Source organism: Micropterus salmoides, unplaced genomic scaffold (genome assembly GCF_014851395.1).
Source record: "Micropterus salmoides isolate LMB-PRFRI ecotype aquatic unplaced genomic scaffold, ASM1485139v1 Ms_hic_scaffold_11, whole genome shotgun sequence".
Taxonomy (NCBI): Eukaryota; Metazoa; Chordata; class Actinopteri; order Centrarchiformes; family Centrarchidae; genus Micropterus; species Micropterus salmoides.
The window spans coordinates 19,538,764-19,682,942 of NW_024040152.1; the positions used below are offsets into that span (position 1 = coordinate 19,538,764).

Sequence of the window (144,179 nt, forward strand, 5' to 3'; positions counted from 1 at the left end):
AGTTGAGATGGTTGTGGATTTCAAGAAGAACCCAGCCCTCCCAGTCCCCATCAGCCCCTGTGTGACTCCCCAGTTGAAACTGTGGAGTCCTTCTGCTTCCTGGGCACCATCATAACCCAGGACCTCAAGTGAGAGCTGAACATCAGCTGCATCCCCAAGAAAGCCCAGCAGAGGATGTACTTCCTGCGGCAGTTGAAAACATTCAACCTGCCAAGGTTAATGATAGTGCACTTCTAAACCGCTATCAAATTTAAATTAACATCACAAACTTGGGAGTAATGTTAGACTCAGATTTAAATGTTAAATCTCCTTTTAATTTCATTTTGTTCATTTTAGGAATATTGCCAAAGTCAGACCTTTTTAAAAAAAAGTCAGATAGATACTGATAGATGATTGCAGTTCCTCTTTGGATTAGCTCAAACCTCTATAAGAAAACTATATCTAGTTCAGAATGCCATGGCCAGTCTTAACATAAACAAAGAAAATGGATCACAATACCCCACTGCACTGGCTAACTGTATCTTTTAGAATTGCTTTTTTAAAGTAAAATTACTTTGTTACTTTGTTTATGAAGCTTTAAATGACCTTGCTCTTCCCTACATCACATTCTCTCATGGAAAGTTACAGCCAGATCAGGTCCTCCTCCTGGTTTAAATTTTCCTTATGTGTCTCATCAAAGTACTGTTGAGGGTGCCTTCTGTTTTTATGCACCTAAACTATGGAACTCCCTACCTCTGGATATTAGAATGGCCTCTCTGTATTTGTAAAAGAAAATTAAAGACCCATCTTTTAAAACTGGCTTTTAATTTGGATTAATGTTATAGCCTTAGTTTAAGTTTTATTCATTGGTTTTTAAATATTTTTTTTATCCCTGGTGTTTATTTTATTGTCTGATTTTATTTTAATATTTAGTCTTGCAAAATTGTGTTTCTTTTTTATGTTTCTTTTAATGTTTGTGTTGATTAATTTTGCTATGTGGGAGGGCTGCAAGTTTGTAATTAAATCTGAGTTGTGGACCAAAACCTCACTCCACAAGAACAGTTTCTTTGCATCTGCAGCTGACCTCACACTGACATGTAACTCTTATCCCCTCCCATATACATTACGTTACATTAATGTACAGGCTCCACATCTGTCGCAGTGAGTTACATTAACACTTCTTTTGGACCATTATCCCTGTATATTGTATACATTCCTCATTATACTTGTGAAATCTACTGTGAATCTGTACAGCTTTTTCCTTCTATAAAAAATATTGTACAAACTTTGTAAGGTTTTCTATTCATACTTTATTAGTACTTAAATCTTTTTCTCACACTATGTTTGTTATGCACCAAAAGCAGTAGCAAATTTCTTGTATGTAACAATCTACCCGATTTTGATTCTTCTCTCCTCCTACACCAAGGACCTTTAGTGCAGATAGCTTTCTTATTAAAATGTCAAATTTACACAGGAATTCTTATGTCACCAGCTGTGCTAGATGCAGCAGAAGCTGCACACATTACCCATTTGAGTCATGTATTTTTTTATTTAGACTGGCATACAGAGAGTGCTGTACAGATGTGATTTGTAGAAGCAGACAGTGATTCACAAATAACAATCACACAGGGTAATGAAAGAGTATTTATTGGTCAGAACAGAAAGGAAAACATTTCGTAAAACAAACATTTTTAAACCTAGGAAAGTACAGTATAATAAGACAGGTATGAAATTGGTTACCTTTGGCTGTTTGGGGAAAAGAGATGCTATAATTTCATTCTCCACTAGATGGAGATGTTGGTCAAGAATGAGCTAAATTTTTTACTGCTCTAAAGTGAACAATAGAGGACCAGACCTCCAGTAAACAACAAAAACTATCCCATGAATCAAGAGGAAATATACTGAAGCATGATGAGTAAGAAAGGCTGTAAACAAGCAACTTTAGCTGAACAACTTCACATTAGTCTTCATCCTGTTTAATGGGGGTAAAAAGCAGGAATGTAAGCCACGCTGTACAGCTGTTTCATTCATGAAAAAACATCAGTTCATGGTTCTGAGAACAAACAACTTAAGTTTTTACCTATATAGCAGACTCTCTCTATCATCGCAGAACCAACATCTCTACAGGCCACTGAAATGAAAAAGAAAAATTGCAGTCAAAGGGCACTGGAGCAAAGTAAAGTCATGTTCACTCAGGCACAACAGAGATTACAAGCAACACAAGGTTATTTTTAAAGGCATATGCAAACACTCAGGAAATCTGGAGTATTTTCTTGTAATGTTTAGGGTCTGGTGAGAGAAAATGCCTGCAAAAACACAACTAAGTTGAATGAAGAGAGGAAGGGGGATACACAAAACTCAATCCTCTAAGGGATTGACTTAAGGCTAGAACACAGAACTAAAGATGAGGGCTCAAATTAATATTGCACCCAGATGAGTCTTAAGTGTCCTTGGATGACAAGCAGTGATTGGATTGCAAGCTTGGTAGCTTTTGATGGCCATGCCTGTCAGCCTCACCTGCTTTTTAATCAGTAATTACCATAGGGGATTCTCTGGCATTTCTTAATTAAATTGGACCAAATGCAATTAAAAACCACACTCTCATTCCTTTAAAAGGGCTCTGTGGAGTCCTTGTTTAGTTCTTTCTGTTAAGAGAATAAGCGGTTGAATGGTCATAACACTGTCCCATCTCTCACTGATCTGTACTTGATTATTTCAGTGGTCAAATTAAGTTTGCAGTTTGCATAATAAAGGGCAAGATAGAGTTCAAGACTGAAACTTCTGCCCTAACTGCAATTGAAGGTTAAAAGTGTAGATGAGGAGGCAAAGTTGTTATTTTATTAAAACAATAAAAGTTAACATTAGGAGTTGGGGAACAATGTGATGAGAACTTTTATTAAAGTAGAGGGCTATCATTATCGAAGCATTAAATGTAGCAAAGTATCTTTTTCCATTACATTTACACAGAGGAAATGTTATAGTGTGCCTTTTCAATACTCACCACCTAGAAAAGTCCCCAGCGCTCCAGGAGCCAACAACAACAGCCACGTCAGTGGTGATTTTCCCATCTGCTGTCCTCATATCATCTTTAGAGTCGTTATTGTAGTTGCCACAGGCACCGCACATTTTACCAGACAAGCTACTGTCAATAATGACGGTGACCTTCTGTGAAATTGAGTAGGTGACCCGCACAGCTGTTGCCCTCTCGATGATCACAGTTCTCTCTGAGATTTGGACAGACAGATCACTTGTCACTTTGCTGGGAAATGACACCTTCCTGCCATTTGCCTGGAAGACATGAATAAGGGGAAAGAATAGTAAAACAAAATCAATTGAGATCAAAACAACTACTTGCATCGTTAAACATTTAACTATTATTCTCTGCTCACCCAGGTCTCGCGTTGGCTGTTCACTGTGATGGTGGTTTCCTGGAAGAACACATACAAGGTGGCGACGGTGGGAGATGCACCTTTGCTGCAGATCCTGACGTCCACAACCACACGGAACCACAGCTTAGAGGTCTCATCACACAGAGATGCCACTTCAAATGCCCCTTGAGCTCCCATCGCTCCAGACATGCCATCAAAGGAGGTGAGGTAGCCAACTTCACTGACGCTGCAGTAGCCCTGTTTTACTTGGCAGTCTCTGACCCCGTCTCTTATGCCGCAAACCTCTCCACTGGTGCAGGACAGCTTTTCACACTTCACCAGCCCAGAAGCCTGGCACACACACTTGGACTTACATTCTTTGTCCACCACTGCTTGGCCCACCTGAAAGCATACATCGTGTATAACATTAAATCATTTATGTTTCAGGTCAGTGAATAGAATGTTTGTTGCTGTGATAGCAGAGAAAGTATTATAACATCATTCTTTGTACGCTAACTACATGACTTTTATACAACTACCTTTTCAATTGTATTACAGTTACTATGTGTGACAACAAAGTAAAATCTCAGTACAGTTTACCGTCAGATATCTGCCATCGTGCACACACCCACAGTCGTCCAAAGGAACACATTGGACGCCATCAAAAACAAAGCCGTCATCACATTGGCAACCTTCAAAACAGCTTTTAGAACAAGAAAATGGGTAAATAAAGCTGGCACAGGTCCCACCGCAGGTGTCGGCACACAGCTCATAGTGACTGTGCGCAGGGCAGGAAGCAGCTACAAGAGAAGAAAACATTTGTAAGACTTTGTATGTGCACCTGAAATTTAAAACATGAAAAACATGGACTATGCATCAGCTATAATATTGCTGTGTAACTTACGGCAGAAGGAGCTGCTCCTCCATGGCTGGATTTGCACTCCTGCACTCTGGCAGGCCAAAGCGTAGGCTTGGACACTGTTACACAGAGTATCTTTGTTGCCACCCATAGCACAGACATCAAACACGCAGTGAGACACATATGCTGCTGGGTCAATTTTACTGTGGCAGGCTTTGAAAGGCCCATTAGGTTCACTCATAATGCCACACGAGTCTGGTTTTCCGTACAAGGTGGCCTTGGCCTGCTCACATACTGGACACTGGCCTCCACAGCCCCCACACACATTCCCAGGCAGGTCCACTACCCACGCCTTCCCAAAGTCATCAACGTTATTCACTTGTTTGCCATCAGGAAGTCTGAAGTCATCACCACCCTTCGTGTTGTAGTCACCACAAAGACCACACATCTTACCCTGGTATGTAGACGGCACGATCACTTCAACATAATAGACAGTGTCATACAGGACTGTCAGTCCAAAGTCTGTCCGGACAATTATGTTGCAACCTTCCTGGGCGACTCTGAGACGCCCATTGTCCAGGGAGAGCGGAAGGTTTAGAAGTTCATCATCCACCTGGACAGAGGAGGAAAGCGAACAGAATCAGTGAGACATGTTTGTGAGGAAATAAATAAACATGCACAAATGTAACCATACACTTGTTTTGGATAAAGTTGTTGAACTCACAATGACTTTCCATGGCATTCCCTGCTGGATGTAAATGACATAACCATAGACCACCACTGCAATCGACTTTGTAACGGCCACCTTTCCATTTCCATACTTCTCATTCCCCTGAGTTACAGTGAATGGTGTCAGATAGCCTTTGTCATCATCACAAACCTTGGCCAATACGTAGACACATGTACCCTGGAAATCAAACCTTTGCCCATCGAAGGAAATGTAATGAGGGTCACCAGAAGCCACACACTTGCCTTGCCCCTCAGGGTGGCAGCTTTTCACTCCATTTACAATCTTACAGGTCTCCCCTGGACGGCACTTTGCCTTTTGGCAAGACACTGCACCATTCTCCCCACAGATGCATTGCTCGACACACTCGGTTTCAGGGTAGAAGACATCTCCTTTCTTGTAGTAGCGACCATCGTAGGAGCAGCCACAGTCTCTCACAGGCACGCAGGTAGCACCACTCAGCAGGTAGCCTTCATCACACTCGCAGCCTTCTGTACAGGACCTGCGGCAGGTGGCAAGGGAAGTTAAGCTGGCACAGGTGGCTGGGCAACCCGTGGCACACAGGGTATAGTGGCTGTTAGCTGGACACAGCATTGCTGTTTTATAGGATGAGAAGAGGGGGGGGAGGGACAAGGTCAAATATGAAATGAGATGTTTTGGAATAAGTGTATGTATGAAAAACAGAAATTATTAAAAAAGATTTTTAAACACAATCCCAAACTCACGACAGAAGGTATCTGTTCTCCAGGAGCCGATGGCGATTCCTTTGCTTTGACAGGCAGAGACATAGACTCCCACAGCATCACAGATTGACCCATGGTGACCATGATAAGTACAGGCATCATACACACAGTCCTCCAGGTAAGGAGCAGGGTCTACATGAGCGTGACAATCCCTGAAAGGCCCTGCCTTGTCTGCGATAATACCACAGTACTTTTGGGCTTGGTACTCTTTCCTCTGGGAGTCTGTACATGCTTGGCACCATGCCCCCTGGCAGACTGATGAACAGCCTGATACTAGGGCCACCTGCCAGCTCTCGCCCAGCTTGACTCCATTACTAGCGATCTGGCCATTCGGCATGGTCAGGTCATCCTGAGCTTTTCCATTGTAGTTGCCACACAGGCCACAGACTGCGCTCTGGTAGTTGCTGGGTAGAGTAATGCTCACTGTGCTCTGCCAGTCAAAGGTCACAGTGATACCGGCAACTGTCTCCACTACAGCTGTCCAGCCGCTGAGAAACACGACCAGCTCATTACTATAACCCAGTGGTAATGAAGCAAGCTGCCCATTGAGCTGAGGAGCAGAAAGGGAGTGGGAGAGGGATATTTTTAGGAGATTATAGATTTAACATCCTCGATAATCCTTTCTAATGTGCAGTTAAATCTTAGTTTAATTAAGTCTGCTTGGATTAAATTTTTTAATTTGCAATTAAATATATATGCAGAAGAGCATGAGGAGTGTCAGAATTAGCACAATGACAGAAGGCATTATCATCCACTCATTTGAATGAGGCTCAATGTGCTGTTTTTATTTTTAATACTGTTACTACAAACCCATTTCCTTTCTCTCCAAAAATCCACATGAAAACAAGTGTCAGATTACTTATATTTTCTATATCCATAACTCCACATCCATTCTTACCAGCACCATGTAGGGGTATTCTCTGCTGATGGTGAGGGTGATGCCATATATGGAAAATGTGACAGTCCTTGTGTAGGACACGGCCTTGCTTCCCCGGTTGTCATTCTGCACAGTCACGTTGAAAGGCACTAGTCCAGGCTGCTGAGAGCACAGTCCCACCAGCTGATATACACATGTGCCCTGGAAGTCATATTTGTGGCCATCAAATGTCCGGTAGTGAGGGTCACCTGAGGCTGTGCATGTGGCATGACCGATGGGTTGGCAGCCCCGCTCTCCACCCACTACGGCGCACTTCTGGTTGGCAGAACAGGAAGCCTCACGGCATATCACCATGCCCAGGATCGCATCACACTCACACAGGCGACCGCAAGCCTCATCAGCCCAAAAGCGCTGGCCTGGCTTGTAGTAGCGGCCCTGATAGGAGCAACCACATGTTTTAGCTGGCACACAGACACCAGCGCTGAGGACGTAACCCTGATCACACACACAGGCCTCCACACAGGTACCGTTGCAGATCTGCTTTTGCTCAGGGAATGAGCAGGATGGCTGGCACGGGCTGGCACAGTCTTCATAGTGGCTGTAACGCTGACAGTTCATTGCTGGATAGAAATTTAAAGGCATTAACCAAAAAATAAAAAAATAAATATTTGTTTGAAATCTTTGACTAAAAGGAGCAAATCATCTTCTTATAAATACTCACGGCAGCCAAACGTTTTCCTCCAGTCACTGATTATTATTCCTTCTTCACGACACTGCCTACTGTAGGAGGCCAATGCCTGGCACAGCATCTTTTTGTCCCCCTTATTCAAACACACATCATACACACAGCTGTTCATGAAGGCCTGGGGGTCCAATTTTCCATGACATTTCTGGAACACACTATTGGTCTTGGCTGCGAGGGCCCCGCAGGAAGCCTCAGTCTCATAGAGCTTCATCTGGTTACCATCACAGGTAGGACAGTTTTTCTGACACGTGTCCCAGCAAGGTTGGTCCTTGTCCTGGTCAGGCGTTTGCCAGCTCTTACCCCACTCAATTACTGACGAGACAGCTTTGCCTTCTGGATTCTGGAGCTCATCAAAGTTATTCCCGTTAAAGTTGCCACACAGACCACAGACACTGCCGTAGTAGCTACTGGGCAGCTTTATGACCAGTTCCCAGTTCCAGTCGTAGGAGACAACCAGGCCAAAGTTCGTCTTCACCATTGCAGTGTTACCAAACTGAAACACTGACACCTCACCATCACCCAGTTGCACAGGAAGATTCAACAGCTCCCCGTTCACCTGAAGGGAATGGATCAGAACAATACATGTATATATATATACACACACACATTAAAATACTAGAGGTCAAACACATATATATATAATATACACATTAAAATACTACAGGTCACACACATCAGACAAGAATCTAAAATCTTACCGTGACTTTACCAACTTGGTTCTTGCCCATGATGATGGTGTATCCATATACAGACACTTCTACCTCCCTGACATAAGAAACTGCTGTGTTTCCCCGGTTATCATTCCTCTCAGTGACTGAGAATGGCACCAGGCCTTCCACATTCCCACAGGTTTTGGAGATGACATACTTGCAAGTGCCCTGGAAGTCATAGTTGTAACCATCAAATGTGTGGTAGTGGGGGTCACCCCAGGCCCAGCATATTCCCGTGTACTCGGGGACGCAGACCGCTTCACCATTTTCAACGTTGCACCGCTCCTTGACCCGACACTTGGCATCTTTGCATGGATCTACACAAGATAAACAAAGGGAAATTGATAGGAAAATTTAACTCAACTAATTAAAAATTTCCTGTACATTTATCTTAAAGAGAATTTACTCATTAAATAAGTTAAGAATAATTTGTTACTACAAATACACAGTATTTGTGTCTTACCTGTGTTGTAGCATGCCATGATTCCTTTCTTGACTTGGCATTTGGTGCTTTGAGGGCAGGAATACTTTTCACAGACAAGGCCTGTCGCTGGATTACAGGTGCACTTTGTGTTACAGTCTTCCTCATATACCACTTCACCAGGCTGGGGACATAGAACAGGTTCATTGTACAGGAGAAAATAATACACATAAGAAATGACAGGTTAAAGAGTCATCCACATTGTTTAATTCTTATTCCATCTTACCAAAAAAAATAAACATTTAGATAATCTGCTAAATAAGTCTCAGGAGAAATCCCCAGTGCACATATCTAAGATCAGACTGTCCACCATGTCAGAAAAAGCCAAGGCAACTTTATTGCCATGTCAGCATGAATACTGCTATGGGTATTTGCTTGACACTAAAAAGCCATCATTTGTACAGAGTTGTTGAATTGTACCTTGTAAGTCCTTCCATTGTCATAGCAGCCACACTCAGTATCTTGAACACATGTCTGTCCATTAAATAAGAAGCCAATATTACATTCGCAGCCTTCTGTACAGCTAGCGGAGCACTGGACAATCTCTGTGAGGCCTGGGCAGGATGCAGAACAGGAGTCTGCACACACCTCATAGTGACTGTTGGCTGGGCATTTCATGGCTGAAATAAATCATGCATGCATGCATCATCAAGACAGGGAAAACATGTATTAGACAAGAGCCTCTTCCTATATTCAATAAATGTAATATAAATACAGTATGGCAGACAAGAATAAGAGGTTGATGTGGAGAAAAAACAACAACTTACGACAGAATGAAGCTGTCCTCCAGTTTGTGATGTCAACTCCTGCCATGTGGCAGTTGAAGGCATAGGCTGCTATGCTGTTACACAGCACCTTTCCATCACCGTTGGAAGCACACACATCAAACACACAGTCGTTGAAGTATGGCTGTGGGTCCAGTTTACCATGGCAGGCTGCAAAAGGACCTTTGGGTGCTTTAACAAGACCACAGTAGGTAGACTCTGAAAACACAGCCTTGCGAGCTGGGTCACAGTTAGGACAGTTATCCCCTTCACAGCCATCTGCACAAACCACATTAGGGATGGTGACCTTCCAGGATTTTCCAAAAACATTCACGTTGTCGGTGAGCTGTCTATTGGGCATTTGGAAGTCATCTTTTTGGTTGCCGTTGAAGTTGCCACACAGACCACAGACTTTATCACGGTAATTACCAGGTACTGTGACTGTCACATGATAGACCAGGTCATAAGTAATGAGCAGTCCGAAATTTGTGGCAATAACATAATATATGCCTTCTTGATAGACATGCACTGCTCCATCATTAAGATTCAGGGGAAGGTAGTTAAACACTCCATTTACCTAAAAGAAAGACACAAGTGTTATTTAAAGAAAATCTACTGATGATAAGAATGTTAAAAATATATATTTTCAAGCTAGTTTTACATCTCTCAGCATTTTCTAACATCTGCCACTAAATGATACTAAATGAAGCAGCAGATTTCACTCTATTCCAATTGAGGAGCTTGGTACAAATGATGACAAGGTGCTCACCAGGACTCCATACATATTGTTCCTCATGATGAGAGTGAAGCCGTAGACCTCCACAGCAACCAGCTTGGTGACAGACACCACTTTGCTGTTAATCATGTAGTTCCACTGAACGTTCTCCACCTGAACAGAGAAGGCCACAAGGCGTGAGCCTTCCAGCCCACAGCTCTTGGACAGTGTGTAGGTGCAGGTGCCCTGGAAATCAAACATTTGCCCATCAAATGAGCGGTAATGGGGGTCACCAGAGGCCTGGCACACACCCTTACCAACAGGCTGACATTTTTGGACACCATTCTCTATTTCACACTTCTCATTAGGGCCACATGTGATCTTCTTGCACTCCACCTGAGAAAAACAGGCGAGAAACAACAACAAATTAATTTCTATACTGCATACTTCCATACTGCAAGGCCACGCTGATCAGTATACAATTATAATTGTTTTTATTAACTGTCCACTTTTGCATCCATTACCACTCCATTTTGTGTGCACTTGCACTCCTCCTGACACTCATTGGGATAAAACACTTGGTCCATGCGGTAGTAGCGGTCTTTGTAGACGCAGCCGCACTGTGAAAAGGGAACACAGAGCTGTCCACTGAGGATGTATCCCTCATCACAGGAACAGCCCTCCCCGCACTGAGCTTGGCAACCTTGAGGAGGGCCCAGACTCTGGCACGAGGAAGGACAGGGAGTTGCACAAACTTCATAGTGGCTGTGGACTGGACATGTCACCGCTGTATACAAGGGACAAGAAAAAACAGAAATTGTGACTGTGATTTACTGGAGACATTTTAATTTAGAGTACAGACTGCAAATGTAGGAAATGATTACAAAGCAACAGAAAAGGAAGTAACCCATTGAGTGTTATTGTTATACTACAGTCCTACAGTAAATAATGCTCACTTAGCCTTTTATGTAAATGACTTTATTAAAATAAATGCATTTCTCACCACAGAACTGACTGCTTCTCCAGCTGTACACCTTGGCCCCCACAGCCTGGCAGGCAGACGTGTACGTTGTAATAGCCTGACACAGCACATCCTTTCTGCCCTGATACAGGCACACATCATAAACACAGTCTTCAAAGTAGCCAGTTGGTTCCACCTTAGCATGGCAGTCACGGAACGGCCCTTTGGGGTCATTTAACAAGCCGCAGAAATCTCCTTTTTCATATTGAACCTTCTGGGTAATGTCACAATCAGGACACACGCCTTTACAGCCTTCGACACAACCTGGGATCGTGGCCACCCGCCAACTGGCACCGAAATCTGCTGGTGAGACAGGTTTGCCACCATTCTTTGGAATCAGGTCATCCTCTGGTTTGCCGTCATAGTTGCCACAAAGGCCACAAACTGCTCCCATGTAGTTGCTTGGCAGTGTTACAAACACAGCGCTTTCCCAGTTGAAGGAAACTTTGAGGCCGAAGTTTGTGCTGACCACACCGTCCCAGCCATTCTTATACACAGATACTTTTCCTCCATCCAGGGTCACAGGAAGGTTCACCAGCTCATTATTTACCTGGAAAAGGACACACAATTGTATTTGTATATAGAGACGGAATATTAAAGTGACTCACAGGAAAGATTCTGGTGTTCATATACCAAACATTATGTGGTTCTTACCATAATCAGGCCCTTGTGGGTCTTTGTAATGACAATGCTGTAGGAGTACACCTTGATATCCACTAACTTGGTGTAAGAAACCACCTTGCTGCCCCGGTGATCATTTTGCACCAGCACTTCAAAGGGCACCAACTCTGGGTTCTTGGAGCAGAGTGCAACCAATTGATACACACACGTGCCCTGGAAGTCAAACTTCCTCTTGTCAAAGGTCACATAATGGGGGTCTCCTGTGGCCTGGCAGGTGCTGTGGGAGACTGCCTCGCACTTTCTTATGCCATCAACAACCTGGCACTGCTGCCCTGTCGCACAGCCTTTGTCCTTACACTCAACGCTTCTGCTTCCAGCAACACATTTGCACCATTGCCGACAGCCCTGGTCAGCCCAGAATGACTCACCAACAGGGATGTATCGACCCTCGTAGGTGCAACCACACTCAGAGGCAGGTACACACTGACCTCCGCTCAAAACAAAGCCTGTGTTACAAGTGCAGGTCTGCACACAGGGGTATTTGCATTTGGAGGGAGCATTAGGGTCAGAACAAGTGGCAGGGCAGGCATTTCCACAGACCTCATAGTGGCTGTTTTCTGGACATTTTGCAGCTTTAGGGAGAAGAAAGACAATAGAGTGTTAGAATCACTAGGAACAACAAACAAAAGTATGTTCATTTGAGTGACTGATTTGAATAGATTGATTTATAAATTATGTATTGAATATCAAATACACACTGTGCTTTAACATGTACGTATCATCCATCTATAAAACTTGCACGGTGTGTGTTTTATTTATTTTTATTTAACCTTTATTTAACCAGGAAGTTCCTTGAGATTGAAATCTCTTTTCTGAGGCAGACCCGGCCAAGACGGCACACCAGTTACAATTTAAATAGAAATACAGCATAGTTAAAACAAACAAACAAGCATCACACATAAAGGAAAGGGACTAAGCCAGGTCACATGTGGCAGTTAGATTTCTCAGTTACATGGCATTTTAACATGGCTTTAAATTCATTTAATGGGACTTAAAGCCATGTAAAATGCCATGTAACTGCCACACGTGACCTGGCTTTGTCCCTTTCCTTTACGTATGATGCTTGCAATGTACAGTATATAGACGCATCTCCTGTATATTTACATGTAAACCGTTTTTAAAAAATGTATGACTATTTTTTCTTGTCACCTGTGTGTAACATTGAGATCAACTTGAAAACCAGAGTCAAATTCCTTTACTACCATTACTTACGGCATTGTGCCATCTCCCTCCAATCTTGGACCTGGATCCCAGCAGCCTGGCAGGCTTCAGTGTAAGCATCCAGCGCCCTGCAGAGGAAATGTCGAAGGCCACCTCCCATGCATACGTCATATTTACAGTTCTCCAGATATGCTTGTGGGTCAATGACTGCATGACATTTGCTGAATGGCCCATTTATTATAAGTGTGATAAGCCCACAAAACAAGTCACCCTGCCACATCTTCATCAGGCTGTTCTCACATCTCTCACAGCCACCCACACAGTCATCTCTGCACAGAGCATCATTCACCAGCCCTGGCACCTTCCAGCTGCTCCCAAAGGCCACAACCCCACTTGCCTGGGTGCCGGTGGGTGTGGTGAAATCATCACTGGGGTTGCCATTGAAGTTGCCACAGAGACCACAAGTCTTACCGGCATAACTGCTGGATAGAGTGACCACTAGATAGTGTTCCCAGTCATAACGGACAGTCAGACCAAAATCTGTCTCAATGACCACAGAACGGCCACTCTGAAACATAGTCAGTTTGTTGTTGTTCAAGGCTACTGGCAAACTCCACAGATTATTGTCAATCTGCACAAAAGAAAATAGAAAACATGTTCAGTCATAATGTGTTTATATAAATGTATGAATTTTAATGTGTCACACAAATAAATAATTAAATCAAACAATCAGAATAATATTCAAAACTGAATATTTGAAAAATTAACACTCTTTAACTAACAGATATAGGAAGCCTTACCCTCACACGTCCTGTCTCAGACCGCACTACTGTGATGGTGACGCCATACACCTTCACTGTAACCAGGGCGACGTACGATACCCTGGGGCTACCTCTGTTCTCATTTTGGGCGAGGACCTCAAAGGCTGGGAGATTATCATCCTTTCCACAGTTTTTAGCAATGACGTATGTGCAGGTACCCATGAAGTCATAGTGTCGCCCATCGAATGTACGGTAGTGGGGATCTCCCATGGCCCAGCAGGTACCAGGCTTGCTTTCCACTGGCTTGGGGACACAGGAGGGATACCCACCCTTCATCTCACACACCTCATTGGCACTGCAGGTGATACTGCTGCAGGTCAAAGATCCACTTCCTGAAAAACCGTAACAATCAATGCCCACATCACAGTTCACTTGTGTGTAATGTAAAATATTTTATCTCTCTACTGAAATATGCTCTATATCATAATAATATATGCTGAAACTTTTTAATTGGCAGAGCTATGGTTTGTGCACATTACCTGGCTGTAAACATTGTCCTGGAGCACCATAGCCGTTCATCTGGCTGACTCCAAAACTGTAGAGAGCAAAGCTGGAACCCGAGCTGGACACAGTGTGTGAATTGGTGCCAGGGGTTTGTTTGTAGGACATCTGCGCCCAAGAGAAGTCTGTCCCTGCAACCACTCTCCACTGGACATCACGGGGCAGGTTTGTACCATCAATACGCAGCTCTGCCATTGCACTGGTCTGTGCCACAATAAGGGCTTGATTGTCAAAGCCCTCCAGAGCCTCTAGTGAGTAAGAGGAGCAGAAGCGGTCTGTGGGCAGGATGGTCATTAAGAAAGGGTCGTAGTACTTTAACCAGTTCTGTTCAACACCGTTGAAGAGCATGAGGACTTGGATGCCATGATCAGCCTGAATGGACAGTGTTTCAGGATTGTTGTAGCGGATCTCCATCACCCTCCCCCTGGTCAAACTCAAAACCTCTTCACGGTTGCCATATTGAACCGTGACTTGGGTGGGTTGGGAGGCCTGGAGGTAGACACTATCATATTTTGTCTGGAAGCTCAGGGGAGGCACGATGAACCTGGATCCCCACCTGCTCACTGGCAGCAGCTGCTCATAAACATGATTACATTTCGAGAAGCACCAGGTGCAGGTGTGACCCGTAACAACAGCAACAGGGTTCTTGGAAGCAACCCTGGTGCCAGAAAGGTCGGTCGTGCTCTGGAGCTGGACACTCTCATATGGCTGGAGATCTATTACCATTCGGCTGCCACTCTCATAGACACGATCCTGGTACTTGATTGAGCATTGTGGGAAAATCTCTACTTGGTTGCTCTCTTTTCCATTTGTCACAGCGAACTCTTTATAAGAGCCAAAGGGGGATCCAGCAGGTGTAAAGATGAAATATTCTGTACCCCATTCAGTGGTAGGATATATCACAGAGGTGTCAGCTGTATACAGCTTGTAGTTGAAGGAGGTTACAGTCACATCTGCTGAGGTTTCAATGCGCACCGTGTTGGGACACTTTGTGCTGCCATACATCTCAACACTAGTGGGGAGACTAATGATGACCCTTTCTCCAGCATTTAGAGTTTTCTCTTGCTTGAAGTTTAAGGGAGGCACTGTCACTGTCACTTTAGCATTGGCCTGAACAGCGGTAATGTATAGCTGAAAGAGAGGACTGTCATAGTTTGCCGCATAATTCTGCATGAATGACAGGGCAAACTCCCTTCCTGCCCATCCAGCGCTAGATGGACCTGGCAGATGGGGGGAAGAGCAAGGAAACAAGAGTCAAAAGAAGATGTCTTTTCAAGTTACCTAAAATGAAGAAGTCAGGTACAAAACTGTGCTTCACAAATCTTGTGTATGAAAAAAACATGTCAAAAAAGAATTAGGAAATGAATGAGACTACTATGTGCCAAGGCAATCCAAGGATTCACAGAGTGGCAATACAAAACTTGGCTTGAGACTTCTTGGATCACATATACAATACAAAGAAAGAATATGACACCAAAGAGAAAGTGACTGAAAAATACGTTCATTTCAAAGTTAAAAAGCAGGGATGAATGCTAGTCCATAATGGATGGATTGCTTTTTTCCTTGATAACCATTGTGTGAGATTTAGACTGAGGAACAGTCACTTGACTGCTTCTCAGCAGCACTCAATAAGTCACTTGCGCAGACAATATAATTGCATAATGAAAATATTATCAATATCTGTGCCTTTGGTGTGAAAAGAACATTTTCTAGGCTCAGTCAGGGCCTGGGGGATTTAGATTACACTCCTGTTTCACCCATTTAGTATAATAGTTCCAACTCAATAGCAGCTGAAGGTAAATGCTATTCCCAACAAAAGCAAATTTCAATTTAGATGACTATCTTGCACTCACAAATTTTTCACCTGTTTAAAATTCTTCTTCTTTCACACAAGCACCTGGCATGGCTGCACACAACTGATACGGTTGACAACCTGGATAAATTGCTTCAGATTGAGCGGTCACTTGGCTACATGTCATGCTGGGGAATTCTGAGCCAAGGTTTAAGAAATGCTTCTGTGATTGATTACTAAAAAGCTATGTTTAATTAGATTTAATAGTTGTTTAATAGTTAGCACAGTTTGAGATAAAATTTGAAGAGAAAAAGAACAATCTTCCTGAATTGAAAGATTTTCATCACTACTACTGTGTTTGTTCAATTAAACACAGCTTAAAATCATGACTAATTAGAAAGATGATAAGCACGGATATATCACACTGAAATCAGAAAAATCAGAGTATGACAAAATGCTTACTATTGAATAAAGCTCCCAAAACACAAAGCAGCAACAGGGTCCCCATGGCTGAAATACAGAGATACTTGTTTTAGTAACAGAAAAAATGAGATTTTTTGAATGTTATAAATGCATTAATTTGACAAACCAGCCAACATAAATAGCAATTTCAGAATGGACAGTGCTTACCTGCTAAGGCATCAGTTTGATGAAATTTTTCAGTTCCATCCTTTTATATATTCCATCAGACAAAAACACCCAAGAGCCGACTTTGAAAAACAATACCATTCCTCTAAAACAAATTAAGGTAGAACTTGGCAATGACTTGTATGTACGGCTGTATGTTGACATAGGTGGGAGGTCCAATACTAACTACATGTACAGCATGGGATGAATCATTCATCTTTAGTAACACACCCAATGACATACACATCATGTCATTTATTTCCTGGAATCTGAAGAGAATCCCTGCATGAACTCCTTAATAATCTGTATTGATGTAGAAGATTTATTCTATGAATGCAATCTTTTTAGAAACTCTTCTTTTCTTTTAAATGGAAAATTTACAAAACACTGCACAAGGCTTTTGGATAATAAATCATTACGTTATATCATGAAATTAGTAGAGTTTTAGTCATGTTTACTGAACCAGTTTTTAAAGCAGAAATTCCAATGTCATTGGATATATAACACCAGGAAGCTTTAGGTGATTTTTATTATTTGCCCACAGTAGTTTGTAATGTATATTCTGGCGTAACCAAATAATATTATCCATTCTAGACTGGGCAAGGCAATAATGTGATAAGACCAAAATCACAACTTATCTTCAAAGTTACCCAAGAGTCTCTGAGCAGACACTGACAGAGTATTTGTATCTTATTGATATCTCACGTCACAGAATAAATGAGTTTCCAAATGGTTTCTAGTAAGAACATACATTGTTAGATTTTCCTCTGTAGAAATAAATCAGCTGTGATGCAATTACATTTGATACATAAAAATGTTACATATTACATATTGACATTTTGATAAAATGTAAGTATGTTGATTTCTACTCTGCACCCTTAATCGCTGTATTTTTGGTTTACTTTCAAAATGCCCTTCTTCCATGTGGTGTTTCACTAGCAAGGACCACACAATCAACAGGTATGATTAAATGATTTATTGATGATCGAAACAGAAAGATGTATGAGGCTTGCGGTTGCCGAAGAGACATTCGAATGCGTGTGGGGAAGCTATGATAGGATGACGGACCCCCTTATAACCCTATGGAGAGGAAGAAGATCAGGAGGCAGGACAGAGAAAGGGTTGGGGGGGAGGGATGCAGGATACAAGAGCGAAGGGGAGGAGTTAGGACGTGTGGGTATTTATGGAAATGCTGGCGGTGACGTGGTTGATGTGTGGTCCCGCTCCTGAAACTCTGCTAATTAGCACCACTTTATGCCATTTGTTATCAGTAAGAGAAAAGCCACCTATTGTGCATCACATTGCTAGCATGTAAGGCCCTATTCAGTGTGCACACCACAGTTTCCGCCAATGTTTATATTGTGTCCTTTAAGCCAGTTCATGCTTGTAAACAAAGATCTGTAAAAGAAGTGTCACTTGTAAAGCTTGCAAAATGGGTGGATAATTCTCTAGAATATCAGTAGCTGAGCTAAACAGGCGGTTTCTGTTGGTTTTGGGTGTCACCCAAGAATAACAGCACATAGTGAATGGTGCAACAATATTTGTGATAGACAGATAGTAAATATAACTTGGCCCTCAAAAGTTTGCATTAGATTTTTTTTGATTAAAAAAACTCAAATATTTTATTAGTGTTCATTTGGTCAGAAGCCTTTGGGCAGGGCAATATTAACTCTGGTTTAGTTATGTATACAGATTGTAGATTTAGATAGAAAGGTGTGCCGCATTAGTTTTTTTTGGTTGGAACCTAATCAACACTGGCCAGAAATGACCTTATTTTAAAAGGTGTATGGGCCTAACTGACAGGAGTGCTGACAGTATTAAGTAAAATCAGTGGTGTAAATGGCCACATTTTATTGACGGAACCATACTGTACGTGGTTCTTTTTCATTGTTGAAAGATAAAGATAGATTTTTAAAAACATATTATTTAAAAAAAGATTTTAAAGGATCTTTATAAGAGGATTTGTACATGTTAACGTTTAAAATTGTTGAACGGGTGTAACAAGTATTGGCTTTTGACTTGCAAAGGTTTTATTGCACTTCCAGTAAAAACAATAGTTGTCATCAACTCGAGTATCTTCATTTGGTTCACTTTACTTTGTCTCCATTACTCTATGTGTGACACATTGGCGTAAGTTAGTAACAACTGGCCCCAGGCTTTTATGATGGGCCCTTGGGCTCCACAGTTACTAAGCACTCACACGCACACACAGACAGCATTTGTGTCCAGAAGGGAACCGTATATTGGCGAATTTGTGTGCCTTGTTTCCTCATTGTCTTAACGCTTTGATGCATGGTATCCACATTTGTGGACAGTTATTTTAACTCCATTTTGGGTTACTATATCATGGTTATGTTCTCCAAGTCATTTCAGGACAGTGTCATTTGATTGATATGAACACTGTAACAGTTTACTGTTGTTTTCCAAATATTTATTGCTTGATGACCTCATCAATGGCTGACTGTGATGGCCATGTGCTAACTCTCCAAGCTGCTGCAGAGCTTGTAATTGATGCTGAATTCTTTGATGTAATAAACTTTTATAATCAAGAACAGTGTCAAGCGGATTTCTTCTCAACACATCACGCAGCATTATCGTTCGGACACCACACCGTCTCAGGCATATCTGTGAAAAACTTTTATTCAAGGAGGGCAGTCAAGATTTAAAAAAGTATGTGCAGTAAAGTATTATTAACAAGTTTATGTTTTATAAATTCAAATTTAGAGTAAAATGTTGTTTTTATATACCAACAAACAACTGTCCACATATGTGAAGGTAATCAGTGGAGTCTGATTGTGTAATCAGTGGAGTCTATTCTAATTTTTCAAAGATGCAATAAATTGTATTATATTATAATAAAACAGACATTTAACAAATATATGAACATAACTGACAATGCATAAGTGCATATTACAGCATTAAATTACAACTTTTGACTCCTTTGCAGCCTTTACACGAAATAAGAATAAGTATTACACTCACATACTGTAAAGCAATCAATTTTAATATGTAATCTGTTACATGTTGGATGTTGATATGTTAAAACTGAGATGATTCAACAAGAAGTTAGATGAGGATAACAATATGCTACTGGGTTTCCACATACATGTAACTACAGTTATCAATATCACTGAGTGTTTTTCCTTTATTTGTTCTTAACATATGTTTTTTATTGTTTATTTGCAACAATTGAGCTTAAATACATAGCATAACATGACATAAAAAACATAACAATCCCACTGTCAGGTGTGGCATTTTACTCCTTTGTTGCATGGTGTCCACTTACGTGGACAGTTATAATAATTAATAATTTAAAAACAAAACAGAATTTTCAAAAAAAAGTAAGTTAATTTGAATATTAGCCCAATTTTGAGTAATAAAAAGAATCTTTAAAAAATCTAGATGTTTTTAATAATTCATGCACGAGAGGAACCCTATATTAGCAAATTTGCGTGCCTTGTTTCCTCATTGTGCACAGTCTTAACAGAAAACATTAAATGCAGTAAATGTGCACGCACATGCACGCACACACACACACACACACACACACACACACACACACACACACACACACACACAGGCATGTGCTCCGCTAGTCTGCTTGTCAGAGTCTGTGTTTCACCTAGCAGTCTTGTTGTCTTGTCACATTATCAAATAGAGACTTAAAATAACATACTCATATTACCCAGCAATTATCATTGCACATGTAGGCTATGTCACACGAATCCCAAAGCAAATAAGACAATATTCATTCAGTGGAATCTTTTTAATGGTTTCTTCAAACTATTGTAGAATTAGCCTATTTTTAAACTTTTCTTGCTACAGACTTTATTTGCTTTCACTACTGACCGACACCATGGCAAAGGTGGATGTGCACATTTGCTAGTATGGCCCAAGGCCAGCAAGTATGTCCACAGACTCATTCCCGAGAAGTGCGATAGGTCTTAGGATTGTCCCACTGTCAGATCAGAAATTGTGCCATGGCTCTTAGCTGACAGAATTGCCCATAGTTCAAAGTGGTGTGATGTGAAAATTTGTGAAACATAGGGGTTGCCAGGGGACACCCGGAAGCGAGAGATATAAAAGAAAAGAAGAAGAAGGGTAAACAAACAAGCATGGAAACCAACGCTGATGCTGAAATTGTTATAATTTTTCTAACATTGATTGACCATTTTTGATGGTACATAGAACACATGAAGTCATAGGAATGGACATATTACACACTTAGTTTAATCAACAGTCTGAAAACCATTTTAAATTTTTTTAATTTACAGTGTCAGTTAAATCTCTCTTTTGGCCCATTTTACCTGAGGTAATGAAGCTGCCTAATAATCATGCACAGTGTGACAATATGTCAATATATGTTTCAGTTCATAGCCATCAAAATTCTTGGTGGAGCTACCTCCAATGTGTCATCCTGTATGGCAAATGATGATCCATGCAGGAGGATTTGAAACACAGCGACAAGCCTGAAAAAGCTGCCATCACAAGGTCCATGGTAAGAGATCGCACTGAACCACTGCACACTTGTCTCATCACCCAGGGACATTAGACTATAAGATAACAGAGGTTCCGAGCTCTGCTCCTGCCCACCGAGTGTGGAGACTTGGAGGCGGCCCTTGAGCTCACAAACCTCAGGTTTGTCATGACAGCCCCAGGAACCATGCCTCAGAGCACACTGCTGCCCCAGAACACAGCTTGCCTCCTCACAAATCACCCCACTCGAAGCGAGGAACCAGCATCTCTGGGTGAAGTCCTCAATGTACAGTTGCTCATCCATCTAAAAAGAGAGAAAACTAATTCTGCAGATGCTTTGAAAATTCTCCACATTTTCCCCAGGGGATGAATATGGCACTTACTGTCTGTATTAAATTAAATACCTTGAGATATATATCATAAAGGACACATCCGCACTGACTGTAAGGAACGCACTCGTCCTCATCATCAACAATTCCATAGTGACACTGGCAGCCAGTTGCTGAAGAACCAGTCTGAAGCAGAGCAGGGCAAAAGTTTGAGCTTGAGTCTACACATTTCACTGGGCTGCTGCAGTCAGGACAATGGAGAGCTGGTGGCAGGACATGAAAGACATGCAAATAATTTAGAGTCCATCATATACTCTATTTAAACTGTTATCAAAATGATTCACATACCGCAAGAAGTGTTCTCTTTCCATGGTCCTACTGGTGTTCCTTTAGCCTGGCCGCCTGCAGAATATGCTTCTAGTGCTAGACACACAGCCATGTGACCCTCCCCAGCACAAACTTCCCTAATGCACATGCGCGCGTATATATCACTCTCAACACTACTGTTCCAGCAATGATCGACTTCAATACTACTGATCAACAGGACTGCACAGGCTGTGCTGTCCAGTGGGCACAGGCTGCACTCAAGACACACTCTCCCACCACTGTCAGTGCAATGCTGTCCAAGAGATATTTCTGCCCAAGTGTGCAGTAGCTCTACACAACTTTTGGCAAGATGACCATTTTTCATTTCCATGTCATCATATCTATCCCCATTGAAGTTCCCACAGAGGCCAGATGTAGTGCAATCATATACCAGTGGTACAGGTAACCTGAGGTAGAACAACACTATCAAAAGTGACGTAGCCAAAGCCAGAAACACTTGGCACACCCTTTACTGCACCCTTTGCTGAACAGCTTTCCATGGGGCTGCAGGTCACATGTCCTCTTTCACAGTTACCCTTTTGGCAGCTTTTCTCGGAGTAGAAGTGGCAACCAGGGTAATACTCTCCCTCACGCGGGTAATACTGTCCGTCACTCAAGATGTAGCCAGAGTCACACTGGCAGCCGTCCTCACACCCTCCACTACAGTTTGCTGGAGAGGACAGTCCAAGGCACACAACGGGACATTGAGGTCCACACAGCCAGGAGCGACGTCCAGCCTCTTGAAACATTGGGGGCTTAGCCCAGCACAGAAATCTTTCATGTTTTCACCTGTTCCCCCGCCCCCTACCCAAAGTCTCATTTTCTGTTGCTACTTGCTACTTTGTTATGCCGTTTGTCATACTGAACCTTATACCTACTTTACCTAAGTCATTTTCATAATAAAATATCATGGGCCATACAAAGACATTTCTTGATGATTTTTGTAATTACTACTCATAATAATTAACACTGATAATATTAATTGAGGGGTGTCTGGGGGTCCTCCCCCTGAAATATTTGTGCTTTAAACATATAATTTATTGTATTCTGGTGATTTTTTTCTGCACCAACTTATTGAGGAAATGTCTTTATTTATATAAAAGGAAACACAAAATTCAGGTGACAATATAATAAGGTCAAAATATGATAATGCAGTAAGGGTCTCAGGCATTATGTATTAATATCAGATATGTTTCTCTTGTAGATCAACTTTTCTCATTTAATTTCATCCCTGCTGAGTCTACACACATACATGCATGACTGAAGTAGCCTAAAGTCTTTAAATGTGCATGTGGCACCTTTTCACCTCAATTATAAATTAATTAATTTTAATTCAGTTATAAACTCCAGTTGCTATGTTTCAGCAGGTTTTCTGCACATGTAGAATCTCTCCCATATATGTGTTGTCTGATATACATAGCCGGGGTGGGGATAAGACAGATGCCTTTGCTGTGTGAGACCTGGGTTCAATTCCCCGTTGTCCCCCATCTACCAATGTGTTGTAAGCAAGACCCTTAACCCCTAGTTACTCCAGAGGCGTGCGACCTCTGACTTATATAGCAATTGTAAGTCGCTTTGGGTAAAAGCATCTGCTAAATGAATAAACATTTGCAGAATAACATTTTGAGACAAAAGTCGTAATATTACGAGAATAAAATCTCAATCTATGGAGTAGGAGTGGCCACCAGGGTAATAATAGTTTAACAAAATCTACCTGCCCCTCTGCTGTGCATTACCCTGCGTTACTGCTGTGCTGACATGGTAGTAGGCTACAGACACAGAGCCCGTCTGCGACTATACTCGATGAGACGAGCTAGATAGAAAACGGAAACTGAAAACACTTGTGATCAGAAATAAGAATCACCACAAATCCACACAAACATTAATTTCAGCATCTCTGATAAAGTGCCGTTCAAAGCCGCTTTAGAGGGAAACATCCTGGAACAGAGAAAAAGTCCCAAACAGAGTCTCTGAGTGAGTACAAAGAGACAGCAAAGAGAGCGAGAGGAGTCGCGGTCAGGTGGCTATTCTCTCTACTTTGCGGCGGACTGTTAACCATTTGTGCAGCATATAAACTGACTAGACACTGACCGACAACATTTAGGCTATATCTAAATGTTTTAATTACAATTCAGTAGTCGCTGACAAGCCCTGAAACTTTGAGCAATGCCCCCTCTCTCTCCTGTCGTGCTCACTGTAAATGCTGGCAGGCTGGGGGGGTCACTTTACCTGAATTTCAAACAAAATGTAGCAATATTATTGCGAGTAGCCTCCGTTCTTTGAAGACCTGAGAGACAGGCTGCGTCATGAAGATTATTGCATATTAATCCGGAAAATATTTTTGAAACTTTTGACAAAGTTTGCATGATTGCTGCTTTGTCTAAGATGTTCATGAAAGCCATACAGAATAATCAGCTGACTAGGGGTTTAATAAAATAAAATTCAACTGACCAACAACAACAGACTGAATTCATATACTCACCACAGAAAGTTTCACACCTTCAGTGCCTAATGGGCAGCTGAGCTGCATGGCAGGCAGCAGCATAAGATGCAGTGGAATTGCAGAGTGCAGAGTAGTGTCCATCATTAGAGCAGCAATCTGCTACACAGCTGTGGAAGTAATGCTTAGGACTTAATACTAAGGCACAGTCTGCAAATGGCCCTAGCTCATTCAGCAACACCCCACAGGAATCACCGCCTTCAAAAAGCATCTGTGCTTCAGCAGGACAATAGTGTAGTCTGGAGGAACAGACTACACCATTGTTCAGCTGTGGGCAAACCCTAATCTATTTGGGCAAGCTCTTCATTGGGCATCATTTGGTCATCATCAGGGTCAGTGTTGGCATTCCCAGTGCTGATCACAGCTGTCCCAGAAAGTTGAGTTGAGGCTGTGGTACTTGCCTCTAGAGTCTGTGCAGCCACACTGATGTGGATGCACACAGCCATTTGGAATCCTAATGAATCCAGGGTCACAGAAACAGCCCTCAACACTGACCTTATTACAGTCACTGGAATTAAATTCACAGGATGGAAGACAAGAAAGGGAAGGGTGAGCCACACGTATTCTGGTGGGTGGACAGTGCACATCAAATTGGATATTGGTGTGGCATTTAAAGATTATTTAACAATAATAATAAAGAAATATTTAACTGTATTATATTGCACCCCTCAATACGACTACTTACCAACTGTCACTTCACCGTGGTAGCTATCACTGGATCCTCCACAAACTATAGAAAAGGAATATCTGGCATCATCAGTCGCAACTCTTCAGTATGTATGTGGTTGACTACACAACTTTCAAAGGAATCTGGATCGGCTTTACAATGACAGTGGGCCAATGGACCACTCTGACGAGCACTGCACAGTGCCTCCTGTGACTTAAGACAACCTCAGGAACACATTCTGTGAGGAAGGCCACTTCATCCAGTTTCTGTTTACAGCCAGTACAACAGTTATGGTCCTCATCACAGCCGGCAAGACTGAGCGAGCTCCACAGTTAATGGTAGGGGTACCAGGAGTATGTGCAAAATATTTACTTTGAGGATCACCATTAAAATTGCCACACAGGCCATAGACTTTGCCCCTGTAGTGTGAGTCCAGTGTAAAAAGAACAGGGCTGTTCCCATCGAAGACTACATGCATCGCAAAGTCAGTTTTCAGTAGAGCTCTGCCTTCTTTGTAAGATACCTGGATCTTACCCCTCAACAGAGGAACATGAGTCACTTGACCATTAAGCTGAAAATTAAAGGGGAGACTGATAAGTAATAAAATTAAAACCTAAACATCTTCTTCATTCAGAAACTGACATTTACTCACATCTATGCTGCATCTTGATGACAAATCTATAAGCTTGCACAGTGACCACCGGTGTGGAGGATGCTGCTATGCTGCCATTGTTCTTGGACACACTAAAAGGTGTCAAGCCACGTGCTGCCCCTTTGCTGGCTGCAAGCACATAGATACCCTCAAAGTTATAGCTGAGCCCATCAAAGGTGTGGTAGTGCCTCCCCAGGCCCAGCACAAACCCCAACGGCTCTCACAGACAGGCATACCATTTGCTCAGGTAACATTTCTCTGTTTCATCATATTTTCCATCACATGTGGGTTTTGCTCTGCTTAAGAAAAAATAAATAATGTTAACAGCATTAATAATTGCACTGGCAAGCAAATCAGTATCTAAAAGTATATTTCCTTAATTGAAATCCTCTCCATCCTTGGGGCAACCTATGATTCCATCGTAAACTATACAACTGTGCAGTGGAGAACAGGAATATTGCTCACAGACAAAGAGGAGGACCACAGATGCAGTTGACAGTACAGTTCTGTAGCAGTTTGTCGCCTGAAAATAGAAACATTTAATATAAACTAATAAAAAAAGTACATTGCAATGTGTTTACTGACAAGGTAAAATTTAGTCAAATACCATTTCTAATTAAAACATTACAAACAGAAATGGTATAATTCAAGTAAAAGTGTAGGACTAGCTAAATTAACATTCCTAATTAGAATGGACAGAAAACAGTGTTTCATTCTTACCTTAAACCTCCTCCCGTCATGTAAGCAGCCACACTGCTCTGCTGGTACACAGTTATGGCCATCATTAAAGGAATCCAGTATTACACTGGCAACTTTCCTTATAGCCCCTGGGGCACTGCACTGACAGGCTAATCTCAGGACACAGTGAGGAGCAAGAATTGGCACACTGGCTGTAGTTGCTTTGAGGACATCGATCATCTGTAAAATAAAACACATGGCAGTATTATTCAGTACAATTTTACTGCATTTAATCATTTTGAAACAATTTACCAAGCTGTTGGACTTACTACAGCCTGTGGCGTTCATCCAGAGGTCAACCATCCCTCCTGCCTCAGAGGCCCAGTGTTGTCCTTCTGCAACACAAAGGTTTTCCATGCAGAGTGAGTAGTATTCCTGTGGGTACACTAAATGGTGACAAGCATAGAATTGTCCCCTGGGATGGTTGAGAAGGCCACAGTACAGGTCAGAGTTGTACTCAGGCACAGGGTACTGGCAGAATTGACAGACGTGTCGCTGCAGGATGATTCAATCACCAAACAAACTCCCATGATGGCCCAAAGATGTCAGGATCAGAGATCATGGTGCCACTGGAAAGCTGCAGGTCAAATAAGGGATCAGCATTGTAGTTCCCACAAACACCACAGGTTGTCTGGTAATAAATGTCAAGGATCTTGACCAGAATGTGGATTTAAGCTCAACTGGCTGTGGGGTCTGGATGGTTATCCATCCATTTTTCTGTTGCACAGTGACATTGTTCTGGGAGAATGGCATGTTCTCGTAAACTCCATTTACCTGGGTGAAATAATTCATTAAAACAAACATATTATACAATACAGTTTGTTTATGCTGAGAAAAAAACACTTTACAGCACATAGCAAGGGATGCACAATAAATCATGCTGAAGGTTGTGAAATCATTATATGACTTACCTGATTTTTTTATCCTGGAAAAGCCTCTTAAAATACATTTTATTGACTTGCAGGTAGATCTGCCTGCCCCCTCTATGGTTGCCCTGCACAGCTACCAAAACAGGCTCCGCATCCAGTTTGAGCGAGCACGTCTGTGTGAAATTCAAATGCCGGTGCATCAAACGTGGTGTATTGGGATCCATCGACAGACCAGTTTTGGGGTGGCAACCTTGAACACTCCTCAAGCTCTCCACACACAAGTCATGTGCCCCCTAGCTTTATTTACATGTAGACACTTCCTGTCCTGCCCTGAGTTATTCTCCATTGTGAAAGCAGCTACAGTTTTCTGGGAAGACACAGAGGCTGCCACTGTGAACTAAACCTGCTTCACAGAGGCTTGTCTACTGTGTTATTCTGCATGCCGAGGCAGAGGTGAACAGAGGCAGAACTCATGTTGTAACTGGTACTTGGGGGACAGAACAGGTCTGTAGAGATACACAGGCATTAAGTCGGGAAGACTGGAAAATGTTGTAAAGGTTAAGGTTGACCAGTGATGCATTAGTACCATCTAGTGGTCCAAGAGCACCTGAAAGGTTATGGCATCAATACCAATGAGTCACTGTATGTATACTAAAAATTGAATAAACTACAATATAAATACACAAGGGAACAAACTTTACATTAAGTACCTACAGGCATATATCTGATTTGTATGCAGATAATCTCCATTCTCTTTTCCTCATGGTACTTGATCAATATTAACAATCTAAACGTGATGATATTGGATATACAAACTCTACATATTTAATTTGGTGTGCACTGATGCTGAACTCCAAACAACAAAACAGTACAGTTACAATTGTAGAGAATATTAAATTTAATTCACTTGCACAACAGAGTTCGGAGCACATTAACACTCAGAATCAGCAGAAAACAGGACTTCGCCAGGAATAAACCGAAGCCTTGTGGGAAAGGCAGACAGCAGTATACTCAGGGAGTGACATAGTGCAGGCTGGAGACCTCCATAAAGACACAGGTCAGTGATGCATGCTTTTAAAAGCTGGAGGGGTCCACTTTGCCATGACAGTGTGTGAATGGTCCATTAATTTCCAGAATCTTCCCACAAGCCTCCGGGTCAGAGAAGCGGGCCGGACGCTCAGATGAACATTTTGGACAACTTCTTCCTAGACAGTCCTCCACACACCAAGAATCTGCCCACTTCTCCATTGTTTTCCAAAATGTTGCTGTGAGGTCATCAGCAGGATCAGAGTTGAAGTTACCACACAGGCCAAAAGTAGCATTAGCATTTTTACTGGTGAGACTAATGCCTGCTATGCCCTCTGTGCTCAGACTAAATTCAAAGCTGAGATCTGTGTTGATGGAAGTGCGCAGCCCCAAAAGAGAAAGCCGCTGCAGCTGGGCTGAATTGATGGGGCATGTTTTTCTTGACACCATCAACCTGTAGGGGGTGCCAAAATTGCATTTCAGAAAGCACAGGGAAACACAACAGTTTTCAAAAGTAATATTTATGAAGTCAGATTTTATTATTAGATAATTAATGTATGAGACATTACAGTGTCAGAAAAATTATTCAAGTAAACAAACTCACAGTAAAGCGCTTACCTCTGTCTTTTACCTCTTTCAATGTTTTTACTGTTTAGCTTCACAAGCACACCACTCACATTGACCAGGACATGAAGTGCTTATTCTAGGTGTCCATCTGTCCGTACGTCAACCTGAATGGTATCAATGCCTTGTTTCTGCCCACGCATGGAAATCATAGTCATGCTGGTCAAAGGTGATGACCGGTATACATGCACGTCTGCTGGGTGTGCGCCACACAGCTTCTGACTCCATCTTGAAGACCGCAATATTCATCTGAGTCACAAGAATCCGATTGGCACTGCAGCTGGTTGGTGTGGGGGTCACAAACGCACCGTTCAGTGCATCCGTCATCAGACCCAAAGGTCCGGTTGTTGTGGTAATGGTCGCCATTGAGAGTGCAGACACAGTGGGACAAGGAAACACAGGTGGCACCACCCAGGACGAACCCTGGGTCACATTGGCAGGTCTCTACACAAGCCAGGATGCAGAAGCTGCAGTAACACAAATTTGCTTATGGCAGAAGGTGCTGTTCCTCCACTCTCCAATCTGGTTCCGGGCATTTTGGCAGGCAGCAGCATAGGCCTCCAACATTGGGCCTTCTGAAGGTTATTACTAGAGCACAGGTCAAATATGTTCACAAATGTGGAGAATTTTGTGTAGTTAACAACTTCCTGGCACAGGCAAAATGGATTTTGTGGTGACAAAACATACTCTTGCTGGGAGCACCATTGACAAGCTCCATTTTTCTCTATTAGCTCTTCAGCAGAGCAGCATGGGCATGAATCTCCACAATCTGCTGTACAGTGAGCTTCCTGATCAGGAACTCTCCAGCTCCAGCCAAAGGTGGTAGCATCAACAGCCTCACCCTGTGAGGTTCTGAGGCCATATATAAAGAAATGTTCATTATATAATAAGATGCCATTCCACCATAACTGATTAAGTAAATCACACACAGACAGTAAGTCTATAATGGTGAGGTGACTCTCCAAATTCAAACTTACCCAAGCATAGCCTTTTTCCCCTCTGTAGATAGCACTTTTGTCTTTAGCTACTTGGACATGAACAGCTTTTAGAGAGGAATCCTCATTGGGAGTCCTGCCTTTCTGTATCCTGACCCAAAATGTATTATTCCCCATGTTGTCATCCAATATACGCATCAGTGTGAAGGTACAGTTTCCTTGCAAAATCAAATGCTTTTTCATCAAAAGTGTAGATGTGGGAGCCTCCCAGTACCCAACACTGGGATTCTTGAGGTTGGCTCTGGACAACACAAGTCTCTCCATTCTCACAGATTTGATCTTTTTCAGCTGAAAAAATAAGAGGAAAAATTACAATATTAATGGCAGTTTAGGTAGAAGACACATGCTACTAGAAATACCAACAGACACCCCTCCCTTAAAAAATGGTTGCAAATACTGAAAGTAAAATTAGTGATTTAATGGACAATTCAAACATGCAAACAAGGTTTAACTTCATTTGAGGTCAAATGAAGGACATTGAGAAAAATGTTTTGTAACCTCATACCACAAAGTGACAAAAAAAAAAATAATAATGTAAGACATTGTTGCATGGTGCAGCTGAGTGAACAACAGTTTGCCTGTGAGGAAATGTCACCCAACCCAACAGAACCAACTGGGCCTACCTGTCCTTGCACAGCCCCAGGTATTGTTCAGGGTGCAGCGCTGTCCCTCGGGGCAAGACGCTGGCTCACAACTCATGGTGGCGTGTGGAGTGGAGTAGTTACACTGCTCGGAGCATCCCTCAGCCCCCGAGATCTCCCCAATCTAAAGACAACAGTGAGTCATTGTTGTTTTGCATTACCCAACTGTTCTCCAACAGCAAGCAAGCAAACAAACCATAACACAAAAGGACTAGGATTTTGTGATTAGTCATGCCCCACGTACAGGTGAGGCATATGTTTGTTTGGCCAATGACATAAATGAGTCATGTTATTAACAGGAATAACTAGAAGATGTCACTTCTTTAGCTGTGGCAACATGTTTGTAACTGAGCCTGCAGTGGGGTCACATGTAAATTTATTTCAGATTGGATCAAATGACATGTATATTAGTTCCACTGGATTAAGAAATCATGCATTTATTGCTGTGATAAGGGAATATGTATGTTGGTTTAAGCTAAATAATGTGTAGCTACTCACATCATAGTAGTACCCATGGTAGAAGCAACAACATTTCTCAGCTTTGATGCAGCCATTTCCACGCTGCATGTATTCAGAGTCACATTGACAACCCTCATAACAGGCCCGTGGGCAAGGGATATCGAATAAAATACCACAGGACTCAGGGCACGCCACTGACATATATATTGTAGTGAGAGTTTTCAGGGCATAAGAGCACTGTGAGAGGGAAAAAAAGGGTTCACATACTGTGCAGAGTCCAAATAGCCTTAAATCAATCCGGCAACTTTACTGTATAGAGCTCGCCAGAGTTTTAAGAGTACAGCAGCATGTGTGCAGACCTGTATGATTTACACCATAAAAGACTAATGAAACAACACATGTACACATAAGAAAGTCAAGATTAATACTCACCACAGTTTTCACCCCTCCATGGTCTGACCTTAACTCCTGCATCCTGGCATGCAAAAGTGTACTCCTTCAAACTACTGCATTAGACATACACAAGTCATTTGCACAGTTCTGAAAGAAGGGTTCTGGGTCCACAGTGGAGTGGCATCCACGAAATGAACCTGCAGGAGCAGATAGCATGCCACAGAGGTTATCAGATGCAAATTCAGCTGCCATGGTAGAGTTGCACTCTGAACAGAGATCACTTTCTTCAGAGCAATTTGTTCCAGCTGATGAAAGCGACCAGGAAGATACAAAGATGGAAACATCACTATTATTTTTGTGATCCAGCTGGACAGGCAGACCTCTCAAAACACCATCAATCTAAAAATGCTAAATTACAAATAAAGGCACACTAAACAGTTTGCTTGTAAATGTACAACTGTTTACCTTTACTTTCTCCCAATACTCCATCTTGAATGTCACCCTGAAGTACAGCTGTCCTTGCTGGATGATAACAGTGGGATCTGACTCTTCCCTGTCACAAACCTTGGCCAGAACATAACGACATCTTCCGATATTAAAGTCAAAGCTGTGTCCATCATAGGTCCTAAAGTGCCTGCCACCCATGACTGTGCATTTAACAGGCTGTGAAGTATGTCAGGCCCTGTGGCCATCTTGGATGGCACATTTTGTTCCATTTGGACGTGTGTGGTTGTTACATTGCACTCTGTTGTGGCCCACACAGACACAGTGCAGCTGACAGTGCTCATCAGGGTAAAAGTTCTCATGGATTTCATGGTAAGCACCCTTATAAAAGTGCAACACATTCCCCACCTCTGTGGAAAAACGCAGGTTTGCAGAAACAACCCTCTTTGCATTTCACTGCTACAAGACTTGGGTTTTCTACACAGTCAGACACGTGACTGGAGCAGAGGTGGTATTCATTATTAAGTGGGCAGGAGAGCTCTAAGGACAGAGATGAAACAATTTCATTAAAAAAATATTTCCATTCTGTACACGTTTAACAAAAAGAAAAAAAAGATTTCACTATGGTTACTTGCTGTAAAATTTGGAAGCCCTCCATTCATCCACTATAGCTCCTATTTCTTGACATACAGCAACATAACTGGACAGAATCTGACACAGAATGGTCTGGTTACTATTACAGAGGTCATTAACACAGTTATCACAGAAATCTTGCAGATCAACTGTTCCGTGACAGCTCTGGAATGCTCCCTCTGTATCCAGTAACTGTCCACAGAAGTCTTTTCTCTCATAAAGAGCCATATCTTGTGAATTGCAACCAGAGGTGTTCATAGGCACATCTACACATTCATGTTTAGTCAGTCTATACACTTTGAGAGTCCAGTCATGTAGAGCTTTACTTTGCCTTGGCTCAACACAGATGGAAGATGCAGTAGCAGACCATTTACCTGAGACAAGTGCAGTGATGTTAACATTGCAAGTGGACAAATCATAGTTTGTCTAGATTTATTGTGGCAAATAAATGAACCTACCATAACCCTGTTACTGCAATCATTTGACATCTTAACGGAATAACCAGAGACCACCATTTTAACATGCTGAAAGGAAACATTTGCAGCACCCCTTTTCTGGTTCTGGACCTCCACACCCAGGTCTTCCCAGGTAGGACAGTGAGAAGCGAGTAGGTAAGTACAGTTGCCATAGACATCAAAGTTACGCCCATCAAAGGTGGTAAAATGGAGATCTCCTCTGGCTATACACACCCCAGGCCCATCCATGTGACAGCCCCAGGACACACTTTACCATCCAGGCAATGAGATTGAGCACACATAACCATCCTGGAGTCAAGCTGGCAGACACATTTCTCCTGGCACTGTTCGTCGATCCAGGAGTTCTCCTTGGGGAGATACTGCAGGTAGCAAGGCAGGCAGAACCACAGATCTCATAGTGGTTGTTCATAGTTGTGAAAGGAACATACTCTTAGTGAGGTTTTTCAGCAAACCATGTTATCAACTTAACAACTCACGGCACGTGTCAATAGATTGCCAGTTTTGGACTTTGATCCCAAGCCTCTGGCACATTACATACATTCAGCTGACACTTTTATCGAAAGTGACTTACAATTACTATGTACGTCTGAGGTCGCACTCCTCTGGAGGTCTCTCACACCAAAGGCATGTGTCTTATCTACTGCACTATCACTACCCCAGCTTGTTGGCATAAGCTGTCAAGATCTTGCACATAGAAGAGGCAACTTTATTGACACAAAGGTTCACACAACTACAAACAAATGGCTCAGGATCAATATATGAGTGACAATCTGTAAAAGGTCCACCACTCCTCTGCAGTAGGGTGCACCCAGTCCAGAAGGACTTGCCATTAATGCCAGGAATACAGGAGCCTGCATAATTTCTCACCAACCATGGGAGGGTAGAATCCATACCCTGGGTCTCATCAGTGCCACTAGAGGCAATGATGCAATCTGAGGAGCTGTGATTAGTTTTTTGATACAAACCGCACAGGACTCCATACAGCTCTGGGCCAACTTCAACCTGGAGATTGTGCTGTCCTAGTGAAGAGCCATGCCAAAGGCAGTGTCTAAGACAATGCTGGAGCCACTTGGATAAAAGTTCAGAGACCCAGGTTGAGGGGCAAGTTCCTCATCTGCCAGTTAACCTGTGAATTTAGATGCAACAACAAAGAATGTGCATGAACAATTACTGAACAGCTTCAAAAAGTGTATGTTTAATTTAAATAAGTTTAGCACACTCACCCTAACATGATTTTTGTCTTCTTTAACTATGGAAATATTAAAGCCCTGGATGCTTATCTGCAGTGTGTAGATGGTGGAGACTGTGGCACTGTTCAAATATGCTCTGGCTATATTATATTAAGCATTTACATCTAGACAGGCAGACTGAACTGAGTAGAAGGATGCTGTTCATTGTAACGTCTGATGTAAACAAGTCCAATGGGACTTTGACTAGTAATGTGGATTTTGTCCGAGGTCACAACTGGGATGACTTTCATAACTCTACCAACTAACCAAGACTCACAGTCTTTCGCCAGGTTCTGGTGGTGATATCCAGGTCAGAGTTGATAGTAGCTATTGCCAACTGGAAACTGGAACTCATTCCTGTGTTTATCAAGGGCGGGATAATGTAATCAAAACTCCAGTGAGGGACTGGTTTCAGTTCAGCAAATCCATACAAGCAATCCCCAGATGTGTGTTTGGAGCAGGTAAAACCAACCTCAACACGTACAGCTTCATGGGAGTTCAACTCTGAGTCAGAGAGGCTGGAGTTGCTCTGGAGATAAACACTCTGCAGCCCCCCAGCACCTTAAGGACACTACGCCTGGAGTACGTATTGCCTTTAAAGAGCACTTCCCCTGAGAGGAAGATATCCACTGATGTCTCATGGTCTGAGCTTGTGATCACCATCTGACTGACAGCAGCCTGGTTAGGGAAGTGAAGATTAATGGGATAGTAGTGGGTCACCCAGGAGGACATATCATGAAGGAGGCTGTGGTCACAACCAGTGGGGGTCCAGAATGAGACGAAGGACTGTAAAAGGCCATATAGAGTTCACACTGAGGAGATAGGAGGAGCGATCACTGTGCATTCCCACAGACTTTGGCAGGTCAGTCATCTTTGCATGGCAAGCAGAGAGGAAGATGCGTTGCATGAAGCTGCTTTCCAGAACCTTCAGTGACTGAGGTCCCAACACCAGCAGCTGTGATAGTTACTAGATGGTTAACACGTGCTGTTGGGTCATTATGAGGGGGAAACATCATCAGGAACTTCCTACCAGGCCAGACCTGCAGAGGATAAAATAAAATTGAATTACACTTAATATTCAATATAAAAGTATTTGCTCCCACATCACAACTGCAGAAAATGTGCATCCAGTGTGAACAATAACGCGATTTACAAACAAAGATGGACTACGCTGACAGCAGTTGATGATTTTATGACAGTTAACACTATACTTTTACTGAAGTGATTACATCTATTCAGTGTGGGCATTGAGCAGTGTTCACAGAAAGTCTACTTGTATAACAGATAGGCCTATGACTCATGGTGTCAGATTTCAACAAACTCAGCAGCCAATGAAGAACACAGTTCCTAGTTCCTGACTGAGTACACCTGTGTTAAGGTGCAGTCTGGCAGTTTCCATGATAACAAGGATCTTGGCGTAGGAGCAACAACATACCAGCAGTATATAGAGGCAACTCTGAACAACAGCTCATTTAAATGTAAGTTCACCTTTCAGCCAATATTCTTAATGAGTATGAAGTTACTACTTTTTACTGCTGTTTCCTACATGTTGATTATTTTTAGCACAAGCTTATACTATATGCTTGCAGTGGTGGAATAACTAAGTGCATTTACTTTACTTTACTAATTGTATGCTACTTTATCCTTCTACTCCACTACATCTGAAGGGAAATACTGTACTTTTTACTCCACATTGGAAAACATTAGTTACTCTGTAGATTCAGATTATAAATAAAAAATATAAAATCAAATAAAGTATGTATTAATAAAGGGTACTTTAAGCTACCCAGTAATGAGATGAAATCAACTCCACCTTTGCCCACTGCAACATTTTGATGCTTACACATAAAGCTTTAAAGTGAATAACATAATATACATTACTCTGTGGACCACTGAATAATGAGTACTTTTACTTTAGGCACTTTCACTAAATGTGTATTTGTATTCTGTGGTATTACTACTTTTACTTAAGTAAATAATCAGAGTACTTCTTCCACCACTGATGAATTGTTATTGCAAATAGTGGCAAAGGTTAATGAAACAAAAGCAATATGGTCATTAATAACTCACCAAAAAGCCAAACTGTGTGGTGTGATCTATTTCATCATGCCACATCCCAATTCAGAGAAAAGACAATAAAGATTTCTCAACATACCAATTACTAACCATAATCCAGTGCACAGATTAGTATGTTTTGTTGTCCCATGGGTTGGGACATACCCACACCCCATTCATCACTCAAAACTAGACAAATAGAAGTTCCTCAAGGCAGACAACAGAACTGTTGAGACTTGAGTGTTTCTGGTGAAAGAGGGCTGAAATTATTGAGAGTGCAGATGAAGGTAAAAAATGGACACAGCTAAGCAAACAAAGGACTTATATGTTTGAGCACCACTGCTGGGCAAGGTACTCAGAAATTGTAATATATGACTAGTTATTACTCCTTAAAAAAGTAATGTTATTACTTTACTTATTAATGGGTGATAAAAGTAACAAATTTCGTTACTATATTACTTTCAAGTGTTTCCCACAGAATGACAGCGATGACAGCAGGAGGGGCTGGGGGGTGTATTCTAACGTTGGGGCTTGTGCAGCCGCGTTCACGGGAGAGAGAGAGAAAGAGGGAGCGAGCCAGGAGGTGCTGCACAATATATGCTCCTCAATACAGCTCCTTAATCAAAAATGAAAAACTTTCCCTACCACCCCCCTTCACTCCCAAACAAAGTCTCTCCCGACTTTTTAACTAACATCATATCCATAACAGCAGCAAGGAGTGTGTTTTTTACAAAGCATATAGCCTAGGCCTATCGTTTCTTAACGCCACCGGCTGAAATAAAAAAAAGTAAAGCAAGTAAGTTTTAAACAGCTGTTTTACTGCACATGTAGCCTCTTTATAAGAGCAGTATTCAGTTGTTACAAAACGTTGCGTTAACACTCTCTCCCAACGAGTCCAAGCAGTGTGTGGACGTCATCATTTGTTGACAAACTAAGCTGCAACTGTCAGGTGATCTTAAATGTCGCCATGAGCTACTACTTCAAGGCACTTCTGATTATGTAATGTAGCTGTTATTTAATTTTTTTTGCAACTTCTGGTTCAGTTTAAATAGCCTAATAGAAACCAATTGAACTTAATTAGCACATATATAACTGATTTACATTAATATTATGCATGCCCTAAGCTGCTATCATCAGTATCAGTATCATCACCTCATAGTTCAGTTTCAGGAAAACGGTCGTGACAGCACTTACGAACAAACTCACGGAGGTATTTTCCACCATACAGCAAAAACGTGAGTGACAGGCAAGGGGCAGTAGCCTACGGTGCAAGATGAGGTGGCTGTGAATCCCCTTGTAGACTGAGAATAAAATGGCCCCGAACTTGGCCCACACAACAGCTTTTCCTGTTAACACGTCAGCTCCGCGGTGGCTTGTCTTATCGACAGGCTATAGCGGTGGTGAATGCTTCAAGTTTAATGGCAGAGAGAAAGAGACACACAAGGATTTCATTTTAAAAGCTTAATTTCCACAAGCGGAGTCACTTTGCAACAGAGCTGTCCTCCCGTGTTGGTAGGTTACTGGTCGTTTTTAAATGTTGTAATTATTTGGCTGTATTGTAATAATACACCAATAGTAGCCTACTAGATATAGGTCTGAACGTTTTTGTAAGCTAATGAGCATCAGCCTGTATCCCGCAGTGTAACTACTTTCTCACCTAGTTCAGCCAAATTCATGTGAGCTGTTTCTCTAAACAATTGCTTAGAGAGCTAAACAAGTTCTGTTTGTTATACAGTGAGTCAAAGTGACAATAACTTGATTTCATCCATCCAAAAAGTGCAGATTTCTCCCTTAAGGAAACAGGTTGTGTAAGGCAAGGGTGTTGTAAATAAAAAAAAAAACTGACATAGCGTCTTCCACTTCCTGTGTGTCTCTAAGATTGCCATTTACAGTGCCATTTACAGTTTTTTTTAAAACTTAAATTGTTTGTCTGCAGACAAATAAAGGGATTTCCCCCCCTGCTAATTAATCATGCTGCTTGCCCAGGGAGTGTCAGACATGAAGCAGGGTACCAAAACGTCACTGAACCCTTTACATCTTGTCTTTGCAGAGTTTATTTTAAAATATTTTGAGTTGCTTGTTTTTTGGAAGAGTGAGTGATGCAGTGTGCATTTCAAATAGATTGGATTGGATTATGAAAACCTTCAATGTGATTGGGATAGGTTTTGTGATTGTGTTGTTAACAAAACAAAGAACAACAGCTTTGTCTCGATCAGATAAAAAGTAAACCTGAGGTGAGCGTGCCCAGTCCTCTATGTCCTGAATGTGTTTGTTACTGTTTTGTTTTGGTCATGATAAGCGTTGAAAATGCCATCATTTTTGGTGCAACCATAGAATTCTATATTGTGTGCCTTCACAAGTTTTGCACACACATGCAGAGAGAGAGTGAGAAAGAGAGAGAGAGAGAGAGAACAAATAAAGGATATGTGTCTTGGCAGTCATGTTCAGACACACTTTCATATCCTCTTAGGTGTGTCACTGTTGGCCTTTTTTGGCCTGATGCTCAAGAAGTCATCCTCAAACCATTAGTATTGGAAATAACTGCGTGGTTGTCAGACACAGTGTTTGTCGATGGTGGATCACTCACTGGTTTGAATAGCACCAACTGAGGTATTGTGAGTTTCGCATTATTTAATTTTTACCTTATCATTAGTTTCCTGGCTATTTTGTTTGCGGTCCAGCTGCATAGCAGAGTATGTTATGTTAAAGGGCAAAGGGAATTTGCATCAACCTTAAGTAGATGGCAGAGTTGAGTACACATTTTGATAAGAACCACATACCACTTTTGTAAAATTGAATGGCAATGAATAACAAATGATCGAGGTGCTTTTCCCTTTCTGGCTCACTCTTTTTCCTTGTTGTTGGGCTCATTGGTTTTTAGAGCAAGTCTGTTATAGGTTTGACACGTCTTCACTATAATCAAAGTTTTCTTTGCGGTCGTCTTCCTTCTCTCATTTTTTTCTCTCTTGTATTTGTTTGGATATAAACTCTCTTGGCCACAGTAATTCTAATATCTTTGCAGGTAAGTGATTGTTATCGCTGGTGTCAAAGTCGTGTCAGTGATGCACAGTGGTTGAGCAGAGGGCTGTTATCACTGCGATCAGATAAGAAAGAGATAATCTGTGTCTCTGAATGTAGCTCTGTTCATGTACATGTGGTAAACCTCTTTTAGTGTGTGCATTGTGTTTATATAGATTACACTTGTGGGTTGGAAAGAGTGGTAAATGTTGGTAAACCTTGTAAACAAGATTTAGTTGTACTTTGGGCTTGCCTGGCCAGACAGGTATGAGGTTCAAGGTTAATCCTGTCAGTGGGTAACTGCATTGGGGAATATTGAACAAAAACAGGACAGATTCACCCTCCAGCAACAGTACAGTATATGCCTCTCTTGGAGCACTGTACTCCAGTTATGTGATTTGTAGATTTCTACATTTACCTTCTATGATCTTTGCATCTCTAACCAGAAGGCAGCTGGCATGTCTACTTTATAAGCAAGCCACTGGTTATTGAATGTTGCAAATTGGGTCTGGTATTAATGAGCAAATTCAATCGGCATTCAAATGTACAAGAATATATTACCCAATTTGAAACATAATACAGGCGTCAGGATCCATGTTGATACAGAGGCAGTGGACTGGGTTGATAAATATTTCCAAATTGGATCAGCTTATTATTTCACCCAAAGCGACTCTGAAAAGCAAATTGGATACAGAAGGGGATTTTATTTGCAGCTTTTTACGTTGTTTGCGTTTGGAGATTTACTGCAGCTATTCAAGAGGACACTACGTTCCCTCTCCAATGAGCCTCAGTTGTGTGATTAACATATTTTTACAATATAGTCTTATTTATAACCAAAATAGTTCTTAATGCTGTTCTGCTGATTTAGCATGAAGATAATCTTGTTGTGGTCATGTGTGGCCTCACAGGGTGGACATTGGTCTCACATGAATGACAAAGGCAGAATTAATAGAATTTATACATGGGATTACAGTTTGCGGTCAGATTCCTGATGCCTAGGTCTTTCTGTCAAATACCTTACTGAAAGAATGAACTCATATTGACGAGTCTCCTGTCTCCATTCTTAAAGTCCATGCCTCTTTTTTTCCTTCTTCCATTCATCAAATATGGTAATTGGAATCTACTCGCCAAACAGTGAGCAGAATCCACTTCCATAAATTGTAGTAATGAGTAGGAAACAGTAAGTCAGTAACAAAGCCATTTAACAATGCAGGTTACCTCAGTTCTTTCCACATAGTCATTAACCATGGAGAAGGAAACAAGGACACAATGGGCATGGTCAACAATTAAGAAGCGCATACACTGTAACATTTGGCACAAAGGTCAATGGGAGAGTTCCCTCTGTGTACAGTATTAAACATGTTTCAGAAACTATTACCTCCCGATCCCCTGCCAACCCCAGTGGCTAAATCTGACCAATCATCCGGGACCTCGACTGAAAGAGAGGCCATTCCCATGTTTCCCATGTAAAAATATCACCATCCATATTGTGTTGGAAACAGCTGGGACTTTGTTTGGCGGGCAGAGAACATCTGTGTTTCACATCTATGTGGTGTTGATGGGGAGCGGAGGTAGGGCTTGTTTTGGGCCCTGTGCCACAAGGAAGAGGAGGAGATTTTTCTTTAAGAACAACAACTACCAAAACGGATGGGGAAAAGGATACCACAGCCAATGCAATTTCATTACTTAGCTTCCAGGATAACATGAAGTTGACAGATAAGTATGTGCAGGTGAAATTGAGCTCACACTTTTTCTTTCCCGATGAGCATGAAAAGAATATTGCTTAGCAGGATACAATAAACAAATCAGTTGATTTATTTGATTGCCTTTTGTTTTGCCTGTGGAAGTCACTGGACACTTTCGTGTTGCTCCACACCTGGCATAGTACCCACTGCATAGAGAGTGCAAAATGTTCAATAGACACTTGTTACCAGCTGACTGTGACAGAATTCTCAGGACAGTTTTTCTCACAACAGTTTTTCTGCTGAGCACTTTCGGAAATAAAGTCCCCCATTCCCTGACCCTTTTGCCACCACCCACCTCAGATTACAATCTAGATTTACATGCATACTTAAACCAGTTAAAACAGCACCAGGACTTGTTGGCTTGTTTTCCACCAACTAACTGACTGTGGTTCTGACACTCAAAGTACTAGACACGCCTCAATAATAGACAGTGTTGCTGCTTTCCATCATACTCTATCTCTGATTTCACACACATCAATGACTGAATATTAATAGCAGATATTTTTAACATTTCTTTTCCCCCCGCAGCATTTGAAGATGATGCGATTGCTGTTCCTGTGTCTGCTGCTGCTGCTGCCAGCTGCTACTGGTATGTTCTCATCTCTGTGACGCTTTAAGGTGATACACATCTAATCAGGATCTATGCATCCGTGCGCTGGAATGTTTTCCTCATCTATCTATGTATGTAGACTGTCCCACTTTTGAATTATACAACCACCTAAAAGAGAAGGTGCTTCAGTGAAACAGTGTTCACACATATAAGAAAAACATGAAGAGGAAAAAAGAGGAACACGCATGGTGATATTAAGAAGATAGCAGAAATGAACAGCAGATAGACTTCACCAAATGTATGTAATACAAGTATACCATTAAACCTATTGTAGCCCAGATACCTTTTGTGCTGTACAGTCCTTGTAAGAATCCCCTGCATGTAGCAGTATTTTGGAGCAGAAATGTGATGAATATTAATATTTTATTAATGTAACTTTTTTGCAGCTGTTTCAAAAGAAGATAAAGAAGAGAAGGAAGGATCAGCTGACGGTATGTAATGCATCTTTATCTGGAAAAATCTGGACAGTTGTCATGGTGCTGTCCAACAAGGTAGTTGTAACTGGCTAGTAACTGTAACTGGTAAATCTATTTAGGGACAGATATAAATTAATGTTATTCAAATTAAGTATTTAAATCAACTGAGAGATCACACCTGTACACAACAACAAAGAATATTTGTTTTCAAAGAAGTTATCCCACTATAATTTCATTCTCGGGTCTTTTGCTTGTTTCTACATGATCCGTGCACTGTTATCACTTCCAGTATTTTGTCCTTGTTTTGACTTTGGGTAAGCTTAGTGGTTTCTTTTGGCCATGTATGAGGTTAATAACCTCTTTTTCATTTCTTACTTAATGGTTTTCCTTCCTTATGTAGTTTCATTATTTATTCTGGTCAACACTATTTGTTTATGGATGTGGTTCCTTGTTTGCAGTTTTGTTATTGCCTACAGTTTAGATTGTTTGATTTTCTGTGTACAATATTGATTTTTGTTTATAAGTTTAATTTTTTTTTTCTCTCAGACCATTTGGTCCTCAACTGACTTCATAAAACAAACAATCAATAGTGTTGCTAAAAGATTAAAGGTGTTGTCTATATCCTGACTATTGTAGACTAGAATAACTCTTACACTGTTATTATTTGAAAGTGCTCACATTGAGAAACATGCATTTCTGTATTGTTCAAGCATCTGATTTCTCCTTATTTCACAGATGGGGATGATGAGGATTCATATGAAAGTGGTAAGTTTATTACCTCAGTGTGGATTGGACGGCAGTGGGATTTTCTGTGTCCCACCTACAAACACTGTAATTGTAGCTGTCCAGAGGAGAATATATGAAGGTTTGGATTCTGTAATTATTGTCAGTAAGTCAGCATTGTGTGTAGGGTGCTCTAGTCCAGAGAGATGTGTGAAGGCAGTGGCCCCTATTGGCTTTCCGTCCTCCCAACCATTAAGCCCTGAATTGAATCAATTAGCTCCCTGGAGGGGCCCTGTGGATTCTGCCAAAAGGCCAGTGAACACGTCAACATCTCCGCCATCGTGCCGGTCAGCTAATCAACACTGACATTCTCATTCTCTCTCCATGCCTCTCTCCATCACTCCTCATCTTCACTTTGATGGACATTTGATAGAATTACAGATCTGTTTAGAACAAATCTTGACTCTTGGTGAAGCAGCCTTTCTGCTAGAGTTCATCTGAAACCTCAACCCTCTTCCTCTCTGTAGACACTCATGCACATACAGTATACTGTATATACAGTACCATAGCCTGGCTCTGTCTAAAGGTAAAAAAAATACAAAAGCAAGCTCCTCTAAAGCTCACTTATTATTGGTGTAAAAACCACAAGGGGTTTACAGGGGGTTTTGTGCTGTAGTATTGTTCGTCAGGTGAACTGGTTTTGGTACAGATTAAACAAATTAGCTTGTTAATTAATGACTCTCTGCAAGAAGAACTATTAGATCTGTAGAACTATTCCTTTAATGACTTGGATCCTCTATTGAAACCCTGAAACATTTGTTAACGCACGAAGAACAATGACCATTCCAAAGTCTTGTTTAGAAGTTTGATTGTTATATTCTGTTTGCAGTAGAAGTACTGCATAAAGTGCTATGTGGGGGGTTAAAATACACCTGAAATCAGTGTAACTCGTATAACTGTTCTTTTGTTCTCTCTCCCACTTAGTAGTGAATACTCGTGATAACACCCTTGATCCTCACTCAGTTGTTGATAAAGCCACAGGTGTAAAAGGAACAATGGGTAAGAGAAGTATTTTAATTATAACTAGCAACATATATTCAGTGTATTAAAATGTTACATATCAAGTGTAAAGGATTCATAATGTCACAGGTGTCAACTTAAGTGCTTGTTTAATACACTTACAGCCAACCTTTTATGTTTTATCTTGTAGATCACCTCACCCTGATTGTCATCGTTGTAGCTGTGACTGTTTTGACTCTTTCAGTTGCAACGGTAGTCTGTAAGTATTCTGTGTTTTGTTGAGACATAATGTAGTGAAATGTAAAAGACTGCCTGTTTCATTCCCTCTGTTGACATATGCACTGCTGTTTCAGTGCTTGGCCAGAATCACTGTAGTCCCTGTGTGTCTTGTAAAGCTTTTAATACCTAAGCACATATGAACTTTTTTCTTGTGTAGCCATGACCGTTTTCCTTTTTTATTTCTACTTGCAGCCATCATGTTAGTAAGACGCCGCATGCACAGACGGCAGCAAGGGTAAGATAAAATCTCTGCACTTTCAAAGTTGATATTTAAAGTTTTTAAAAAAATCTATGAATATCTTTTTGGTGGGTTCCATTTTCTGTGTAACTCATTCTCACACTCAAGAAGAACATTTATTTTATCCCTACGGCCTCTGATATGTACTGTCTCAGTGTTTTACTGAGAAATGCATGTTCCACTTTGCGCTAAGTCAGCCTGCAGGTGACAGAACCAGTCTGGTGGGTAACAGCCTTTCTGCTTCCTTGCCAATTTGCCCTTCTCCATCCAACTTGTCAGCATTAAAATCAGACAAAAACACTCAGGTGGCAAAACACAACAAGCATCCACCCATCTCAGCTCGTTTGGACTTGTACAGAAATTAGTATGACAGCCTGAGGTCCTCCACTGCCACCACTGAACACTCCCCACCTCTAACCCTTCCATCTTAGCCATCAAACAATAGCCTTAAGACAGTGCCACTGGGTCTGTATGACCGAATGGAACAGGACCTAACCTGTTCCAAAGCTTACCTCATGAAGTGAGGCCTGAGTATGACTCTACTCAGAAATAAAGCAATCCAGTAAACATGATCCTGGCGCCATGACAACAATCTGTCAACAGCAGTCATACAGCAGAACAGCCTAAACCAGTTATACAGAGACGCTATCTACGCTTTTTGCCTCCCTTCTACACTTTGCTTATTTAACCACAGTTAGCTCCAGGAAGACTTTCTGCAACGTAATCAGGTTTCTTTTGTTCTGGAGTGCAGTAATGCATGACCTGCAGGTTGTGTCAGAGGGGTTACAGAGTTCAAATTAGACTCCAGAGATCTCCAAGCAGCAGGAGAACTGCCATTGTGGCGCAGACACTCAGACAATCTGCAAGGGGTTAAATTCCTCCCCAGGATTACTTGCTGCCTCCTGGGGCCACAGTCAGCTCAGGCTGTGTTTGGTGCTGACTGATCGCTCTGCTGAAAAGAGGCTTAATCACACAGCAACCTCTGGCTTGTTGGATCAACAGTGCCTTGCCAGGTTTATAAGTCCCACCTGGGGATGAGCTGTGTTTTGAGGTGATGCAGTCACCACGCACCTGTCAGAGCCCTGCAGCTTGAGGCAGGCATGCCGTTTCCAGAATTCTGACACGCAGGGATGTTTCTTGTGTCTTCCTGCTAACAAACTGAGAAAGAACCTAAAAATATCTTAAAGATGACATACTTTTGCTTTTGCCCCCCCTCCCTTTCCCTGTATTCCCTTCCTGCGACCTGTTCCCCCTCTCTCTGCAGGATATACTCCGTGCCTACAGAGCAGGACCAGAAAGTGTCCGTCTAATTCCTGGTGGAGTAGCAGTCCCATAACACACAGGCAAGAGAGGAGCAATGCAGCGGGCTATGTCATCTCCTACTCAGGACAGTTACACTTCTTTGCACAACAGCCTGCTTGTCACCCTTCAGTTCATTGCTCACTCCTGCCCAAACTCATCAATACATATGCAATATCTGTTTTTTTCTTTTATTTTTTCACTGTTGTATACTTTTGTCTTTGTCCCAGCCATTTCTACTCCACATACACACAATTTAGCCTGGGACATTTGGAACATATTCAAACCTTCTAATTGGATTCTATTTGAGGAATCCAAATCAAAGCCAGTGAATATGGCTTAAAGCTTCTTTTGTTAAAAGGGATAATTTAGCACAGCCAGAGCTCCCCCCTTTTTTTACTACCTGAAACAAGAAATTATTCCCACCAGCTATGCAGTGAAACTGTATTTGCCTTCTCCTATTCAGTTGTCTGACATCTTCTGTTCCTGGCCTATTAAGAATGACAGGAGACAGTGTAATAGGAAGATAAAAACCTGCCCCCCTCTCTCAACCTCAGTAAAAAAAGAAACAAGTGGAAATAGCCAGTGTGAACATCAGCAAATTAATCGACCGCCATGAATGATGATGTTTTCTTTTCCCCCCTCTCTTTTTCGTTTTGAAAGGCTTTCACTTTAGTTTCGCAGATTGTAAATAGCTCTCTGAATGCTGTTGAGAGTTAGATTAATGCCTCACACAGTGGTAGAGAGAAGCTGTGTGCGAGGGAGTGATAAAATCTCACGAATCAAATGAAGTGTTGGGGATGATTTGGAAAATACCAACAATGCCTTTGTTTCATTCATATGGCGTTTGATGGCTTCTCTGTTTTCATTTAAATGGAAATCAATCATGCCCTGTGAAAGAAAGCTTTCTATCAAAGAAGAGCCCCTGGTTGCTGTATTGGTTGCAATACAGAGAAGGGAGCCATGTATTTTATGTGTGGCTTTATGAGCAACACTTATAATGGGGTCATCAACACTGGGAATGGCTACATGGGGTTAAACACTGGATTTGTCAAAGAAGGATCTCACTTTGTTCTTCCACTAAGTCTTGCAGCTAATCTCATCACTGGGAGCAAGGCCGGGCTCCAATCTAGCCAGATTTGAGAGCAAAATCAATTGTGCAGTCACGTCTTTATCAGGGTGCACAGTGGCTATTGGTTTATGTGGAAGTGTCAGCTTGGCATTTGTGATTGTGCATAACTGTTATTATTATTTCAGCACTGTGTGTACAATATGCGTATTAATCAAAAGTGTAGCATTGCCCAATAAGCCTTCAATATGTTTTAGCATTTCAAAGAGAGGACAATTGGACAAAAATTGCAGTACAAAACATTTCAGTTTTTATGTCTTTGTAGTCTACCTATTCATATTTACTCATGTTCACCATTCCTGTTGGACAAACAAACTGCAATGCAATATTTGAGCAGCAGAGTAATCTCTTTGAATTCTTTTTCCAAAATGTAGAAAGCAAACAGACTTGTGCAAAACCCCATAGAGAAATCCAGTATTTGGTCGAGCCTGCTCCACGCATGTGACCAAACTCTACTCTCCTGTAAAGCCTTTCTGCAGTGATACTACTGATGTAAATGTAACAAATGTAGCTGTTGAGCTTTGTGTCTTTCTCAACGTGATGAATGTGGAAAAGGTTATTTCTTTTTTTAAAACTGTCTGATTCTCCTGTGGTGGCCGTAACAGCTCAATGCTTGCAACTTAACAAAAACACACGCAAAGACACAAGACACAAGAAAATGGAAAAAATGCTGCAAAGTGAGAAAATACAATCAAATACAGAAAACACAACTAAATACACTCAACAGAACAAAATATGTAAATGAGCTGCCTATACGGAAAACACAATTCAACAAAATGCAGAAACATTGTGCAAAGAGAGAAAACACACATTTGTCTTATGTTTTGTCGATTTAAATGTATTTTTTAAGTTGCAGTGTATTCTCAGGGCCACCGTACTGAAGTTTTAGTTTTTAATATATAAAATATTATATGTATTAACAAATGTGGCTAAATTGTCTTTTTATATACTTGTTGAATTCAAGGGGTTATGCCTTCTGTCCATTATTCATTTATACATTGTGTATAAAAAAAGCTGTGGTGGTTGGTCAGATATTTGCCAAAAACAATTTTGTAATGTAAAATATTTGTAGTTTAGTGTCATATTGCAGAAACAATGTTTAAATGTGTGTATCCGGATCTAGTAATTGAGCTGCTGTCATCTTGATTTTGGTCTTATAGCAATAAATGAATACTACTGTGTATATAGGTCTGCTGAACTCTGGATTGTGTTGATTTTGACATTTAAGCTTTTATGAAATTTGCTTGGTTTCTCCCACTTTGTTATCTGCATCATTTTGATGCCATATGGATGCAAAGATAATGCGCCACTGGATCTTGTTTAATCTAGGGCTTTACTCACTTACAAGCATAGAGCCACTAAGAAGCTTAGACACCCCTTACTAAACATCACGTTTTTGTTGAATTGAAATTGAAAGTGTGAAGAGCGTGGATGAAGTGACCCAGCTTCATTTTTAGATCCTGACAAATTATATAAGTGTTTTGGATTGTCAAATATGAGCTGTTATGGGGTTATTCGTCAGAACCTTTAATAATGATGCTGACTATGAGACACTGTCTGTGTTATCAGTTATAAGATACAAAGGTCATCAGAAACAAGCCTGCTGATTAAAATTTGAATCATATCTTTTTTAATTCATTATTTTCCAAGATAAATAATCACTTTACTTTTTTTAGTGCCAACTATAGAAAATACATTTGACAAAGATTAAGCGGGTGATGGTTCCACTTTTGTTTCACACTTGTCTGCATGATTCATGGTTTGAAACTGTTACAAAGCAGCATACAGTCAATCCACATGCACACACATGTTGCCAGGTGTTGGCTGAGTGTTTTTCTCTTGGTGTACTCCAGGTTGGTTTCTTGCAGCTCTGTACTTTATCAGCGTACACTCTCTCCTTATCCCTGGACCACTCGATATGACCTGGAAAATAAACACATGGAATATTTAAAGAATCAAACACTATTTAAGCAACTAATTATATTTATTATAGACACATACCACAGTAAGGAAAATAAACAATGTGGTTTGCAGTTGTTACAGTTGGTCTGGTATGGCTTCGCCCAACAAATAGGTTCATCATAATCTTTTTGATCTATTAATCATCACAGAGATTTAAGTCAGCATTCGGGTAAGCTATTATATGTCTGATTGTTTGCCATGTATCATCTAGTAGCCTGTGATTAATTACTTGACTCATTCAACTGCAGCATAATATAAACACTGCTACCTTTCATGGACATAGACCTTACATGGACTGTAATTTAGTTAAACATAACTTTTGTCTGTCAGCTTTCATTCTCTTGAATTATTCAGCAGTTGTGCTAATCGTGCACCTGCAAAAACTTATTAAGTACTTACTTAGTTGATCTCTTGTGACACTTGGGCAGGCGACAGACCTTGCCACCTGTAGTTAGAATTAAGCAAAAGATTGAGAAGGACAGTCAAATATATTTACATTTAAAAGAAAGACAAGTGGCTTTCAGAGTCATACTTACAGCTAATGACCAGGATGCCCAGGACGAAAAGAAATGCCGCTATGGACAATCCAGCCCTGCGCAGGGACTCATAATCTGGACATATAAAACAAAAATCAAACACTCAACCATAGACCCAACAGGTAATAACACACAAAAAGCACAGTCACATGTAGCTTCTTACCATAGCTGAAGTCTTTGTCCCACTTCGGATCTATAAGAAGTAAAAGTAGAAAGAAGTACTGAATTAAGTTTGACTGTTGAACACAGGAAGTCTCTACAGGAAGAAAAAAAGAGAGGATCACCAGGGAACAACAGTCAGAGATAGCATGACAGATCTTCTGGCCCCGCTGACATGCTGTTGATGGTGTATCAAACCCAATCTGTGGTAAGTCAGCACAGCATGAGGACACAAATATCTTATCTCTTCTTGCATAAGGTGCAATCAAGCATTAATCTCTTGGCAAGGAAGAAAGTGAGGTGCTCTATTCTACCAGTCTGCCATGGGTTTTGTTTGGAAGACAGAGAATTGTGATACTGTCAGTCTGCCATAAGATATAATAAAATTGCGATGCCTGTGGCATTTAAGGTAACTACGGAGTAGTGAAATTTTTAGTTACCCCAGGCATCGGCCCCTTTTTTGGTGGTTTTCTCACTTCTGGATGAGGAGGATGTCGCTGTGGATGCGGAAAAAACACATAGTAAAACATTAGTTTTTCTGGATTACTTTATTTAATATTTATAAATATATGCATGATTTCATATATTGGAACATATTTTATTCTGGGACATATTGACTCAATATCTTTGCCATACGAGTCCATACATAACACCTTCTCATAAAATTCCAGGGGCATTCCTACTATGTGTTTAACCACTATGTGTTCCATTTTTAATTGAATTTCTGAACTTTGCAGCGGAATGACTCTCAGAGGAAGTTTAAGCTATCACTTTTTAAAGCATTTGAGCACTCTGTTGCTCTCATTCTAGTTCTCTTTCCCCGGTGCTATAAAATGAAGCAGAAATAGATTTTCTAATTACCTCATAATTATTTTCAAAGCTTTCTGCATTCTAGATGAGTTTGCTTACTGTAAATCTTTTCTGTTGGTGTGATCATGTTAAAGCCTACTGGAGTGCTATCTACCAGCCAGACTCAATGGCTCCACCAGCTGGGTGTTCAAACGTGAGGGAGATGGTGAAGACTATTACCTGGAAAGGATGTGAGCTTTGTTTGTGGTTTTGTTGTGTCTACGTCACTGGGAGCTAGAGGGATGGAAACATAAAAATTTGCATCAGGTAAACTTTAAGTTATGTAAACATTTTAATTATGTACAGCTGTAACTACACACACAAGAATACCTGTTGAAGTCTTAATTTCTGATGTGGTGTTGCCATTGACTGGGTTGGTGGTGTTTATGTGCTGGCTTGTGGTTTGCTTAGCAGGGGAAGTTTTCGGGGAGGAGTCAGCAACTCTGGTGCCTCTCACTCTTTCTGTTACACCAAGGAAGCAACACAATTAGATAAAACTGGATAGATAGATAGATAGATAGATAGATAGATAGATAGATAGATAGATAGATAGATAGATAGATAGATAGATAGATAGATAGATAGTTAGTACCAGTGGGTGTTGCTGTTGAGTCCATTTGATCTGTGGTGGTGGGTACCTGAGCCGTTGACACTGCAGAGGAAAAGGGGAAAGCCACATTTTAATCATCAAAAACACAAGTCAAAGAACCCTCATTGCAAGGCCTCGATACAGGACACTTTACAGAAAGAACAAAGAACGGCATGTTTATCCCTGTGACTCTCTCAAACAATGCTGTGATGTATTCCTGGCAGAGGCCAGACTTGAGAATGTGCCTGGCCATTTAGCGGAGAGAGGCCTGCAGATGCATTCAGAGTATGTCATAGTAACAGTCCTGTGAGTGGGACAGTGCAGGGCAGTTACAAAGAAGTAGCTCTTATAAAACCTCTGGCTACAACAAAGCTGGATTGTTGTGTGAGCCTGCAGGACAGTGAGGCCGTTGTCTGTTTACTCACTCAGCACCTTCCAATCAGTGCCGCAGCTCTACAAAACCTCTACTTTCTTGGGCTAATGCTGTGATTCCGACTACTTTAATGAACCCATATGATGGGACATGACTAACGGTGTAATGATTTATAAATGACGCTAATTTGTGGTGTGTCAGATATATTGTGTGTGGATGTAAACCTTAATTTTGTTCGCAGTAAACCTTTTGTATTATAGTAACGTGTTCATCGCTTGAGTTTTAATATGTTTAATGTGAATTTATCCCTTATCTGCAATAAGATAAAGTTGGACTTTCATTCTTCACTGAAATATATGGCTGCTAAGTGAGAGATGACCAAAGGACACACATCATAATGTATGCTCAGTATTCTCAGAAGATGTTACTTAATCATACTCATAAATATTATGTTATCTTACTTTTAAATATTTCTGACAAGCCTTTATGTAAATTCTTCAGCATTTAAAGGGGAACTCCACCTGCGAGGATCAGTTTTCTCATAATGAGCCTGTGAAACTGTTGGTATGATGTCTTCTGGAGCCTTCTAACCCTGATGATGTCATGCACATGGGAATTTACCTGGCAGGTATGGGTTTCAGCAGGTCTTCTTGTAGATCAAAAAGCAAATATCCTGACCTTTGCTGAATCAATTTTGATGATTCTTTTTTAATCTGTTGCCCAGTTTAATGGAGGTGGCATACAAAAGCTGGTGTACCTCCGCAATTCTAATTGAATGCACTTTTTTGGGTCAAGTTCAGTGAATATCTCCTCACTAGCTGTCCATTCTGTGTGCGCTGAAATAAAATCTGGTATTTGTACACTGTAAATGGGAAACAAACAAAGTGGCTCGGACCAAGCCACACAACACTACTCCAGACATGATTTGTCTGTCAGTTAACATTATATTACTTGCCCACGGATATTCATCTTACTTTCTAGATTGCCAAGATATGCTGCTGTTGTGATGTTAGCTATAGTAGCAGAAGAGTTGTATTACTGTCTGTGCTGGCTCTGGGACCATCTCTCTGTATGTTAGCTTTGCAGCAGCTAGTGTGGCAACAGTTTGCTAAACCACAACTTAGTTAACGTTAGTTACATTACTTGCTGTGTTGTTCTTCGCTCTGTATCATGGTATTTTTCGGGTTATTGGTTTTCTCCAGAATTGCATACCCCATCTTTAAGTTGCTAATTCCTAAACTGCAGCTTAAAGAACACAATACTTTTGAAAGAAGAAATAACACATTGTTCCTCTTACATATTATATGTTGAACACACACCCTTGCTTATTTCAATACTCTGGAGTTTTGCTGCCACAGTCTCACTTGGTCTGGGATGATCAGTAGCTTTTGGTGGCTAATGTTAGCAAACTTCAGATGGATATTGCTGTGTAACTGACATCAGTGAGTAAGTTTGCTGACTTTAAGACTCTTCACTACCTGTAATACATAAAACTACATTTTAGCATTTACATTTTAGCATTCCATTATCCTGTCCTGGACAAAGTGGCAGTTCAGCAAAAATACAATTACATATGCTTGCTTTAAATCCCATTCACATGTAAGTTCTCAGTGGGCCGATTAAATTCCAGCACTCACCTTTTAATGTGACAAGCACGAGAAAGGTCAAGGAAACCAAATAAATCTGAAAGAAAAACAACATATGAGGGCAGGAGGTGAAACAATGATGCAGAAAGTCTCAATTAGGTTGCATTTCAACTTGTGCAGTTACTCCGGTTATAAGATTGAAATGACCTCAACTACTTTATCAAAGATATGCAAAGTAATCCAGAGTCCCTCAGACATCACAGGTGACTCCATAAATGTAGACTGATCATATAAATGCAGACATTCTAGTGCATCTGTTGCAGAGGATTGGAGCTGATACACAGCATTGAGACAAAATGTATGCTCATTAGCACACGGAAAAACACTGTTCATTTAGCCAATGGTTATGATGTTACAATTGTTAAACCAGAGCATAAGTACCTTCTGAACATACGCTAAATGGTTAGATTTAGAGGATCTGCTTAGTTGATTGAAGCAAGAGTGCATCCACTCTGGAACACTGTGTACAGCACAAATATAACAGACAGGAAGTTTTACTCATTGAGGTTTGATACCACATGGCCGCTTCTCCTTCCTCCTGTAGCACACACGGAACATCACCCACACTACTCACACATCGTGACAGAAAACTCTTACTTTGAATGTCAAACTTTTTAAGATACACACAACATAACCACAATTGTTTTTGTCAAAAATGAGTGATCGAGGCTGCACATCGTCTACTGTATGCAATCCTCCCACACATCTGTGTTCAACTTTGTGGCACAATTGATCAAACTTCATCACATTTCTTAAGTTTGCTACTGTCACCAATTAAAAAATGGCATTGGAGGATGTGTCAAAACAACTCTTTTTAACATAATGGAAATCCTTTACTGGTGAGCAGGATCAGTGAATCAGTGGAAAAACATGCTCTTTCCTCCCCCTCACAACATATTACCCCTAGCTTGAAACGAAACACTATAGACAAGCATGTCCGGTATTTTATAGCAATGCAGAGAACAACAACTGCCAAGCAGGTACAACCGAAGCAAGTAGTGACAGGTGGGCCCGTGGAATGATTCAAATCCACCCCCAGCAGAAAATGAATCGCAATCTTTGACCTATCCTGGTGGCAGCTCATCCTCTGGGCTCAGAACAGAGTGGCAGGTGAGTGTCCGTGGCCATCATGAGCTGTGACAGCTCAGATTAGCAGGTCATGCCAATCTTCATTTCATTCCAGAGCATATGTCAAGATGAGGCTTGTTTCCCCTGGGCTGTACAGGCGTCTTTCCCTTCCCCTGGTCTGACCTGCCTCCCTGTTTGTCACATCTAGCATTCTTACTCACTCTTCGTCTGTCTGTTCATTCATTTGTCTGTCATCCTCCATCAGTCTCCTTTTAGTCCGCTTCACCAAAACGCCCCTCAACGCTCTGATATTTAGTCATCTATCCAGGCTATTATGCTTACCTTAGTATCCATCCTGTGAGGTGCCCAGGTCCAGAGATTTATCCACAGTCTCAATTTATCATTCACGATGCTTTCCTCTGTATGTCACTCCTGAAAGGCTGATGGGGTAACTGCAACCACACCCATGTGCTCACCATCACTACTTCCTCATCCAATTGTCTGAACTCTGTTTCAGTCTTTTAGCCTCTCGCTCACCCACTCTTACTCATGACATGGCCTCAGCCTTCTTGTTCTTTTGCTTCCAGTTTTTCACTCTTGCTCACTCTGCTATTATCGCTGTCTGCAGCCACCTCTCAGCATGTGGCTTGTCTTGCTGCTGTACTTCTGTATTCCCTACACCATATTGTCTATTATTGTACCTGTGTGTTTGCCTCTGTCATCCTAGCTAGTGTCTTCCTCCATGTTTATACAATCTGTCTGTCACACGCCCAGGTTGCTGTCTCACAAACAAGAAATGAATGACCCTGTTTATATATTTACAGTACATATAGGTGGACATTTTAATCACATGGCTTTCTTTTATTGGTGAAGAATGTTATTAAAATCCTCCCCTGAGCACTCTGAGAGGGTGCTCTGAAATATGTGTGGCTGTTTGGTGCTATATATTATATATTACTTAAAATACTTAATTATTAATTACCAATCAAATACCAACCTTTTCAGCAAGCATCTAAAGAAGCAATTCTGTTTCTTGAGCACATTTAAAAACTACCAAGAACTCTAACTCTATTGTATATTATTTATAAAAAGTCTATACGGACAGCTAACTACATATGACCACAGAAAATGATCCGTTATTAATGAATTGCAATTAAGCGGTAACATTTCCAACCTGTTAAATCCCTGTTTTTTTTTTCTTCAGATTTTTCAACTATTGCTATAAGGCTGCAGGATTGGTGTGAGTGATTGTGGCCCAACAGCATTACCGAAATGAACAGCACAAACCTACACTGTTTCAGCTGACAAAGCCTGCAATTCATCCACACTAGCAGAGGACAGTCTTTGTCCAGAGTGCTGGGGAGGCTTTTGGATCTGCTTGTCCTCTGTCACATTTCTATGGTTTCGCTAAAGAAAAGTTAACACTTTATAATAAGCATCTTTAATACAGTATGCATTGTGACCCTCCTTGGTATAATAACATCTTATGCCTCCAGCCATCCATATTATGATATGTACCCCAGTTATAAGTCACCAATCACAATCTGTATGTACACAAATATTATTATAGGAGCATACATTTGTTTATAAATGTAATTTGCGCCCTTATCAATTTGTTTGTTGTTTTTATTGTTTACCTGACTACAGGATTTAGTTCTGCATTTTATTTTTCCACATCAGACAATATTTATTTTGTGTATGAATGTAGGTTTACATATATGTGTAGACATTTGAAAATACATTTCTGACATACTGTAGGTACATATATTGGGGTCTTTCAAAAGCAGAAACCTGTCTACGTAAATAGTGGTCACAATATATAAAGTGATTTATGAATGTAAACATTTTTAAAATGTATTTGTACAGTATGTTAAATGGGACTACAAATTGGTATATATTTTCTTTTGTTATATATACTAAAGACTTAATGTATTTCTGGATTTGAACATTGTTTAATAAAAAAACCTATTTGATCTTAAATAAAGACAAATGTGTTTTTTAAGTGTGCAGTGCTTTAATAAGTGACTTAACTTCCTGTTGTTTTGCTTACGATCTCTCTAGGACATTGGGCTCTATAAACAAATGTACTTTTCTGTGGTAAATTTTTATTTTGACTTGACTTTTTCATGTGGTCTTTAGTTTCAATATGCCTTCATGGCAAGTGGCCCCGATGTCAGATGGTCACAGGGGTCCCTCCCATCACAATCAAAATAGCATAACATCAGTGGAAAATGAAAGAAGTGAAAGCTTGCAGCAAAAATGCACTGCACAGTTGACACCTAAACTAAATGAAACCAGACAGCATTCCTGACCTAAACGGTTACATGACCAAAACTGTGTTAGAGCACTATAAGAGATACAACATAGCACATGTTAACACATGACCAATGATGGCGCACCTTCAAGCATGTGAAAACATGATCCTATTAGTGACAGCACACCATCACACACACATGAAAAAAGATGATGATCAATCACTGTGTACGATATTGACATGACAAAATGTTTCATGTCTGCTCATAGGCATTATAAACACAAGTGAGTGGATTGATTACAAGTCAAATAATAAATAAGTTTTACTTACATATAGGCGCACTATCCAGAGCAGTTCTTGTGCTGTTTTTACTTTTCAGATGCTGTCTGTTAAACACCCACAGAATGACAGGAGTTCCATGGGAAATGCCGAGGTTATGTCATTTTGTAAATATCGTATAACTCTTGCTCTGTTGCAGTGCACATTCTTTCAGGCTGTAGAATTTTGAATGTCCGGGGGTACGTAATGTTACTCGCCCTCACATCACCGCGGTGGATGTCATGATGCTGTTGCTAGCAGCAGGTGTCCCCTTTGGCTCTTCTTGCTCACAGCTCGTGCTTGCTGCTATCCTGTCTTTCTTTTTAAGGAAAATTAATATTTTTGGTGACTTTGTTGCTCAGCTGCTTCTGAAACAACTTATGTGTTTGTACTGCATTTCGTGTTAATTTCCCAGTTGCTGTCACTTCACCTGCCAGCTCCTTGCACATCTTTAACATACAATCCCATAAATTCATTCTTATTTGAACTTAATTTAGATGAACTTACTGAAGAGTTATGTGGCAATGGAGTGTTTGTATGTAAAAGTATTATGTTATTGCATTGTCATTGAATATGAATGACATCAAGTGTGAGGCAGAGACACCGTGAAGTACGAGGCTTAACTCACTAACTACTATAAATACCTACTGCGACAAAAAAAAGTTGGTCGTATACAATATAAGATTACATTATCAGACTACTACTTAGGATTACTTAGGTAAATTAAAATTAATAAGAGCCTCTATGCAACTGCATTCCCTACATATATGGTAGTTACTCCGCTGCCTACATATCTACCCTCATCAAAATGAACAATTAATTGTGTTTTTACTTCTAGTTATCTTTCATGGACTACTCTTATGCAGTTGTATTATTTCATCTGAACTGAAGGGAAAACTACATCATCATTACTAACAAGAGAGCACAGCCACAAAGTGAATCATAATAACTGCCAGTAAAATCATGTACTAATTTGTAAAACCTGTGGTTGTTTTTGATTTGATTTCTGTTTAGTTCAAATTGAAAAATCTGAATAATGACAATAACTGGGTTTCTAGACATTTGAGTTCAATTTCACTTTGGTCCCCATTGGAAGCACAACCTATTAAAGTGATTTGGAGTGTTATTAAGTCTCATATTAGTTTTTCCTAAACAAACAAACAAACAAAAATTCAGGGGAGGAGTAAAAACTATGTGAAAACACATCTACAGCTGAGGTAATTATTGTCATTAGTTTCTCTTTTGACTTAATTGTGCACTTGTGCAGCCTGCATGTTGAGCTCCCTTGAGATTCTTCTGAACACATCATATTAAAAATATAAAAATGTTCATGAGGCAAGAGAGGAAAAATAGAAGCTGACGTACAGTATTGAGCTGTCAAGCCTTCAGTTTAGCACCGTTCGTTCCTGAGCTGAAATGATGCATCATGAACAGCCTTTGGTATGAACACAGCAGTCAGCTTGACAGGAACTTAAACAATTGTTCAGTAATGAGACAAACATACCTTGACAGCTCATAATGGAGAACAGAAGGCCTAATTGAGGGAACACAGCTCAGTGAAACACTGAGATTTATCTCCAGGCAGTCAGGCCCCATTGAGGAAACATCATTTTGTAGATTGGACAAATGTGTGGACAATAACAACCTCACCTCTCACATACTGTAAGTAAATATTTCCATAGATATAATGATTTTATTTACAGTAACAACACATTACTGTGAATATACAGTAAATGAAAATTATACACCTCTGTCTTTACATGTGTCTCACTGGACTATACATGTGTCATCTGTACTGACTGCGTTATGTGTGAGATTGTGTACTATGAGACTGATGTTGCTATGTGACAAATATTGCTTGAGGGAAAAGCAGAAGCAGGAAACAGGAACGTGGTGCAAGCATAACTTCTCTGTGTACAGATATAATAACAGCCCAGTGACTATTTGCACACAAACAAGGCAACAAAAAGCTAAAACAAAATGAGATCTTCAGGGTTTCTGATCTCTGCAGAGTAAACATTAAATAATGAAGTTAAACAATTTCATATATCACACAAACTCTGTTATAATACAGGAAGACACCTTATATTGTAATCTATATGTAAAGCCTCAGTTGTAGGTGTTTAGTGCTAATTAGCAACAGTTAGCATGTTAACAGGCTAAACTAAAATGGTGAAACAGTTACACCTTATATCTGATAAACATCACAATGTTAGCATTGCCACTGAGAGCATGTTAGCATGCTGATGTTAGCATGAAGCTCAAGGAACTGCTGTGCTTAAGTACAGCTCCACAGAGATGCTGCATGGCAGTAGACTCTTTTAGACTGTTGGTTTTGTTGGTTTTACCATTTGTATAATTTGAATTAGATGTCTTGTCCAAAGCAGGAACATATGCTCCCAGAGTCCTATGTTCCCCATCTCAATATCCTTTTGAAAAGTCAATATGTTGAAATCAACCACTTACAGCCTATACAGCCTACTGATATTATAATTCTTGAAACATATGCCCTCAAATTTGCAGGCAAGATAGTTTTTTTGACTTTAGACCGATATATCCACCGTGGCAGAACAGATTTTTACCATTTGAAATTTCCATGTCCCTTAAATTCTTCTGCAATTTGAACTGTGAAGTTAGCCCGTACCAATCTCTTACAGTTTATACCAAGAGACACACATGCTAATAGGACCCTGGAAGCATAGGATCCTGATCCCGTGCAAAGCAACTTTGATTTTGAAAAGTGCTCTATAAATAAAAGTTTTATTATTTTATAGGCTGTGGAGTAAAGTGACCAGTTTTTTCTTGAACTACAATTTGGTACAAAATTGAAAAGGGAAAAAAGAGGAGAGTTTTTTGTAGCCGTAGCCACAGTCACCGCTTAGTCTTACCCTCTCTGACAGTCTCTATCTCTCTTTGATTGTCCACCCTCAGTGAGACAAATTCCCTGCATGGTTTCTCTCTCTCACTGATGCTGTGAGCTAAACTTCAATCCCAGAGAAAACAGGATTACAGTTTGGCCCTAGATATGGCTTTACCTCCTGAAGACATAACCATGCTAAATACCACCCAGTACTATCCCATTTGTAGGGATTCCCACAGACTAACCATGAGGTTTGAAACTCAGACAGGGGAGGGACGGGCTACTGTTGTCAGGTTCTCATCTGGATAAATGTTGGAAAATGTTGACATTGGATGGGTCAAAAAGGATGATGTCTGCTTGGGTGGCACCATGACTCTGAACTGCTTCCGCCTCACCGCCAACCAGCGGTGTCAGTGCATTTTTATCTCTAACTGACTGATTCATGTCTCCCTGCAGGACAAAGCGGGAGTTGGGGGTTGGGGGTGGGGGGGCATGACTTGGCTCCAAGAAAGAGAGTAAAGTTGAAAGATGAAAGCGAGGTCAAGGGAGGAGGTGGATAGAGTAAGATCACAGAGGGTGAAGAAAATAAACAGGTGTATAAACTGTCCGTGAATAGCAGTAGTATCATTCTTGATTGAGGTTATTGAGGCTTTCAAATTATTTTTTTTCATATCAGTCTGCCATTGTACCTTGCTACTGTTCAGCTTGTTTAGTTTTCTCTAGGTCCACTCAGTGCTTTGAAAGTGAAATACTGTATTATATAACATTTACAAGAATTCCAGCTCTACCACGGTGACTTATGAGATACCATTCAAAAAGAATAAATTAAATAGCACTGTAGTCAATATCTGCTGTACAATTATGTACTCAATGACTACTGTTGACCATAGCGTATCTGTTTGAGCTGACCACTTCTAAACTAATTCTCCTCGTAGTTCGAAGGGAAGATCAGAATCCCTCTGCAGTTGTCGAACATCCATGGTCTCCTTCACTCTCTCAGTACCACGCTGAAAAAAAAGTTGCAACTCAGTTACCATTACATACAAAATGAAGCGACAACATATTATTTACCTTTATAAAGTATTTATTTTTCAACTCTATTGTGATATCAACAAATGTAAACTACGTATCAAATAGGTGGTCCGATAGGTTGGGGTTTTGTTTACAGACCTGAGGGTAGGTTGATGATCTCCACTCATTCCTTTGAGGGAGGAATCTGTGGTCAAACAAGGGTGGAGGGGAAGGAAGAGAGGAAAACAGGATGTCTTGGTACAGGCCCCCGTCTCTTACATCTTCATACAAATGGCTGTGGCAGTCCACGGGCGGGCGGGTGACATCTTGAAGATGGAAATATAAATATGCAAAACATAAATATGGACAAATACATTTACAATCTTTCAAATTCAAGATACTTGAATAATTGCCAGTGGCAAACGTAAATTTTTTAAAAAAATACTCCAGTTGGCCCAAGTTGTTTACCAGATGTAGCTCCTGCTTGCATCCTTTTTTAGACATTAAGTTTTTATTGTTGCCTTGTTTACTCTGAGCTATATTTGTGTCTCACCAAGCTTGCGTGTTTCCTCAGTGTGTGGACTGAGAGGCGGGATGTAGTCACCGGTGGGGTAATAATAATGGGAGCTTTCCTGCAATGAATGGAACAGAAGAGATAGCATCAGGTCAAATTTGACCTTAAGTAACTTCCGGTAAATGACAATTCTACATGTGTTATTCAACGTTAGTGCAGAGGGGGGCTGTAGTAAGTTCTTGGAGAGTCGTTTCACCCAAATTATTTTGCTCACTTATTTTCTCACTAGAAGAACCATGCAGATATGTTTGGTTTTATTTGCTTTGCTCCAAGATGAGATCTCCAAGATGTTTAGGGCAGATTACTGCCTCCTCTTCAGTGCAAAGGTGGTGAATAGACTTACTGTGAACAGTTTTAATTGTAACCACCGAAGAAGACAGAAGATATTGTCCCTATGAAAATGGTTGACAGTGAAGTCTGTGGAATTCCCAGAGTAATGCTGAGAAAACCATCGCTGTAGCATTGGGTTGTAGGCAGAAATCTAAGGGGCCAAGAAAACCAAAATGATCTGCACACAAGGCTAGATACCACTGCAGCTAAGTGAGAAAGTGTATCTTTTTGGTAATTTGGCTGAACCAACCCTTACAGTACCTTCTTAAATTAGGGGAGAGATAAAGCCTGGGACTTGGGGTTTCATTATACCCCATCCTTACAACACAATGCATTCTGTTTCCTTCTACCTCACTCAACAGTTTTCTTCAAGGTTCAAATCCTTGTTGGCCCTTTTAAAGTACAGAATGATAATTTCTCTGAGATCGATGTGTATTTTGAATGCTAATTGTGAGGTATTGATCCATGCTCCACCTCCATGCAGAGCAAACTGTTTCATTAGTTTATCTATCCATTTTCCATCTTATGGCTGAATTCTCCACTTCCTCTTCTGCCAGTTCCTTTCACCCCCTGCCTAACATCTGTTTACTAAGCCTTCTCTGTGTTTCTGCATGTTCTCTCCCTAGCCCTGTTCTCTTTTCTACTCATCAAGCTCTTTCGTCCTCCTCTCTCCCGTTCTTACCGGCACATAGCTCTCGTAGACGTTGCTGTCAGTTTCAGATCCAGAGTCGATGAGGAGGGTGTGCTGGGCTGCAGTGTTGATCTTTTCTCTGCTCTCATACTTATTGGAGTTGCTTACAGTTGACTGACTGGACCTGGATGGAGAAATCACGTCCTGTAATCTACTTTTACTTTTGTGATTTATTTCCCAATAACTCTTAATCTACAATATGAATTTGAGAGACACTCGAAACCTTTTTTCCTACATACACACCTACAAGTTGTTAATTACAACATATCATGTGGCACATACTGTATGTTGCAGTATTGTGGTGCAGATTTGATGACACTAATATAAATGGATATTGACCGCTTTTTTTGCCTGCCTGGCTTTTTTAGTAGCTGGGTCAGCCAATGGATCAGGTCTTAGACTTCTTAAAGTGGATTGGATGTGTGTCTCTTTATTACTTCTACTGCAGGGCCTTAACTTACCCCTCCTCTTCATTCTTCTTTCCATCCAACGCACTGCCTCCTCTACCCCCTGCAGGGGGAATGGGAACAGGAGAAAAGAGGCTTAGTTTTAGGAAATTAGAACTTGAAGGGAGGAGCATCGTCTCAGAGCAATAATAGGGCGAAAGAGTGAGAGTGAATGAAAGACAAGTAAGCTGTGAAAATCTACGTAAAAACCAGAGGGCAGAGGAAGGTGAGGAATGAAAAATAAGAGATAGAGAGGTGAGAACCTGAGAGTTAGACTGAAGAACAAATAGAAAGAGACAGAAGGAGAGACAGAGGAAGAACATAACGCTAGCAAATGAGATAAAATATATGGTTGGAACACAGAAGTGACAGCTTTGAAGGATGAATGTGGCAGGAGGTGGAGGCTTAGAGAATGAGCACAAGAAGAGGAGACAGATAGACAGATAGACAGAGGGACATGGGGAGATGAGAAGAGAGTGAGAGGCTGAGCTGACAATTGCATCATGGTTTGGAGTAATCTTTTTAGAGTTTTGTTGAGGAATCAGGACATCGTAATAACAGATAGTGACGGAGGAAATGCTTTCATATCCGCAGATGAAAAGAGCATTATGGTTACCTGTCTGGCCTCGCCTCTTTTTCCACCTCAATCCAAAGAAGCAGCCCAGTGAATTACATACCAGCATGACTCCGAACACCACTGTGGACACTACTGTCAAATAGGCAGACAGTCCACCTGCACCTAGTTCACAATACATTAGAAACATTAGCTCAGTGCATAGCAATGAAAGTTAAATAGGAAGTAATATGGAAATTCAGAAAGATAAAAACTGACCGAGACAGCCACTCTCTCAATTGTCTTTATTGATTAAAGACTAGCAGAGGGGGAAAAGTATGGGTGGGTGCCATGACAACCGCTAACTCTCATAGAGCAAACATTAACAGCCTTGGAGGTGCATACATTAACATGATTTAGCCAAATGAAGCTAGCTGCTGTGCAAACAGCAATTTCCAACTGCCCTTAAGAGCTTTTCAGGGTGTTGTGATAAAAGGCTTACTCCGTGAGACTGAGTCATCATCTGCTGGGTCTTCTTCTAACTCTGGCTCCTCTGTAGAGAAAGAAAGAAAATAACATCAAACCTACATGCCACACTTGTAAGCATAATAAGCCTATGTTACATTTATTATAGCTTCATCAGATGGTTGTGTGTGTCTTTTCAGTGTCAAACTGGGGTTACTCCAAACTGACCCTTGGTGGTGATGGTCAGTACTGCATTGTTGTCAGCATAGCCACTCTCTCCCATTGCATTGAGGGCATTGACGGAGAAGTTGTAGGTGGTGACAGGCTGCAAGCCAGTGACAGTGAAGGTCGTTGCTCTGGGAGGAAAGACGTCCACGTACAGGAAACTGGCTGATTGATCCCAACGATATCTGTCAACCAAAAAGCACTGTCAAGTACAAGTCTATGGTTATGAAAGGGTGTCACTCTTAAACCAACATCTGTTCTTGACGTCTCACCTTATACGAAATTTTTGCTGCAAACCCCCATCAAACCCAGGGATCCACTCCAGAGTGACTGAGTCATGGGTGACCGTGACTTGGCGAAATGATAAAGGGGGATCTGGATGACCTGGGGGCGAAAGAAAATATGAAATGTGGGAAATACAAAATGTGCTCTTGATTTTGTGAGAATACAGGCAAAGAGCAGAACACCTTCACTCAACAGGTGGCTATTTGAAAAGGCTTTAGGTACTATGAAATGGAGATGTGTGCCATGAGATAGTTAAGTGATTATCTGCAGACTCAAATAAAGCACGAGGAGGCCCTGCTGGCCTATAGAATCGTGTCTCCCTCTCTGCTTTGGAGTGGTTATAAATACACAAAATGATATTAGTTTGGTCTTGGTAGAAATAGAAGAGGAACACAAGTGGTTTGAGATAATCTCACTTTTCCCATTTCCCACTGTTAATCATACATCTGTGTTTGAAAACACAATTATTCTTACAACATATCAGAAATACCTGTACTAACTGTTTAAATCAGAGCAAATGTTTTATTGTTGGACTGATTTCAGGCTGACACTTATTTTAGTCATACAGTATTTTTAGTCTGGAAGATTTAATGCGGAAAATTGATAATTATGATAAATAAATAGAATAAAGTGTAAATAAAATGAAATTAGGGAGGAGAAATGATCACCATGGTCAAAACGTGTCAGTGAGCCTTTTTCAGTTTATCTCTTCTTAATCACACTTTATTCAAGCACACTTTTTGACAGCAACAGCTTTGCATTTTTTAACAGTGCACTCCTTATGTGCATTATCCTAAGGTTGTACTTTGTTGTATGAATGATCAGGAAACATGGGCAGTGCTATGGCTGATTCCTCTCAAAACAAAGTTGTCCAATTTATCCAACCAAAGTCATGCAACGATTATAGGACGCCTCTTTATTATTATCAATATTGTGAACAAAGATCAAAGGAGGCTAACCAGGCCTTCAGTCTGACATGAGGCACTGCTTCAGTCAGGGATGTGAAGGGAAAGTGGATTATTTAGCATTTTGAGCATGGAGGAGAAAAGGAAGGGTGGTTTTGGGGGCAGAGGGAGAGATAGTCAAGGAGAGAAGGAGGAGAGATAGTTGAGCAACCTAAGAAGGGGATGCTGTACTCGGCTCCAGGCTGCAGCCCAGTTTGCAGAGTAAATAATTCCCACTATCAGCTCCACTCATAAGATTCCAGGGCAAAGAGGTCAGCCTTATTTGGATCTCGTCTCCTTCAAATCCAAAAAGCACCAAGCTAAGAAAAAAAAAAAACTCTCGTCCTCTCGGGCTCTAAAATGATAAGGAAGCATATAAAATTTATTATCACTGCGTCAGATTAATTATGAATATTCACAGCACTAAAAAAACAACTGGAGAAAAACAGGGGCAGTCTTGGATTGTATTTTATGGTTTTTATAGTAAACATTAAATGTGTCCAATGATGGCTGTGGGCCTTTGCTGAGAGCAGGACTGTGTTGATAATGGTGGCGGTGCAAGGATACACTGGTAGCTTGAAGGCAGAAAAGTCTGAACACGCAGCATTATCTGAAGGAGAAGTGAAGTAGTGCTATGGGCTAAATGATAAGGTAGAGATAATGCAAAAGAATAAGTTCCTTAAAGGGCTGACACTCTACAGCCCTACTACAGAATTTTGCATGTTCAATGGCCCTCCCACACTATTGTAATGTTGCTGGAAAAGGCTGATAAAACTTGGACAAAGCAGCACAGACACAATTATTTTGAGATGCTGCCAAATTAGAACCAAAGGAAAAATTTGCTGCTCCGCTGCCAAGTACGTGATATGCATAATCCCAAAATGTTGTGTGCCCTAACCACTGACTTTGATCCTATGCCATTTGTTTAAAGCTGCATTAGGTGATTTTTGACCGCTAGGGAGCAGAAAGACTCAATAAACAAAAAAAACGGTAACACAGGCCTAACGTACAATACTGTATAAGTTTAAGGTGTTGCTTTAGCAAACAGTTCCTTACACATCGAGCAGACACAGAGGCAAAGGCTAGTGAATTTCCCATACACTCTACACTCTATAGTCCTATAACACTATGAGTCTTAATCTTTGTCTTTTTACCACCGATGCTGGGCTGTTTTCACAATCCACTCCTTTAATTAGGCTCTAGGTTGGTACAGTGTTGGGCAAGTTACTCAGAAATTGTAAAATATTAATAGTTACTTATTACTCCTTAAAAAAGTAATATTATTACTTTACTTATTACTGGGTGATAAAAGTAACTAGTTACGTTACTATATTACTTTCCAGTGTTTCCCACAGAATGACATGGTATTCTAACCATGGATAGGTTTGTGTAGCGGTGTTCATGAGAAAGAGGGAGAGAGAGAGAGCGAGAGTGAGAGAGAGAGCGAGCCAGGAGGTGCTGCACGAATATATGCTCCTCAATACAGCTCCTTAATGAAAAATTATTTTTATAAGATGCCTAGTAAAAATTTGGAAAATCAATATGTGGCGGTCAGTGTTGATAATTATCCAAATTATAGGCTGATCATGGGAAACACAGCTTTCCCTACCACCCCTCTTCACTCCCAAACAAAGCAGTCTCCCGCGACTTTTTAATCATACCCATAACAGCAGTAAGGAGTGTGGTTTTTAAAAAGCATATAGCCTAGGCCTATCGTTTCTTAACGCCACCGGCTGAACTAAAAAAATAAAGCAAGTAAAACCCGACTTTTAAACAGCTGTTTTACTGCACATGTAGTCAGTTTATAAGACCAGTAGGCCTATTTAGCAACGTTATGTTAACGCCACTCTCTCCCGACGAGTCCAAGCATCAGTGACAGCAGCTCCCGGAGTTTCTTTCTGTGAGTTCCACGTTGCTGTGCTGCTTCAGCAGATGCTTCAATAAATCAGATGTAGAAATGTTCGCGGTGGAAAGCTTTTTGCTGGTCGCACAGAGTTTACACTAGATGACAATGTTTGCATCTTATTGTGCTTTCAGACCAAAAGCGAAGCGAGCGTTCGGGGCGGTGAGTTTACATACAAAGTCAATGCAAAGATGCGTAGAGCCGCGATTTCCTCTCGGGCGGCACGAAGCGACGCAAAGGCCTTCGTGTAAGTTGAAAATTTCCAACTCGAGCGAGTTCTAATCGCCTTCTCGCGTTGTGTGTGAACACTTGCAGCGAATGTACACACGCGAGGAAAGCGTCGCAAGGATTAAATTCGCTTTTGGTCTGAAAATACCATTAGACTGTGAAACAATAACGGCAGCAGCTACTTACAGCTCTGGAAAGAACACCCCCCCCCCCCCTCGTTCTACATTCTTCCTTTAGTGTTTGGCTATCAGCGGACTTGATAAAAAAAAAAGTCAGGTGCCGCTGAGCAGCCGCACGTTCGTGGATTTACGTCAAGGATGGTGCGTTGTCTTTTACTATTATTATTGTTTGTTAGTTGTTGTTTTTCTCCTCACCAAGCCCCCCTCTCTGTTCTATTGCAGGTTTCGTTGCTTTCTGCAATTGGTGTTTTCCTCTGCTATTCCCTGTTGTCCCCACCTTCCATCCCCTCCTCTCTTGCAGGTGTTGTCCTTTCTCTGTGCTTTTGTCCAGCCGGTGACAAATCAATACATTATTAAATAAATAATAAAACAGACAAAGGAGTATATTAATACTCTCTTGTTAAAGTAAAATATGTCTGGCACAATATGGTATCCAGCTCATCATACTCTATACCAGGCTGCTGGGCAGGACAGGTTAAAAAAAAACAAAAAAAAACAAAAACAAAAGGATGGTGCGTTCAGTAATGAGTAACGCAGCGTTACTTGCCTTAGTAACTATAGTGATAAAATTGCCGTTTTAGAAAAGTAATTAGTTACACTACTTAGTTACTGGGAAAAGTAATATTATTACATCCCAACACTAGGTTGGTAGCATAATACTGTTGCGTATTTGGTGGAAAGATTGGGGAGAGTGTGTTGATGAGAACTGTAAGAATCAATTATATAGTCTATGTGCAGGCCAGATAACCAAACCAATTAGTAAATTACTAAAGAGTTCATTCTCAGTGGCTTGGTATTAATAGTGACCATTTAATACAACAGAGTCATTTGATTTAATTGGGGAAAACTTTTTATGCAGTTTTTTACACAAGGTTATTGTCTAAGGAAAACCACTTATCTCTGAATTTGGTGATTTGAAACTAAACCAAAGTAGTGAGAAGGATGAAGTGTTCCTTTATGAAAGGAGACAATTCTTCTACATCTGAAGCCAAATAAACCATAAAATCCCATTGAATTATCTGAAAAATGTATTGCTACTATTCGCTGAGTCAGAGTTGTTTTTCTTAGCTCATGAAAAGTTGACATTTTGGAGATACATAGTTTCTCCAGGACATTGAAAAAGGATGTTGTGGAGAGAATCTCAGTCATCCCAAGACACTCACCCATACACACAGAAAACACAAATATACATAGATACAGTACTTGTGCTGACGAGCTGGATGTCTAGCTTGTCTTCCCCAAGTGAGTTGCGAGCAGTGCAGCTGAAGACAGCATAGTCCAGGGCTACGCTCACATTTACTACTCGAACAGTGCTGGTGTGGAAGGAGCCCTCCCTCATGGTACGCATCTCATACCTGCAGCAGGCACGTACGCACACGCGCACACACACCCCCAAACACACACAAAAAGAGATAAATCCTGAGCATGCAGACAGCAGGGATTTTGATGTCCTGCAGATTGCAGTCACCCAATTTCACACATCAAAGAAGCATTAAACAGGTATTTGCATAGTGAAAAAGCAAAGTATAAAATTCACTAAATCTGGATTTATTGGTGAAATAGCAAGATATAGCAAAAGAAAAGTATTCATCAATATGTGACCAAATGCTGACAGTAGCACCAAAGTTAATGGTGAAAAGAATGGTAAGAAAAGCATTTGAAATAGATTATTGCCTACTCTCAGACCTGGGGTTTGCAAAGTCCATGAGTACACCATTTTTCTCCCATGAGAAGTCGACACGAGGGATACCTTCTGCCTGACACACTATCTCAGCTGTAGTGGTGCCATCTCCTCTACTTGCTACCTTACTCCATCGGGATCCTTTCTGAAGCTCTGGTTTGACTACAAAAGATGGGAATGGAGGTTATTCATGCAGAAACCAGACACAATACATGCATTTGTTGGTACAAAAACATCTGCATTTTCCCACAAATAAGGCTCCACATATGTTTTGTCTCCTCTGACACTGAGAATGAATACTACACACTCACATTGCACTACCAGCTGCACATCTACAGTGGCAGGGGGTTCTATGCCATTATTGGCTGTGCACTGGTAAAGACCAGCATGAGCCCGAGTCACATTATGGATGGTCAGAAGGCCAGATTCATCTTCCTGAGTCTCCTCTCCCATCTCCACCTCTTCTTCTCCCTGTGGAAGACAGAGTGAGGGAGAATAAGCGGCAGACAGCAGCTATCCCTCAATACCCACTGTCCTCCTCCTGGGTGAGGGCTGGATTTGGGGGGGGCTGTGCGAGAGTAGGACAGGTTGACAGTGAGGGAGAGTTGAGCAGGAAACCATCAGAGCTTGAGGTGGGGATGTGAAGGGCCATCGGGGGAACAAGCTCTGAGGACAAAGAAAGATAATGCCAAGGGTTGAAGAGCCACAGGGAAAGAGAAAGGGAGGGGCTGTAAAGGTTGAAAGCGGGACACACAGTACTGCCAGGGGGTGGGTTAGACCAGAGAAGGCATCAGTAGATACAGAGACCACGCCACATTGACGAATGTGCCCTTTAGTCACGCAGCAGTAATGAAAGCTATTTTTCTGGATTTGGGCTTAGTGTGGAGCAGGAAGAGGTGGGGTGGAAGGATAGTTAGAGCCAGTGAAATATGGTGCATCTGTGCATTTAGAAAGGCCAGTGATAAACGGTAAGAACGGATAAAATAATAGAAAGGAAGCCAGATAAAGGAAATATAATTCAGGGGATGGCTGTGTTTCTGTGTGTGTTTCTGTGTGTGTGTGTGTGTGTGTTATATGTAAGTGTGTGTGTATCCAAGCTCTTACCAGCAATTTCCAAGAGAACATGCCAGATATAATGGGGTTGGCATCCGCCACACATATCAGGTCTGCTGTTTCCCCCAGGTTCACAAACACAGGGTCTTTCTCTGCCTTGACACTGGGAGCATCTGAGAGTAAAAAAAAGGGACAAGGCAAAGGCAGGACCAAAGGTTAACATGCCAATGTGGGACAAATAATTTGCCAACCCATTAAGCAGGCGTGCTGCATTGTTGTAATTACTCTTACACTTGTTTGCCTTTGAACTTGTTCATAACCGTGTCTTAATTAGCCTCTGTTTTTCAGATACAATGCCATTAACCTCCCTATATGTTGGATGCTTCTGCAACCAAACTGAGTATTTGTCATGTGACCCACAAGGCCCTCCACCGACAGCACATCCCCATATGGACAATGACAGACTGACCAATTGCCCCTCCTCTGATTCCTCATTTCATCAAATCATCTCTCATTCCTGACTGCATTGCTCCTCTTCTTGTCTTTCTTCACCTCTACCTCACAAGCTTTTTATACTTCCCACGGGTGCCATGTACTCGCAAAAATAAGGCCATTAGTGCCTACTTGTCTAAACCTATGTTCACATTTGGAGAACAGTGGTGGGGAACACTAGAGAGACACAGACCTCTGGGTTGGTGTGTTCCACCCATGTTGGCGCGCTAACCAAGACCGACATTGTAAAGTGGGCTACACTGGCACCCATAAAAGCTACTACAATCCTCCATACATAATGAATATCTACAACTGTCAAGCCCAGTCAGATCAGGACGGCAGAATCCATTAGGAGAGTACCATGGGTTTTTGCGAAACAGGCAGACCTACATTTTCAACACTTCCATTATTAAATCATCAGTATCGGGGCAGAGGGCCTGGAGCTCAAGGCTGGCCCCGGGCAGCAGTGGAGGTGCACGGCCATGCGTGCAGGCCTAATTTAATGAGGCATGTTAGCAGAGCAGGAGCTGAAAGTCATTGTTGTTTTTTGGGTGTGTCAGTGTGTGGATGCACTGACGGTTCTGAAACTTAGCGGCTTTGACAAGTTCAAAGACATGCTGTTAGCAGCCTACAGATTCAAATCACATGCAAGAAATATTGTGCTCATTTTCCATATTTAAAAGGAAGAAGGCTGTTCAACAGAGACAGATGATGTGGTTGAAAAGTAGTTTCTGTTTTTTCTCTTCCATCTTTTTTCCCTTTTGTGGTTTGTTGGGTGCTTCCAATAAACTTAGAAACTACTGTTAATAATCAAACTTGCTTCAAAGGTGACACAAAAACAATTATCAAAACACAAAATTACAGTTATGTGCCAAGTAATCTACAGGAACAATTATCCAATTTTTTCTTGTAGTAAGAACTTGAAATGTTTAAATTAGTTATTAATTATTAACGATTAAAATTGTTAAGCCCGATTAATCGCATGTTATGCGTAAAATTGAATAATGAATTCTAAAGTAGTGTATTGCACAATTTTAATTTAAATGTACTGCTATATACACAAAAGTGTAATAACATGTGGTTTGCAAACACTTTAAACAAATAAGGTGCTTTTTACCAGCAGTATTCCCTTTACACAGTAGCAATAAAATATTTCTTGTAAATCTCAACTTAAACATTAATGTAATCAAATCAAATATTAAACCAAAGTTATTTGCCACTGCCAGGGCATTACCTTTTATCTAGCTTGTTAAAACAAGTTACCCTCGGAGTCCAATTTTTTTTTTTTTGAAAAGGTATCAGTACCTTGATCAGGTACCTTGATCAGGTATCTTTTATCAGGGAGCAGCAGAAACAGTCTGTTAAGTAGGGTTGGGACGATGTCTACAAAACTATGGAAAAATATGGAAAAACGATGACAGCGTAGTCTGCCGAAGCCTCCCTCCACTGCTTGTTTGGGTGGGTGATTTGCAGGCTGATCAACATCCCGCCCCTCCACACCAATGGTTTGACTGTATGTGTATTCAGATCCAGTGAGGAAGGGACATTAAAACTAATAATAATAAAATAAAAACTGCGTTAACGTGTGATAAAATAATTGTCAGCGTTAATTAATTAATGTGTTAACGCGATAATAACACGTTTTAATGTGCCCAGCCCTAGTTCAAATGTATTTTGTTTTAATAATCACATAGAATACTGCCTTCAACATAAAACACAAACATGTGTGTGTGTGGGCACAAGAACGCATGTGTCTGCTCATCCGTTCGCTGTGTGCCGATTCTTACAATGAACGTCCAGCCTGATAGAGGTTTGGTTGACACCCTCATCATTTGTACACTCCACAGTGTAAAGTCCGGCATCTTTCTTCGTCACATTCTTGATCATCAGCGACCATTGGAAGCGCGGATCCTTCTCTGTACAAAAACATTAACACACACACACATACACATACACACACATGCGAACCAATAGTAAATTAAGTATTCATTACACGCTCATCAACCGCATGTCCTCTGGCCACTGGTCTCTAAGTGACATCTAATCTTGCATTATTGATTGGCCTGGCAGGATTCCCACATCAAGCCAACAATAGCCTGCGTGAGAGACACCTCCTGTACCACTGCACTCAAAATGTAATGTAATAGGTGGATTTCCACATTCAGGATACAGTCATTTTATGGTGGGGGCTGCATATGATGGAGCTAACAGAGTTAACAGAGAAAGAGAGTGGGTGCAGCAGGGCCCTGATGACACCGGCCTGGAGGAGAAGCCAGGTTTAGAACCGTTGTGTTGTATTCAGGGAGACAGCAATCCTCATTTAGACTGCATACATTAGAGCCATAATGAGAATCACATTTGGCAGGGTCCCATGCTGGCTAACCTGCCATGTTTTATTCAGACCCTGAATGGCAGAGCTGAGTGCTTACTTGCTGGCTCAGCTCAACTAGGACCTGGTTTATAGAGCCATCACACAGCCCTGGATCACCTTTGTCCAGCTTCTTCCCGCGATGCCGCCAAATGCAGGAGACCTCCTCTGGGTTAGCTGAGACCAGCAGCGGGATGGTTGCCATGTCATCCTCCACCACCTGGACCTGCGTTCGCTGCTTGGGGCTGAACTCTGGTGGGTCTGATACAGAAATGGGACACGGATACAGCTACAGTAAGTTGGATTTACACCAAAAATACACAAGGCAGAGGCACAAATACAAACTCCGGCCCACACAATAACAAGAACCAGCAAGAGAGAACACAAAGACACATAAAATATGTTGAGCATGAAGCAGTAAGAGACACTAATGAGAGTCAAACCGGTAGAAAGTTGACATCCCACCAATAATTCCAGATCTAACCAACTTCACATACTTAGACAACGGGGGAGGAAGGCAATGCGGGAGGGAGAGGGACAGGCATTAAAACGACGAGTGACAGTACTGTTGTCCAACTGCAGCTCCACACAAACACAGTGACATTCCTTCATGCTCATACACAGTACCAAGCTTTGAAGAAGTGGCTGGCTGCTGCCTGTGAAATGGCATCAAAGACAAACATGGCCATGCAGCAAAGCAAATGCACAATTAGGACACACTGCCACAGAGCTCAACAGACCCACACATCACAACAAAGGTTTCCAGTAAATAAAAAAATCACACACATACAATACACCGGCAATTTCTGTGCAAAAGTACACCAGTAAAGCAGCTTACATTCGCGCCATCATAGATCATGATTATGCATCGTTTAAGATTCATGCAAATCACATCTCTTGGTCACTAGCCCAGAAGAGAGAAGGAAACAAACAACACAGAGAGAGAAAAAAATGAACAAATAATTCACCCTCTACTTACAGAGCACATGGAGTTTGAAGAATGTGTAAGCCCCCTCCTCTAACACAGGACTGTAGGCCTGGCAAATTACCCTCTGATTGTGGTGCTGTGAGCTTAAATTCAGGGAAAGAGAACTGCGCACTGACACACCGCCAAACTTAGCTGTCGTAGGCGACTGCTCCACTCCCTGGAACCTAGGACAAAAATCCCATTCAGAAAATCCAATCAGCGGGGGAGTTCAAGTTTTCCAAGAAATCATACATATTGCCACATTTAACAAGATAAACATCAGTCATTGAAACTCCCTCTGACACTGAATTAGCCATATACTTTTGCAGGAAAATGCCCCTATCAGCATGTGTCATTGTCTGCCACGGGCCTCTCCACCCACTGCCTTGCCAAACCTGAGTGCGCCCAATCTCCAGAAGATGCTGGCTTTTGGGTTACTGCTTCCAACTTCGCACTCCAGGGTTAGCATCTGACCCCTGCGTAGCTCCTCCTGTTTGGTTGTGATGTTGATACTTACTGCTGGAACTGGAGAGAACCATGGAGTAAATAAGAAAACACAATCTTAACCCACTTACAATATCAATATGAAGAGCATAAACTGATGTAGCTGAAAATCTGTGGTTGGGTTTATAGCAAATCTATTGATCTGATATTGTGCTTTCAGCTGAGTTAGACTGGAATAAAAGGTGTCAGGGTGTGTTTATGTGTTAGAGCTCCAGTTAAACTCACAGTGAACCATGAGCTTAGTGTCTGCAGAGATGGCCTTCTTTGCCTTATTTGTGGAATCACAGCGGTAGGTAGCCATGTTGTCACTTGCTGTCAGGACCAGGACCAGTTCCCGAGCCACACCCCGATCAAAGGAAGTCTGCTTCAGTGCATCAGTCACAGCCTTTCCATTCTAAAACAGGAAGGAAAGATATTACACAGAGAAGGCTAACTGCCCTACACATACAGTACAAACCACACACATACAGACAGACATGCATATGCAGTACACACTAACCTTAAACCAGGTCAGAGTCCCAGTGGGATTTCCTCCAGTGGAGAAGCAGATGAGACGGACTGTTGTTCCTGAACGAAGGGGGACATCTTGAGGAGGAGAATCGAGCCACACCTTTTGAGGGGGGTCTGTTGTGTGTTAAAGGATCAGCAAGAAAAATTTGATCATGGAATTCTTTGACAGTTTTACCTACTTAGTAGTTCAAAATCTGTGAAAACATTTCCTCAAAGACAAATATGACAAAGCCAGCCTGGAAATAGTCACTCATTATGTGTCAAGGATTATATTTGTCAAGAGCTGTGCTTGCTTTTTGTGTTTCTTGGCATTCTGAGTTGTAATTACAATTCACCCTTCCTGAACCATGATGGATGTGTTTTTGATAAGACAGAAAAAAAAGATACCAAATCAAAATTTCATTCTCCTTGGAGATTTTTTTATGAAGGCTTTTTCTACTAAAGATACAACAGTTTCAATAGACTACACTTAAGCTCACTCACAGTACACAGTAAGTTTGGAGATCTGGCTCTTGGAGAAGTGTGTTCCCCTGTTGAAAGCCTCACAGGTGAGTTTCAGCCCATCCTCCTCCCGGGAGACCCGGTGGGTTATGTTGGACATGGTTGTCATCCCACCATTGTCTCCCTGCAGACACAAAGCACACGACAGTTCAACTAGGAGACAGTCTTATTCTCAGAAAAGAGAGGAAAAAAACTGGAGAGGAAAACAACTCACACTGGTTTGTCTTGGCGAATACAGATGGCAAATTAGCTACTGTAATAACTGATGTTGTGCATGGTCTGTGATAAATAAGCATATTCATCTGACTCTCCCGCTTTACACACGGTTATAAATTGAGCAAAGTGTCATTTTGCACCTGCCTGATAGTGGTCATGCCTATGCAGCACATCTGGTTATTAAAGCTATTATTGTGGTAATTACAGTAAAAGCCACAGTCAGAAAGACTAACAAAGACACTGGACAGGAACGTCAGTCTTCATTAACCTCACACTGTTTCAGATGCATTAAAGCTCACACACAGCACATTGAGTGCCTTGTGTAAGATCAAATGAAAATCCTGCTGCCAGATGAATAAAGAGCTTGTTTAATAATGCTCATCTTCTGTGTCAGCTTTTATTCACTTTGATCTTATTAACATACACAAAAGAGAAGAGCAGCAGAATACACTTTTTGGAATCGTCTGGTGATTCATTTGCAAAGCTGCAGCCGGCCTATTCAGAGACTGCTCATGGTCATACCATTTTCGTTCATCTATAAAGGTTCACATGAGGTCACATTTCATTTTGAGGATTCTTTTAATTCAACGGGAGGCATTTTAAATGTTTTTTTATGGGTACCCTAAAGGCACACTTGGCTGAAGGGCAATGCTGTTGCACTTAATCTTTTATGCCTTTCACAAAAAAAGAAACAAGAACATACCCTTTCTTAGTATTCTCTTTAAACTGACCATTGCGGTTTCCAATTATAGTTCATTGTCTACACTGCCTCTTGCCAATATTGTACTTGTCTACCTGCTTAGATAGATAGATTTCAGCTTTTTGCTGGGTGTGTGCTGTGTAGTCTCACCTCTTCCATAGTGACAACAAAGGAGTTGAGCTCCTTGTAGCCCAGCCACCAGCGGATCTGGACAGGGGGATTACTGGAGCTGGCGTAGCAGGTCAGATTCAAGTCCTGCCCCTCAGTTGCCTTGAACGATCCCAACAGTGTCACCTCTGCAGGCTCAACTGATGCACACACATATAGGCAAGACAAGTCAGTGAAAATATCGCCCAGTGAATAGCGCATTCAACAGCTACCTATTCTGATCACAGTGGTAGCACAACTATTTTTGGATGTGAAACATAGAGCTGTATCAAGGGTGAGAGGGAAAATCACTTTGAGTGGCAACTTGTTTTCTCTGGAGGTTTTCACTGTGATTTCTAAAGTATGCTTCTTTTTAACCACAGGGGGAGACAGGGTACAATTGCTGCAGGCAAAGTGATGCAGCTGCATAAAGCCTTCGGGGGAGTACAAAGGCTGGGGACTGAGCTGGCAGACATGGGGAAGGAGGGGTCATATATGTAAATCTTATACTTATCCGTGTCTGCCCCACATGAGACACAGAATGGGACGCATTTGTGCATGACACACAGAAAGCCATGAGGTAAAAGAGGCATATTCATATTACACCGGTGAGACATATTCTGGTCCCTCCAGCTTCTGCCAGTGCCTAGAGCTCAGTCAGGCAGTCAGCAACTCATTTGCAACATCCCTGAATGGATGAATGGAAGGCATGGCACAAGGGCCTGTTTGGAGCTTGGTGAGAAAAGTAACTTCAGCCACGTTCACACAGCATGAGCAAGAGATTTCTGCATGGGCCGATCCTAATTCAAACATTTACATGGAACAGGTACATCAATCTCATGGCATTTAAAGCTCTGACTTACTTTGTCTGGCTCTGTAGGGGAAATCAGGCTATTGTTAGACTTAATTCACCGTGGCTGCTGAATATTAATTCTGTATTTGTTTTATTGTTGCTGAAACAAACATTTTATATTCAGAGAGAAAAGTATAATCTATTAACCATGGGCGCTTCTGTAGCACAAAGTGTAGGCTTTACTGCCTCGGGATTGTGCATTGAAGCAATTCAGCTGAATTAGTGTAGTAGCTATGAAAGAGCATGCAGTGATACTAATCTGGAGGCAGTCGGAAATATGGGCTGCAGCCATAATAACCATTAGTTTCATTAATGATATTAGCATTAGAATTTGTGCTGGGACAGCAAAAGAATAGGTTTTGGAGGTAAGACTCTTATTATATTCCTCTGCCTCATGTCCATATCCTTAATAATCCATTGCTGCGAGTCCTGCCAAGGCTTTGTGTGTGTGTAAGTGTGTGTGTGCGTTTCAGCGCTGTACACTATATTAAGTATTATTTTCACTCACAGAGCACAGTGATTTTGCGGCTGAGAGAAAGAGGTGACAGGGACACCAGATTGATGCTCTCACAGCACAACACTGCCTGGTTGTCCGCAGGGGTGATCTTCAGGTTGAGGATACTGCTGGACTTCTGCATCACAATGTCCTCCTGCCAAATAGTGGACAGAACTTCTCCATTCTGACAAACAGATGAACATGTGAAATTAAAAAAAAGGTAACATTAAGAATATGTTTGAATAGTTGCACAGTCCCATATGGTGCAGTCAATGAAGTAGAGAAGCTACTAAGAATGGGAAACCTACACTGCAAGTTCATAAACTAAAATTTCAGATTCTGCCAGAGTGACTGTGTGTTACAAAGCCTCCTTAGCAAATGGTGCAGAAGATTTACCTTGGTCCAGTGGAGATTGGCTAGGGGGTTTCCACCATGAGACACACACACCAACCTGAGCATTGTCCCTGCTTTGATTTCCTCCCACTCCAGACCTAGAATAACTGGAGGCTGAGGTGGGACTGCCAGGAAACGAGACACAAAAATAAAAATGGACTTGACAAAGGGGAATGCCATGGAAAATTGAAGAGAAAAGGATAAGGGGAAAAATGGGATGCAGGAACTTAGGGAAACAGGAGGATGGAATGGCCAACAGTAGGATAACATGAAAAAGAAACTGCACTGTGATGAGAATACTCTTGGCAATTGAGTAGGGAGCATCCCTATTTGTTGAGACGAGGCCAATAAATTGGGCACATTCAACAAGACTGCAAGATAAGAGGTCCAGATCTGATGAAAGCATTAAGTATTAAGGGAACAGTGAACTGGATCCAGTCCATAAAGCAAAATAACAGATGTTCAAAAAGTAATAAGGCAACGTGAAATATGAATAAATTACAGCCTTGTTGAATAAAATATAGGCAGTAAATAGATGAGGATGGGTCTTTGTTATTGCTGCAATCAGTTTCAGAGACCAGGCTGCAGACCCAGGGACAGTGTGACAAATTGCCACCTTGCTAACAATCTGGCTGGCTGAAAATGGCCACCGCGCTGGCTTTGATGGGCTAGCATGCTGAGCAAGACTGCAGTGGTGGTCCAAAGTTCTGCAACATTAGCACTTAGCAGAGACCCCTGTTGTATAATACAGGGCAGAGAGACAGAGAGGAAAGGGAGGAGTGCTCACTGTTATTGGCGTTTGTTAAAACAGCAGCGTTGCCTTCTAATGTGGAGGAGTATAGATAGAGACAACATTAAGGTGTCTAGTCAGCCTGTGGATAACACGGCAGCTGAGCTGGAGGGAGTGCTCGTTGCTGAAGGTGTCAGCAGCCCTGCTCCACTTTAATCAACAACATGATTTAGGCCTGGGAGAAGCAGGTGGGTAGACTCTTAAGCCTAAAACAATCAATTACTTTAACTGATCAGCAGAGTAGAAAATACTAAACCTACTGTAGTAAACAGTAGCTGAGCTGTGACACTGTTTGTGCATTCAATAACAATGGTTTTCTTTGTTGCCTTGCTAAATAAGAGGAAAACGAAACGCCAAATGCAATGAGAGACAGAGACAGCGTGTGTGTCAACTTACTTTTGTGTGCTACGGTAACAATTTTATTGTATAATGTCATGCGGTTTGTAATAATAACATGAAAGAAAAAAGCAACAGAAACTGCCTCCTCTCCTGCCTCAGTGGATTCTAATTTTAATTTGAGCTGATGAGCACAAAAGTTGCTGGGTTAGTTTTGTGGGATTCATCATTATTAACTGTTGTGGCCTTAGCTTCCCATATTAGTTATTATAATATTGTTAAAAAATTCAGTACTTGAAGCCTCGCTGATATAATCCATCTCAGTTGGTCTAATAATTGGTTTCTGTGTTTTGGTTAACATTGGGGAAATAAGACTAAGGGCGTAAATAGTTTTAAGATTACTGAATAATACAATAGATCTAAACTAAACTAGTTCAAATTTAATTGCAGGGTTGGTATTTGATTTTACACTGATAGCTACTGAAAACAGCCTAGACCTCCTGTTTTGGTCATATCAGTCTCAGCCCACCAGGGGCAGCCTTGTGAACTGGAGGCAGTCACACTTATGTTGACTTGAAGTAGGTGTGAGTTTGCCTTCAGGTCAAATGTTTCTCTTCTGACCAGTAACACAGACTGAGTGCACAAGGCCGGATACCCTTGGGCCTCCCGGAGGTTGGTTTCCTGTGTGATTGAGTGTGTGTGTGTGTGTGTGTGTGTGTGTGTGTGTGTGTGTGTGTTGTTTTTTTTCCAAAGCAGACGGGGTGTTGACTGTCAGTTTACAGACAGGTTGAGACACTCACAGTACACGCTCATGGTCATTGTGGTCTCCACAGGCCGTAAAAGGGCGGGGTGCTTGGCATAACATGCCAGCTGCCTCCCGTTGTCAGAGCTCAGAGCAGTGACCCTTTGAGAGGTAACATAAAGATGGAAGAAATGAGAAGGATAAAATAGTTTATATGTGGCCATACAAAATTCACATCATTGTTATATTTCGCCAGTGGTGAAAGACGTATTCAGATCATTCACTTACAGTAAGTTGTGCAGTCAAAATCCCACTTGAGTAAAATTACAGGAGTATTATCAGTAAATTTAATTCTTGTATAAAAGTATAATCTAAGTTCTGCAGTAAAATGTCCCCCGTGGCTATGAGATTGTTTATACTGATGCACTGATGTTAAAGCACCATTTTACTGTAGTTCAAGGTGAAGCTGGTTTTACTTTATATGCAGTTAGGTAGTTTAGTCCAGTGGTTACCAGTCTAGAGGCTGGACCTCCCAAAGGGTAGCAAGATAAATTTGAGGGGTTGTGAGATGATTAATGGGACATGAAATAAGTAAAGTTCTGCTACACAAATTTGTAACTTTTTCAAAAATGCACTTTGTGATGTACATAGAAAGACCTGTGCAATGCTGTGGATTTATTCTGTGCTTAGTTTACTTTTTTAGTTTATGTCTTCTATATCAAATTACAGAACAATATCAACCATAAAAATCACACATGGCCCACTGCTGTGTGCGCTCAGTGTGAATATGAGGAAGAAGCATCAATATTGCTTAAATCCTTGGCTGCTCTGCAATAGAGCTGAACAACTTTGCAGCTCCTCAGTGCCAATGTTATCTCAGGATATGACAAGAGGTTATTATCTTTGACACAGAAGAGACAAGTGGGATTAAAGTAATCTATAGCCCTGTTTAATGTATAGGCACCTGGCGAACCGGCGAGGATCGGATCTGTCTCGCTGCAGGAATGTAATTTTGTGCATTTGACAGAAGCTAATTCAATCTCACAGCGCCAAGTAACAGTTCGCTGTGTGCAGAAATTCATTGTACTCAGTAAGACAGAAGGAGAAAATCAGAGCGGTGTGAAAACAAGGGAAACAAGAAACAAAGACAGACTTGGAAAGACTGAGCAGGTTGGTGAGGAGAATGAGTCTGGCAGGCGGGTGAACACATACGTTACTTGAGCATGCGTGTTCAGGAGCTTATCCGTTGAGCCAGACATGGTGAAAGACTCTCCACCTGTCAGCTCGACTTCATCTAAAAGACACAATGGGGCGAAGGCACACAAAAAGGGAGAATGTGGTGTGTAAATTTGTGTATGTGTGTAAAAGGCAACATCAGTGTTAGTCTGGTGTGGAATCGTAAATACTGGAATATGATAGGTATGTGTATCTCTGTGATTGGTACAGTCCCAGTGTATAATAATCTTAACCTGTCTTGCAATGAAATCAAATAGGTGTTCAGTTTACAATATCAGCAATAGTAAAGATGTATATTTTAAGAGGAAGAGAGAAGAGAAAATATTTATCTTAGACTTACGGTACAACCCTGTAGATAAATTCACACCAAGAGATAACACTAGAGCATCATGTTTCAGCAATATACAGTACAATAGGTGTGTCGGAGGAGCATAAAGCAAATACAGAATATTGCAGTTGTTTTTGTAAACAACTGGAAACATGTGATACATTCACTGTCCACGCAATTGTAAAGTCAGTGGAAATTGGAAATTCAAATGTTATTTCCTCCCACACAGTCTGTTCCTTTCAATTCTGCAATTCGAAGACTGAGAAATAAGAAATCTTTACTGAACTTGCATTTTATCCTCGCCATGTTTTCATGTTGATAAATACAGGTTGCGACCTATAGAGATCCCAGAATGTACAATATCAGAAACACTGTTGCCCTTTGTCATAACCTGCCGGGCTGACCATCTCTGTCACATTTAGTGCAGTTGAAAGGGTGACTCACCTTTATAAAGTGTGATTTCAGCCGAGGGCTTTGAGTCAGTGGCAATACAGGTGACGGTGTACGTCTTCCCTGCTACCCAAGGTGTTGCCATGTCCAGCTCCAAGTGTGCCTTGGAAGGAGGAACTGAATGAGAGAAACAACAGTTCAAGTCTTATTTTTATCACATCAGTAACCTCATATTCATCACTGTAATTTTGGGCTAGTAGAAACAGGCGCTATCACAGATGGATATTAGCTTATGCAATGATATGATAATAAGCACTTTGGGAGTGACTGGAATGTCACGCTGTCAGCTCGTGAGTGATTTACTACAGCAAGGTTTGATGTTCTGTTGAGTTAGAATACAAATTGTGGACAAGAAGAGAATACAGAGATGAAATAGTGATGAAACTGATCCAGTGCTAATCTATCATAGCAAACACCAAACGCTTCTCCTCTCCGATCACCCCCAAGCTAAATATGTGCTTTCTGGGCTGATCAAAGCAGTCTTCACTTCTCCACTGTTCTACTCTACAATCCTTTTATCTGACCATAAATAGGAATTCCAGGAAAATAAAACATGGTTTTGAACACAGGGACCAAAAAATTGTTTGGCAGTAAACTGAGAAATCTGCCACCAACTAATCATCAAAGAGATTTCTGCAGATCTGCGAGACTCTCTTTACCAGGACTATCAGAAACCTGGTCGATTATTGTGCCGCCTATTAGGTTAAGGTTGTTTGTCTTTCTTCAGAGATCAAGTGCAAAGTCTGACAGAGTTCAGAGACATAACGGGGAGCTGAAAAGTACAGTATGGCTACGTGTGTAAGAGAGACATGAAAGGGTCTGGCAGAGAAGTAAAGAGACATGGCAAGAATGAAAAGGCTGCAGAGGACAGCAGGGCAGGAAGATAGCTGCTGCTGAATTCTGAGATAAATCCACTGCTAATGTGTGGGTAAACAGCTGGACCACAAGCAACCGAAAAAGTCAGGCAGTCAGCTCCTCTCCATCTACTTGGCACATACAATCAATCCTGGGCCACTAGGAGGAGCTGTTGCTGTGTGCAGAGTCGCCCATTGGCTCTCATCTGCTATTGAGACAGATGAGATGTGGCTGCAGCTTCAAACTGATTTAAAAGAAGCAATTGAATCTGTGTGGACTGTGATGGGTTACCCAGAGCACTGCAGAGGCGCGCGCTGCAATAATGAGATGCATTTGTTTGTTTTCCCCCCCCTCTTCCCTGAGAAGATGACTGGGCCATGCATCTATTGACAGCCCCTGCACTCTCAATCTACTCAGGCCCGCACGATCCACATTGGCGCGCCACTTGTTGTGCTCGAGTTTGGCAGACGAACAAATCCTAAAATAAGAATAATGATATGTTCGCAAATGAGGGAGGCAGGCAGGTATCTAATTTTTTCCTCGCTCACTCATGCTGGCCCTCTCCTCTTATCTCTCATTCACTCTCTAGCAGCCCTCCCCCACCCCCCTCCCCCACGCTATCCTCCTTGACCACTGCAGTTAAACTGAAGAAGTGCAGGGGGAAGGTGTGTTCCAGCTCAGACTGGGAATTACAGCCCGCCATCCATCACATCTGCAAACCATGTGACCCAATCAGCCCAGTCAGGATGAATTTAGACATAGGTTACACATACATTTGTACAAATGTGATAGCATGTGGACAACAACAAAACACGCAATTCAGTTCAATTTACTAGACATGCACTCAGAGGAAAGAACAGACAGCAAACAAGGTGTTCTCTTAATTAACACTTTCTGCTCCTTCTTTGTCTACCTGCCTGTCGGCTTTTTTTACTGTCTCCCTATCTCTTGCTCTGCTTTCTAGGCCTATCTCTCTTGTTAAGGCACATATATGAACACAAAAATAGACAGGCATACAAAGACTTGCTCCTGCCACTCAGACGAGAAACAGTGAGCCGCAAAATTCGATTCATTAGACAAATACAGACGGACGGATGGATAAGGTAGATAAGAAGCAGATTAGCAGACATACATCAATATGCATAAGCAGCTCTTTCCACCTGTCTGTTCTCTCTCATTCACTCTCTTTTCTCCTTTGCACACAAACACCCAAAGATAAACTCGAGTCTACAGTGCATGCACGTAGATGTGCGCGCAAAAACACACTGACACAGGCGAGCGGATGCGCAGACAAGCTACATTCATCTCAATTCCCTCTAAAAACAGGCGCCAGCGTGTGTACAGTGTAACATGTGATACCAAGCTAATTCTCTGGAAAATATTGGAGAAGGCCCAGAAGATAAAACAGTCTCTAAAAAGCTTATTATGCCACATTAAGAAAATAATGGAGACCAGAAGATCAGACTTCTCAACACCAAACAGACACACCTCAATGGTTTTATCTCTGAAGACGAAGACTGGCTAAAACCACACATCCGTGCACATGTACATGCACAAGGATATATTTTTAAAATCATATGTGCATAAAAACACACAGGTCTCAGGTGTGTGATCCCTGGCAATTAAAGCCTCCGAAACAGTGCTATTTTTTAAGCTCTGTCTCGTCTGTGTCTCCTCTGCTTTGGGGGAGAAGTGGAGCAGCATCCCCCATCATCCCTCACTCACTGACATGCCACTCCTTTACGGACTCTTTCAAGTTTTGTTTTTGGGTCCATTACATAACAGTTAAGTCCCTATTTGTGTGCATCCATTGCCATTGACAGACAATATTTCACACACCTGCAAGATCTGATGTGTCTCTAAATCTACCTTACTGACATTCATAAAGGAGTTCAAAGCAAAGGAGAAACACAGAACACTTCAGTTATCCCTTTAGTGTCTCATTTTACTATTTAACAGAGCCTCCTTTGCTAATTGTAAAGACCCTGACACTGTAACATCAGTCTGGCACTGTAATATGCACACCGTCACACCAGTGTATAACACACCATTCTCTGATGGGGTTACATCTTGGGCAACTGTCAGAACTTTTCGCGAACGAAGATGAATAAAGTCACCGTGTTCTACGCTGCTTGTGCCCCCATTTATAAGTTGTTCCATTATTCATAACAGGGAATCATAAAATGAAGGCTCATTATATACTCTTCAAGTGCTAAACTCATTAGCTACCGCAAAAACCTCACCATAGCCCTGGCTCCTAAAATGTCCTCTAACCTCCAACCAACACTGATAATAAGCTTACACACATGGACACACACACACACACACACACACACACACACACACACACATATCTCTGTAAAACCTGACTATGGCAACTGAATGAGTAACACAGTCTAAAACCAGAACACATCAAATAACTGTTTTGAACATTTGCAGGAGGCATCTGTGCAGGCATGCAATGCGGTGAGGGAGAGAGTTGTTCATTAATAGGATTAAATGCTAAGGCTAATGGTATAAACCGAGACACAGGATGTGTCAGGTATGTGACGGGCACAGTGCGGGGTAAGTTTGAGCAAAGGAGGGGGTTTCAGAGGAGGGGGTAGAGGTTGTTATTGTCATGGATTACTCACTGCCACTTGATCTGCCTATTGCAGTAATCCCCTATCTAAGCTCTGCAGGAAGGCAAAAACACACAGGAGTTATGTTGCACCAATGGAAATGTCTTCAAAACATCTCTTTGTAAGCCCATGGATGGGGCTTATTGACATTTTGGCCTCCCTCCCCGCTATTCACTGCCTGTGGTGATCCATCTTGAATTAGCCAGTCATGATAGCACTCCCTCTGACCCACGAATCCAATTATTCGACCAGCAATCTCTGTTTTGCTTTCACATCCCTCCCCTCTCCCCCACTGTATCTCCTCATAAAGAGTTTATAGTGTTTTGATTTGATGCAGGGCTTGATGGGATATGGCCATGGTTGAATGGCCAGGGGTGTGGGGCCTTGGGATCTGTAGTTCAGTAATGGAGAAGTCCGTGGGGAACTCATCAGAGACAGTGCTCTTCAAAAGAATGCACAGTTTCTAGTCCCAGTTCAGCACTAACAGGAGATTGAATTCATCAGCTCATTATAAAGCCCCAGATTAGTCACGTATTTTGAATCAGTTGAGTTGGTGGGGTGGAACAAATGACCCTTTAGGACCAAGGCTGCAGAGTGCTTTTTAAGTCAGCTGCTTCACTCTTTGCTCTTTGCAACAGTACAGCTGCAAATGTCCGTCTTAAACAGTCAACAGCTGGGAAGTGTTCCCAAGACGCTGAACAAAAACACCAGCTGAGATGTGTGAAGAGGATTCACTGTCAATGTCAGGAACACAGGGCAGCAGTGGGTTTCGGCCACATAAAACTAATTCCCACACACTTTGACCTTTTTCGACAAAGCCGTTGACTTTGTGCATGTGGGGCACATGCAATAGGCACCTTGGAGGAAATAAATGTGAGAGTCAAGCCTGCTGTGGCTGCAGGTGTAGGCCTGCTGTAGGACATGAGACCGCTGCAGCGTAGAACAGAGCACAGCCATTCAAAGGACGCGTCTGCGGTCTATGCCTCTTCCTATCCCACACCACTCGCCATCCCTGCCACCAGCCCATTGATGTCAGAAAAACCTGCTTTCTTCCCAGAGGAGAGTGAGGCCGCTAGAATTGCCACAGCAACCCCCCACCCCAGTGAAAAAAAAACCTCTCCATGGTCACCAAAGAGAAAGCCTGAAAGAGAGGGAGAGAGAGGAAGAAATTGTGCAACGGAGAGAATGGGGAGGGGGATGTAAGTAAATGAACTGCGCCTGGAGAAGAAAGGTTCTTTTAGAGTCCTTTCCTTGCCACATATGGGCTTGCTCCCACAAGCACAAGGGATAGGGAGATAGCAGTTATTATAGAGTGACAACAGGTGGTCTAATGTAGTGGCACAATTACATCTCTTCCAGCCCATGTCTGAGTACGAACTTTTCAGTCACTTCTGTTATAATTTAGGGAGGCAAGGGAGAGACATGGATCGCCCTGAGGCTGCCAGGGAATCCAGGCTCTTCTGGTACTTTATATTGTGCAGCTGCTGGTTAATGCCATAGACCTACTGGAACATGTAGGGATGGCATAGTGCTTGTTAAAGAAATAAATACTGTTTGAAAAGTTAGAGAAATTGTGACTGTCATGTTTCATACATGCTTCAAATATGATTTACGCTTGAAGTAAACTGCTGAGTTTTGCTGTACCAAGGACATGTAGAATTTTGCCTCTAAAATCAAGTGCTTAAGCAATTTAAAACTCTTTATCAATAGAAATGAATATTTAACAGCTCTTTATATGCTGATTACTGGTCAAGAGGTTGTGTATGTTACTGGAGTACTGAAGATGTTCACTGTGCCATCATTTTTTTTACTCTGACAAATAAAAAAAGAAGATATATTCAAAAGCCCCCACATTGTCCACACACTCCATGGTTTTGCTCACTTAGTACGTTGACCCAGGCTGTTATGGAAATGATTGCTTGACTGCTCTCAGACCGGCCCGCTTGACATTCATACGGGGCGTCATCTTCCAGTTGGGCTGCTTCAATCTTAAGATGATGCTGCCCTGGAATAGAGAGGGAGAGATTAATTATTTTTGTGACACATTATGTTGTGATGAGGATATGCTCACTAAATACATGTAGATAATTACAAAGAGGAGGGTTTTATTTAGTTTTCTTGTTCACACCCCACTGAATATAACACTCGCTGTTCGGAGTTGGTGCATGTTTATCGGTAAGTACCTCCTGCAGGCCCTATTTCTTCTGTGTTGATTTCAAAGTGTCTGAATTATAGGCAATTTTCAACTTGGGAAATGGGAAAATTAACAATAAAAGCAATTTGTACAATGACAGGCTGGCATTTCAATTCAATACGGTAATACACACTACTACTAATGCTTGGGTGTTTGATTTGATTATAAATAGGCTATTTTCATCTTTCTGTAAAATGGAAACATCTCACTTGCTGAGAACCTCCTGCTGCAGGCATTTCCATTGACATGCAAGTAGTTGTCTATAGTCATAGCAGAGATATTTTGTTTCAGAATGAATTTCTAGTATGGTAAACGAAATCCAATCCCTGATTCACAACGCCGACTAAATAAACTGTCTATTAATTGATGCCAGGCAGAGCCCATCTTTCTGTCTCTCTCTTCTGATAGTCTGGCATGCCAACAGGGCTTGATTTGTTTGATGCGTTGCCATAACCTGTGGGGATTAGATGATGTTCAGTGTTGGTTTTCCAGCGCCTGATTCGCTGGCAGACAGCTTACTAACATGTGCAAAACAGTATCTTGGTCTGACAACCACCCATGCCTAAAAAGGCATGTGTCGAGTAAGCTGGCAAGATAATTAACAAAGAAACAATTCTCACATCTAAGTTATCATAAAATGCAGACAGTGAGAGACATTGAAATTATTAATCATATTCCTCTTTCCTGAAATTACTCACAAATAGTGCAATCAAGTTGCAGAGAGTGAGTATTTATGGTAGGAGAGATGCAGGATGGCTGCAGCACTGTGCTTATTGTCCATTACTCTGTATTTATTTCAACAAGAGCCTTCAAAATGTTGAGATATAGTATGTAGCCATTGTGCAGCCATTATGTCTGCAGCTGATTATATTCCCCACTTTTGCATATCTGCATTTGTGTACTGGCCCTTAAGCTGGTAACACATTGTTACATAACTGGGGAAAGGTCAGTTCCAATGGAAATGAAAGGAAAGAAGAAAACCAACTAGTATCAAATGTTCAGACAGCCTTTTTGCATCATTCAGTCAGCCGAATATAAGCAGTATAGTTCCTCTCACTTGCGTGTATTTTGTCATTTGAAAATCAGGCAGTATGTTCCAGAAAATATTCCACGATTTGAGCCAGTTTAGTTTACAAGGCCATTCAGCCTTTCAGAAAGCCTTTATATTGTCATGTGTTTAATGTTACCCTATTATACCTGGGGCAAACTAATTAAATATAAAGTATGTGCTACAAATGCATTATTATTTCTGAAACAAACATAAAAGTATACACACAATGCGAATACTTTACTGCAATGTTTCTTGGCTCAATTCAGTATTACATACTTAAAAGTAAAGCATATTTGTACCTTTTCAAAAGCCAGAAAGATTCATTAAACTTGACAACAACGTCATTTGCAAAGACATTCTAGTGTTGGCAGCATGTCACTAACAAGAAATCCCAACAAGTAGTTCAGTCGATAATCATGTGTGACTACCGTCTACAAATGTTTGATATTAGTTAGTTGACATTGTAAAAATATGAAACGTGCAGTATTTGTGTTCATTCATAATTAAATGTTACCTTATTGACTGGCTGGGTGCCATGTACCACAATTAATTTACACTTTGTGGACCAATCATTGAAAATAAATTAACGACTTAATTCTGTGGTGCCAAGCTGTTTTATCAGTTCCTGTGTGTTTTTCTTTACATTGCACATTGTTGTACACATGCATTAAATCCTAGATATAGTCTCACATCCATACACATCTACATTATTGCCTCAGCTTGGGGAAACTAAGGGTGCTACATCAACTGCTAGTATATGTTCAAATCAACGCTTGCTTCTCCTGTGTGTGAACGCATTATTTAAGCATCAATAAACATCACGATCAGTGAAAACTGGTGGAGTATCAAGTGCAGTCAAGTGTCATCTTAAAGGATTTTGCTCTTTCTGTGCAGTGCAAAGTGATTGCATACATCAGTCTGCAGTTTCTTTGCTGGTAAAGTGTCCCTGCGCTGATGGGTATTTTATTCATGAGTGTATGCTTGAGTGTTTGACAGCTATATGTGTTTGTTTTCCCTATGTTCATGTATATATAGATTTTGTTATAAACAAAAAGAGAGATATAAAAAGAGGCAAGATTTTGTTTTCTAACTCTGTACCTGCTGTAATGCACACATTGCCATTTGCTCACTGATAACTAATCAGCTGAGAAATGACATTTTAGAGTTTTATACATGTGTTTTTCGTGTAAACATTAGGTGTTAATAAGCATGAACAATATGAGCATTAGCATCTATGCATCCCTCAGTGTTCACGTGTCGCTGGCGGTCTCCCACACTGTGAAACAGTGAAGTGTGGCTTGTCTAGTTGCGGGCTGATCAGGAGCAGATGCTCTTCTCTTACTCGCGATTGCCTTCTAATTGGCTATTACTTTTTATAGACTGTGGTGCAGATTCTGCAACACACTTTATTCCCTGCCACATTTCACTGATTTGCTGACACGCTGGTGCTTTAATTTCTTTTTTCCCTGTCTTTACATGTGAGTGACAGTGAGGGGGGAGTGTGAGAGGCTGTTGACAATCACATCACCTCCCCTGTCCCAGATGCTCCCTATATAGAGAGCTAGTGTGTCATAAGGTTCCCTTAATGTCTGTGTTGCTTTATTACAGCATTTGAAGCCATAGCAACAACATCATCTCAATTACGAGTAGCCAACATCAAGCTGTACTGTCGGACGCTTCGTGAGCTGACATAATGAAAAAAATACAACCTATATGTCACAAGAAAATAAAGAAGTACATAAGGATAAATATAATAATGCCAGCATATTATTGTGTTACTTTCTTTGGTACATCATACTGCATACTTTACCCTTTTCACATCATGGCATACACAGTGGCTTTGCTTTACCTTGACCAGTGTTATTTATGCTAATCCACTCAACTGGATCTTTTGAGTTGATCATTTCTATGAGATTTTGTTTTCTTTGCCAAACCCATAAACTGCAAACCTCATTCAACCATAGCTAATTTTTGATGACTAATCTATTTTGTGACTTTTTTATCAAACAAGTTAACTTATTTAGCTTGGCTAAGTCCATCAAAGCCCAATAGGCCATAGACCGTATCCCTGTTTACCTCTCTGGGGGTTTCCAATCATGCTGTATCGTGGAAAGCCTGGCAGGCTTCTGTGATGTCCCAGGAGGAGGCCATCTTTCACCCACTGCACAGTCCCTGAGGCCCGCAGCACCTCACACCTCAACACAGCTGTGGCTCCCATCGGCACGGTGACGTTCCTGGGCTCAGACCTGAAGGCCTGCTGGGCCTGTGTGCCTGGAGACGTAAAAAGAGAAGGAGGAAGGAGTTGGAAATGGAATGATAGACCAGATAAGGGATGTGGTGGGATTTAAAGTAAAGAGAGGGAGAAGAACGAGGGCAGAGTTTTATGGAGGAAATAAAAGGAGTAGAGGGAGCATGACATAAACACACAACACAGGGATGCAGTCTTGTGTTCTTTTGTCTGAGAACGCACCCCATTGTGTCTGGCCACATTATTCATCCTGGCATATGTTTTATTGATGGGAAACTGCAGTGATACGGCCCTGAAAATGAGTCAATAAAGTAATTACTGCGAATTAAATCCCCCCTTGGCCTTGCAGATAGGGTATTGGGAGGAGGAAAAAAGCATAGGGTATCAGAGACCTCGTTCACCTGCGGTTTTTCTTCAATGTCGATGTCCCACCTGCTAATTCCTCCTGGGAAGAGTAATGATTATCACTTTAATCCCTTGTTTGTCATAGGTGGGGTTGGCCATCTTTCAACCAAGCTCCTTGGTGACATTCTGTGATGCAGTGCACTTGAGTCAGGAAGGTAACCTTAACGCCGACCACCCATGAGCCTCTTACACTGGGGCTAAGATTAGATGATTATTATACAGAGAGGTTTATGAATAAATTAAGTTCAAGGAGCCAAACGCCACTGCCTACGCCAACTAATGCCTAATATCTAAGCATGAATCTCGTTTAAACAATGCCCCACAGAGAAGGCAGCCTGATTCCGCTAGCCTGCTTGAATCTTGACCTTCATTGAAGCAATGACCAAGTTGTTTGTGAAGTGCATGCTCTGTTGCGTCTGACAACATGAGTGAGAGGCAGAGCTCTCAGATCAAGGCTGAACCAGTCACCTCACGTCAAATATGAAGGGCAAGATTGGCCATTACAAAGGATGCATACAAACAACCAAACACGGGAGCACATTTGCATACAGTTTTCATAAATAAATACTCAACCGTGATCTACAGTGGCTGCTGAAAAAGTTACACTGTATAATTCTGAGATAGAGAAATACTAAATACCACATCAAAATGTAGCGATACGACTCAGTTTTCATGTTCACAGTGAGTGCGTAATTTTAAAATGAAAAATAACACTCACTCATGAATTGAGCCCTTGTTTATTTCATTAAAGCATTAGCCTTAATGACTCTTCTCTGCTTGTGCTATTGTTACCCTAAATTTTTTTAGTCACAGATAAACATTTTGATGGTTTTCTCACAAATGTAAAGCAAAAAGGGAATATCTCACAACAATTGTGTTGTGCCCTGCTTGTGGTCCCATTCCATCAGACTCAGTTGAAATGAAGGGGTGTTCAATCGCATTCAGTCGCATTATTATTATCAGTGACCATCATCCTGCATTTGGCCACTTGTGTTCACAGTTTGCATCTAAAGCTTCAGTACTATTTTTGTTTTATTTTAGCCTGTAAAGTCATAGCACAAACTGAATTAAATTCTCCCAGTAAGCCTGTCAGTAAGCAAACATGCACTTCAGCACCTAAACGGAATGCAGCCATCATTAGTTAATGTTATTAATTATACCTGCATATTCCTGCTATGACCTGTTAAAATGTCTGCCGTGAAAAATTGATTTCCATTCCTTATTCAAGAGTGCACGTCTGCAATTTGCTTCTCAATCCTTATTTCTACATTCATTTCTAGCCTCTCTAGGTAAGGGATGCAAATGCAAATATTTGTTTATAGCTAAATCTTCCTCTTCTGTCATGAGGTAGCAAGGATATATGATTAAGATCAGTTTGTCCCATATAATGTCAAATGACTTAGCGTTATGTTTAGTGGGTTCCATGAACTGGAAGTCACTGTGGTAATCACCATGGAAACTAGTGAGGAAATAATGTGCATATAATACCCAGTAGGAGAAGTAAAATTATTTTGGTGTTGTTTATTTTCTGTATAAACTGCTCAGTGCCAGATGTGCAGGAGGGACATAGCCAGTTAATAAAAACTGTCAAGGACAGCATCCACAGCTCCATACTGCTTATATTGGACAGATATACCTTGAGCTAATCCCTGACAAACAACAACCCTGATAGAAAAGTCCCTATGGTCACATAGAATAACGCTATTGGCCATACAGTTTGGGCAGTGTTCTGATTAAGCTATTTGCATACAACACCAATCCCTAAGTGTTCCCATAAATAAATTGGTTAACAAAATGTTGTGGTGTATAACATATGTGCATTTGACGCATAACAGTTTAACATAGCACTGTAGCAGCTGGATAGAGGATTAGTGACCTTTAAGGGGAGAGCAGAGGTCAGTGGTTACGTGGAGGCTCAGACCCTTATCTGGTGTCCAACAAGATGTCTACACTTATCCTATAGAACTTTGTTCATATATGGATTGGTGCCTTAGTTTGCAGACTCTGACCCCTATATGGTATTTAGCAGATACCTAAACATGTCCTATATAAGCTGTGTTTGATGTACAGAGAGACAGAGTGGCCATCGGGCTGGGTCACTCTCCAAGCTGCTGCAGAGCTTGTAATTGATGCTGAATTCCTTGATGTAATAAACTTTTATGATCAAGAACAGTGTCAAGCGGATTTCTTCTCAACACATCATCGCAGCATTATTGTTCAGACACCAAAATGTTCCTGTCTACCTGAGGTCCTGTTCATAGGGAGAATGATCCCCTAGAGAGTGAAACAAATGCATCTGCTGGTCTCCTATTAGATTAAGCAATAACAACAGAGCAAGGTAACAATGATTACGTTATTAGGTGGGATTATGTTAATAATTGTTTAGATGCTGAAAAACTAAATAGAAAGGAGAACATACAGTATATAGATGACACAGTAAGTCCAGTTATACTTCAGTAAACCTGGTATCTTAAACAAGATTTTCACAGTATGAGATTAAGATAGGTATGTGATTAACCACATTAGTTTGACTGACTTCCATGTACTACATGGTGACATTTGATTCTCTTACCCAAGACGAGACAGAGAAAGGGTAGAGCTGAAGGAGACACCGTCCATGCTGACAAGGAGTTCATTTCAACACTGACACTTGATCTTCGACAATCCTGGAACAACCATGGAAAATACAACCTACATGAAATACACACAAATACTGTTTAACCTCCATGTCTACAAGATGAATAGAGTAGGCATATGCTTTTAAGAGGCATTTGTATTGAGTGCAGCAGTGCAGAATAAGAAGCTATCAAATTAAAAGGAGTCTTTTCATGTTTATGTTTCTTGTTTATTTTCAAGGTTTTTTACTTGACTCTGTGCTTTTGATGCTATTTACTTTTCACTTTGGCATCCGACTCCCTAGTAAGTGAAATCAGTTTCACAAGCATGGCATTGTGTAATTTGTGTTTTAGATGCAATAAATGCAGAGGGGCTTTCTGTATTTGAGTGGCTTAGATTGTTAAGCTAGTTCTTGTCTCCTGATAAGTCACAAGGAGAGCCCAATAACCTTAAAGCAGTACATTTGAATTTGTGATTAGTTGTTATAAAGACCTCTATGACTCTTTTCTTCCAGCATCTCTTACCACAATAATTCAGGACCAACTGAGGGAGTGAAGAACCAAGCATATATGATCTCTTGGATGTCCTGATAAAGGGCAAATATAAAATTTTCTACAAGATGATTTTTAAACAGCACTTTTATTAATGGAAATGTCAATGTGGGAGGTGACAGTGTCTTCCACTGTACCTATAGTTACAGTAGCTAATGTAGTTTTGGTGTCTTGAATCCATGTTCACATCCCTAAAATACCATAACAGCAGCATATTTTATTTGAATGATATTAATGTTTGTTAGTTGTCCGATGTAACCCATACCTTAAAATTGTGGACAGTAGATCAGAAAATGCTCATCTATGGTATTTAGAGGGTGCAATGTATTTTGTTGTTTAGGTATAATGATTTGTTTAGTAAATAGGTTCCAACATGCAACATTTTATATTATGGTGCCTTAAGAAAGCCAAAAATATGAGCCATTGTCAGGACCATGCTATGCTCTTGTTGAATGAATGGATCACAGAGACATTTTGCTACTAAGTCTATGGGCAGTGTTGTGGGGCTGTGCCCACTGCATCCAATGCTTTTCCTTTTTTGACCTGAAAGAGCCCTCTGTGGATTTTAAGTCAGTTTGTAATCACTTCAATTTATCTGCTGCAGGAGTGGAACAAATAATAGTGATTTACTTAATTGAAAATTAAATATTTTCTCATCTGAATAGACAAAATGAATTGAAGGCAACAGCTCTTTGACGCATCTCCCCTCAGTCAATTAGTTGCACTCCAACAGGCTTTGATAAGAATTAACTCACACTCAATTATTTTTTCGCTCTCAAAACATTTGTGTATTTCAGAGCCCCCAGTATACTCTTTGAACACACAAGGGCAATTATTTCCCTCTTCAATGAAAATTATTTTCTGAGGTTAAAAGTGCCCGTCTTCTCTTCATCTCTGTCTCTTTTAATGCCTCATGTAGGTAAACACAAACACAATCATTATATCCTGCCTAATGCTGACATTCAGTCATCCATCTTTTGATAAGAAGTCCTGGATTCCTTTCATTTGTCTGCAGTACAATGAAAAGAGCCAGAATTTCATCTCTACCTTTGGGCTTTTGGCGAACAACGGCTTTAATTACTTTAAAAATGCAGCCTGTCGCAAGAATTGTGATTTACTGTTTGTTTTCTTGAAAAACTCTGGGATGGTGTAGCATTTGTGGAATAACTGTGATATGTCATTTAACATTTGCTTAAAATACAACAATAGATAAATACCAGACTGAATGAAATTTATTTGTCTTCAAATATAAGAAAGACCCCTATTTTACTTTAACAGCACTCATTGCCACAGGTTTTTTTGACCTTGTTCTTCATGGGTTTCTTACAAATGCAAATTAGAAAGTTTGATTTGAAATTTGATTCGCTTTCAGAGACAAGGCTGCCACTCTCCCCGCAAGGGCATTAGAGGTAGCTGAACCATTCAGCGTGACCCCGACAGGTAGATTTTTAATGGCGTCTTTCATAACATCATCAAACGACTCAATACACTCAATCCTAGACCAATTTAACGCGAAACCCCATGAAATCAGTCAATGTGCATAAAAATGAAGTTTCATCCTCTGTGCAGCCATCCAATTCAGATGTGGCCCTACATCTTAATTCCAACCTAACTTCTTACCGATCTCACCAGTTGCCTGTGGGTCCAATTACTGTAGCTTATAGAAGCTGTGTTGCGAACCATTACTGCTTTAACACTGAACTGCTGATAAAGAGGCTTTCAAAAAGATGCAGATTAGATTATCAACAGAATCTAATCACATGCGATTTTACATTAAAACATGGCATTCTTTCAGTGGTCTGATTAAGACCTGACTGGATGTGCTAAACACTGACAGAACATACCTCAACCTCAAGGACAGGCAAGCTAAATCATACGTTATCAGTTTGGGCCAGCAGTTCAGCAGCTTGACGATGTCCAGTGCAAATTCAAAGCACTCAAAGAAACCCAAGTTAGGTGTTTATGCACTTTGTCTCCACTCCTTCAGCTCTAAGTTTACTGCATTACTCTGACTTTGCTACACACCTGCTCTCCTCAGGAAAAAAAGGTTGAAAGACAGAGGCAAAACCTTCTTTCAACCTCCACCAACTCAAGCACATCTGTCTGCCTAGGGTGCACAGAGAGAAGGCAGGCAGACAGACTCACAGAGAGTGGGTACCTCCTTCTTTAAAAAAGCCAAGAATCTTTGAATAGGTGTGCAAATTTGCATGAGAGAGAGCTGTGCTTACCTGTTGAGTGACGCCAAGGCTCAGGAGCGCCTTTTGTCTTACTGATCTACAGATGGCTCTCTGAACACAAGTGAGCAACAGAGATGTTAAAGAATGCCAATGGGACTCCCCCTTCTCTCACTCCTTATTCTGAGATGGAGGCAAACAGATAAAGAGAGGGAGAGAGGCAGTCACAGACTGTGGAATGGAGGAAGGTGTGTGTATATGAAAAGTGTTGGTGATAGAGGTTTCAAGGGGGTCACCTGGACAGGAAAATAAATGCCAAGAACTGTATAACAACAAGAGATTTTTAATATGTTTAAGGCCAGTCAAAATGACCATTTTAAAAGTTGCTGGACTTCTTGTTTCAGCAGAATTGAATCAATTAACTATAAAAGCTTAATAAAGTTCCAGTGAGCCAGTAATATGAGGGTAGGAACATGCCTGATGTTTCTTTCTATTCTGCCTTTCTGGAGAGTATTCATGGACCCATTATTTAGCTTTTCACTGTGGTGAGTTGGAAGGAGTACTGCAGCCCTCAAAGATACAGATGCAACACGGACGTCTTCACAGCTGCTAGTTTGTAACATTTACACTCATAAATAATGAATGGAAATGAGAGTATCCACATAACTGTATTTCCTATACTGAATTCTCCTGGGGTGATCTGCTCCGCTGCAGACAGAGACAGGCCAAAGAATTCACTTTCAACAGTGGAATATTTTATTTTTTTCTGAATACTGCCCCCACCCCCCATTTTGTCAATTATATACTTCCAACTGAATGGTGGCTGGAGAATACTACCATTTGCTCAGTGGAACATACTGAAAGCTCTTCTAGCAAGACAACTTAAAGGTCACGTTTATTTTCCATGAGCATGTATTTTTCATTTGATCTGCTGATATTCCACCCTTGTCCTGTGGCTCTGAGTTGACTATATGTACAAGCTATTTGCTCTGTATAAACACAAAAGCAGCTATACTGCTGCATCTGATGTTTCACTACGAGTCGGCTATACAGTAATGATAGACCAGCCGCTGCCTGTGAGAATAGTGAAAGAAAGTCCCCCATTTGTGCAGCAGGTAATAAAGAAAGAATAATAATGACACACACCCTTAAATGGCACAAATTCAAGGACTGTATACCTTGTGTTGTGCTAGCTGCAGCATGCAGTATCCTTTGTGTGAATGAGTGTAAGCCTGTGTGTATGTGTATAGGTGGTGAGAAGGTGTGTGTGTGGGCCAGATGTTAGCATGGATTGTGTAGTCGGAGCTAGCCCCACAGACAGTCATTAAGCCCAGCAGCCCAGGGCTGGAAGGTTAATTCCCCCGCCTGGAGGGGTATGTAGGTGGGAGGCAGGAGGAATAGAGGGAGGGAGGTGGAGGAGGGGGGAGGGGGTGTCAATGGGAGGCGAGGGGGCTGTGAAGCTCAGCACTCAGTTCACACAAACAGCACTGTCAGCAAGAGTGGAGCCGCTCCACTGCCAGACGAAGGAAGAGGAGGGAGAGAGCTGGGGCCTGACAGAGAGGTGGTGGGGGAGGGAGCGAGATGGACAGAGTGTCTGAAGATGAATGGTGAGAGGAGAAATGCAGGGAAGAGGAGGGAAATACAGTAAGAGGGTAAAAAAAAAATCATGTCAGGAGGTTGGACAGGCAGAGGGTGAGATGAAGGGGACACGAACGAGCAAGGTAATGGAGCGAAAGAAACGGATGGAGGAAGGAGACAGAAAGATACTGTAAAATGGGCTGTGGAGTGATGAATAGAAGACGAGGAAGGATCAGAGGAAGGGGGGAGATGGGAGGAAGGAAGGCTGACATGAAGAGTTGTTTTGAAAACCAACAGGAAGTCTACTGACTCAGACCAGTGCGGCAGGGAAAGCAAGGAGGAAGATTAATCAAAGAAAGCAATAAACACTACGGTGGAAAGCAACACAATATGTGGAAGAGGGAAAGATAGGGTCATGTCCATGAGATTGATTCAGAAAAGTGGAGTAGGGGTGAGACTGCATGTGATATTTTTTGTGTGATATTTTTTGAGTTCCTGTGCATGCCTGTGGGTGTGTATCGTATTTTTGTGAAAGGCGCATGGCGTAGGGGGCGTGCTTCAATCATTTGGATCACCATTAGCAATGTGACAGCTTATGTTCTGTAACTTATAAAGGAATCTTAATTATGGGATGATTATTACAGTTTGGAGTAGCTAACAGTTTAGATAGGTAGAGATATTTATCGCCCAATACGAAATTCACGGCAAGAAGAGGATTCGACTAGTTCTCCCACAGTTCTCAGGAAGTGGTTCATTTAGTGAAAAGGGGTCTTAGTAGACCTTCAGGACTTCTGAGGGTTCTGACAAAGGCCTGCAAAATTGTCTTTGTGCATTAAGCTAGAGAGTATTACATCCACACTCTAAGCCTAACTACAGCCTTCTGATCGTGAGCTGGTAGTTTGTTCGGCCTGGGTAGTGGAGAGCAAGGCAGGCAGCTGATCCGGTCCGTGTGTCTCAGTGGAGGAGTCTGGCGTGGCATTACGTGAAGCTCTGCTATATTGCAGAGTCTTGCTAGTGGGATGAGTCTCAGGTGTGCGGGAGGCTGTTAGCCGCTGAGAAGCCCAGGAGCACCACACCCAGACAGATACACAAACACAGAAAAACAAACATGGGGGGGGAGAAACAGCAGGACAACACAGGAGGAGAGGTACAGCCGGACCATGACATCTGTTGCCTGCCACAGTACAGCTGCCATATCAGTGATGCTTCTGTGTTCTAAATCTGTGGACAAGGTCAACATGGTCCCCCCCCCCCCCCAGCCAATCTGGCTCCTAGTCGACCATAGGAGAGGGGGATTTAACATGCATCACCGGAAACCAGAAATGTCAATTACAGGCATCACTAAAGTAACAGTAGCAAACAGAGATAAGAGGACTTTCAAAAGTCTGACAGAATACGTAGTTGCTTAATCCCCTTCACCAGCGCTTTCTTCAAAAGTCTGTTATAGTGACGAAGTCTAAATAGGGACATGAACCTTGTCCCTCTGCTGTTTGCAAGTTTGCAAGAAGAGATTCTCAAGTTGCTGTGCTTTGGTTGACCCGTAGACCAAGTGATGCCAGAGCATGTGGAAAGACATGTATCGGGGTTAAGACGGATTTGGAAAAACCCAATTAAACACACCGACACACTTTTTGCCATTCCCCTTCAATCCCCATCCCTGTCTCCCTTTGTTGGCAGCAACATGAAGTTCAGGGCTGGTCATGTGGGCATGTGTGTATGTGCCAGGATGGAGGGGCTTGAGAAAACCAGCTGTGGTGTCCAGATTGGGGAGGGATTATTTCCCAAATCTCCCCCATTTACCTCAGCTGCCTAACAAGCTCCTACCTAACCATGATAATTCAGTGATATTGTGACTTTGATTCCGTTGTTAATGACAAACCCACGCTGTTGACCAATCAAATGAGATTTTGTTGATGAGATTTATATAGATCCTTGTCTAGGTAAAGTACAACATGAGGATGCTTACTGAGCGGGTGTATTAGATAAAATCTTTATCAGACTAATAACCAGCATTGGATACATGGATGTAACTGATGGCTGTGTGATGCTAATTCAACTGCAGTAACATTTAGGTAGATGGTAAATATAAATATCACTAAGTTGCTGCTATTGGATATGATCACACCAGTGCCAAGGAAAAGTACCAGGCTTCTTTGGGAAAGTGAAACTCTTCATCTTCAACAGATTCCTGTGTGAAGTCATGAGGTCGGAGGCTGGACAGGATCGCTGAAACAATATTATTAGGTCACTGAGGGAAGAGGAGAAGGGTCAGATAATAAGACTCAATCCAGCAGAGTGAAAATGCATGGGAAGGAAAGTGCTGACGCCTCCCTCATTCTCGCTCATCCAATTCCCAGCACTTACTCTGTGCCACTGATATTCATGCCGAGCTGTCTGTCCACGGCCCACAAACTTTAACGTCCGCCGTCTCCACCGCCCCATCTATCACCCCGCTGTGGTGATGGACGAATGGAGAGCAGAGCAGAGAACATGGTGGTGGGTGGGGAGGGGGTGGTGGTAGAGACATAAGGGACAATATTGAAATTTCAGGTCAGAAAAGACAATTGTTGTATCCACTCGTGTGTGTCCCATTCACTTATTCAGAGCCACCTCATCCATGTACAATAAATATACGCACAAACATATGTGCATGGAGGCACACACACACACACACACACACACACACACACACACCAGAGCCTCCTATCACAAGCAATTCAATAAAGATACACAGAGCTCAGGCAATAACCTGATCCTGGTGAGAGATGTTATAGGCTTTGACAGGCGGGCTGAGCCACACAGCCCAGGCTGTTCTCCCAGTGTCACTAACAAAACAGAAGGATTAGAGGATGAAACTAAGCTAAATCTGGGCGAGCTAAAAATGACGGCAAAAACAAGAAACAAAATTGAATGGATCCAAAGCAGGCCTTTAACCAAAGCTATTAGGCAATAAAAGGCCACTTTGATAACAAAACCCTTGTGTTGTACTATTTATGTTCTGCTGTCCACAAACACACACATACACTGCCTATGCACACACACACACCCCCCACAAACACATCTTTGTACTTTTGTATCTTGAACCTCCATTGACTGGATATTTTCTTCTACCAGCCATGTTAACCATAACTCTCATTCCTACAGCTTTAACGACAGTGAACTCCCTCACAGTAGGGACAGTTGAATATTTTGCATTTCTTACCTAAGGAGAACTTTTTTTTATTACCGAAAGAGGTCAGGCTTTGCAGTTTTCAAAGGAGTGATTCAATGATTCAAATCCCATTTGCATTATTTGTGATTATTACAGAGTGAGGACGTCTGCTTCACCTCAAGCAAAGCTACTGTTAAGACTGGTTCTCAGTGCAGTACACATTATGTCTTGAACACACAATATGTCTTTTCGATATACATATATAGCATTGTCATCTAGTGGTCATTGTGGTCTAGCAGTTAGCCAGGTATTTTCTGCAAAATGCTGCAGTGCTGTGACTGTTGAGGTGAGATGAAATTTGCTGTTTTTAACACAAAGTGCGGCTGTGTTTGTTATTGTAAAGTGTTAAATCTGCTTGGTGCAATATGAGGCTTGGGCAGTGGACGGCAGCAAAAATCAAAAATTTACACGTATTACTTTGATGGGCGACTTTACCAAAAGACACTAACAAGTAAGAAGAAATGGTAGTTCAGTATTTTCAGTCAGCACCAGCATCTTCTCTAGTAGAGTTAGTATTATTTTACTACTATTATTTTAATTCCATCTCACACTGTCTGAGTAAATTGTCTGCAATGTAAAGCCAAATCTCACTATCTCAAATTGTACACCCAGCATTAGCAAATGGTACTGTATCTTACTCGTTAAAAGGATGTTTACTTTGAATTCCCATCAGTAAGATTTAATACAGCCTTTAAAAAACTCAGTAAACCATTTACTTCAAAATATTTAAGAAATGATCCCTCCATATTGCCCCGGCTGCAAGAGGAAACAGCTGGCCACCTGCAAATGTGCCTCATATTTTATCCACTTTAACCAACTTTCACTTTAGCTATGCTGGCTTAAAGCTACAAGGCAAAAAAAGTTTCAATAGGATACTGCAGACGGACCTATTCACATTCCCTGCTGCAGTCTAAAGGCCCATTTATACTCCTGCGTAGGGGGTACGTGCGTAGCTACACCGTAGGCTACGCACGTAGCCATGCATTTGTAGTGGTGCTTAGGTGTCTCCGTCATTCTGCAAATACACACCCAAACACTAGTAGGCAGTAGCGCTACAGCGTCCACTGTGTTGACTTTTGCCGGCCGAGCAGCCCTCCACTAATGTTAGTGGGGATAAATTGTAAACGTGCAGCTGGCGTAGCCTTTTCAAATGTTACCAACCGAGTGAATCACATTCTGATAGCGAAACAAGTCATTTCGCTGGGATTGCGACGGTCATATTTATATATAAATAAAATATATATAATTATATAATATATTATAAATATATATGTTTGTTTATCACTGGGTTTGTGTTTACTGGCTAATACAGTTAGTGATATCCAGTACAGTGTTTCCCATACATTCATTTATTTGTGGTGGCCCCCTTCATTATCAGCGCTGACTGCCACATATTGATTTCTGCTCTAATTTACACTTACATATACTGCAGCACATAGCTAACATAGCTCCTCTCTTTAACAATAACAGTATTTTTAAATTATGTAAAAATAAATGTAATAAAATACATACATTCCCAATACATTTGATTACATATGGGTTTTAAGAATGCTAAACACAACCAGTAAAATATTTGTGTAAATAATGAACTAACTGAAAACACATACCTGTACAAATCAGTAGAAAACAAGAAATGCTCTGTAGCATGCACTCTCTTCCACACACGCTGTTCATCAGTCTCCTATTAGCAAATAAACACACAGGAAACCCTGGCACTGACAAACATTTGTCCTATATAACTTGCAAAAAGTGTATTTACAAAGTTTGTATTTGAACGACAAGGCTGCATGTTTACACTCTTAAGACTAGCATTCCCTTTATAACTGCATATTGTTATGTTATATTATCTACAAAACGAAATAAACTCCTAATGATAACCAGCAGAAAAATCCATACCTCCTCCCAGTGAGCAGGCGCAGAGTTTACGTCGTAAAACTGAGACCTCTTAAAGTGACAGTACAGGTATTAACGCTTCAGTTTGAATATACTCTAAAAACGTACAAAACATGTTATGAACTTAATAAAGCACATATTCTGCAATATTTATCAGGATTTGGTGAAAAAATTAAATATAATTTCAACCTGGTTACACTCGCTCCCTCTCTCTCTCTCTCCCGCAAACACATTGACAGTGGACCAGTCTGTGTATTCAGTGGTTAGTATCATTCTGTGGGAAACACTGCGGTAAATCAGACAGGTTGGTAGAAAAACATTCTTGTCTCAATTTTTTGTTCAACGGGTCTGGTAGTGTGACCTTATCACATTTCAGTTTGGCCAAGTAACGATTCTTTTCTTCGACTTGCTGCTAAGGTTATTTACTTGTTATGGATTGCTTGCGGAAGTCTGCCAGAAGTTAAGTTTGGGCCAGAGTAAAGCACATGTGCAGTACCGTTTGTTTATGTTACCGCAATGGTAACAACATAAACGAACGGTATTTTGCATGTGTGTTACTCTGGCCCAAACTTAAAGAGGTGGTATTATGCTTTTTGGCTTTTCCCCTCTCCTTTATTGAGTTATGTATCTTTTTTGTGCATGTAACAGGTTTGCAAAGTGAAAAAGCCCAAAGTCCAGCCCAAAGGGAATTCCCAGAAAGCACTGCTCTGAACCGCTTGAAAACAGCTCATTTGTAGTCCAGCCCTTCACTTCCTTTACTTGTGACGTCACAATGAAAACGCGTCATAAAGCTTGTCAAGCGGCTAGCTTGGTCAGGCACGCCCTCAAACCAAGCTAGTCTGAGCGGAGGCCCTTTGGCTTGACTTGCATTTGTTTGGTTTTCCATTGTAGAAATGTGTAGTGTAAGAGAGGCGGCGGGCCGATGGACTGAAACAGGGATCTTAAAGACTAACTATTGAGGAACGGACAGATTAAGGCTTGCCCAATGACTTTTATTACAAGTTTTATTATAAATGACTGACCTTTTTATCATTTTAGGTCTTTTAATTGAGGTGCTTTTGTGGTTCATTGTTTTATTTTAATAAACACATCGGCATTGGTTTTATGAACAGTACTGGTCTGAGCCTGGTTTTGTTGTTTTGGTGCAGCCTGTTCCCCATCAGAACCTTACCTAAATTTAGTTTTAGTTTTCCATTTTATCATAACAGACGTCCCACAAACAGAGATTCGGTGGGCCCGTCGCATGAAAACACGACAGACTGCTGATTGGTCACAGAGAATCGTCACTATTCATGCATCATCATTGCTTGCACCAGACGGAGGCTAGTGGAACCCAGGTCACAAAGGGTTAACAACACGGAAGTGTCTTAGCCAATGAGAGCGCAGGTTTACAGCAACATAGCAGGCTAGACTGCATGTGCCAGTCAGACGACCGGTTTCTGAGTAAAAACGTAGCTCAGATAAAACAGTAAAATCACAATAAGTTGTATAAATAAGAGTGATAACAGTCTGTACTTTGTTTTAAGACTGTAGATGTGTGCGTGTGTGAGTCCCTGTTCACTGAAACTGTCAAAGATGTGTGGTGTGGAGAATAGAGAGGACACATGGCTGGCAGGTATAGTTCAACAGGTTTATTAACAAACAAAAGGCGAGCACACTTACTGGCGGAGTGGCTGATAAACAAAAGTCCAAAAACAAGGTAATCCAAAGGAAACAGGGAAACATGCCAAGCAAGGCAGACAACATGAGACAGAGCGTATACACACAACAATGACCAGACAAAGACTGAGGGGAAACAAGCAAGGATATATACACAACAGGGTTAATGAGCTGGGAGGAGGTACACAGGTGATACTAATGAGACTAATGAGACACAGGCAGGCAGAGAGAGAGCGGGGGAAAACAGAGAGAGAGACAGACAGACAGACATGCACAGGGAATTCTGGGGTAACAGACATGACACAGGTTACTGAGCACTAGATGATAGACAAGACAGAACCCCGATACCCAATAGACCAAAATAACAAATAATAAACTAACCAAACTCAAAAGTGCAAAACATGACATGGCTGACAGGCAGAGTGTGACAGAAACCTGCCGAAGAGAGAAATGCCTGAATTGGTGAGTTGCGGTAAAAAAAAAATTTAAATGCTGCGTCAGGAGGTGCTAGGCTAAGCTAGCGAGTTCGAGTGCATGGACCTGCAGCAAACAAAATTAGCATTGAGTGATGAACAGTGCTATTAGCCTACTGTTGTAGACTTCAACTAAAGTTAATCTGGTTGACAACTCAATTGAGGCAATATAAAAATATCAGAGTGTTTTAGTGCTCAATTTTTTCCTGGCTGGTAAAGCTACTGTTTAATACTGAAGCTACATAAGTTATGTTTTATCAGACATTTTATTTCATTGTTCATGGTGAATCTGTTGCATTTGAACATTGTTCTTTATATTCAAAAATGTATAAGCAGTGTTAGGTTAAAATAGAAACCTGGGTCTATTTTATTCAGTAATTCATTTGATGTAAGAGGTATTTAAAAAAAAAAAGTTAATTGTGCTATTTATATATGTATATATTTTGAATGATTACTTGAGAAATGCATTTAAGAAGGCTATTGACTAAAGAACTTTTCTGGCCATGTCAATGACTGCAGGCCAGGTTTTTTCTTTGAGCTGAGTTAAAGTTGATGGCGAGCCAACCCAGATGAGACCTTGAAATCCCTGGATTGAAGATCCCTGAAGTGAGGAACTCTGAGCTAAGGACTGGTGATCTTACCCCTCTCCTGCCACGGCGGTAGGATAACCAGTATAAACTGCACAAAACCAGCACCACTTTTACACTCAATTTCCAGCACCACTTGCGCAACCCCACACTTCCACTCTGACTTTATTTTTTTATTTTGGACTTTGAATGGACAATTACCTTCCTCATCCCTTTGGAAGCGCATCCCTGGTGTCTGCAGAACTGAGAATTCATTTGGTTTATATGGTGTACTATGATGTCCTGGTTATTGTGGCTTTGGCTATCGCTCATACAGTGAAAAGCGAACGATTATGAAGTTGATGTGAGATGTAAAGTGATAATTTTGAAACAGGTATTGTTTAATAAGGTCCTTCACCAGAAGTGAATATTGAGGATTTAGATTTTGAGTTATTGATAACAGTGTGCACCCAGTAAGAAAATAAGAGAAATAGTTGAAAATAATTCCTTAAGCGAGTGAAACTGAGGTGTTTCGATAAAGTGAACTGTATATTAAACCTATGGTTATATTATTTTTGGTTTATTGTTTAAAAAAATACAAGGTCCCAGTTCATAACTCTTGTGTGGTCACTGAATATTGCAAGCAGCATTCTGCTCCCTGCCGAGTCTAGAAAATTCTGATTCTGGTCCAGTTTAGCTGTAATATTTTATAATAGATAATTTACTGTCTGTAATCCTTAGTAGGGTTAGGAGCCGTGTGCTACACTAGCAACAGAAAGTTTTATATTTTACAGTATTCGTATGTAATTTCATCACTAAATCCACTTCTGAGAAGTTTTGAGGTGAGAAATCAACCGTGTAGATTTCGAATATTGACAGTTTTAGGAGAAGTGATGGCAGATGATGTGATGATGTTTTCGGAGTTGTGGAGCTCCGCAAGTGGCTGCGGGGGATGCCTGTGCCAACCCGTGGGAGGAGCTGGCGAGGCCAGCCAGCCGCCCGCTCACAGAGCCCTCTGCTCCCACCGTCACACAGACCGCTGCAGCAACAACGGCAGAGTAAAACACAGTTGGAAGGTTTTCATACCACTTATCTGTCTTTACATTCTGAGGAATGTTGAAACATTTTAACTCAAAAAAGAGAAAGCCGTGGGATCACTGGTGTGTGTCGCATTGAATATTACATCGTGGCAGTTGTGTGTGGTGTCGTTATGACGACAAGCTACATAGTATCTCTGGGTACTATCTGCATTGGAAAATGGAGCAGGGCCGAGTAGAGTCGAGTCTATCGATTTGCGCTATGGTAGCATTTTTCGGCAAGGCAGCATAGATCGTCAGAACACCGGCAACAGTTCAACGTTTAGTCCTAAAAGACGATGCAACTCCGGCTCTGTTTGGGCCTGGAAATTCACAATCACAACCTGTAAGTATGCTTTATTGGTTGTGAATTATATTTAAAATAAACACGGCAATGTAACTTCACAGACTGTTCAAGTGAGGAGTTATTGTAAACCTTGGCTAACACAGCTAAAGTTATAGCTATAATGCTAATGTTACACCTGATGTGAAAGCAACTGAGCAAACGTTCAAATTGTTTGGCCAATTTTTATGTAAAATTGAGTTGAAATATGGTGATTTTTGTAGTGGTTTATGGTAAGATGTGGAACAATGATGTTGTGTGGTTGTGGACTTGAGTAACTTATACCATCTGCTAGGTTACGGTCGCAGTCTGAAGCAGCTTTGATTTGGATCTCACTACCTTGTTTCTTATGACCCACCCTTTTCTGCTTCTGATTGGCTAGTAGTCCTTACCTAGGAATTGCGCATGTACAACTCCCAACAAAGATTTTGTACAAGTAAGATGCGTGACTCTGTAGCTCAAGAGCGGAGCGTACAACACATAGGGTAAAAAGAGGAGCGCAGCAATGAGAAAAATGTTTGGGTACAACCCCTAAATAAGATTTTGAATCTGAAAATGAGCATAATGCCACCTCTTTAACTTCCGGAGCCTACCTTTTTATACTAGCCTCATGAAAAACTCATCACAGACTCAAACTGGTTCTCACAGGGATAGAAGTTCAAGAGAACACGGACAAAACACATCAGGCCCAAATACACCTCTGCCAACAGATGGGCTTATGGCTTTGTTGAGGTGGAGTTTGCCATCCTGCCTGTCCCATTTTCCGAAAATCCACTTTAATTAACATATCAGAGCTCCAAACGAGGCTAAACCTCTTCTCTGCAAACTATAATCTGCCCAGTTTGAACTGACCAACCATAGAGCATACATGATAAGGCTTGCCAACTGAAACACAAGGATAATCCAGTTATACCTGCTTATACGGTGGACAGCTAAAAGCACTGATCTGACAAGCTTTTTCCATAGTACCATAGCTTGCATTTTGATCTAACCAAAGTGTTTTGATTTACTCATATCATGTGGCTCAATCTGATAGGATTCTTTAAGTCATTTTAGCCGCATTATCTGGCATGTGCGCCACTAGAATAAACAAGCATATGCCTTTCTTTTATTCCTCCCGTGACGTCTATGACTTTATTCTCATCCATACAACTTTCTCCCATCCTGTCACTCTATCCTAATCTCCTAACCCTTAACACCCACTACCTCTATAACACTTCATCCCTTATAAAATGTATTTCTTTTCTTTTCAAAAAGTGTACTCTCAAAACATTCTACCACTCCCTCCCTTTTCTGCTCTCCTTCCAAATATATATTTTGATTTGAAGGTGTCACAGGAGCAATGGCAGAGTGACTGTGGTTCCCCCCCATCTGCAGACTTACAAGACCGGCAGGGAAAGTTGAACAGGCCAACAGATGGAGGCTATTGTGTGAGGCAGGGTGCTGGGTAGAGTGTGGCCGTAGTGTCGCAGAAGATGTAGGGAGTTGTGCGAGTGTACGTGTGTGCACGTGATTGTCAGTGTGTTTGTGCATGTGTAAATGGAGCACACTTGTTTTTGTGTGTGCAAGTATGTTTTGTGTATGTGTGCATTTGTGCCTTTGTGTTTGTGTGCAGCGGGAGGGGGTGGTTTAACACAAGATGTTTGAAAGCTGTTGGCCTGACAGGCTGTCACAAGACTGCTTGGTTAATAGAGTCTCCTGGAATGTCCTCTCCTGCAGTTTTAATGAACCCCAAGCCAAAAGGCCTAATGAAGCGTGCTCCGTTTGCCAAAACAGTCCCTCAGCTTGACCTCCCCTGACCCACACTACTCCCATGCCACTTGAGGGTGGGTCTCCATAGTGACCGACCTAAAGAGTCAACTGGGCCAAAGTTGTCAAAGAGACAAAGGAGGGAGCTAAGTTAGAGAAAAGCAAGCAGTTAAGACAAAGGACATCAGAACATGTGCCTGCATATGTTTAAAGATGGAGGTGTTTCACCAGTTTTAAATGTTGCGCCTTTCTGTTTTTCTTTGTTAGCTGAACGATAAAGACCAGTTAGCAAAAAGCTGCTGTTTTCTGGCCAAGAAAACATTATTCTTAACAAGCTCTTTCCCTTTGTCAGCATCCAAAAAGACACACAAACACAAATGCATGCACACAGACAAGTTGGTCCTCATTGCAGTTTAACTATTCTTTGTTCAAGCCAAGCAAGAGCCTCATTATTCAATAAGTTAAGACTATAACACAGGCAGCGTTGTGTGTATTCAAGAGGGATGCTGGTGTGTGTGTGTTAAGTATGAGTTAAGGACTAATAAAGTGCAAGACACCTAATTAAACAGTCTTTGTTTATGCTCTGTAGCAGTGGTATAAACTCAGCAGGCACAATACAGAGTAGTATGCCAGGTCGCTATGCTCTCATTTGAATAACTACAGACAAAAGCAAATGAGAGAGAAGGGGGCAATCAACTTCAAAAGAAATTCTTGCTTAATTGCGAAAGTGTGAGAAAACTAGCAAAGACAAAGGAGAATGAGCTGATTAAAGTTGCATTGAACATTGTTTGCAACCCGTAACAACATTTGAGTCTGATCTTATTTTAAAGGTACATTGAATATATCCTTAGGGGCAGTATATAATTTGATTAAAAGTCTTTAGTTCCCATTCCTGATTGCATCTTGACAGGTCCCGAAACAGGGAGCGTGACTTCTTACTGAAAATTGACCAAAGATAAACAGTTTCTAGACTGGATAACATTTGATTAATGTTTTTCTTGTTTTGTTTTGTTTTTTTTGTTTTTTTTGCTTTGCTGCTGTGAACTGATGAAGCACAGCACTGTCAATTTAGAATAACAAGTACAGACACGCAATGATTCTCTTCCAGCACCAAACATAAAAGGAAGAAACGGCACATGGATGGATGGACTTGTTTAATTATAATGTGAATCAGTCCTGAATCTCCTCCACCACTCCCCAATGCACCCCCCTTTAAGACAACATGGTGGAAAACCTGAATGGGCAATCAGTGCTGTTCCGCCTGTGCACATTCCTGAATTCAGCACTCAAATAGTGCCATTCATTATAAGCCTTATTAAAATAAACACAGACTTTATGATATAATAACAAATAAGCCAGGCTGCAAATACTGCCATTATCGACAGAAATTAAAAGTGCCAAGGAACACTATATTACCTCTGTAACCTGTCTCTTTCTCTTTTCTCTCCCACACACAAAGAAATGCGCCCACTTATACACACATACATACACACACACACACACACACACACACACACATTGAAATAAAGTAATCAAGGTTATTTAAATGAGTGTGAAGGCTGCATAAACAGTGTAAACGGTAAAGAACATTATGGGCTATGCATTGCTGATCTCGCAAGGTGGTGAGAGGGGGTGTGCTATGGGGGTGGTTATGGTCCAAGTGGAGGTATGTGCATGTAAAAAGACCACTCACAGCTGGAAATTTGCAGATTTTTACACACTGTCTCAATAAACAAAATCAACTACATACATAACAAGCGTTTAGCTTACTCTGCTTAATCTGTGCAATGTTCTTATTTCATTTTTTTTTTTTGCTACCAGACTTGGTAAGGGTGTCAAGGGACATTGGGAGTAGGATTGGAGATTTTGTGGGATCTGCCTGTGTGCAAGAGGGGAACTAGAGGGGTTCATGAGTGCTACCAGCTGACATTTCCATGCAATCCAAAGACTAATTGATTAAAGGGTTATGAACATGTGCATATGGAGGTGCTATTGTGTATTGTGGCAAATATTTGCCATATGGAGAAGGGATTGCACCTCAATTACTCTGAATGTAGTAAATGTGCTATGTATCAGCGTCTCCTCACATGCTATATGCTTATATCTTCAGTCAGGCTTGGGAAATTGTAGGCTCACTAACAGACATGCCAAATATTTCAAAATACATAATAATGGAGGCCATTGATGTGAAAAATATGCGATCCCTGTGATTTTTATTTACCCATTGCTACAAAATAATTTTAACCCATTTGCTACAAAGTATATTATAATCCCATGATGTAGATAAAGTATTAAAAACATTTTGCAGTGTAAAAATGACTTCTAATTTTAGGGATATCTATAAGCAAGCAAGGCATGAAGTCCATCATTTGTTCTTGTTAGCACCATGGGCATGTTGTTAATCACAGATAGGCAGACGCAAAGATAAACAGATAAATAGAAGTTAAATGAATACAAGACAAGAAGATATGATTGATACAACTCTTAAATGTGAAGCCACAGCCAGGAGACAATTAGCTTAGCTTAGCATAAAGGCAGGTATCAGGGCAAAACAGGTAACAAAATCCACATTCCAGCATGTATAAACTTACTAATTTATACGTTACATCTTGTTGGTTGAATCTGTAAAAAACCTGCAGTATATAAAAAAGTTCTGTTCCTCCAGGAAGTCACTGGAAGCCACCAGCCAGTAAATAGTCCAGTTGTTATGCTTAAGTTTTTGTATGGATTAAACAATCAAGATATAATGTGTTAATTAGTGAGCTTTATGATAAGGTGGCTTTTTGTTATCTTTGTACAACATCATGCTAACTGTTTTTCTGATTTCCCATTATAATGCTAAGCTAAGCTAACCTCTCCTGTCCTTTATATTTAACAGACAGATATGAGAGTGGTATCGATGTTCCCGTCTAAATCTTGGAAAAAGAGCAAAATGTCACACTGTTCCTTTGCATATCTTGCCCACTCACCGGAAAACAGTTGCCATGAGTTAAATTAAAACATCCCAACTCTCATTACAACAACAGAAATGTATCAGTCATAATTTTGGTAATCAATATCTGGGAACTGAGTGGGTGAATTACGGGTAAAATGTATCAGAGAAATATATCTGTAATTGTAGTAACTACAAATTTCTTGAAACATAAAAAATGTGAGGGCTGCACACTGACAGTGCATTTTAGGCTGACACCGTCGATTCATTCAATGCTACGCAGAACTTCTGTACCAATTTGAGCATTGGGCATATTTCATAGGGCTATGTTTTATTGTAGTAAGAATGTGCTTTGGGGGCTGCTGTTGGATGAATCAACGCTACCAAATTGAACTAATTGCACTGTTGCCTACCCAATGGACCCGGTCTGGGACTCAGGAGAGCCAAGAGCTGAGAACCGGTGAATACATTACTGAAGCCGACTAATTGCTCACACCTGTGCCTGCCCAGTTGACTCTGCTGGGGATTCAAGGGAACGATAAAAGCTGGAAACATATGGGTGTGGCACATAGAGTTAAAGTTTAGAGATTATCTATCTGTCTGTCTGTCTGGTCGGTCCTTGATGGGGGGGTTGCTGATCTTGTATAGTGTTCAGGTTCCACTCAGTGACAGTAGGTGCCTTCAGAATTGTTCTTTGGTTTTGAAAGCTGGCAAATATAAGTGGCCTGCTTTGTCACCAGCTCAAATACACAACCTCAACCACCTCTCTCTTGTAAAAAAATAAATAAATAAAATAAAGACACAAGGTGACTGCTTATGTGCAACTAGACCAAAAGTATTGAGCTTGGACAACTAAGCTATGAATCAGACTGTTTCCTATTTCAGTTCCATCTGCTTTTAGTTACCTGAAGAGTGGAATGCCACATGATGGACATTATATGTGTAGGTACATAAATAAAAAAGTAGATGGAAGCGATGGAAATCCTGTTGGAATGGGTTTTTTTGTATCTTAAGGCTGACGTACCTTTTTTCACAAAGACACAACAGTTACTTTTACTTCTTTATAATTTCATTTTTTTATTGTCACATGATATTGTGCGTTGTGAGCGTTATATCATTATTTTTTCCGAGCTCATGGTTTATCAAATGTCTCCACATTTTAAGTGAAGACAATAGAGAGGGGAGAAGATCAGAAGAGTGGCATTGTGCTGAGATCGCTGTTGTCTGACCAAAGTCTTCCTGGGCAGAGCAGAGATGATCTGAGTCTCACAGCATGAATTCCACACACCCTTCACCACACAAACAGCAATTCTGTGCAATGCATGCATGCGCCTTGTGGCTTCCATACACCATGCCTTGGAGTCACACACACACACACACATTGAAATACATGGACAAAGCTTTACTCCTAGCAAGACTGCAAACTCTGGCTTTTATGTACAGTGTTTGAGAAATGCGTCTTACTGGAATCTGGAGGCAAAACAAACTATACACAAATATTGACTTTTTCTTGACAAGGTTTTCCATTTGGATCGATCATTTTGAGGATGATGCTGTTCCTTATGTTACGCATAAACGGCTGCCCAACTCCAATCTAACCATGCTGCAGTTCGATGTCAGAAATACCCATGTGGCTTCATTTTCTCCTGGCCATAAAACCATATAAATGTGCATAAATATGTTCTTACACAACTTTCACTGTGTGTAACCAGCTCTTCAACTTTACTGTGAGATCTAACATTTTTCTACTCACCTGAGAATCATCTGCTGGCACAATACATAGCCAGTATGTCTGGTCATGTTTTCCTTTGTACAACTGTGTAATTGTGGGCCTTGTCTATTGTTGTTTGTGACTCCACCTTCATTGTTGTTACACCTTCTGCTTGTACCTTGGTAAGGTTAAGCAATCTCTCAAGGGGTATGATGTACCATACTTTATGTACAAGGTATAACAAAGAGAACACCATCTGTATAGGTTCGGAGGGAAGGGAGGTTTGTGTGTGTGCACATATATCTGAGCATGAGGGCACAAAGCCATCCCCTTATGGCCCATTGTTTTGGAAGGGTATGACTCCTGCACTCCTCCCTTGGATGTTGAGGGAATAGAGCACAGTCTGGCTAATATTTAACTAATGACTGTGCCTTCTAGACTCGACCACCCTCCTCTCACCAACTGCCAGACCTGAGCCATCTCTGCAGTGAACGTCACTGAAGTGTGGCAGTGTGAAATAGAATGTGGAGGGATAGGGCTCTGCACAGTATCAGGGGAGATGGGTACGGGAGAAAATAACTGTTGGAGAGCCCATAAAGGAGCTGTGAGCGAGGGAGAGATGGATGCACAGTGTTGTGTGGGAGGCCAACGAGTCCAGCAGTCTGAGAGAATGCCATATGCTACCTTGAGGCAGGCAAAGTCTAGCAAAAGGCGAAGGAGAAGCAGAGTAAGACAAGAGTGGCTGGTTTCCATCAGTGCTGATATTATATGTGTCTGGCCTTCTCATTTCCCATCAAGGAGCACACTTATGGATAGAGGCTATGCTACTGACGGAGGGGAAACAAAAGAAGAGTCTGAAAAAGGCAGAGGAAGGGAGGGACAGAGATAGGAAGAGTGAAAAGGCATAATTAAATGAGTCTGTGTTAGTCGAGTGGGAGGCCCAGAAGAGGAAAAACAAAAATCTGTAAGGGCAAAATAACAAGAGTGGAAATTAAGGGGAAATCAGGGAGACGGGGTGAAGTGAAGAGGGGTAGATAGACATAAAAGATGCAGCAGGGCTGATTATTGTTATGGTGCCACCAATGTGGACCGAAGCCCCTGGTGCTGCCAGGCAAATGTAGTATTAGTCACTTCAATAATTAATCACCCTGGGAGCATGTTGTTGCAGCCATGCACTGACCCATTTCTCTAACATTTTTCTCAACAGTAACATACCCACCAAGCCATACCTTCATTTAGTGAGATCGGGGTGCAGCCCACATTCACTGGGTCAAGCCTGGTCATTTATTAGCCACATTTCTCAGGAGGAATAAAAGTAATCTTGAGCTCTTCTCAAAGGCTTGAAACCATGCAGGGAGACAGAATAGTGGCCTCGGCAGTGGCCCAATGGGCCTTGCTGACTGTCTGTCCTGGTGAAATATGAAGCCCATATGTAGGACGGCCATCTGAAAGAGGGACCCAACAGGGCTCCTTCAGGCTTTGATGCTCATCACCACAAAAGCAGATGGCTGTGTCCTGGTCTTAAAACTTTTTTTGAAACAACCCCCCCCTCTTCTTTTGTCGAATCCTATCCGGCCTATTAGCCCCCTGCCTGTCATAGTCTAGCAGCCTATGCTTAGCCCCCAGGGGGCTTCCAGAGCTATGGAATGAAGTCAAGCTTCCCCATTGACACAGGTCTCATTGGATAGCTTTGAATAGAAGTCAACCGAGTGAAAAGACATGTTTTAGAGGACAAAATGGAATAAGGTGTGGGGTGGATCAATACTGCAGGGTTGTTTAGACTTGAAATGCTTTGCTCTCTGTGTGCTCAGACAAAGCAGTGCTGACTGCAGGTGGCAAAGAATTTTTCCGGACATTGGGTAAAAAGTAACAAAGGGTGTTTAATGGAAGAGAAACCTGCATGCATCTGTCTAAAAGATAGGGATCAAAGCGGAGAGACAACCCGCTGTGTATGTATTCCTGCCCTCTTCAGTGAATCAAGCAGTATTCGTGAACAAGGTCCAATCCCAACCTGTGTGCTGCTTGTACCCAAGCAATTTCTAAGCCAGAAAGGCAATCAAGGACTTAAAGTCTGACACAATGCAAATAGGTTTGAGAGCCCATCTATAGTAATCCAACTGTGCCTCCTGCACCAGTCTCCTCTCCGTCTCAGCCTCTCTGTGGCACAAGCCAATTAACCGTTTGATTCAGAGCTGGGGATGAACACCCTAATTGATTACATGGCGATAGTTGATTCAATTATCAATTTAGGCACAAAAAGCTGAGTAGAGATGCAAAACCTGGAAGTTTGCGGAATGAGTTCTTCACTAACTTGGCAGCACAATCGCTGTGTGTGTTTGTTTAGCGCAGGAAGGAAAAGTAAAGGAGGAAGGCATGGAAGCAGTGGAAGAGAGGCAGGCAGACTGACACTTGCTGTAGCTACTGCAGGTTGTTTACTTGCAGTCTCTGACTTACACCTCTTCTCTCCTTCTTCTTTCTCCTCAACACAGACATCCTTCGCTGCCTGAAGCGCACAAAGAAACACACACAGACAGAGAGGCAGAAAGGCACACACACATATAAACATACACAAACACACAAAGATTTGCATTAATACAAATACCCAAATGCACACACACATTATATGGCATATGTCAACATGGACACATTGTATACAGGTGGAAATAAAATACCCTGATAAAGACAAACACACACAGAATAAACATGCACATACATAATTAAAACTAAAGAATTCCACTTGCACACACTCATAGGTGATAATACATGGGCACACAAAATGACATGGGTATTCAGGGATTTGCAGCAATTGTATTGTAAAAAACTTTCTTTTCCTCATCATGCCTGTGATTCTGCTTTGTTTACTCTGTCATGGAGAGTTGCTCCGTTCGATCAGGCTGGAGAGGTGCTAGGTTGGGTGGTTGTGCTAACGAAGTCTCAATGTGCCGTCTGTCGACAGGGTAATTTCCCAGGATAGCTCTGTGTTCTCACTTCTCATGGTTTCTGCTGGTAAAGATAGAAGCACCTGGGTCACTGGAGAGGAGAAACCTAATGGGTGCAGAATTCACCCACTATCCACTGTCCTCCTTCAAGGTCTCGACATAGCTATTTCACTAGCCTGTTTACGCCATGTTTTTTGTGCACCTGTGCACACAGACACTGTAGATGATTACAACAAGCACTTCAGAAAATCACACTGAAAGTTGATGTAAACCAGTTAAACCCATCCATTCCTTTGTTTACATGTTCAACAATGACTAAAAATAATTAAACCAAAGATAAGTTATACAGTATTATGTTGGACAGTTACATGGTAGTGAGTCAAACAAGTTCTCATTTAACTGCCACACTCAAAATGTTACTCTCTTTGGCCACTTCCTTCTGTTCACTGTGGCATTTTGGCAGAGGGAGAAAACCATCTTTCTGTCATTATAGACCATTAACAGGGAATGGTCCAGGAACAATGAGCTGTGCAGGATGAAGACAAGAAGGTGGTAGAGAAAGACTTTACAGACTGTGTTGGGAGTGATGTGTAGGGTCTGTGTTGACCAATTGTTAAAAAAAAGTTGTTGGAGACAAAAAGTGTGCCAAGGGGACCTCTCCATCAATCTGACAGGGTCCACCCATGCCCAGCATGGACTTCTATGTGTGTGAATACGAGGGTGCGCAGCAGGGGGTTGCATGGATATAAGGCACTGCAAGTGGTCCTCCCAGATGGTTGTGTCCCACTGCTTGTAGGAGGTCTGCTGCCTTTATCTATGACAGGCAGTAGGTCTTAACATCCTCCACATGCACTGCCCCGCTCCAAGCCTGAGGCCCATAGGGCTGAAGTTAAGAGAAAGGCAGGGTGTCCCAGCGCAAGAACAATTCCCTGCTTCCCTCCGTCTTTTTTTTTACTAGAGACAGAAAAGACCTCACTGACAGCCACTGCTCAAAACGCAGGGGACTGAGGATGCTCACTCTGTTCTTTGGCAAGTACTATCTTCCCTGAGTGCCACACACACCCATGAATGCCTGCACACACATTGACACGCACAAATGCGCCAGTATGGCATCTTCTTCCTCTGAGGGTTGAAGCTGGTTGAGAGCATCAGCATTGTTGGAGAGGCTTAGTGAGGGAGAGAAGGAAAGTCAACCAAAGCAAGATTAAGAAAGGCTGTGAGACAGAAATCGAGAGACAGGCACAGAGATGCCAGGAGACACTGAGCCACAACGCATTGCTAATCGACTTGCTGCCGACTTGCAAATCCAGCATTCTCATCTGGTCTATGCAAGGTCAATTGTGAGATGTAACGAAGCAAACAAAGGGAGACAGAAAAGGGGAGATGAGGAAGGACTGGATGAGTAACTGGTGCTGTGAGTAACTCTTGTTAATAGAGAGAGGTGACATGATCTAGATTTAGGACAGTGTTTCTGTCGCTGCAGAGGTGAATTTTAAAAATTGTTCGCTTCAGTGTCCTCCACGATGCCACCTTGTTACCGCTCAAATCTCCAGGAAGTAATTTTTCAGTGAGACCGGTGTGTGTGTGTGTGTGTGTGTGTGTGTGTGTGTGTGTGTGTGTGTGTGTGTGTCACAGCGGATACGGGTTATTCTTTTATCCTTTGACCCAGATTTGAGGGAGAACTGAACAGGGGACATGAAAGACAGGGACCTCCCAGCAGACCCAGGGTCATGTGAAACCTGAACACATGGGCACACATCGGCACAGCCAGCCGAGCAGATAACACTATTATGCATACATACAGTCCATACAGACGCACATCACACACATGCTCCCAAAAATGCATGCATGCGCACACACCTTCAAAAAAAATTCACATGATGATCACCCAAAGCAGGGCATCTTACATGGTAATTCTGTCTGACACACCTGCTAGAGCTCCCACAAAAACCCTGTTCCTTCTCCCCTCCATGCACACGCATAATTCTAATGCAATCACATATGTGTAATCACTGATTATAATTGGCTAAATAGCCCTTCTTTCCACAAAACCTAACACATGAATATTTACATTTACAAGCAAATACTGCAGTTATCCACACCTGTGCATTTGTTACCTTTGTAGGTCTGGATCTGTTACATTTTTCACAGTTATAATACAAGCGCACTTATTGACAAACTGAGCTGTAAGCATGGCAAAGGTGAAGGAGAATGATTGCAGTTTTTCCTCCCCGTAGATCCAGCCTAACGGTCATGTAACAGCCTGCAAAGAAGCATGGGTGAAATGAAATGGGTCTCACTAAAGGACAAAGGTGAGTATCTGTTTATCAAAGGCTGTCTTTTCAGTTGCTTCAAATGCAAGCCTAAGGAAAGATGAATTAATAAGACAGTAACACAGAGTGGAATAAATCGGCATCATTAGACAAGATGTGGCAGACAAACAAATTCAAGATTAGGGTCTGTGTGTGTATGTGTCTCAATACACCAAGGAATGAAAAAATAGTGAATATTGGGTGCAAACAGATACAGAGAAAATCTGCAGGCTTAATATGAACAAGTTTACAGTGGGAAATGGGCATATTTTCAGGCAGAAACCTGGATGCACCGGAGACACAATATTGGGCTTCCGCCAGTGTTAAATATGGTCCCTCACATTCAACCAGATGGTTCTTCACTTCTGACCGCCACTGCTACACATCTATCCCTTTCCCTCTCTCAAATTTGTGTCTCTCCAACAGTCTTTTACCTCTCCCTCAGGGAGGGTAATAACTAAATGCTGTCATTTCAGCAACTCAACTTAGTGCCACAACCGATTGTGCTGTCACGTAAAAAGTAGTCTTTACTCTGGGTATGAGTGACAGTCTCTGGCCTGGTCTCCTAAGACTACTCCTTATGACCACTGAAATCCCTTAAGGTACACTTCTCGTTAGAGGTGACAAGTCAGTTTGGAGAAGAAAGCCATTACCAGAGAAGAAAGATTTCAGGCAGCCTCCTGCTGGTATAAATTGAAACCAAATACAATGGCTCTGAGCCAAAGAAGTATTCTGGGAAATCTAATATTGTCATTTCCCTTCCTTGCTGGTAATTCTAGTGAAGTTTTCTTTACCTCTTATGAGAAAATGTTTTTTGCAGGATTTTTTCTTTCAGAATTGAAGAGCATGTTTCTTTTTTCTTTTTATTCAATTCATTTAAAAAGTATCTATCAAAGAGCAATGTCCCATAGAGCTCCTGACAATATTTCTACAACATCTTATTTCAATTTTGTAACTGACTTTTAGAAATCCCTTGTCACCTACTTAGTAATTGCAGCCCTCCTCTCTTCCTCCTCTCTAGTCACAGTAAAGCCTGGGAGCTTGGCCACATGGTTCAGGGCTGGGCTACAATACAAGGACGAGGGGGGATGAGGAAACTAGTGGGGGTTCAGAGGCATAAAAGTTCCTTTCTTCTCTGCCCTTGCCTATTTCTTTGAGCCAGAACAGAGGGTTGCCACGGCAATGAGGTTGGTCTGTATCCCACGGCGTGGTCTGGGAAGAGCAGCAGCTTGCTCTGACATTTACTCAGGCTGGAAGAAACAGAGACGATAGAGGAGAGAAATGCACGGATATACACACACAGACAGTGAGAAGAGCGAGGGGGATGCAGAAAGTGGATGGATTAAATGATAACACCTGTAACATCAGAGGGCTGACACACACATGGAGAACTGGCTGTCACTGCCTTTATCTAAAACCTTTTATCTTCTTCTCAGTTTCCATTCATCCCCAACTTCTATTCCTCGCCTCCATTTTCATTTGCTCTCATTTAGATCTTGCCAGCAAGTCAGTAAGCCAACACATATTTCCATCCTAATCATATTCACACACACAACCATTGCACAGACATGAACACAAGCAGTCACAGTAGAGATACACAAACACACACATGCAAAACTATGGCCATCCAACTGAGAGGCCAACTACCACAAGTACTGTGGTCAAAACTGGAAAATTTGGCCCGATATTCACGTGAACACAAGTCAAAAACACTTTTCTGGGGTCCCGCTCTTGACCTAGGGATCTGGGCACTCGGGCTTGTGGCTTTTGCTCATTTCTGGGCGGGTGGTGTGTCCCTGGGCCTGGGGACCCGTTGTCTCCTCTCCTCGCCTGGGCCCTCTTCGGCAGGGGTGGGGCTCCCGCTGCTTTCCCCTGCCAGCTCTCTCACAGTGGGGGCATTCGGGATTCTCTGGGGCGCATGGCTGGTGTTGTCGGGGTAGGTTTTGGTGCTCCTCCTTGGGGGTGCTTGACTGGGGGGGCTGGGCCCCCGTCCAGGGATGAGATCGGCCTCGGGGGCTGCTGGCACTGCCTGCACACTGGGGAGGGATGCCTCTTGCTGGGCTGGGAGACCGTTGGCCTGGTTCTCCCGCGTTATCGCTCCCTGGCGGCGGGGAGCTTCCCGGCACGGCTTTCTGCTGTTCTTCCTTGGAGCGGGGTACAGCTTCCCCCGGGACATGCGATCTGGGGTCCTTTACGCTTTGGGGGGTCGCGGGTTGCCCTGCCTTCTGGGGGTGGGGGTCTCTGGGCGCTGCGTGGGTTGATCCGGTTGCGGTTTGGAGGGCTGCAGTGGGATTGTAGAGCGATTGTCGATGCATCTTGATGCATTGTGCTTTTTCCCTGGGCAGGGTCTCTGAATGGCTGCTGGGCGTTTAGTTTGTGCATTGGAGTCCGGGGGAGGCATTTCCTCGTTGGCTTGGAGGGACCAGTTTGCGTCCCTGTTTTGCTTCGTTGGCCTCTGATCCATGCTTCCCCATTTCTCTGTCGGTCAGTTGTTGGACCGCTCTGGATACTGAGGTTAGATAGTTTTCGGGATGTGCAATGTGGGTGCGGGGCAGGGCTGTGCTCTGGTTTGTTCTGGGCTTGTGCCTGGAGTTCTCGGCCCTTGACGGGTGGGTGGGTTGGTGGTGGCATGCAGCTGAGCTGGTTGAGTTTGCCTCCTTGGTGGTTTGGCTGGTGTTGCACGGCGGCCGGGGGGCGTGCTGGGCATGGGGGTGCACGTTGGGCCCGTCACTTGTGCATTGGTGTTGATGATTGCGTGGCATTTGGGCGTTTTGGTTGTTCGCTGCGCGACAGTGGGGGAGCACTGGTCTATGTTGTGTGCGCGCCGCGGTCGGTCCGGGCACTACTCTTCCGCGGGTTACGTTTCTTGCGTTCCGTCGGCATTACGTTGTCAACTGCAATTTGGGTCGGGGTCTTCCGCGTTTGCATCGCGGTGCATCTGGGAGTCTTTGTTTTGTTGATTTTTTAAAATTTTTTTTTCTTTCTCCCACCCCTATTGGCTACTGGGGTTCTTGCCTGCCTGTTGCTGGGGTAGGTGTGGCACAGTCGTGGCATCCCACTCTCACTAACAACTATATGCGCACACACATGTACACACACACATACAGAAACATTCACCCACACGCACACAGACACACACAGTCTCACACATAGACACAAACAAATTTAGGTTGTCCCTGGTATAATTATTCCTGATGCTTTTCTTTCAGTTACTTATTTAAATTAATTGTTATTATTCCAGCTCTCGTGGCTGTGCTGTGTTGCTTATTTAGTGTGCTGGACTGTTTCTTGTTTTCATTGTTCTCTTAGTTGTCATACTATGTCAGCTGTTTATTGCTGCTGTTCGGCTGATTGTCTTTTACTATTATTATTATGATTTTTATTGTTTGTTTTTGTTTGTGTTTGTTTGTTGTTGTTTTTCTCCTCACCAAGCCCACCTCTCTGTTCTATTGCAGGTTTCGTTGCTTTCTGCAATTGGTGTTTCCCTCTGCTATTCCCTGTTGTCCCCAACTTCCATCCCCCTTCTCTTGCAGGTCTTGTCCTTTTTCTGTGCTGTCTGTTTGTGCGCCCCCATCCCCGTGTCTGCCCCCTTGTCCGGCCCGGTGACAAATCAATACATTATTAAATAAATAATAAAACAGACAAAGGAGTATATTAATACTCTCTTGTTAAAGTAAAATCTGTCTGGCACAATATGGTATCCAGGTCATCATACTCTATACCAGGCTGCTGGGCAGGACAAGTTTAAAAAAAACTAAAACAAAACAAAACAAAAAAAAATACCCACTTTTCTATTTTATCAACAGCTGTCTGCTTCTGATTAAAGAGACAGTCATATCAGCAAATACAAGCGAGGAAATAGTGTTAAGAAGGAAATGAATGATGTGATGTGGGTATAAAAGATACGCTTGAGTACAACATATTGCCACATTTACAGTAAACATTTTTCTCCTAATGGATCAGTTAGCATACAACCCACAAGAGGCAGAGAAAGAAGAGGAAATGCAAACAGTGCAAGTCATGCAACATTCACCACACTGCTAATAGAAGTGGCAACACTTCTACATCCATATGTGCCACTTTAAGGAACTTCAGTGAGAATATGCAAATGAAACTTTTCTCTCTGACACTGAAATACCCCAGGCCCTCAGTCAGTTGTGAATGAACTTTTTATTCCCTGAGACTGAAGCTCCAGTGGAAATGTTCACTTTTAGCATCCTTCTGATTCTTCTGAATCTAAATAAAGGCAACTTCAATGGAGATACTCTTTGCTACCCACTTGAACACAGAAGCAAAAAGACACACTTCTCCCTACATGACAACAAAACCTTTCCTCCTCTCAGAGTACTATCCATCCATATTTCCTGCAAATCACCCCAGTACAGTGCACTCAGTGGCATTTTGTCTGTGGAGCTCAAAGCAGATATTTAAAAAGCTCAACAGCAACATTTCTTAAAAATAAATATTCCCCGGCTATGATAGCGCAGAGACCTCATTGTGAACAGTTTGAGAACTACTTTCTACCAACCGTTCACCTCCATGCAGTAGGACAAAACAATAACAAGGTCTGTGGGTTATCATGAGCAACTGTGTCACTGCATTTTCAAAGACACTTGTTGACTGTTTGGTGTAGTCCCCTTTATCTATCTTTGTCATTCAAAGCTGCTTGTAGTGATTATTGACTTTTAAAAAAATGAAAGAAGACTGAAAAATACACATAGCCATAGCTGTTGGTCTTTCACTGGGCAAAAAACGTTTTTGCTACGGTTTGTTCAACCAGCTCACAGTGTTGGGCAGTAGCAACTACATTACTCAGTAGCTTGGTGGTAGCTTTGCTTTTTTCTGAATCAAATAGCTTTTCAGTAACGAAGCTCTTTTATTACACACTACATTTTCACAAGCATTTCTGAAGGATCAGTAAGTGACGCCACCGCCACACACGGACCTGTTTGTGCAGCCGGCAAAAGCGCTTCCGTGTGACGGTGACATCACGTACCGATCCTTGGGCTGATGTCTACGACTTTGCTGCAGGGGAATAAAGACACGTGCGATTGAGTTTACTTTCTATTGTGATAGTTATTGTAACACCCCTTGTGAGAAGGATCAGGGTCCAGCCTGGACAGCTCTTCCTCTAGTGAGGAGGAAACTTTGATATGTAGTGGCAGAAACTTGTTTCCATGAGATGATAGATCTCTCTTTCTCTCTCTCGCCCATTGCCATGAATGTTTAGGTTGTTTAAGTTGCAAAGTTGCCAGAGCACAAATTCACATATAAACAATAAAAAATATATAATTAATTAATAATGTGATAATTAAGTAACTTTATACAAACAACAATGGTTCTCCGTTTGTTGCATGAGGAAATACATTTAGCTGCAATGATATGGCAGTAAGTAGGAGAGTTTCTGGGTGTCTGATTTAGCTCTCTCTCGCACACGCACCACTGTTTGGAGCAGGTTTTCAGTCTTTCTTCTATGCTACTGTGGAATGAAGTTAGTTCAATATAAACTAGGCCTATACTGTGTGTGTGAGTGTGGTTGACCTAACTATAAAATATAAAAAAATTAAAAGTTACTTAGATGTAACTTTTGCCATATGTTGCTGTAGCTTAGCTTGCTACATTTCACTTGGGGGTAGCTTCTGTGTAGTGAAGCTTCATTTAATGTAGAGTAGCTAGTAGCTTAGCTCACTACATTTTCCAAGTAGCTTGCCCAACACTGCCAGCTCATAAGAAAGATCTTTCTTAAAAGAAAAGTACACGCACACAGTCTCACATATAGACACAAACAAATTTAGGTTGTCCCTGGTAGAATTATTCTTGATGCCTTTCTGTCAGTTACTTATTTAAATTACTTCTTTATTTTTGTTTGTTTGTTTGTTTGTGTTTGTTGTTTTTTCTCCACCCCAAGCCCCCCTCCCCGTTCTCTTGCAGGTTTTGTTGCTTTGTGCAATTGGTGTTTCCCTCTGCTATTTCCTGTTGTCCCCACCCCCCAACCCCATTCTCTTGCAGGTGTTGTCTGTAATGTCTGTTTGTGCCCCACCATCCCCATGTCTGAGGATAGAGGATGAGAGGGGTTGTCCACGATAGTTTTCAGCTTCCCTCTCATCCTCAGTCACTGCCTGCACACTGTCCAGTTCCATCCCCATCACTGAGCTGGCCTTCTTCACAAGCTTGCCCAGTTTGTTGGTGCCACAAGTCCCGATGTCACCTCCACAGCACACCACAGCAAAGAAGGTGACACTGGCCACTACAGACTGATAGAACATCCGTAGCAGCCTGGTGCACACATTGAAGGACCTGAGCCTCCTCAGGAAGAACAGCCTGCTAACAGCCTGCTCTGTCCTTTCCTGTAGAGGGCCTCGGTGTTGTCTGTCCAGTCCAGTTTGTTGTTGAGGTGCCAGCCAGGAACTTGTAGGTGTCCACCATCTCTACCCCCTCACCCCTTATTACAACAGGGGTGTGGGGCCTCTTGCTGCGTCTGAAGTCCACCACCAGCTCCTTGGTTTTTCCTGTGTTGAGCTTGAGATGGTTGCTGTCACCATCCAATGAAGCTCTCAATCAGGTCTCTGTACTCCTCCTCGCTGTCGTCTGTGATACAGCCAACGATGGAGAAGTCATCTGAGAACTTCTGGAGGTGGCTCGTTTCAGAGTCGAAGCAAAAGTCAGAAGTGTAGAGTGTGAAGAGAAACGGTGACAGTATGGTTCCTTGGGGTGTGCCAGTGTTGCTCAACACGACGTCTGACAGGCAGCCATGCAGCCTGACATACTGCGGCCTGTCAGTGAGGTAGTCAGTAGGGCTGCTAACGATTATCTTAATAATCAATTAATCTGTCGATTATTTTTTCGATGAATCGGATACAACAAACAAAAAAGCACTTTATTCAAAAACAGAACTGAAATCTTTAGAAAGTGCACAAACAGGTTGCTCCTTGAACATCCCTGAGCTGTTAAAGAAATAATAATAAATTAAAAAATGGACTTACACAAAAAACATACATTTTTGTATGTAAGCAACAGTGATGCTTTACATCTGCCAAATATATAGGCTTTTTTTTTTATAAAATGCACCTGAGCTGTCAGAATAATAAATCATTTTTAAAAAAAAAAGGAAAAGAAAAATCAGAAAACATTTTTTGTTTGAACGCCAAGAACCTGTTCTCTATACTACACTCACAGACGCACACACTCACAAACTCTCACACTCACAGATGCACACACTCACAAAGTCTCACAATCAGACACACGCACTCACTCTCTCTCACTCCCTTTGTTCAGACACTTTGCATTGCAATGCAAAAATGTGAGCATGTCCACATGCTCCTGGCTCAGGCTAGCTCTTTTCTTGGAGGCTATGTTTCCTGCTGCAGAAAACAGCCACTCAGATGGTGTTGAGGTGGCAGGGATGCATAGGTAAGACTGGCTAGCCTGGCCAACATTGGATATCTGTCACTGTTAGCCTTCCACCACAGTAATGGGTTTTCTTCCTTGGCAAGGCTCTTTTCTCCAAAGTATGTGAGGACTTCGTTCCTCACTTGGATGTGGACATCCTCAGCTTCGCCTTCTCTATCCTCTTCTTCACCATCAGAACCAAGGCGTGAGTCAAGTAGAGTGCCTAGAGGTGCCTAGAGGTGTTGATTGACTGCATTTCCCAGTCATCTGTGATGTAGTGGCATATAACGCCAAGGTAGGCTTCATAAATCTTGTCTTGTCTTGTCTTGTCTTGACTTGTCCATACATCAGTGGTGAGAGCAAGTTTGCTGTTAATGGCGTTTATTGCAGTCTTCACTTCCTTGGATGTCTCTTCAATATTTTCACTCCATGAGCTTTGTGAAGTGGGTCCTGGAGGGCAGAGTGTAACCGGGGTTCAACTATATATATATATATATGTATATATATATATATATATATAAAAATTGTACAAGATTACAGATTTTCAAATAGGTGTATCTCGGCCAAATATTGTCAATGTAAAGATGAATTTTTTCAGACCAAGTGCTATGAAAGAACTTTAAAGTGAAATTAAAAAGTACAACACCCACAAATATTTGTCAACAATAACCGATATGGGACAATGCACAAAATATACACATGACAACAGATTGAAAAATTAATGGGCCAAAAAAGGCGAGTGAATAAAAACGTGTCTTGTAAACTATACCATCGCTGCTTTACTACTGTTATTAACGAGCTAATGCTAATTTGTCATGCTTGTCAAGCTGGATAAACACCAGCACCTGAAGAGCTACTGGAGGGACGTTACGTTCCTCACTTCAAAACGGAACCAAAGTAGGATTCTAGTGACTTACCCTGCTGTTGGACTCCCTTCCTCTTCATCCATGACTCCTACATGTTTACGTTTTAGGTGCTGAATCATCGCCGAGGTGCTCCCGTGCCATGCCATGTTGATTTTGCATACCTTGTAATTAACACACTTTTTCGGTTTATTTAGTGAAATGTTCCCACACCTTGGATGACTTAGGTCGTACTGCTTTCTCTTGCCTCCGCCATGTTTCAAAACAACTTTACGGGTCCCTCCGATGGTCTTTCCTCTACCTTCACTCTTCTCCGCGCTTTTTTATTTATTTTTTTGCTTAGCTCTGTCTATGAGGCGCCGGACTGGACAAAACGAATGAGTGACAGCGCGTGAGAGAGACCGAGAGTGCTCCAGCTCAACTCAAACTTTTTTTTAATACTCAAACATTTCCGCGTCGCGCGACGCAACGAATCGATTATGAAATTTGTTGCCAACTCTTTCAGAAATCAATTTTAATCGATTTAATCGATTCGTTGTTGCAGCCCTAGTAGTCAGTGATCCAGGCCCCCAGGGCCTGGTCCACCACGGCACCACGGAGAGCTTCTCAGCCAGCTGGAGAGGCTGGAAAGCACTGGAGAAGTCGAAGAACATGACCCTCATTGTGCTGTGTGGCTTCTCCAGGTGGGTGTAAGCTCTGTGAAGCAGGTAGATGATGTCGTCCACGCTGATGTCAGCCTGGTACACAAACTGCAGAGGGTCCAGGCAGTTGCGTACCAGGGTCCTGAGGTGCTGCAGAACCAGTCTCTCGAAAGTCTTCATTACATGAGACGTTAGTGCCACAGGTCTGAAGTTGGAGAGGTCGCTGGAACATCCCTTTTTGGGGACAGGGACGATGCAGGAAGTCTTCTAGATCTTTGGCACCTTTCTCAACCTCAGCGAAAGGTCAAAAAGATGCCAGAACTCTCGCCAGCTGCTCAGCACACACCTTGAGGACCCTCAGGTGGATGTCATCAGGTCCTCTGGCCTTGTTGATCTGAAATACTTTCTTGTTAAAGTAAAATCTGTCTGGCACAATATGGTATCCAGCTCATTATACTCTATACCAGGCTGCTGGGCAGGACAGGTTTAACAAAGAAAAAAAGAATCATCGTCTTTGATTCCTTGTAGTTTGTTCTTGCCACCATGAGCTTCTCTAACCCTAATCACGGAGAAAAGGGGGGCCAGTGCCCTTGTCACAACAAGCCTGCAATCCCCTGTGGCCACCCTTAAAATGCAGTGATGTTTTGTTTCAAGGCAAGCCAGGACTCCTTACTCCTCAAAATAGTTTATCATTGTACATTTTAATAAAAAGATTTCATAATTTTCTGTCACGTAACAGTAGTAGTGAAATGTTACTTAAGTACAATTTTGAGGTACATATTAAATAAAGTATTTCCATTTTGTGCTACTTGATCCTCTACATTTCAGAGCGAAATAGTGCACTATTACTTAACTACATTTGAAATCTTTAGTTATTAGCTACTATGCAGATTTAGATTATTAACACAAAATAAAAATCATTAAAAAAATTATGATATAGTATTAAGCTTCCCAGCAGTATAAATCAATTAAAACTCACCTTTATCAGCGGCAACAATAAAGGGACATAGCAACACGGTAATGCATCAATAATTATGATCCGTTAATATAACATACCATAAAACTTTTTACAACAAACAATTTATAGCCCTGGCTTTTACTTGCTTCAATCACTGAACTCACCGTGCCTATTTGGGACATGTGTCTATATGAAAGTCTTTTAATTCTTTTCCCACAAAACTAACAAATTGTTTATTTCAACCAGTATGAATATTGTATAAAAATTAGGCTATTGGATATCAATTATGAATTATTCGTTTGATCTAGCGCTGAGAGACAGCTCATCTAGGCCAACCTTGCCACAGAGAGGATGTAGTTATTTGGAATAATTTTTTATGAAAAGCTGTTTGATTCTTTTGATCAGGGGACCAAGGAATAGAGAGTAAATACTCGAGGAATGGACACATATTAGGACTTAATGACCGCTTCAGAGGTATTGAGTCACAACTGTTTTTTGTCTCTCTTAAATCTGAATGAATTAAATACAACTGGTACTCATTGTTTTCATAAAATGAACTGAATCCTAGAATTTTGGAGAATCTAACTGATCAAACAATGTATAGCATTTCCATATTGACAAAAGTTTAAACAGTTAAATTTGTATGTGCAATCTAAGTAGCTTAGAACTAGCTCAAACAGGTGTACCAGTGGACTTTAAGAGGTTATTATACAAGAGAACATCTTTAGAAAACAGACCAGGTCTCTCACTGCATTTATTTGTCAGACCAGCCACAACAGGGACAGGCGTCTAATTGGGACTAGGGTTTTAATTGAATGTTTATGGTATATGAGGGCTGTCAGGCCCTTGTGACAGCTTTCCGTATGTGCAAATTAGGGCTGTCCCGACTAAGGATTTATATAGTCGAATGAGAATCATCAAGTCTTGCCTGTAGTCGACTGATAGTCGAATCGTGTGTTTTTTTTGTGCGTGGTGATTGCGAGTGCGGTCTTGTGCAGAGTTTTACGTGCATTACTGCTGGCGACAACTGCATGCACGGCGCGGTTCCTCATGGATCTATTTCAAGTGGCTGGCTATTTAAAAACAATAAAATATTCATCAACGATGATAAATTACCCGAAAGTCCCATGAGATGCGGACAACACCAGCAAAGCTGGAGCTCCGTCTCTTCAGCAAGTTCTTATCTACTACTGCACACATACACGCTACGCTTCCACATGCGCACTGACGACCCAGGGTTAGGGTTACAATTTTGGATTTATTCACACACTTCAAAAACATTTATTGAAAGTTTTATTATTTTTACATATTTATTTAAAGCATTAAATGTCAAAATGTATATATATATACATGTATGATAGCAAACATTTTCAAGTGGAAATGAAAAACGTATTACTTTCAGTGTGTTCAATCTTAAAATTAAACAATTCCAGTAGCACTTAGAATGATTCTGACTTTTGGGTTAGAAACTTCAGTGTTATCTTTCATAGAAGCCCTTGTGACATTACTACTTTTACTTAAGTAAAATATCAGGCTACTTTTCCACCACTGCCTAACAGATATTAAATTTCTTTGTTTCTGCCATGTCTTTCCCACTTTTCATTGAGTTTCCTGAAATGAGTAAAACGATTGCAAGTGTTGGTAAGTGTCAGCCAGTTTGTGTGGTCAAAGCTTATATTGGACCCCTTAATACCAAAGTCAGCTGAAGCGAAGAAAGGTGAAGTTGGCATTTGGTGAAAATTAAATGTAATAAACAGCTGGCTGCTGTCATTGTCATGCCACTGCGAAATGCACAGAACCCTGGAAACAAAACTAATATCAATTGTGAATTATATCAGCTAAGTTTTTGCAAAACCATCTTGCAGCGTTGGATACATGACAAAACAATTATGTTTACACCTACTTAAAATCTGAACATAATTCAAGCCAAACTCTCCTGTAGACTGTATTAAAACCACGTGATGCCATGAAGCCTCAAGTTTATGGAAGATTTAATTGGACTTTAATATTTGTAACCCACAGAAGACAATCTACAAATGTGTACAATGATGCGCAAATATTTCACTATCTGCAAATGTGTAGTTTTACATTTGTGATGTGTAAAATCATATCCTTAAAAATACAGGGTGATGTGTACACACAGAACTGTTTTTACACATTTGCAGATTACTTCGTGTGATTTTGTGGGTCATGTTACATTTTTAACTTCCTTTACACATTCGTGTAATTATTGTTATTATTATTGATTGTTTTCTGTGGGTTACAAATATTAAAGTCCAATTAAATCTTCCATACAAGTTTGGCATTTTGGCCGTTGCTATCTTGGTTTTTCTGCGATGGACTGGCGACCTGTCCAGGGTGTACCCCGCCTTTTTCCCGACGTCAGCTGGGATTGGCTCCAGCCCCCCGTGACCCTGTACGCAGGACAAGCAGTTGACGGATGGATGGATGGATGGATGGATCTGGTTTTTTGGAACTAGCTGTGACCGGACATGACTATATTTGGTCATGAGGGTGGCGTTATGTAATTCTGATATTAACTGGGATCATAATTTTGGCTAGCAAAAAACAGGCTTTTAACAATATGTACTTACCGGTATAATGAACAGCTGACTTCTAATATGTTTTTTTTAAACGGCACTGGTCAAATGGAGTGGATAGTGCAGTGGATAGAGTCGTTTCTATCCTGATTGACAGGTCGGCATGGTAGCAACTTATCAATCACAAGATAGCCCTAAAGCATTCCCTGCTTTATAGTCTATTTTCCTCTAAATGGGACCATAATTGACCAAAAATGAACATCATGCTGTATTGAAAAAGATTTGAAACTAGACCATAAACTCATTAGGAAAGTATTTACTGAGGAGATAAATCATGTGAGAAGTAGGGTCATTTTACCATTAAAGGGGCAATATCTAGTTTTCAGCAGCTACTAGCTGTGTGCTTTCAGATAGCAACCAGGTATGTGCTCATAACATGTGCTCAGACTCATGAGCGAGCATAATTTGCTCATGAGTTTCACACAAAGTGCTGGAGACTCAGGTAAACTCCCACTGTCCCACTGCAAAGTTACAGTAATATATTTATCAGCTTGAGGTTGAACTAATCCATGCTTGTTAGATGATAAAGTTACTTTGACTGCATTTAGCCAATATCATACATCAGGGTTAGCTCGCCTGCCTCTTCTCAATAACTATTTGTGCATCTTTCACTGGAGACAATGTCCCGAATGTTTTCATGATAACGAATCGGTTAGTAAGCTAGACTGAATATAATAAATGAGATTGTTGCCACACTTTGGGCAACAATCTCATTTAGACTCACAAGTAAATAACATAACTGTTAGTCTTCCACTGTGGTGTTGTCCTTCGACGTTATTGTATATTATGTGGGTCACGTAAGTTACAGCGACTGAGACGGGTGAAGAAGCTGTGTACCTGAGTGTCTGTACAATGACAATAAATCTAAATTGAACATTACAAAGCAAACAGCGGCACATCCATGTTTATGTAAAGTTAGCTGGATGCCCCTGCCTTGCATCACTATAGGCTATTAAAAAATCACTCCACATTTGCTTTGTACCGTTACATAATTTCTTGCAGCCTAAAATCAACACTTTGACATGACACTGGTGGTACACAGGATAGTAATATGGGTCACATTAGCTGGTGAAGTAATGAAGAAATCCAAACAACTGTAGTATATTGCAACTTCAGCCAAATAGAGCACAAAATCACAATAAATTCCACATGCTTTGTTGGTTCCAAAATAAAGCGGAGATTTCTCAGTGACTTCTTAAGTATTTTATTTAAGTTTTGTCCAACAACAAGCATAGCCTATCTTAGCTCAGTGTGTAAATGGGATTATGAATGCTGCTCTACCCCAAATCACTGATGTTTTAATTATTTATAATTGTTATGTGTCTATGAGCAGCATGCAATTGTGGATATGACAATCTTGAGCATCACTTCTATTTGAAAGTTTGAAAATAGGCTACACCCAGGATTGGCTTTAAAAATATATCACAGTCTAATTCCACCCGATTTTCAATTGTTTACAGCATTTACAGAGCATGCTATATTCTGATCCCCATGCCATGTTATCAGATAGTCAATCACTATTAGCAATATTACATTTGCCTCACCCTTGTGTTATATATAAAATAGGACTGCATAATCAATCATATTAATAAAATTGCATTATCTGGAGGGTGCACAAGTAAGATCTGTCAAAAATAGCAACAATCATAAATTGAACTATGCCTTTGATTTAGATATAAAGTATTTCTTTCACTTTTACTTTTACTTTTACTGCTTGTAGACTTAGACTCCCTAACATGAACACATGCTGACTTTGTCAGCTTCATTTGTATACTCTCTGTCTCTTCAGTACATGTGGTCACTCCCACAGTGATATGAGGATAAAGACAGACCAAACGATACTTTGTAGTGGATTTATCCTTCTTTATGTATGATCTTATCACTTGCCAGAGGCACTTTGCTACAAACCAATGGGGGTCTCGAACTTATTCCTCTCTACCACGTGTCCTATCTACCCCTCTGTCTCAGGGGGTCAGTCATTCTGCCGAGGCTGAACTCAGAGGGATAGAAGCAGCAGGAGTGAGATGAGCCTGGGGGGGATCTTCTCACCCTGAGACGAGTGATTACTTCGCTGGGACTAAGTTATGCTAATTAATTCATCTCCAAAAGCACCATGATTATTTAGAGTTCCTCGCCAACTGTTTTAGATTTTGCTCGCTTGCTATTTTATGCAAAGATGCTTTTTTTTCCCCCCAGTGCTCCGTTGGCACAGCGCTTGCAGAGCTGGGGGAGATAAGAGGGGAGAAAATGCATAAGATTGTTGAATTCTTTGCCCTTATTTTAATGTGCCCTTGATGTGTGAATGAATGCAAATCAAAATATGTCTACTTTTTCCTCCTGGAAGTATTGCATGTTGCAATTTTACAAAATGTCAGTGGAGTGGAATAGAGCAGATGATACTGTAAACAGTATATAATTTCTGTTATTTCTCTTGCCCCTAAATTGCCCCATGTTTTATTTAAAAGGTTCAGCAGTTTTACTTTAATCCATACAAACTTGGTTCTATCCTTCTTCTGCCTCAAAACTGAACCCCCTGTTATCCCATTTGGCCAGTTTTGATGCCGTATTCCACCTGGTGCTCTGCATGTTGTTTGCGGTGAGGCAGCGTCCTGGCCTGGCTGTGGTGCTCCTGTGAAGCAGCGTCAGGGGATATCAGCATAATACCAGACTGAATATGTTAGAGCATATTCCCTCTAATCCTGAGCGCACTGAAATCAGAGGTCGACTGGGCTTCCTACCACTGTGACCGCACAAACACATGCCAGTGGTCTGCTGAACTATGCAAAGGTGTGTGGGTGTGGGAGGGGTGAGGAGTAGTGAGGCATAGGAAGTGGATGCTACAGGGTTCTGAAGAATTGAAGGACTTTTTCAGGAAGGCAGCAAAAATTATTAAGAAAGCAAATGAGAGGAGGGAAGAGGAAATAATGCTGTATCAGATGCAGGGGTAAAAAACAGTGGGAGTGTAAAAGAATGTGATGGTCAAGAAAGAAGGGGAAACAGAAGTAGTTGCAGAGAGATTTAAAAGGATTCTGAAGGCCTGTAGGGATTTGCAGAGAATTTGGAGGAGATTTCTGGAAATGAGATCACTGCCCAGATGCGCTGCAGAAAGCAGCATCTGCAGCATTAATTACAATAACCCCCCTCCCTCACTCTCGCTGTACTCCGCCACCTGTTTCCTTTCAATGGCCCCACTATACGTGAGTGAAATCCAGGAATCCACATTCAGCACTATGGCTGATGCAATCATATACAACCTGCATCCTCCCACCCCTTCATCTCCATCCATCCACACAGACACACCACCGCCAACAATTCCCTGTGGGTATCTTGATGTCTTATCTATTAGTAGGTGAAGGTGAGAAAGAGAGTAAATAAAAGCTCTCTGTCACCTAAGATGTCTTGTCCATGCGGTTCGTTTCTTCCTTGCTGCTGAATTGATTTGGTGAGTCAACCGCTTCACTGATGGAGAGATTGTCCGCCCCAAGAGGACAGAAGTACGCTCTGTTAGCGGCGTGACGTACACATTGCCATGTCAGAGCTGTGTTGTGCCAGTGTTGTGGCTGCTACATATTGCTGCTATCTGAATCCCAAGATTACATCTGCTCAGCTGGGATTGTTTTCATGCTGCTCTCATGGGAGGGTGGTGAAATTGTATCACAGATTAAGCTCAACCTATTTCACAACACCAGCGATGAGCTAAGATCTGGGTCGATCTTTACCTTCTTAGGCCTTAGGGTGAGAGCAGGACAGTGTCCATAAAGTAACACAGATTGTAATACAGTATGTCAAATGTCTCAAAAAAAAAAGATTTGCAAAGAGGATTTGTGGTAAAATAGCACGAGATCAACTCTGTGTCTGCAGATTTCCCTCATAAGACCAAGTGGTAAAGGCCTGGGCTTATCTGAATAGAGGTGAAGGATTGATGGGGGGATGCAAAAAAGCATTGCAAGCCTCTTATAATTGAAGATCTCTTGCAGAGAGAGAGCATGCTCATGTGACCGACCACACCTCCCTGCTTAACCCACAGACTGTCAGCTCTATTGCCCCATCTGGCCCAAATACTGCTGGGATTTTCCAACTGATCAATTAAATAATTTAGTGGCATTTTAGAAATTTGCTGGTTGGATGTTAGATCAATTGTATGGATTCTAGAGTTACATCAGAAAAGTGGCCATCCAGCATCGTTTAAAAACAGCAGCAACATCTAGTACATGGTACTTGAACTCCTGAAGGATTCTTTATCTGCTGCTTTTTAACTTGCACAGATACATGTACACATCCACATCTGTGTGTGTGTGTGTGTGTGTGTGTGTGTGTGTGTGTGGTCGTGGGGGGGGGGGGATATAAGAGTTAGCTGCAGTGAAAATAATGTCAGCTGTTACAGCACTAATGAACACCAACACAGGCAGAATAGAGACAGAAAACTACATTTCCTTTTTTCCCCGCTTGACCTCCTGCTGAGATTCAGAGGCTTTAATTCTCCTGGTGATGTTGGGATCCAAACAGCTACAGTGAATAAACAAGATTACCCATTTGGACATGCCAGTAAATCTTATCATATTGGAGCAGGGAGAGGGGCTGGGAAACAGGACCAAAGCAATAAGGTTGACAGAGGCCAAGAAGCAGGCAGCCATGGTTAGTGAACACAATTCCTCCCTCAAACAAATCTTTCTATTTCCATTTGTGACTTGCTGTAGATTTTGTTCTTCGTTTGCGGCAAGACAGTGATGTTTCATATGTTGCGGCAGCAAAAATCACCACTCTTCATAGGCGTGAAGCATGTACTGTATCAAATATTATTCTCTGTCAGATATTAATCACCACTGGAGTTGCAGGAAGGCTTCGTTATACAACCAGTCATTTTTCTTTCTTCGCTTCTCTCATTTCATTTCATACTCAAATCATAAAATCTTTGCAAAATGGAACTCTCCAAAAGTAGCTGCTAGGGAAAAGAAATGCCTTTTCAGAAAGCTGTATAGCCATTGTACTTGAGGGTGTTCTCATCAGTTTGAATCGGATTTGGTGAAGATAAAAGGGGGATGTCTCACTGGGTCTCTATATGCTTAGATTCTAGCTTAATTGTCTTTCTCAACGTAAAGCGGTACAGTGCAGAAGCCTCTTGTTGTTAAGCGGCCTTGTGCCAGATTTGGTTCTTAGCATGAGGCAAACAGAAGCTGTGTAGCGTGCTGCAGGGCTGGGAACGATGAAGGTCGGGGCAAGTCAGAGTCGGCAGAATTTACCACAGGCTCCACCAGACACAGAGGCAGCCGGTGGAGCTGTGCCACAGACCAGTTAGTCAGGGAGTGATTCTCGATTCCATTGTGAACACCACGCCTCATCGTGAAGAATTCTTGTGACTGAGATCATCTGAGGCAGTTTTTATGGGAGCATAACCTGTAAATAAGATGATTACAGCGGCAAGCATAATGTGGGCTGGAGGGCTGGGCAAGAAACATCACTGTGCTAAGCATACATGACAACAACAGTGATAAAGGATTTAGAGCTTATGAAAGCGGAAAGATGTGGGACTTGTTACCACAATATATTTGAAATGAACATGCAAAAAAAAGATTACGAGAAAAAAAAATTGCACCAGCCCTCCAAACACACACACAAGCACACTTGATATAGGGATGACAAAAAGAGAGATTTTTTTCTTTCTCTGTCTCTAAGCAGACGCTGATCTTCTCAAATCCCTGTGTATCTCATGTTAAATCCGTGTAATGTGGATTAAGACCTGTTGAAACATATATACATATACATATACATATATATATATATATATATATATATATATATATATATATATATATATATATATATATATATATATATAAACATAGTTATATCACAGGAAGAGATTTGGGTGGACTTGTTTGCCAAATCCTTACTTGTTTGCCCCTGAAAAAAAAAATTATATTACTGATATGGATTGGTGATAAGGCAATATGACGATTTACCATCAGAAGATATCAGTTTGTCATACTGTTTATGTGCCTTGGTAACTATCCCTTTAACATCTGTGGGTGTTGCCAGTTTATTATATACTAATCACATGTACCTTAATATAACAATTTATTTACTGCAATTAAAGTTAAAGAAACAGTCTGACTGTGGAACATCATTAAACATTTTCACACGCAGATATGCAAGATGTGTCTAAATGCACACACACACATACACAAGCATCTATGATGCCACTTAATCCCTGTTTTGTGCAGCCTGTGTCACCCACTGTCCATTAGGGCAAGCTTTTTTCTCAACACGCCACCAAATCCTCTTTTTTTTAGCTCAACACAAAAAGATGCAGCTACTTCATGATTCCCTGCTGAGTTTCACTGTCAGACAGCCAAATCTTCTCTTTTCACTCACTCACTTCGATGGTATTTTCAATTGCTAAATTAAGTCAAGTTTCAGGGTACTACTTGCTTCTTAAAAAAAAACATCTTATCATGCATAATTTCATAATTGGATTTTTGCTGCTATTATCATATAATAATCTCAGCTCATGTTATGATCACCTTCCATAAAAATATTAATATAAAATTCATAACGAATGATGACTAGAGAGAGAAAAACAACAGCATTCTCCTGCAGCAAACACAGCAGCAAAGACATGTAAATATTTTCCTACCCTGAGAAATTAATAAATACCCAGCTAGTCCTTCTTTACCACGTGTGTTGAACTCCTGCTGGATGTTGTGATGTTTTCATCCCACAAATAAATAGCAGCCAGGTGAAAATGGTGTTTTCTCCTGACTCCACCAGGAGACCAGGCTCAACCCACCAAAAGAGCTAGCAGCTGTCGGCTGCAGGTGAGCATAAGGCTGGAAATCCGTCAAGTAATGAATACACCAGATCTGAGTGACTTAGACTTTCTAAGACCTGCTTAGAATAGAGACCCCCCCACACACACACACACACACACACACCCCTCACCCACCTCGTTCCATGTCTGCTACCTTTTGAAAGGTGGAGAAAAAGATGAGTGAAAGAGACAGGGTGAGACAGACAAGAAGATATAAATAGATGGAAAGACTGTGTGTGAGAGAGAAAGATTGAGCATGTTTGTGTGGGCATTATGCATTCATCTTACATATTTGATAGTGCATGTGACAAAGCACTACTTACCCAATATTTTCCCACTGGCCCTGTCCTTCATGTCTTTCTCCAGTGTCATACATGGCACTCATTACATGTCAGTGCAATGCATGTACAGCAAGATACTACAAGTGTGCATGTGTGTGTGTGTGTGTGTGTGTGTGTAAATTGAGCTGTTTTGATACAACCACTGATCCTGTCTTGGCAGAAAGAGTGACCATGCTTGAATGGCTGCCTGAGTACTCTAATGAGGTAATATTACCACACCAAATGATGAAAAATTCATGTTACAAGTTGGTGTTGGTGCAGACGGCTTTCAGGAATTTCATTTGCTGTTTGATATTCTTACTTGCCAGCTCAGCAGGCACTATTGTATGATTGGAACAGAAAAAAAACACACTTAGGGCTGAAAGCCCAAGCTATTACCGCGAATAGCCTGTAACACGAGTGGTAAAGTGTGTTTTTGTGCGCCTCTATGCTTTGTGTATGAGTGCATACTGTAGGTGTATGCGTGTGCTTGTTTGTGTATCTGTGGGCAGTGCAGGTGAAGGCATGCATACTGAATGCTAAGCGATCATCCTGCCCATCTCATTGGCATTGGAGAGCTTGTACAGCTCTGATAAGTGCATTTATGGAAAAGTCAGCACAGCTTTATCTCGTCATTGCAGGTTAGATCACAGATAAAAGGATTTGGCTCCAAAAAGTAAATAAAAAAAAGTCAAGCCTGAGATAAGACACCAGCTTCTAAGCTATACCAGCTTGCTTCAGAGTTGCACTGCATCGTGACTGCTCATCAGTATGGCCCCAATCGCTAACCCAGGGCTCTGTATGAGGCCTCACTAAGACCGCAGAGGACAGTTCAGATAACATTTTCCTGGAGAAACCACTGATGTTATATATTGGGTTGCTTATAGTTGCCTTAGGCTGATTTTTGAAGTCTCATGCAAAAGAGTTACCGTGGATCATCCTGGGTAACATTTTGCTGGTATGTAAATTCAGAGAGCTATACCTTTAAAGCATTTAATCCCACTCTACCTTCCATACAGTCAGGTTTCTATTTCCCTTCCTCACCCTTCTCTGCATGTGTGTTCTTCTGTATCTCTTTGATACAATACTTCCTCTCATCCACCTTAAGACATTCTTCTGACAACCTTTTTTTCCCCTCTCTAATATCCCCATCCATTTCTATGCCCCCCAAACCTCTCTGTCCCTCCTCTCCTGTTGAAATAAGGCTCCAGCAGTGGACCCTTAGGGTGATGGTGATGGAATGCATTTGGGGGGCCAGCAGCTTTCTCTCTCCAACCTGCATGCAAAATCATCCCAATGGAGAATCACTGGCTCCTGTTTACACAGAGAGGGGTACAAGCACCATGGTAACACCATTGCTCTCCCTAAAACCCTTGGCAGATAGGTCTGCACAATCACCCCCAGTTAAAACGTTTTGCTGTTGGATAAAGAAAAAAGGTGAGTAGAAAGAAAATTGGCTGAAAGTATTCTGGCGCCCATCCAGCCACAGTGGAAGTCTGTTTTTTAATTCCTGTTTCATGTTTCTTGACTTAGAAATTAAATTTATGAGCATGACAGAATGAAAGATGCCTTTATAGTTGCAGAAACACATACTGTACACATAAATCCTACTGGAATCAAGTGGTACATTGTACACCCAGAAAGTACAGTCAGCAGTGAAAAAGACACAACAAAGAGCTGAAAATCAAGAATGCACATATGCATCCATGCACACATGCATCAAAACGCTCTCTCATACACACTCCGGGCTGTCACTAACTGCAGCTTTTTCTCCCTGGCAGAGTGCTCAAGAGATTAAGCTCAGGGTAATTCATAATATTTTTGGTGAGACTAAATGCTTTGCCCAGGTTTCCATTTAAAAAAACAATTTATTGATTTCCACTGTGGATTTTTTTTTGCCGAGTGACCCCGGCAGTTAAATATTCATAAGCCATTAAAAATAAAAGATGCACATTTTGTACGTTTGACCCGTTGTTATGTACAGCACAGTCCATAATCTGTTCAATTCAGTATACTGTCCCACTCAAAGGTGAAGCGGGTGCTGTTTTGCTAACAGAAAAACACCATTAGTTTCCCACATGTTCAGCGTTGATTAGAACTGGATGAAAGAGACTGAAATCTCCTCATTTGGATACAGAGGCCCACAAATATCTTCATAACATTGTGCTGTTGTTGTTGTTCAAAAAATGCAGTTTTTCTCTTCAGATTTAGAAAATTGCTTTCTATTATAACATTTAGATAAGATAACCGAAGAGGAATACAAAATGAAACTTAGGAACACCATAAAACCTTTAATTAAGTTGTGGATATGTTTGAGAAGAGCAGATTATAGAGCGGATTCTTAGCCATCCTTTTTTTTCAGAGTAAGGGAGATGAAGGAGAAGACAGTGGGATATAGAAAGCAGGTGAAACAGGAGATGGAAGGAGAAAGGTCACTTTTATTCCCCTTGGAGAAAAAGGGAAAAAATGAAATATCCATCTCCTTTATTCAATAATGAGCATTAACTTGGAATTTTACTAAACTGGCCATTCCATCTGAAGGCGTCAGAGAAAAGGTCTAAATTTTGTTTTTTTTTTCTTCTCATCTGCTCAGTACTGTCTTATTTAGTTCTTAAATAAGCTTTTCACATGTCTGCTGCTTCAGGATTGGGCTCAGTGTGAGTCCCCCCATCTTGAGAAATTATGCATTGGCTGCGATGCTCCCTGCTGAATCCCTGCTGGGGCTGAGCGGTGTTCTGGGACGCAACCCAAGTCTAATCATCCGATACAAGTTTAAAAGTAGCCATGGGTACTTTTTCACTGGTGGGGAGGAGGGACCACCATGAGGGGGCCCTGCAGAGATGCTCTGGAGAGGCTGTAGGCAGCTCTATCCAACTGCTCTCGCATGAAACGTCGCAGGTAATGAAAGGAAGAGACATAGATGACTGATCTGCCTGAAGGTTTCACAAGTGTTGATTAGTGTTTGTGCGCTCCTGTGTGTTCTGACTGTGAGTGTGCAATTTGTTTCTGCTGTCATTAAATTGCTCACTCCACATTACATTCATAGCAGTTGCTCAAAAAGGTTCCTGTGCCCGGACCATTTGGTTCGGGAACACAACAAAGTCCATCTCGAGTGTCTAACAAACACGCACTTATGCATCCTGTCACCATGCAAATGTGTGCACATGTTTGCATAATCAGGAAACTAATTTGGATCTACTTTAACATCACACTTCCATTGACCATATCAGTAGAAGTAGGATTCATTTATTTATTCCATTAGACATCCAAGGGAATGGTTTTATTATCCTGCCTTATTGTAGCTGGCAGAAGCACATGTTCAGTAGTGTGAGAATAAATGAGTGCATGATGTGTATACCATATTTTTGTCCTTTGAATAGGCTGCTTTGACACCAGATTAGTGGCCTTGAAAAATTCATTGGTAAACTGTGTGAAATGGTTGACACCAGGGTCAGACTCTTATTAGTATAGATGTTTAGTGTTCAACCAATATTATAGTCACAGATCCTCAACTCTTGTTGGTCTGACCTTGGGTCCAGTCTGTATGCTAGTAACTCAGGGGTCCATATCAAGATGCTTCAGTATTACTAGGAAATTAGTGTGAGCATATGATACAATAAGTGAGAGGCAGCATTTACTGGCACACAGAAACCACACAGCAATCAAAGAAAGAAAAATTTCAAACTAACACCCTCAAGATCTAGCTCCCACCCTCTGACCATTGGCTCTTTTACTCTACTTTGCACTGCTTATTCAGCTTCCAAAAACATGTTCTCCTACTATTCTTTGCTCTTCTGCTCTGATGCTGTCTGCTCTCCCCAGGTGCTCTACTATCTTTTCCTGTCCAACAACAACAATAAGTGTGTTGTTGAATAAATGAATTATCAAATAATCAAGATTAGCGTTACAAAAACTAGACTAAATATGTAAAGTTTGGCCAGTTAATGTAACGTTAAAAGAAGTTTCTAAAAGGAGTTTTTTGACAAATTGTAGTGTTAAACTCCTGGTTAGGGATGGATATCAATGGATATCATATCAATACTCCTATTGGTTCTTTTTCATGTGCTTTTAAAAATATCTTATTTTACAAAAAATAAATTCAGAACAGGATTAGAATTTAAATTGAATGTTGTTTCTAGAGCAGCAACATTAATGTTTACAACAACAATCAGAATTAGAATCAGAAAGAGCTTTATTACCAAGTAGTTTGCTTTATTACCAAGTAGTTTTTTACACAGACGAGGACTTTGCATTGGAGATAAGATGCTGAATAGATAAGAAGAGATAAGAAGATGAATAGATTTTTAAAATCTTAGCAGGAATGCCGTTCCCTCCTGACTTTTACTCCCGAAATGCCATTCCTGTGTGTCCCCCACATTTCCACCAGTGCCTCTGACTGCAGTAAAAGGAAGACAAGAAGCACAACACCCTCCTCCAGTGCTCTCCTATCTCCTATCCCTTTATCCTCTTGTCATTTACTCCTGATCCCTGATTTCTTTTGTAAGCCGACTTCAGTTGGATAACCCTATAAATGCTTTGAGATTGAATCAGGTTATCACTCCTGAATATGCTTAATTACAGGAAAGGCTGTGGAAAATATGGATGTGTTTACGCTAAATTGGGCAAAAACAGGACAGGACAGATAAACAATGAAGATAGAGGGTAGAGGGCAGATGACTCAAGATGAGCCTAATGTGTTTTCAGCCCATCACTCAAAAACAATGAGTGGCTGCAAAACACTAATGCTTATTATTCTAACCAAAAGTGAATTAATCAACTGCATGCCTGATGTTGTGTTTGTTGGCAAACACAGTTTTGTTTGATAGTTACTGTGATTAGTAGTGGAAATACAATAAAGCAATAAAAAAACATTACAGCCTTTTTCCTTATAGCCACAATCTTCTAAACCAAAAAACAAACACACTCACACAAAGCTGAATGATCGAGGCTCTTGAGGTATTGAGGTATCTACATGATGTAGTGGGCACCTCCTTAGAAACGTAATTACATAACACATCAGTTTTCCCCCAACATGTTTGCAGTGCTAGTAGTGTTGGCCTACGGTGGGGACAACATGCAGCAGTTTGAAGAAAGGCTAATCAATTTTCTCTTTTGCAGTAATGCTATACAAATTCCTATTTTGCTATCTGGCAAAGCCATTTCCAGCTAAACTTTGTCCTTTTTGTATGTGAGGTTTAATAAGTGAATGTGAGACTGTAAACATGATCACGTAAGGTGTATAAAGAACACTGCCTGATAATGCACAACAGCTAGGGCTGGATATCATTTTAAAAATGTAGATACCGGTTATTATAGGATACTTTTTTATACCAGTTTTATAAAATCTATTTTAACAAAAGAAAATGACATCACACATTATGGTAAAGTTACTCACTTTAAAGTTCCTCTGCACACCTGGATAACTGGCCTAAAATGAAAAAACTGATGGTATATGTGCACAGTATTTAGCTATATAAAAAATACAATTAACTGTCAAAAAGAACATAAATAACAAACAGTATGGCCACAATACACCATTGTCTAGTTTGACTAATCCAAAGAAGAAGAAGGGAATGACAGTGTGGGTGATATTCAGGGACAGATTGGCCAT

At 41.4% G+C, this 144,179-nt stretch overlaps 5 protein-coding genes and 1 long non-coding RNA gene across 21 annotated transcripts; 1 reads left to right on the forward strand and 5 right to left on the reverse strand.

The window, feature by feature from the left end:
- Positions 1-1,606: 1,606 nt before the first annotated feature.
- Positions 1,607-16,452, reverse strand: LOC119897790 (IgGFc-binding protein). Its single transcript, XM_038711752.1, has 22 exons — positions 16,408-16,452; positions 14,132-15,373; positions 13,632-13,984; positions 12,883-13,462; positions 11,644-12,242; positions 10,972-11,539; positions 10,493-10,755; positions 10,023-10,364; positions 9,257-9,830; positions 8,910-9,109; positions 8,472-8,613; positions 7,997-8,325; positions 7,275-7,854; positions 6,575-7,173; positions 5,659-6,226; positions 4,931-5,529; positions 4,252-4,819; positions 3,948-4,147; positions 3,369-3,749; positions 2,981-3,267; positions 2,060-2,110; positions 1,607-1,951 (listed from the first exon to the last, which is right to left on the reverse strand). Exons 2-21 carry the CDS (start codon positions 15,324-15,326, stop codon positions 2,101-2,103), a joined length of 8,937 nt encoding a protein of 2,978 aa, XP_038567680.1. The 5' UTR covers positions 15,327-15,373; positions 16,408-16,452; the 3' UTR covers positions 1,607-1,951; positions 2,060-2,100.
- Positions 16,453-19,495: 3,043 nt separating this feature from the next.
- LOC119897791 (zonadhesin-like) lies at positions 19,496-27,617 on the reverse strand. The gene is made up of 6 exons (XM_038711754.1): positions 27,212-27,617; positions 26,570-27,074; positions 26,283-26,480; positions 21,726-26,085; positions 21,453-21,640; positions 19,496-21,352 (listed from the first exon to the last, which is right to left on the reverse strand). Exons 4-6 carry the CDS (start codon positions 22,072-22,074, stop codon positions 20,939-20,941), a joined length of 951 nt encoding a protein of 316 aa, XP_038567682.1. The 5' UTR covers positions 22,075-26,085; positions 26,283-26,480; positions 26,570-27,074; positions 27,212-27,617; the 3' UTR covers positions 19,496-20,938.
- A 435-nt stretch (positions 27,618-28,052) lies between these two features.
- LOC119897795 lies at positions 28,053-37,474 on the reverse strand. 10 transcript variants are annotated; one of them, XR_005443445.1, is made up of 9 exons: positions 37,339-37,474; positions 34,562-35,129; positions 34,367-34,446; positions 31,347-33,986; positions 30,954-31,151; positions 30,438-30,579; positions 29,797-30,102; positions 28,814-29,671; positions 28,053-28,649 (listed from the first exon to the last, which is right to left on the reverse strand). It is a non-coding gene; the product is annotated as an uncharacterized LOC119897795 (long non-coding RNA). The 10 variants fall into 10 exon arrangements; XR_005443444.1 differs by having other exon boundaries at positions 34,084-34,446; XR_005443443.1 differs by having other exon boundaries at positions 31,347-32,291; positions 33,826-33,986; positions 34,084-35,129.
- On the forward strand, positions 35,454-47,808 carry si:dkey-262k9.2. 4 transcript variants are annotated; one of them, XM_038711762.1, is made up of 8 exons: positions 35,454-35,567; positions 41,436-41,496; positions 41,904-41,948; positions 42,669-42,698; positions 43,644-43,715; positions 43,867-43,935; positions 44,148-44,190; positions 45,458-47,808. In XM_038711762.1, the coding sequence occupies exons 2-8, from the start codon at positions 41,445-41,447 to the stop codon at positions 45,501-45,503; spliced, it is 357 nt and encodes a 118-aa protein (XP_038567690.1). In that variant the 5' UTR covers positions 35,454-35,567; positions 41,436-41,444; the 3' UTR covers positions 45,504-47,808. The 4 variants fall into 4 exon arrangements, with proteins under 4 accessions (XP_038567690.1, XP_038567687.1, XP_038567688.1 ...); XM_038711759.1 differs by having other exon boundaries at positions 35,468-35,567; positions 43,641-43,715; XM_038711760.1 differs by lacking the exon at positions 35,454-35,567 and adding an exon at positions 37,473-37,656 and having other exon boundaries at positions 43,641-43,715.
- A 345-nt stretch (positions 47,809-48,153) lies between these two features.
- fxyd5 (FXYD domain containing ion transport regulator 5) lies at positions 48,154-54,303 on the reverse strand. Of its 3 annotated transcripts, none has more exons than XM_038711756.1 (10): positions 54,146-54,303; positions 52,727-52,772; positions 50,720-50,779; positions 50,458-50,589; positions 50,308-50,361; positions 49,719-49,775; positions 49,283-49,375; positions 49,120-49,194; positions 48,983-49,028; positions 48,154-48,544 (listed from the first exon to the last, which is right to left on the reverse strand). In XM_038711756.1, the coding sequence occupies exons 1-10, from the start codon at positions 54,155-54,157 to the stop codon at positions 48,520-48,522; spliced, it is 600 nt and encodes a 199-aa protein (XP_038567684.1). In that variant the 5' UTR covers positions 54,158-54,303; the 3' UTR covers positions 48,154-48,519. The 3 variants fall into 3 exon arrangements, with proteins under 3 accessions (XP_038567684.1, XP_038567683.1, XP_038567685.1); XM_038711755.1 differs by lacking the exon at positions 54,146-54,303 and adding an exon at positions 53,117-53,220; XM_038711757.1 differs by lacking the exon at positions 54,146-54,303 and adding an exon at positions 53,117-53,202 and having other exon boundaries at positions 49,283-49,312.
- Positions 54,304-58,042: 3,739 nt separating this feature from the next.
- On the reverse strand, positions 58,043-96,676 carry nphs1 (NPHS1 adhesion molecule, nephrin). Of its 2 annotated transcripts, XM_038711765.1 has the most exons (30): positions 96,602-96,676; positions 93,779-93,872; positions 90,630-90,824; positions 87,191-87,313; positions 81,827-81,949; positions 81,031-81,112; positions 79,877-79,980; positions 77,954-78,075; positions 77,570-77,741; positions 76,212-76,369; positions 75,128-75,269; positions 74,634-74,758; positions 74,360-74,528; positions 74,026-74,155; positions 73,643-73,815; positions 72,784-72,924; positions 72,083-72,211; positions 69,855-69,976; positions 69,062-69,221; positions 68,756-68,912; positions 68,273-68,424; positions 63,803-63,914; positions 63,534-63,715; positions 63,343-63,393; positions 62,904-63,026; positions 62,303-62,351; positions 61,833-61,965; positions 60,800-60,878; positions 60,406-60,572; positions 58,043-60,242 (listed from the first exon to the last, which is right to left on the reverse strand). In XM_038711765.1, exons 2-30 carry the CDS (start codon positions 93,840-93,842, stop codon positions 60,150-60,152), a joined length of 3,732 nt encoding a protein of 1,243 aa, XP_038567693.1. In that variant the 5' UTR covers positions 93,843-93,872; positions 96,602-96,676; the 3' UTR covers positions 58,043-60,149. The 2 variants fall into 2 exon arrangements, with proteins under 2 accessions (XP_038567693.1, XP_038567692.1); XM_038711764.1 differs by having other exon boundaries at positions 62,303-63,026.
- Between the last annotated feature and the right edge of the window lie 47,503 nt (positions 96,677-144,179).

Coding starts and splice junctions, on each gene's coding strand:
- LOC119897790 (XM_038711752.1), bottom strand. CDS start 15,326: ATGCAGAATTATGCGGCAAACTATGACAGTCCTCTCTTTCAGCTATAC. Junction 10,365..10,492: donor AGTGCACACAAAATGGAGTG/GTAATGGATGCA, acceptor TGTTTTTCTCAG/GTGGAGTGCAAGAAGATCAC. Junction 9,110..9,256: donor GAGGACAGCTTCATTCTGTC/GTAAGTTGTTGT, acceptor GATTTATTTCAG/CCATGAAATGCCCAGCCAAC.
- LOC119897791 (XM_038711754.1), bottom strand. CDS start 22,074: ATGGAAATGAAAAATGGTCATCTTGCCAAAAGTTGTGTAGAGCTACTG. Junction 21,641..21,725: donor GAAAGAGAACACTTCTTGCG/GTATGTGAATCA, acceptor TCCTGCCACCAG/CTCTCCATTGTCCTGACTGC. Junction 21,353..21,452: donor TTTATGATATATATCTCAAG/GTATTTAATTTA, acceptor CTCTCTTTTTAG/ATGGATGAGCAACTGTACAT.
- si:dkey-262k9.2 (XM_038711759.1), top strand. CDS start 41,445: ATGATGCGATTGCTGTTCCTGTGTCTGCTGCTGCTGCTGCCAGCTGCT. Junction 41,949..42,668: donor GAAGGAAGGATCAGCTGACG/GTATGTAATGCA, acceptor CTTATTTCACAG/ATGGGGATGATGAGGATTCA. Junction 42,699..43,640: donor TGAGGATTCATATGAAAGTG/GTAAGTTTATTA, acceptor TCTCCCACTTAG/TAGTGAATACTCGTGATAAC.
- fxyd5 (XM_038711755.1), bottom strand. CDS start 53,182: ATGCACTCTTGCTTCAATCAACTAAGCAGATCCTCTAAATCTAACCAT. Junction 50,590..50,719: donor CTCAACAGCAACACCCACTG/GTACTAACTATC, acceptor TTGGTGTAACAG/AAAGAGTGAGAGGCACCAGA. Junction 50,362..50,457: donor AGAAATTAAGACTTCAACAG/GTATTCTTGTGT, acceptor CCATCCCTCTAG/CTCCCAGTGACGTAGACACA.
- nphs1 (XM_038711764.1), bottom strand. CDS start 93,842: ATGAACTCCTTGTCAGCATGGACGGTGTCTCCTTCAGCTCTACCCTTT. Junction 81,113..81,826: donor TGAAATCACACTTTATAAAG/GTGAGTCACCCT, acceptor TGTGTCTTTTAG/ATGAAGTCGAGCTGACAGGT. Junction 60,879..61,832: donor TCTACGAGAGCTATGTGCCG/GTAAGAACGGGA, acceptor CATTCATTGCAG/GAAAGCTCCCATTATTATTA.